The sequence below is a fragment of the Onychomys torridus genome, chromosome X (genome assembly GCF_903995425.1).
Source record: "Onychomys torridus chromosome X, mOncTor1.1, whole genome shotgun sequence".
Taxonomy (NCBI): Eukaryota; Metazoa; Chordata; class Mammalia; order Rodentia; family Cricetidae; genus Onychomys; species Onychomys torridus.
Window position 1 is genome coordinate 122,343,801 of NC_050466.1, and position 144,179 is coordinate 122,487,979.

Sequence of the window (144,179 nt, forward strand, 5' to 3'; positions counted from 1 at the left end):
TTTAGGGATGTAGCTCAATCTGTAAAGTGCTGGCTTGGTATGTACAAGCCCCCAGTGTGTGGAATACTTGTTTGGCTAGACACCAAGTTCAAGGCAAGTCTAGACCACATAAGACCCATTTTCAAAAATAACAACATCAATAACAAAAACAATCAAAGCACGTGTTCTTAATGGCCAAAAGAAGGAAATGCAAATATTCCTAAACATATGTTAAGAAAGATGTTAATTTATAAGACAGAAATTTCAAGCTACATTACATAGTTCAAGGCCAGCCAGTTCTACAGACTTAGAGACACTCTAAAAAAATCAACAAAAACAAACAAAAACAAAATATAAAACAAAGTGCAGTGGCCCACCTGTACTCCTCCAAACTGTCAAGGCTATAAACAAAGGAGAATTCTGAGACTCTGTCACATTCATGAGGAAACAAGGGAAAGATGTAGGATTCTGAAACAGAAAGAGGACACTAGGCAAACATAAATAAACTTTCTATTTAATAAGGTTCATTAGCTGTGACAAATACACTGTATTGTGTAAGATGTTAACACTAAGTGAAACTGAGCGGAAATACGTGCAACAGTGGATATGAAGATTTTATGTAAAATCTATTCTAAAACTTACTATTTTTTGTAGTTCTTTTTTTCTTTATTATTATGTGTTTTAAAATTTATAAATCAGCCATGGGTTCCCCTGTCATCCCTCCTCCCGCCCCCAACCCCACCCTCCCCCCAGTTCCTCCCCTCCATTCCCATGTCCTCCAGGATCAAGGCACCCCTGGGAATTCATTTAAACCTGGTGGATTCAGTACAGGCAGGTCCTGTCACCTCCTTCCAGGCTGAGCATGTGTCCCTGTGTAAGCCCAAGGTTCCAAACAGCCAGCTCATGCACTAAGGACAGATCCTGGTCCCCACAGACTGGGTGCCTCCCAAGCAGATCAAGCTATTCAATTGTCTCACTTATCCAGAGGGCCTGATCCAGCTGGGGGCTCCACAGCCTTTGGTTCATAATTCATGTGCTTCCATTCGATTGGCTATTTGTCCCTGTGCTTTTTGCAATCTTGGATTCAACAATTCGCGCTCTTGCAGACCCTCCACTTTCTTGACAGTTGGACACCTGGAGCTCTACCTGGGGCCTGGCTGAGGATCTCTGCATCCACTTCCATCAGTTATAAAACTTACTATTTTTTAAAGGCACCCTTTTTTACTTACTACATAGGAAAGGATAAAGAAAAAAAGACAGTGCATTTGTTGACAGTCCGGTGAAACGGGTAGTCTCACACACTGCTGGTAGGAGGATAAATTGGTACAACCTCTGCAAAGAGCAACTTGATGTCATAGCTGAAATATCAGTGCCCATTTCCTTTAAAGCAGCAATTCAACACATCTGCAAATACTCTTCTCAACACAATAAATACTCATCCGTGTGCACTGCTGTTCAATGCTGTTTATAGCAGAATACTTGGGGGGGGCTTAAATATTTAAATATAGCCAATGAAATCCATGTAATAATGAAAAGATGGTAAACTTCTCTGGATTATTACTATCGTTAAAAAATATCTAGTAAAATAGCAAGTTTCAGAATACCATATAATACACTTACATTTGTGTAAAACATGGAATATGTATGTGCCTGAAATGCATGAAATATTTCTGTGAGAACATGACACCCTGTCATAAGTTCTTACATTTAGTTCTCCAATTAACAGAACTCAATAGTTGAAGGACAAGAACAGAAAGAAACAATACAACTAAATTCTTCATATATTTTGTCCCTAATGAAATTTTTATTGTTATGTTTTGTCCCTATTGAAACTTTTATTGTTATATTGAGAAAGGTTTTTGTATAAAGCTCAAATTGGCCATTACCTTGTGATCTTCTCACATGAGCCTCACAAATATTGGGGTTACAGGTGTGTGCCAAGCATGCCCTTATATCCTTTGAATATTTTGTTTGTTTGTAGAGACAGCGTTTCTCTGTGTGACAGCCTGGCAGTCCTGGAACTCTCTTTGTAGACAGGCTGTCTTCAAACTCGTGGAGATCCCCTGCCTCTGCCTCCCAAATGCTGGGATTAAAGGCCTGTGCCACCACTGCCCATGTCCTTTGAATTTTTAACTGTATGACTGTCTCACCTAGTGTGACTGGTTTTGTGTGTCAACTTGATACAAGCTAGAGTCATCAGAGAGGAAGGAGCCTCAGCTGAGGAAATGCCTACTTGAGATCCAGCTGTAAGGCATTTTTCTCATTTAGTGATCAAAGGAGGAGAGTCCTGGATTGTACAAGATGTGCTGAGCAAGCCATGGGGAACAAGCCATGGAAAGCAAGCCTGTAAACAGCTCCCCTCCATGGCCTCTGCATTAGCTTCTGCCTCCCGGATCCTGCACTATTTGAATTCCTGTCCTGGCTTCCTTCAGTGATGAACAGCAATGCTGAAGTGTAAGCCCAATAAATGCTTTCCTCCCCAACATGCTTTTTGTTCAGGATGTTTCGTCACAGCACATCTAAGACACCTAATTGATTCTTTTTAAATTAAATAGAACCCTTCTTATCTCAGGAGCCAGGTGAGAAAAAATACCTTGTAGACTTTGGGGTTCACACTACTTGGGTTTAGATTCAAGTTCTTGGTTACTGTCTACATACCATAACAGAGTTTTGAACGAATTTGGATATTAAATTTTTGTTTTGCAAAGTTAATGGAATATGAGTTTCAGCAAATTTCTTTAAATGGTTGATCTCAGCTTCCTCATGAAAGGAAGTAAAGTACATAAAGAAAATGATACCTCAATGGTTCTCAACCTGTGGGTCATGAACCCCACAGGGGCCATATATCAGTTATTTACATTACAGTTCATAACAGTACAAAAATATAGTTATGGAGTAGCAACAAAAATAATTTTAGGGTTAAGGATCACCACAACATGAGGAAAAGGGTCACAGCATTAGGAAGGTTGAGAACCACTGCTTCAGAAAAATATACAACTGTGAAGCTTTATGTAAAGTAATGCGAACTCCCATCTGGACCAGAGGTGAGTGCCTGGGGTTATAGCCAGAGAGGCAACTGCCCCTGGGTACCACCGCTGGACACAGGCCATCCAAGGAGGACCTGACCAACTTGGCCCCAGTTTTTGTCCAATCAGCTGACCCTGCGGGAAGGCTCCCCTTTTCCAAGACTGCAGGCAGACACTGCAGTCTCCACACCCTGCCCCCACACCCATCTGCCAGAGATACCAGCCACTTCCTGAGACTCAGAGACCAGCCCCCAGCCTCCATCCTGCCCTGGAACTCCCATCTGGACCAGAGACCAGAGGAACTCCCATCTGGACAAGAGGAGCTCCCATCTGGACAAAATAAGGAGACCCCAAGGACTTCCCGAGACTCAGAGTCCAGCCCCCCAGCTCCTATCCGGCCAGCACTCTCATCTGGACCAGTGCTCCCATCTGGCCCAGAGCTTCCATCTGGACCAGAGAGAGGCTCCCTAAATCTGTCAGCTCTCTCTGGACCAAGTACACTGATAAGACCAAGAACGAACACAAGAGGAGATGGGCAGACATCAAGGCAGAAGTACATACAACAAAATAAAGAGTAATACAGCATCACCAGAACCTAGCCCTTCTCCAACAGCTAGACCTGAATGAACACCACAGAATGGAAGAAGAAGAAGAAAACAACCTTATAAGTAACATCATGAAGAGGCTAGAGCCTTATATAGAAGAAATAAAAAATAAAGTAGAGGAACACACAAACAAAAAATGGGAAGAATGCTATAAAAAAAAAATAGAGGAAAGGACAATTAAAGCAGAAGAAAACAATAAGTCCTTGAAAGAAAATCATGAAAAAGCAAGGCATATAGTCCAAGATCTGAAGAGGGAAATAGAAAAAATGAAGAAGACACTAGCAGAAGGAATGCTGGAATTAGAAAATCTGAGTAAACGAACAGGAACTTGAGATACAAGTATAACCGACAGAATGCAAGAGATGGAAGAGAGGATCTCTGGTGTTGAAGATACAGTAGAAGAAATAGATTCAACAGTCAAAGAAAACACTAAAACCAACAACAAAGTCATGACCCAAAATGTCCAAGAAATTTGGGACACCATGAAAAGACCAAACCTATGAATAATAGGGATAGAGGAAGGAGAAGAACTCCAACTCAAAGGCACAGAAAATATATTTAACAAGATCATAGAAGAAAACTTTCCCAACTTAAAGAAGGAAATGTCTGTGAAGATACAAGAAGCCTATAGAACACCAAACAGACTAGACCCCCCCAAAAAATCCACTCGCCACATAAAAATTAAACAACTAAACGTACAGAATAAAGAAAGAATATTAAGGGCAGCAAAGGAAAAAGGCCAAGTGACTTATAAAGGCAAACCCATCAGAATAACACCTGATTTCTCAATGGAGACTTTGAAAGTCAGAAGGACCTGGACAGATATAATGCAGATACTAAGAGACCATGGATGCCAGCCTAGACTAATATACCCAGCAAAACTTTCAATCATCATAGATGGAGTGAACAAGACCTTCCAAGACAAAACCAGATGTAACAATACTTATCCACAAACCCAGCCCTACAGAAAGCACTAGAAGGAAAATTCCAACCTAAGGAAGGCAGATACACCCATGAAAACACAGGCAATAGATAACAAACACCACAGCAGTAAACCCCGAAGAAGAGAAGTACACACACACTACCACCAAAAAAATAAAAATAACAACAGGAACAAACAATCACTGGTCATTAAAATCCCTTAATATCAATGGACTTAATTCACCTATAAAAAGACACAGACTAACAGAATGGATACAAAAACAGGACCCATCTTTCTGCTGCATACAAGAAACACACTTCAAATTCAAAGACAGACACCTCCTAAGAATAAAAGGCTGGGAAAAGACTTTCCAATCAAATGGTCTTAAGAAGCAAGCTGGTGTAGCCATCCTAAAATCCAGCAAAATAGACTTCAAACTAAAATCAATCAAAAGAGATGATGAAGGACATTACATACTCACCACAGAAAAGATCCACCAAGATGAAGTCTCAATTCTGAACATTTATGCCCCAAACACAAGGGCACCCACATATGTAAAAGAAACATTACTAAAGCTTAAATCACATATAAAACCCCACACATTAATAGTGGGATGTAGTGGATAGCCATCCCAGCATTGGCCTGGAAGTTCCAACCCCCATTGAGGCTTTGGTAATGATCACGCCCACAAGGCAGGGTGGAGGAGGGAGCAGAAGACCAAGGATCAAGAGGAGGTCTCTCTCTTGGTTCCAGGACCCTGAACGTGGGAGGTAGACCGAGCAGAGTTCTCCAGAGAACACCGCCGGACTGCGCTATACCTTTGCCAGACCCTGCAACCTACCCCTTCATTTGTAAGTTACCCCACAAAATAAACCTCCCTTTTAACTACTCGGAGTGGCCTTAATAATTTCACCAATAGTGGGAGACTTCAACACCCCACTTTCACCTCTGGACAGATCAGACAAATTGAAACTTAACAGAGACATAATGGACTTAACTGATGTTATGGCTCAAATGGACTTAATCGATATCTACAGAGCATTCCACCCAAACAAAAAAGAATATACCTTCTTCTCAGTACCCCATGGAACCTTCTCTAAAATCGACCACATACTTGGCCACAAAGCAAATCTCAACAGATACAAAACAATTGGAATAACCTCCTGTGTTCTATCAGACCACCATGGTTTAAAGTTAGATTTCAACAACAGAAAAAACTACAGAAATCCTACAATCTCATGGAAACTGAATAATGTTCAACTGAATCACCAATGGGTTAAGGAAGAAATAAAGAAATTAAAGACTTCCTAGAGATCAATGAAAATGAATACACCACATACCCAAACTTAGGGGACTCTATGAAAGCAGTGCTAAGAGGGAAATTCATAGCACTGAATGCCCACTTAAAGAAGCTGGAGAAATCTCATGCTAGTGACTTGACAGCACACCTGAAAGCCCTGGAACATGAAGAAGCAAAGTCTCCCAGGAGGAACAAATGCCAGGAAATTATCAAGTTGAGAGCTGAAATCAATAAAATAGAAATAAAGAGAAAGCAACAGCCTACAGAATGGGAAAAGTTCTTCACCAACCCCACATCTGACAGAGGGCTGATATCCAGAATATATAAAGAACTCAAGAAATTAGACATCAAAATGCCCAACAGTCCAATTAAGAAATGGGCTATAGAACTAAACAGAGAATTCTCAACAGAGGAAGTTCAAATGGCTGAAAGACATTTAAGGAATTGCTCAACATCCCTAATTATCTGGGAAATGCAAATCAAAACGATTCTGAGATACCACCTTACACCTGTCAGAGTGGCTAAGATCAAAAACACAGAAGACAGCTTATGCTGGAGAGGATGTGGAGCAAGGGGAACTCTCCTCCACTGCTGGTGGGAATGCAAGCTTGTACAGCCAATTTGGAAATCATTATGGCGCTTCCTTAGAAAATTGGGAATCCATCTCGCCCAAGATCCAGCTGTAGCACTCTTGTGCATATACCTAAGGAATGCTCAATCATATCACAAGGGCATTTGCTCAGCTATGTTCATATCAGCATTGTTTGTAATAGCCAGAACCTGTAAACAACCTAGATGCCCTTCAACTGAAGAATGGATAAAGAAAATGTGGTACATATACACAATGGAGTACTACTCAGCAGAGAAAAACAATGACATCATGAGGTTTGCAGGCAAATGGATGGATCTAGAAAAAAATCATCCTGAGTGAGGTAACCCAGACTCAGAAGGACAAACATGGTATGTACTCACTCATAGGAGGATACTAGATGTAAAACAATGATGACTAGACTGCTACACAACTCCAGGGAGGCTACCTAGAAAACGGGACCCTAGGAAAGACCCAGGGATCACCCAATGACAGAGATATGGATGAGATCTACGTGAACAACCTGGATAATAGTGGGAGTAATGAAGGGCAAGATTTGAAGGCAAGAAAGCTTAGGGGAGCAGGAGATCCCAGCTGGATCAAGAACAGAAAGGGAGAATGTGGAATAACAGACCATGATAAATGAAGACCACATGAGAACAGGAATAGTCAGAGTGCTGGAGAAGTCCCCAGAAATCCACAATGATATATCCTCTGTAGACTGCTGGCAGTGGTCGAGGGAAGGCCTGATCTGACCTAGTCTGGGGATCAGATGACTAAACACCCTAGCAGTTGTCTTGGAACTCTCATCCAATAACTGATGGAAGTGGACGCAGAGATCCTCAGCCAGGCCCCAAGTGGAGCTCCAGGTGTCCAACTGTTGAGAACGAGGAGGGACTGCAAGAGCGTGAATTGTTGAATCCAAGATTTCAAAAAGCACAGGGACAAATAGCCAATCGAAAGAAAGCACATGAATTATTTACCAACGGCTGTGGAGTCCCCAGCTAGATCAGGCCCTCTAGATTAAGTGAGACAATAGCTTGATTGGTTTGGGAGGCACCCAGTCTGTGGGACCAGGACCTGTCCTTAGTGTGTGAGCTGGCTGTTTGGAACCTTGGGCTTACACAGGGACACATGCTCAGCCTGGAAGGAGGGGACTGGACCTGCCTGTACTGAATCCACCAGGTTTAAATGAATCTCCAGGGGTGTCTTGGTCCTGGAGGAAATGGGAATGGAGGGGAGGGGTTGGGAGGAAGGTGGGGGTGGGGGTAGGAGTGGGGAGGACAGGGGAACCCATGGCTGATATATAAAATTAAAACACATAATAATAAAAAAATTAAAATTAAAATAAATAAATAAGTAAGTAAGTAAGTAAGTAATGCTTTTGTATGATTTTAAAGCTTTTCCATTACAGGGTGGTTATTTATGAATAAATATTCCAAGGTTATCTAGCAAGTTCGCACTTGCTCAAAGTCCTTGATACTGTCATATTTAAGTCAGAAGCCACTGGAACAAAATGAAAGCTTTAGAACCACACTTCTTGCCTGCTGTGGTAGTGCACACTTTTAATCCCAGCACTCGGGAGGCAGAGTCAGGCAGATCTCTGTGAGTTCGAGGCCAGTCTGGGCTACCAAGTGAGTTCCAGGACAGATACCAAAACTACACAGAGAAACCCTGTCTCAAAAAACAAAAAAACCAAAAAACAAACAACAACAACAAAACACACAACACTTTTTGAGAGCTAGAGTGATTGAAAATATGGCAGGTATTAAAGTAATCCAAAATCTACCAAATGCAAATGCTAGTTTTCTAGAACCACCCTGGTACAGAAATGCAAATACAACATATCACTTTGTAGTTTTGACACAGACTAAGTCTGCATGTAAGTATAAACAAAATGTGGGTCATATCCTCTGTGAGTTGGGCATATTCTTTAAAGAGATGGAGCTTAACTCTGGCATTCAGCCAAACTGTCTGCCTGACAAATTTGTCAGTAGGGAAATGGAAAAACATAGCAAGGTCGTTAGTGTGATTGACTTCTTGGAAGGGTGGATCATTTTACCATCACAGTAAGTTTATGTAGTTCTAGTAAAATATAGTCTGCAGGTACTGGAGAGACACACACTTCAAAGCAAATCTATTACCAGGTAGGGTGAGTGGAGAAAGAACAGCTAAAAGACAATCATGGCTATGGAATTGAAAATGGATAGCAAGGCAATGAAAAGTAGTATACGTATCTGTATATAACTGCAACCAATCCCAGTGGTAGGTACCAAGGGATGTCTGGAAAACTTCGGTACAAGGAATGCCATTGTACTTCTAGCTCTGCCAAACTAAGATGTACTAGTTATTCCATTTTCACAGCATCCCTTTCCCCATCTTAAAAGTGTATCAGACAGTCTGTAAAAAGCTTTTAAGACCTTAGGAGTTACATACCTTCTTATGAGGTAATTTCAAAAATTCCCCTCTCAAGTTTATGATAAACTGAAAAAATATGCCAATCTACAAGATGAGTTTAGTTAAGCCAAAAGTTGATCTTTAACAAATAAGCCATGTTTTCAGGCTGTTTACTAAAGGGGCTTTGTTTACTGTATGCTTCTAATTCTACCACATGGAAAACATTAAAAAAATCAAAATGTTCTCTTGAATCTATGATCATCTAATATTAAGAGCAAACAAACACCTGTGTGCATGGCTTTCAAGTTCCTCAAACGCATCTTCTTAAAGGAGAAAAAGATGACTATGTTTTGAGAAGAAGCCATGACATTACAAAGGTTAAGAATTTTCATTCAGTTAATGTCTGAGCTAGGGGGCTGGAGATGGACAGATGGCTCAAAGGTTAAAAGCACTGGCTGCTCTTCCAGAGGAGCCAGGTTCAATTCCCAGCACCCACATAGCAGCTCACAACTGTCTTGTAACTCCAGTTCCAGAGGACCTGGCGCCCTCACACAGACATACATGCAGACAAAACATCAATGAACATAAAATAAAAAGAAGTTATTGAAAAAAACCTGAGATCAGTAACAATGGTTGCCTTAGTATTCTTGGCAAAATGAGTTAACTAACATTTGTTTAAGCAATGTCTATCTTTTAGACAAGTTAGAACCAGAATCAAATGTAATTTAGGGGAGATTTAGTCTAAGGGTCCAAATTCCAGACAGTACACTGGGGGTTAGTGGATTAATCTGGAAGCCACTTGCCACTCTCTAGGATCTTTTCTGTATTAGGGGTCAAAAATACTACAAATCCCAGTAAATATAGTACAAAAGATAGTGTAAACACTTTAGCTTCTTCTCTACTTTATATAGAAAATTTGCAAAACATGCTCTGCCAGTATTTAAAAAAAAGTAAGAGGACCACAAAACTTAGGAGACTTGAAAACTAGTTTATTCTCAGAAAACAGTTGGAAAAACATGAATCAAGTTTCCCTTTTTGTAGAAAAAAAAATGTTGCTCAAGATGATTTTTCTTTCTTGAGTGAATTAGACAAAACATAAGTTTAAAACCAGAATTTCATGTAAAACATTATATTGTCTTTACTGAATGTGGAACCTCACTTATATGAGGGCTATTATACCAGGGTTTTATCAAGAAAAAATGAGGACTTTTGTCCTTATCTAGGATATATTGGTAATAATATTAAACTTCAAAAATTAGAGATTACTCAAAATTCTACTCAAAACTGTGTTTACCTTAAAAAGTCTACAAGATTTAATAGTCTGCATTATTGTCTCTCATTATTCCCGTTCTCTGTCTCTGTGTCTCTGTGTGTCTGTCTGTCTGTCTCTCTCTCTCTCTCTCACACACACACACACACACACACACAGACACACAGACACACACACACACACAGAGTACTGAAGATAGAAGCTTGTGCATGCTAGGACAGCACTCTCCCACAGAACTGTGGGCCCAGACATGGTTTTATTCTTTGAGAGAAGTTTTTAATTAGTTGAACTCAGCCTATAACCTAGGCTGGCCTTGACTCTGTGATGCCTCTCTCAGTCTTCTAGGTGGCTGGGATTACAGTCCTGTGCTACTAGGTCCAGTTCACAGTCTATAATTTTGAGTGGTGACAAAAACTTACTGAAGTAACTAATACATGTTTGTATAAGAAGTCAATCCATTAAGTTCTAGTATTTATTCTACTCATGAAACTTACCACCAATAATAGTCATTTAAAAATTATTTTCTTCTGTAACATGAACCCTTCTACGTGGTCATGTGTGTTCAGGACAACAAAAATTCAGTTCAGTCACTTAGCTTTTAATCCATTTATTTTTGCTTTTAGGACATTACATTATTAGCAACTTAATGAGACATAAGAGACTAAGATGTTTTGAAGCTAAGAAGAAGAAGAAGAAGAAGAAGACTTTTTCCTTTCAGAACATAAAAAGCTACACAAAAAAGCAGATCCAAATCATATGCTGTAACAAACACATGAAAAAAAAAAATCTCCGGGATACCTAGGTGTGTTGATACTTGGAAAACTGAGGAAGGATGATGGCAAGTTCCAAGCCAGCTCAGGCTATACAGTGAGATCTTGATTTTTAAAAACAAAACAAAATAAAACAAAAAACCAAACCACTGAGGTATCTCTTGATAGTCAAAAGTGAATCATGTGAACCTTACCCTTAAAAGTAACATAATTCAGTGCTGGGTAGAAATCCAAGAGTGTGGCATTGGGTTTGATCTCTAGAACCATAAGAAAACTAAAAGCCCTAATTAAATCTCTAATCCATAAAACCATATTGCCTTCTCTGAACTCCTGAAAGACACTTGCTGCAACTCAAGCTACACGTCCTTTAATTACAGATAAAAATTATATCTCAGAGTAGACAGTAAATTTCCCTTGAGACTTTATAGCACTTTACACAGATGGCAACAAACCCCCAGTCCTTACTAGGTGGCATGTGCATTTTGGCAAACATCTTCTCACAATTAAGTAGGCAGTTGGTGTGTACTGGTGAGAAGATGTAGACCCTAAGTAAGATATAGATTACACACACCAAGTCAATACCTAAAAAGCCAATTGCCTGGGCAAGGGGGTTAATATATATATATATATATATATATATATATATATATATATATATATATATATATATATATACCTTTTACTTAATTCTGGGTAAGCACTGTATTACTGAGCTATGCCCTCAGCCTTGATTTTATTTCATTCTGAAAGAAAAATTGAATACTTCTCTTTACAGTATTTAAATGAAAAATAGTCAAACACATGCACAAATTATTGCAATCAAAGATAAGTAGTAACTATAAACACTACTCTTATTTAATATCATCAAAATTCAGGGTTGATGAGCAATCCAGAGTGGGTCAGGGTGATAGTTATTCAAAGGCAAACTTCACACTGCACTCCTGATCCTTGCGATGATACTCCTCAAAAGCCTTTGTTACCTCTTTCATCTTCTTCTGCATTATGCCTAGGGGAAAAGCCATACAATCATTAGCCAGAGTCACATTCCAGGGACACAACAACACACCCTCCCCTCAATTATGACATACAAAACCTTACATCTCAATTTTAATAGTTTTAATTTTTAGAAAATGAGAGAGAAAAATCATCCTTTTGGAAACTGTGAACAGTGGATGAGAATAATCTTTATTTGTTTTCTTTAGTTTTTGGACAATAACAGTCCACTTTAGGTTTGTGTTTTGTTGGAGGGGGTATTAGCTGTTTATTTTTAGTCATCAGTGCCTAAAATTCAGGGTGTTCAGTAAACTGAACGCATAGATTTTGGTAGGTCTGAGCTACCTATAAGATACAAGTTCATTGGGAATATTTGCATTTCTGTTGTTTTCCAATGATTTATTTACCTTGGTGGTTTTTAAGTTTGCTCAGAGGCAGTGTACTGAAAATGCTATTTACAGTTACCATATCAAATAGTACTTTTCTGCCATGAAAAACAAACTGTTGAAGGATGTAGTTGGAAGTTTTCCTGTGTCCTTCTTGGTCCCGTGGCCGCTGAGACCCAAATAAACACACACAGGCTTATATTATTTTAAAATTATGGCCATGGCAGGCTTCTTGCTAGCTAGTTCTTCTATCTTAAATTAACCCATTTCTATAAATCTATACCTTGCCACATGGCTTATGGCTTACTGGTACTTTACGTCTTGCTTCTCCTGGAAGCAGCTAGTTCCAACTACAGAAGGAAGTATGTTAATCAAAGATTTTCTATAAAAATGTACAAATAGAACTGGACATTAATGTTCAGTAGGTTATAAATAATAGTTGGTACCCCAAAGGAAAGAAAAGTCTTGCAAAATAAAAACTAAAAATTTAATTGACCTACTTTATTTCTTTCAGTTAACCAGAACAGTCTTAATGTTTACTCAGTTTTTTAAAGCATAATACCTCATTTTATCATATAACATATACACATTCTGCAAGATCACACTCTAAGAACAGGTAATTTAAATCATGGTTATCTGCTGAAGGGCCAGAACAACGATGAATAACGAGTTTGACTAAATAAATCTTTTCTTTTGTTGTAATAACAAACTGCAGGGTCCAGATCCCCCCTTAAATAACTGTTCTAATGTGATGGGAACATAAATGAGCAGTACAATGAGCCATTAACTTCAGGCTAGAGATGTCAACATAAGCACAGTTTACTAATTTGCTGATTGATACATATTAAATGCAAAGGAGTACATTTATAACAATCTTAAAAATCAATAAAATGTCAAGAAACACAAGTCAGCATTATTAAGAGTGGCTTACTATAAACATTTTGTCATGTCTTCTAATTAAATTCCCAGGACTATTTCTGTATTAACTCACTTTAAATGTTTTAGGACTTTCATTCATTAAGGGTAAACACTGTACGTTGTACTTACTGGCCAGAATTCTGGTCCCAAGACCAGCATTATTGATTGTTTTCTGTCATTATTAAGTTAATACATCATAGTAGAAGTAAATCGTTAGTAGTAGTCACTTCAAAAAAAATATACCATACACATTTTTTTCATTTTTAGAAATATACTGGGGCTGGAAAAATGGGTCAGAGATTAAGAGCACTGGCTGTTCTGCCAGAAGACTCGGGTTCAATTTCCAGCACCCACATGACAGCTCACAACCGCCTATAAATACACTTTCAGTGGATCCAACACCCTCACACAGACATACATGCAAGCAAAAGAAAACCCAGTGATCATAAAATAAAAATTAAAACAGCCATGCAGTGGTGGCATACGCCTTTAATCCCAGAACTCAGGAGGCAGAGGTAGGCAGATCTATGTGAGTTCCAGGACATCTAGGACTGTTATACAGAGAAACCCTGTCTTGAAAAACATGTATACATACATACATACATACATACATACATACATACATACATACATACATAAATACACACACACACACACACACACACACACACACACACACACACACACACACTGAAAATATAAAAACAAAAATTCTAATCCCAATAGGAAACTTGGGAGCAAGGGAAACGTTCAAATATTAGAATGCTTGATGTTTCTACAATTCCACAGACTTATCTAATGGGTCACTGGCAAAGTATGTATTTAGGCATGAAATCTCAACAATATATTTTCATAAGTGTGACCTGCATCATGACAGCTCTTGACATGCCAACACAGATGGGGGATTTCCCAAGGTCATGCTACTAGATGAAGAGCTACAGGCAGTCAATGGCTGCTGAGGGAGGGAGAGTTAGTTATCTCTAGGATGAGCCACCCAATAGTTAATCCAATCCCAAGCGCCCAGCCCTAAACACATGTACAGAGGAGCAACACTAAATGGACACAGTAGGCTTTATATATACATGCATATATCCATGTACATACTCTCAGTTTCCTTTCTTAAACACCCCAGGACCACCTGCCCATGGGTGGCACCACCCACAGTGGGCTGGATATTCCCACATTAACATTAAGAAAATGTCCAACAGACTTGCCTACAGGAAATCTGATGAAGGCTTTTTCTCAAATGAGGTTCCTCTTCCCAAATACTAGTTTGTGTTAAGTTGACCCTCCCAAAAAATAACAACAACAAAAGCAGAATATCCCCCCACCAAAAGATTTTGGTAAAACTGCTTCCAGCCCATCTCCTGATTTGGGGATATATATTCTTGCAACTTAGGCAGACTTGCAAATATTTTAGGCAATGATGTATGGAGACTTTCCTAGAAGGTTATAAAAAGAAGAGATTTTTGTCATTAAATTCAAACAGTTTTTTTTTTTACTGTAATTAATATTTTAAAATGTATGTTACATATAAACATTGAATACTACTAAATCCACTGTTGAAGAAGATACTGTTCTCTCAAAAGCATTGTTATAGTCTCTCACTTTCTCCTAGAAAAATAATTGGGGCAGTGGGAGAAAAAAAGACCTTGACAGAAAAATGGTCAGAAACACAAATAGGCAACTCATTAGCTGATGTGCAGATTGCTTACAAATGTTTACAAATACTTGTCATAAGTAACCAGAAAGATACAACTTGAACCAGAGAAATATTTTTGCATATAAGTTTTGTCAAGAGATGGTGGTGGTGGTGTTGCTGGTAATTACAAAGGTAGTTGTAGGATGCAGAAAATGTGCCCTCTAAAGAATGAATTGCTGAAAGAAATACAAATTAGTTCACTTTACATGAAAGAAAATAAACACACACACACGCGCGCACACACACACACACACACACACACACACACACACACTCACACACACACACACTCACACCAGAAGCCTTTAAAAGAACACTGCTTCTGATTTAGCATTTTAACTTGGAAGAACTATATTTATATTCTTGAATCACGGTGTGTATTAAAATTGCCAACAGAGGAGCTGAAGAGTTGGTCCAGTAGTAAAGAGCAGTTGCTAAACATTCCTGTTTAGTTCCCAGAACCTACATGGTGGCTCACAAACATCTGTGACTCCAGTTCCAGAGTTTCTGATGCTCTCTTTTGGCCTCTTTGGGCACAGTATGCACATGGTACACAGACATATATATATAAAACATCCATCCGTATAATCTTAAAAGAAATAAATTATTAAAAAACTATTGGTAAGTACATTTATTACAGCACATTTTAAAATAAAAAACAAGTTGGGAACTTTAAGAGTTAACCATGGGCTATTAAAAAAACCCTTTGTATGTATATACGTACACATATACACATGTAACAACAATTAATTTAAAAGGGGGCCATGAATTGAAAGAGGGAAAGGAGGGGTAGATAGGAGGTTTGGAAGGAAGGAGGGAATAATGTAATTGTATTATGATGTCAAAAATAGAAGAAATAAAAATAATCACTATGGCATATCCAAATATTTAGCAGTCATTAGCAGAATAGAAAGATACCCATGTATATAGGTCTGCCAGATGTCAGCTTTGTATTGTGTCTTTCACCAAAAGCTGAAGGGTTGGGGAGATAGCTCAACTGCTTGCTGTGTGAGCATGAGAGCTTGAGTTCCAGTCCCCACATCCTTCTAAGAGGTGCTACGGAAGTGGAGATAGGAGAGTCCTTGGGCCAGCAAGCCTACATGATGAGCCCAAGGTCCCAGTAAGAGATCCTGTCTCAAAAGACAAGGTAGGATGGCTCCTGAGGAATAACAATGAGGCTGACCTCTGGCCTACAATGACACAGACACACATAGACACACACACACACACACACACACACACACACACACACGCACATATGTACACACTCAGCCATAGCATCCACTACAATAACAATTACAGTAACAATAATAAGTTGAATATACTGTGCTGGGTACATGTCGGGGACAAATAAATTGTTAACTGTCTACTAAACCCTAAGGTCATAACTACATTTTGAAAATACAGAAACATTAATGCATAATCTCTGTGAATAAGTTAAAAATCAAAAGTAGAGGGGCTTCACTAAAGAGGTAATCATTTCCCGAGGAGGATCATTCTGATAGAGGTGTTGGAATGAACCGAAGTAGAGTGAGATAAGGGAGGATCACAAAAGACCACAACAAACAAAAGTTTTCTGCAGACTAAGCCCACACACCTGTGAAACAGTAGTAAAGATATTTTTGAAGGAAGTAAAAGAGAAAAGCACCAAAACATTAAGGATACAAAGAAAGTAGCAAAAGACTTTAAAAACTGCAACAAGTTTTGCACCAGAAATACAGAATTAGTAGGACTAGATAATTCCAAATGGTGTTCCAAGTGAGGCTGAAAACAGGACGCGTGACTAAGAAGCGCACCCTCTCTCTCCTCCCTATCTAACATCTGGCTGATACTCCCTTGAATACTTGAATAGTTCTGCAGAAGAAAGTTTTCCTTTGAAGACTGTGAACAAGCTAAACCATGGTTCAGAGATACCAGACCAAGTCAAAGGCAGGCATTCTATACTAAAAGTAAGGATTACACAGAAGTTTCCAAGAGCTTAAGTGTCCACCTACAAAGGAGCATGGGGTGTCTACTTCCTCTACAGCTCCAAGAATGCTGGCTTAGCACAGGCCTTACTAACCTACAGCCAGGGACTGGAAGATTCTTCTTCAGAGACTTTGACTGGCTCAACAAATTCTAAGATAGTGGCTAGAAGTCCTTCAGTGAACGGAATAAGAGGGTGGGGGAATCTATTCAGTCAGTTAACAACCCAGGTACAAACTGTTTCACACAGCTTTCCTGAGTATAAGAATATTTGAGGGAAATTTCTTAATCTCAGAGAGATTAAAACAAAATGAAAAGCTAGAAGCAACACATTAGGAAGAACAAAATATTTTTTTGAACAAATTTAACCCCATCAGGGTGATACTGAACCTAAGAAACAGGAATGAATGCTACTAAATGCACACGCCACGGTCATCACAGAGCAACTAAAGGTTTGGAATAAGAAGTCAGAGTGCAGATCCAGAAAACTGAGCAAACCATAGTGACACGAGTAAAGAATACAGATGGAGACCAGTTCAGGGAAGCAGACACTAGATGAAGTATGTTTCCGGAAAGGGGAACAGAGATCACATAAGCAAGGAAATCATTACCAGAGACAGACAATACCAAAATATTGACATACCATGCACTCTTTCTGGAAGCTACTGGAATATGTGCCATATTGGAACCAAGAGATAAATACAGAGACCAGAAATAAGAGTTACAAAAGAAACTTGTCGATACAATAACTGTGCAGAAAAGGGAACTTAGCTGGAGTAAATTCAAGACTCACTCTTCAAGACAGCAACTATTCCACAAGGTACAGTGGAGGAGGGCTGAGAGTATAGCTCAGTGATAGACTCTGTGCTTAGTATGTGTAAGTTCTAGGCTCAATCCCAGATACTACCATCACCATCAAAAACCAAATAAACATCCCAGAAAAACAGAAGTACAATGGAGATTATAAGACTATGGAAGAGAGGAGTCTTGGAATTTGAACTAGATAATTTAAAAGCAGGGATTTTGGTACTGACTTACTGGTAAGTATATAGAAAACTAAGCAAACAAGTAAAAATAAAATTCAAAAGTAGATACTGAACTCAAGTTGGAAGAGGCAAGTCCAGTCTCAAAATGAAGGGCCATGATCCAAAGGAACTAGAACAGTTGAGGAAGCTGTTTATTGGTGATCTGGGCTTTGAAAGCACAGATGATAACTTAAAAGAACATTTTGAGAAATGGGGCACACTTACACACTGTGTGGTAATGAGAGATTCCCCAAAGAATTCCAGGCTGGCCTCAAACTCACAGAGATCCCCTGGCTCTGCCTCCCTAGTGCTGGGATTAAAGGTATGTGCCACCACTGCCCGGCTTTAATGCAGAGTTATGGCTGGTGATGACAACTGGGGTCAAACATCCTGCTGGCTAAGAGAAATGCCTTTTTAAAAGAACGCCATTAGAAACAAGGAGTGGTTTCAACTCGCTATTCCAAGTGCCTACCTTAGAAAATAGAAAAAGGACAAAATTAACACAAAGCAAGCAAAAAGAGGAAATAATAAAGACAAGAGCAGAGCACAATAAAACTGCAAACAGAACCACTGTAGAGAAAAATCAATGAGCTAAAAAGCTAATTCTTTGAGAAAAAAAGTCAATAACATTAATAAATTCCTAGGTAAGAGGGAGAAATTTAAGCAGAGAAAAACATTAAGTCACCAGCGTCAGGAAAGACACAGGATATGCCACTACAAAACTATAAAAGTACGCTATACTTACAACTTACCAGCCTAACAGGAATGTATCAATTCATTGAGAAACCACTACGTTTCAAACCTTAACCAAGATAAAACACACTATCAGAATAGTTTTAAAAACAAATGATAATTTCCCCTACAAAAGTACCCAGGGCCAAATGGATTCACTGAAGGTCTATCAAACACTCAGAGAAGAATTAACACCATTTTCTCACAAATACTAATAAATAGGATAGACAGGGCTACACAGAGAAACCCTGTCTCAAAAAAAAAAAACCACAAAAACAAAAGTGAGTCATTTTTTATTTTATTTTATTTTTCAAGACAGGGTTTCTCTGGTAGCTTTGGTGCCTGTTCTGGATCTCGCTCTGTAGACCAGGCTGGCCTCGAACTCACAGAGATCCGCCTGGCTCTGCCTCCTGAGTACTGGGATTAAAGCCATGCGCCACCACTGCCCAGCATGAGTCATTTTTTAAAAATTAGATTTGTTTATTTTATGAGTATCTTGCCTTCATGTATGTATATGTTACATGTGCGGGTCTGTTGCCCACAGAGCAAGAAGAGGGTGTCTGATGCCCTGAATCTGGAGTTACAGATGATTGTGAGCCACTGTGTGGGTGCTGGGAATGAACCCTTGTCCTTTGCAAGAGCAACACATACTCTTAACAACTAAACCAGCTCTCCAGTCTTAGAAGATCAAAAGATAGATGATCAATAAACAAAATTGGTTTTATATATTACCAATGAACATACAAAACACAATACCAATTAAAAATCATTGTAAAGAAAACAAAATAGTAAGGAGTAAGTCAAATAAAATAAAAATGAATATATGACATCATGAGGTTTGCAGGCAAATGGATGGATCTAGAAAAAATCATCCTGAGTGAGGTAACCCAGACTCAGAAGGACAAACATGTTATGTACTCACTCATAGGAGGATACTAGATGTAAAACAAAGATGACTAGACTGCTACTCACAACTCCAGGGGGCTACCTAGAAAACAGGGCCCTAAGAAAGACACAGGGATTGCCCAGTGACAGAGAAATGGATGAGATCTACATGAACAACCTGGATGACAGTGGGAGTAATGAAGGGCAAGGTTCGAGGGAAAGAGAGCTTAGGGGAGCAGGAGATCCCAGCTGGATCAAGAACAGGAAGTAAGAACAAGGAATAACAGACCATGATAAATGAAGACCACATGAGAATAGGAAGAAGCAAAGTGCTAGAGAGGTCCCCAGAAATCTACAATGATACATCCACTGTACACTACTGGCAATGGTCGAGAGAGTGCCTGAGCTGACCTAGTCTGATGATCAGATGGCCAAATACCCTAACGGTTGTGCTAGAACTCTCATCCAATAACTGATGGAAGTGGATGCAAAGATCCTCGGCCAGGCTCCAGGTGGAGCTCCAGGAGTCCAATTGTCGAGAAAGAGGAGGGACTGTAAGAGTGTGAATTGTTGAGACCAAGATTGAAAAAGCACAGGGACAAATAGCCAAACTAATGGAAACACATGAACTATGAACCAAAAGCTGTGGAGCCCCCAACTGGATCAGGCCCTCTGGATAAGTGAGACAGTTGATTAGCTTGAACTGTTTGGGAGGCATCCAGGCAGTGGGACAGGGACCTGTCCTTAGTGCATGAGCTGGCTGTTTGGAACCTTGGGCTTACACAGGGACACTTTGCTCAGCCTAGAAGGAGGGGACTAGACCCACTTGGTCTGAATCTACCAGGTTGAGCTGAATCCCCAGGGGAGTCCTTGCCCTGGAGGAGATGGGAAAGGGGGGGGGGTATAGTGATATATTTTATTTGTACTGAAATGTGATTTTATTTGTATATTAATAAAGTTGCCTTGGGGTCAGAGCAGAAGCTGGGCGGTGGTGGTACATGCCTTTAATCCCAGCACTTGGGAGGCAGAGCTAGGCAGGATGTCTGTGTGTTCAAGGATACAGCCAGCATGGTGACACATGCCTTTAATCTCAATACCAACCATAGGAGACCTGAAGGTCTGTACAGACAGGCAGTGATGAGGAGGTCATGTGGTTGGGTTTACAACCAATGAGAAGGCAGAACAGAAAGTCTATATAAAAGACAGGGCACAGGAAGTAGCTCTCTTGCGGAGAGGAAAGACAGAGCAGCAGTGAAGGGGAATGTTTTCCGCTCTTGCTCTGACCTTGTGGTTTTTAACTCTGCAATTGGCTCTGTGTTTCTTATTTAAAAAGATGGTTACATCTATGGGGGCGGGGGGTGGGGTGGGGGGAAGACGGGGTTGGGGGGGGGAGGGGGGAGGACAGGGGAACCCATGGCAGGTATGTTAAATTAAATTAAATTTTAAAAAAATGCGAGCCGGGCAGTGGTGGCACACAACTTTAATCCCAGCACTCGGGAGGCAGAGGCAGGCAGATCTCTGTGAGTTCAAGACCAGCCTGGGCTACAAAGTGAGTTCCAGGAAAGGCGCAAAGCTACACAGAGAAACCCGGTCTCTAAAAAACAAAAACAAACAAAAACAATGAGTATGTAAAGTGTGTGAAAAAAAATCACAAAATAATGATGAAAGAAATCAAATTAGACACAATATGTTTGTGGCTGGGAAGGCTCATTATATACTTAAGGTGTTAATTCCCCCAAATCCATCTATTGTTTAAAATTTAAGCTTCAAATGCAATCCTTATCAAATACCATAAAAATGTTTATAGAAAAAAAGAACTAAAATAGCTAAAACACTGTTGATTGAAGAAAATAAATATTAAAGTTTATAATGTAGCAACAACAATGATGGTAGTGTGATATTTAAGGGGAAAGACACAAAGACCCATAAAATAGAGACTTCAAGAAAAAATTCAAGTATATACCAACAGATTTTGATCAAGCATGAAAGCAAATTCAAGGGCCAGATATGGTGGTTTATGTCTGCAATCACAGGTTTAAGGAGGCTGAGGCAGGACGATTGCTGTGAGTTAAAGATCAACTTGGACTATGGTGTCAGAGCCTGTCTTTTAAAGGGAAAGAAATTCATACTACAAGATGACTCAGCAGGTAAGGGTGCTTGCCACCAAACCTGAGGACCCATGTTCAATACCTGGAATCCACATGGTAAAGAGAACTGAGTTATGAAAGTTGTCTTCTGACTTTGACATGTGTGTTGTGGCATGTGCGTGCATGTGAACACACATACAATATAAACAAACAAATATAATAAGAAAATAATATAAACCCAACTGACCAAGGGCAGCTTTTCCAACTGTGTTGGATCAACTGAACGAGGGAAGGCAAAAATCAACAAACAAAAAGCCCTTGATCTAAACCTATTATGCAAAATGAAACCAAAATGGATCACAACCTTAGGACACAAAAAGATAAAACTTTCAGAAAAAATGAGAGATAAATCTTTGGGATAAAAGCAAAATCAATCAATCAATCAATCAATCAATCAATCAATCAAACAAACAAACACTGACAAATCATCTTTCATCAAAATCATATTTTCGTTCTGTGAATAACTCCCATGAGGAAGATAAATAGAAAAGATATAGATAGGGAAAATTATCTTCAAGCTACATATCTTATAAGGAACTAACATCTAGAATACAAGAAAAATTCTTAAAACTCCAGGGTAAAAAACAATTAGAAAATGAGAAAGAAGCATGGAAGACATTTCTCTGTAGTAAATCAAGGGAAAGATGCCCAGTATCATTAGATATGAGGGCAATGCAAACTGAAATGTCACTATATCACTACATATCCATTACAGGGTTAAAATGGGAAAGACGGATAATACCAAACACTGGTAAGGACACAGACACACCATATACACATACACAGACAGCACCGTTGCTGGTGCCAATGTAAAGTGTACAACCACTATAGAAAACTGTGACCCTTTCTTGCTAGGTGGCCGGGCTTGGTAGAGTACACCTGTAATCCCAGAACTTGGGAGAGGGAAGCAAGAGGATCAGGAATTCAAAGCCGGTTTCAGCTACACAGTGAGCTCAAGGCCAGCCTGGGCTACATGAGACCCTGTCTCAAAACAAGTAAACATGCAATTACCATCGGATCTAACAATTAGAGTCTAAGACCTTTACCCTAGAGAAATGAAAATTTATCTCAACTTAAGAATCTGTCCATGAATGTTCATAGCAGCTTTCCTCAATTTATCCCCAAATGTCCTAGATAGATTAATAACCAGTTAAACTGTGGTTCACTTATACTGGAATACTACTTACCAACATAGAAAGTCAAACTATTGATATATTCAGCAAACGAACTGAGTCTTTAGGGAATTTTGCAGAATGGGGGAAAAGTCATTCTTCAAAGGTCATGTTCTATACAATTCTATTTTTATAATAAATCATAATAAATTTCATCAACCCAGACTATATTAGTCATTTCCAGGAGTTTAGAACTCAGTGCAAAGACAAGGATCATATGGGAGGAAGATGGGCATGACAATAAAAAGGAAACATGAAGAAGCCATGTGGCATGTAACTGTTGAGCATTTCTGCAGTTGTGATACATATAAAATCCTACACATATGAAATAAAGCTACATATAATTAACATGCATCCAATTAAAACTGAACAAATCCATGACAAGCTGAGTCAATGTCAGTATCCTGATTATGGCATCTTACTACAATTTTGTAAGGTGTTAGAACTGGGAAAAGTAAAGTTATAATAAATAGGGTTTCTGTATTATTTCTTACAGCTGTGTGAATCTGACTTGACCGCAAGAAAATTCCAATAACAAAAAGACCAAAACATATAAATAGGGTGTTCGTTATTGCCGTTGTTCGAAACAGTTTTTTTCTCTGTATTAAAGCTGGCCTGGAACTCACTATGATATTCAATCTGGCCTCAAATTTATGACCGTCCAACTTTAGCAGAGTATATCCTATATACAAGGTTAAGTTGCTTTTGACAATAATTTTGAATTTTTGGAGTTTAATATAATTAATGTTTCCTTGTAATTCAGAAAAGGAGAGGAGAGGAGAGGAAAGGGGAAGAGAGAATATGAGATTATCCTCTGACTAGTCAGAGCTACTTTTAAGACATTCAGTTTATTGAAATTCAAGTAACGGCTCTGAATAGACTTAAGTTCTTGGTGGTATATACTTCTGGACAGGAGAAGTATTTATAGAAGTACATAGCTCTCACCTACACCACAAGAATTTATCTGGTCTCTTCATTGATATATTAAAGTGATGACAAGACACTATGCCTGGTATAGCACTGTTCTTCACACACAATCAATAAAAATACATTTCAAAGAGGGATAAAAAAGGAAAGACAGCCAAATGGCCAAGTGTCCTGAATTACTGCAGCAGGGGTAGGTAGTCCAGGTAATAGAATTATTTTACATCTTTATGTGGCCTTCATTTGGGCATTTACCAATATTATCAAAATATTACTCATCATAGAAGTCTCACTTCCAATACCCTCTCCCAGAAAACCAACAAAACCAACAAAATCCTGCTGAGCCAGTTTGCCTACCCAGTTTTTCTTTCTTTACTATACCCTGCCTCCTCCCTTTGTACCTGAAGACAGAGGTAATAACATTGACATAACATATGATAATAATAATATAATCACATTGATAATAATATATTCCTGCTACAGAGTAACACAGGGCCTCGACACATAGCGGCTGTTTTGTTCTAAAATTACAATATCTAACTACATGGCACTGCACGAGTGTGCGCATGTGTGCATGCAGAAGATATCAGGTGTCCATGTATCATTCTTTGCCTTATTCCATTGAGACAGGATTTTTACTGAATAGGAGCCCGGCAAGCAGCCAGAAAGCCCCAACAATCTTCTTGTCTCCATCCATCCCTTATCTCTCCAGCACTGTGTTTATAGGCAGAATTGGCAACAGCCAGCTTTTTGTATCGGTGCTGAGAATTTGAACTCAGGTCCTCATGACTGCACAGCAAGTACTCTTACCCACTGAGTCATCTCCCAGCCCCAGTACTTGTGTTTCCAATGCCTGTGGATGCTACTTTGATTCTCACAATACTCTGTGATGGTAAATACAAATGTAGGGAGGTTTTAAACAACTTCTCAGAGGCCAAAGCTAATTAGAATTCATAGTTGGGCTTGTGTAGTTGACTCCTATCTAACAGTGCTTTTCCTACTAATGTACCTGCTTGCAAAACACTGTGAAATTTTTCCATAAACAGCATATAATGCAGGTATGTATTGAAATATCGTGCTGAACCTCATTGCTATGTACAATGAATATATGTTAATTATAATAAACTAATTGCTGGGCCAGCAAGATGGCTTGTCCCAGGTAAAGGAACTTGCTACCAAGACTGACAACATAAGTTAAAATCCCCACAGCCCAAAGAACTGACTCCCTCCCGCAAACTGTCCTCTGAATTTCACATACTTGCTGTAAAATATACATGGCTCCTCCAAATAAATAAATGTGATACAAATTTAAAAATAGACAAACAAAGCATTGAGCTGAGTATGGTGGCACACACTTGTAGTACCAGAATTTATAAAGCTGAGGCAGGAGGAACACCATGAATTCAAAGTCAGCCTGAGCTACACAGTGAGACCATGCCTCAAAAAAATACAATACAATAAATTAAGCATTATGCTGAGCTATAACTTGCACCATAATGGTATTTGTTGTCCCTTCAAACACTCAAGTACTTAAAATGAGGATTGCCTATCTGAACACTATCTGGGAGGCTTAACTAAAGAAAAGCGATTAAGTTGTTTAATTTTGAGGTGGCTATTGAGCATGGGCCCCCAAACAGCATTATCATGACGTTCCAGTGTACTTATGGGTTTGTTTGGGGGTTTTTTGGTCACTGACAGGAAAAAATTGCTTTGCAGAAAAAAAAAAATCCATCTTTCTCATAAACAATATAAATTCTGCTATTTGGAAGTGATTTAAATTAGGTTGCAATAATTCATGTGGGGAAGCTCTCCAGCTTGAGGAAATTCACTTGGGCACAAAATGTACATAAGTAGGATTAGTGAGAAATCTCATTTTGCAGATGTATTGAGGGTATGTCAAATCTGGATTTACATATAGAAAAAAGTTTGAAAAGTCAGCTCTGAGACTGTTAACCATCATACACCATTTCTTAATGGGGACTGAAGATCTGTTTAATTCTAATGTTAGTCCCCTAATCTAAAGCACAAGAAGTTCTCTGGAATTAAGGGACAACATCTGTTTTGTCTGTAAAGAATAGCAGAGATGATCAAGCGGATCATTTAAATAGTGGAAAGACACAAAACACCTTTCAATTAACTGCAACGGGATGATGCAAGTGCCCGTGTTGAATTGAAGTCTCCACAGCAAAGTCCACTTAGGTGGCTGTGTGCTGCTGTCACAGCGCTGGCAGAAGCCATTCAATTCTCAAGTATCTGAAGTGGAACGTTCAATTCCAGAACACAAGAGATGACTTTACCAATTCACCAATGTCACCAAGATTGCCCAAAGAATGGAAGAAAAGGCAGAGGTAAAAAGAATAGCCTCAATCTGTGAATTGGAATCTATTCTAGAAGATGAAAGAGGAAGAGGACTCCTCAATTGCAATTTAAAGCATCTTTTGGCACCTCAGCATTTGATGGTCTTCAGATAAGAGAGCTGAAATAACTCTTCTTTTTCTGTTTATTTTGACACAAGGTCGGTCTCAAACAATATAGGCTAGCCTTGAACTTGCTACTCACTGTGTAATGGAGGATGACCTTGAACTACTGATTCCTCTGTCTTTACTTCCTAAGGTACTGGGATTATGATTATGCCACCAGGTCTAGCTTTAATAAAATATTTTTTTATTTTTATCAAGGTGTCACTACATAGCCTTGCCTGGCCTGGAACTCACTCTGTAGATTAGGCCAACCTAGAGTGTTGCTGGATCCTAATGGCTCCCTTGGGGGAAGGGGTGAAAAGGTGTGGTGTCAACCACACAGACATCAGGAGTCAGTTGAAGGCAAACAACAAACTCATTTATTCAATAATAGAGAAGGCCTTATATACTCTCCTCCCAGCACCCAAACTGTCCCAGTCTGGTGGCATTGCATGGTCATCCCTCATTGGCTGGGCACAATCAGGAACTCTGACATCGCCTGTTGCTAGGCCCTCAGGCAGACTTCAAGTTGGCTCATAAGAAAGTATGTTATGTGCATGCCTTGGCAACTGGTTTGAGCCAATTTCCTCGACCCTATGGCCCTGACCTACTATACTAGAGCTCACAAAGATACAACTACTTCTGTTTCCTGAGTGCTGGGATTAAAGGTGTATGCCACCATGTCTAGTTAATAAAAATTTTTTTTAAAATCACTTAATGCCTGAATCAAAACCTCTTTAAAAGCATCTAACATCAAATTTTTCTCCTTTTTTTTATTAAGAGACTTTCTATTCATTTTACATATCAATCACAGATTCCCCTGTCCTTCCTCCTCCCACCCCCCAGCCTTAAACCCCAACCCACCCCCCCATTCCCACCTCCTACAAGGCAAGGTCTCCCATGGGGAATCAGCAAAGCCTGGTACATTCAGTTGAGGCAGGTCCAAGCCCCTCCCCCTGCACCAAGGCTGTACAAAGTGTCCCACCATAGCCACTGGGTTAATTTGAAACAGTCACCTCAAATAACAACTATTAGTATTGGGCAAAACTAAAGCATGATTATAACACATTATGCAAAACAGATACTTTAAAATGACCCTAAAATAGCATTTTATGCAAGAGTTAGTAAAATACAGTTGATGACTAATAATATTTAGAACAAAAAGTAAGGGATTCAGACATGGGACTATATTTTATAAATATTATAACCCCCAAAGCCATTTTAGTTACTCTAGAGAGTAACTCTCTCTGCCCTAAATAACAATATAAATGTGAGATTCTATAAAATAATTGTGCAGTTCCATGTTTTAGGAGTCTGCAATGATTATAGATAAAATATATTTAGTCTTATAGCTCTGGGACACTTCATGAAAGCAGTAAAATGTCATCCATGACAATATTGAAGTTTCAAATAATGACTAGCAGAAGGTATTTTCATAGCCTACTCCTTTATTATTGTTCCATTTGGTGATTATTCATACAAACACTGGTGATTTGGTAGTATATGAAGCAACAGGAAACATGGATCTCTTATTCCACCTTCCTCCCCTGCCAGAAGTAGCTCCACATACTAAAAACAAAGAATCAATTGCCTCAGATGGATTGCCAATTCTGTCTAAGTGGTCCCAGAAGAGAGAGAGTAGCTGCAGCTTCAGTGACTGCCAACTCAGAAGACAGAAGTGTGACTGCAGCACTATGATCAAGTCAACCTTGAAATAATGCTGTAAGTTTTACAAAAAAGGAAGACAGAGAGGGAACACATATTTGGATATGGGGCTACTATTCACTCTCAACTATACTACCTGCAAGGAAAAAAACACCATGGATGATGTCTAACAGTGAATAAGCATCACATTTGAAATCCTGAGTGTATTCTAGCTCTCCTAAATCTGATGGTCTCTGATACCCTTCTATTTGTGTCCTATCCCTATAGATCAAGTAGAAGTTAGAGGACAAATGGAGCATGGTTTGCCACACCTTTGTGAATGCTGAAAAATTGATTGGACAATGAATTTAATGTGTTAACATACTTAGAGTGTTTGCAATGTTCAATTTCCAATTCATTTTTGTGTATTTAATTTCATTTATTTTTCTTTTGAAAGAAAATCGACTCTTCAGAGTAACTTTCAATTCATGGAAATATTGCCCAGATAAAAACATTTCCCGTATACTCAATGCTCTACCCTCAGGAGCACAACCTCCCCAGCTCCCAACATCCCATACCAGAGAGGTGCATTTGTTGCAGCTGATAAAACTACCATCATTTTCACTAAGGCTCACACTTGATGATGCTCATCCTACAGGTTTTAGCAAAGTATAATGATAGGTATCCATCATTACAGTACCATAGAAAGTATTTCTGCTGCTCTGTGTTCTGTCTACTCATCACCACACCCACTACTGATCTTTTTTACTATCTCCACAGCTTTGCCTTTTTCAGAATATCATATATTTGGAATCACACAGTATACAGTCTTTTCATTTTAGCTTTTCTCAGTTAATAATATTCATCAAAATCACTTTTAAAGAAATGATTTTTCAGTTAAATATGTGATCTTTTTCATGTAACAGCTGCCATGTTTTATGATAGAAAATTTTTGTGCCAATATTGCAGATATTAAATCACAAAAACATTTCTCAGAAACCTTTTAAAATAAAGATTTGATTTTATATGAGTTAATGATTTCTCTTTAGTAAAATATAATATTTGTATTGCCAGAATAACACACATTCATTTTTCTATAACTGCTCTCTGAATGTGAACAAATGGACTCATTTAATCTTAGAACTTTCAGTCCACAGACCATTTCAGCAGACATGATCCAATTAACTATTAAAAAGCAAAATAAAACAAGAAAAAAATCCTCTCCTGGACAGCATAATTAAACCCTGCTATGCTCCGTTTTCTCGATCACCCCATTTCCTGATATGAAAATGAAAGGCTTGTTGGGTGGGAATGGCACTATCAGGAATTAGCAGGCTTCCCCCATTGTTCAGCAGAGCCTCCATCTCAAATGAACACCTCTACAACATCACATTGCTTCTTCAGCTCAAATGAATCGTTAGCAAATAAGGAACCTCCATTAATCATCACTCCCTACTGTGTTATTCTTGCTACCAATTTTCACTGAGAGCTTTATCCAGACACCTAAAATTTACATCCCATCCAAAATATTATCATGTTTGACAACCCTGTCCTCTACTGTTTTGTACATGATTAAGATTTGTTTTTATATCTAACCATACCCACATTGTTTGCAAAGCACACCAAAATTAACAATAGTGCTTTGGACATAAGGAAATCTGGATCCTGGTCCCAGTTTTGCTATGATTGGTCCTAGCTGTGTGTTCTAAAGAAGTCATTAATCCTTTCTGGGCCACGGTTCCTTCACTTATATAAAGCAAATCACTTGCAACACTAACAACTTTAGTCTTATAAAGAAAACACTGGCTGGGAACCTTGAGATTTCATTTATGACAAAGAGGATCCCCACCAAGAAAAAAATCACGGCAATTTTTCTTTATAACCCAAATTACCTTGTGACACCTCCTTTAACTCCACCCCAAAAGTACTGTTCACTGTAGAAAAATAAGCAACACACAGGAAAATTTTGTATAATCTCATTCTTTGGCATTGTATGGTTATTACCATTTTCCCACTTCTTAGTTACTTTATCAACTTCTTTATGCAAGTGGTATTTAATGACAACCTGGAACTAGCTTCTCTAAGAGAAAGACACTGAAGAAATTCATTGTATTTGATGTCTACTAGTTCAGAGAATGAGGAAATCCAGGAAGCCAAGTAAGAAAACAAATGTATTATTTTATGGCTATGTCTTGAAAACTTGTAATTGCTTGGTTGATTTAAGTTTCATATTCCTTTCCCTGATTACATCATCATATCCCCACATTAGGCAAAGTTTATAAAATGGATTGTCCTATTTTTTATATATGTTTTTATTAGTTCTTTCAGAATTTTGTATAGTATATTTTGATCCTATTCACCCTCTCTCTCTCAACTCATCCCAGATCCACACACCCTTCCCTACACATGTAACTTTGTGTCCTTTTTTCCCCCTGAAGGCCAATTTGTACTATCCAAATATTCTTGAATGTGTGGCCTTCCACCTGGGGCATGGCTAACTTTCCAGGGGGCTATATGCTTAAAGAAAAGTGACATCCCTCTCACAGCAGCTAAACATTGCCAAAAGCTCCATGGCTAGGGGTAGCACGTTGTGTTCAACTCCCCTTTCCATGCATTTTTTAAACCTGGTTTTCATTTTATATTTGTAGAAAAGTTTAGCGAATAGTAAAAGTAATATACTTGTATGCCCTTTATCTAGATTAGCTCACCGTTTTACCACAAATTCTGCTGTACTTCCAGGAAAATATTTTCTAACATAATGATAGATAACCTAAGAAGATGAACACTTTCTTAATATCTAGACTGTATACAGTTCAAAATCCCTAATTTTTTGAAATAATGCCTGTTTTAGTTTTGGTAGTGTATTTAATTGATAACACAGACTTAATCATCATCTCCCTTTTAATCTATGACTGTTCCCTTAATTTGTTGTTTTTCATGATTGACCTTTTGAATAGTCCAAAACAATGATAATTCAGAATGTGTACACCAGAATATATAATTTAGTGATTAGTTTCAGGTGAAAATTTGGGGTACTAATACTATCTATATAAGTAAAAGCATGTACTTACCATGCATGTAAAATCATGAGGCACACTAACCACTTTACCCATTATTGGTCAGGTCCAGTTTGATCACTTCATGAGAGTGGTATATGTCAGATAGCTCTTTTTTTTTTTGCCTTTTTAAAATTTATTATTATGTGTTTTAATTTTATACATCAGCCATGGGTTCCCCTGTCCTCCCCCCTCCCGCGCCCACCCCCACCTTCCCCCCAGCCACTCCCCTCCATGCCCATCTCCTCCAGGGACAAGACTCCCCTGGGGATTCATTTAAACCTGGTGGATTCAGTACAGGCAGGTCCAGTCCCCTCCTTCCAGGCTGAGCATGTGTCCCTGTGTAAGCCCAAGGTTCCAAACAGCCAGCTCATACACTAAGGACAAGTCTTGGTCCCCCAGACTGGGTGCCTCCCAAACCAATCAAGCTATTCAATTGTCTCACTTATCTAGAGGGCCTGATCTAGCTGTGGGCTCCTCAGCCGTTGGTTCATAATTCATGTGCTTTCTTTGGACTGGCTATTTGTCCCTGTGCTTTTTGCAATCTTGGTCTCAACAATTCACCCTCTTGCAGTCCCTCCTCGTTCTCCACAGTTGGACACCCAGAGCTCCACTTGGGGCCTGGCTGAGGATCTCTGCGTCCACTTCCATCAGTTATTGGATGAGAGTTCCAAGATGACTGTTAGGGTGTTTAGTCATCTGATCACCAGACTAGGTCAGATCAGGCTTTCTCTCGACCATTGCCAGCAGTCTACAGAGGATATATCATTGTGGATTTCTGGGGACCTCTCCAGCACTCTGCCTATTCCTGTTATCATGTGGTCTTCATTTATCATGGTCTGTTATTCCTCGTTCTCACTTTCTGTTCTTGATCCAGCTGGGATCTCCTGCTCCCCTAAGCTTTCTTGCCCTTCATTACTCCCACTGTTGTTCAGGTTGTTCATGTAGATCTTATCCTTTTCTCTGTCATTGGGCAATCCCTGTGTCTTTCCTAGGGTCCCGTTTTCTAGGTAGCCTCCCTGGAGTTGTGTAGCAGTCTAGTCATCTTTGTTTTACATCTAGTATCCTCCTATGGGTGAGTACCATGTTTGTCCTTCTGAGTCTGGGTTACCTCACTCAGGATGATTTTTTCTAGATCCGTCTATTTGCCTGCAAACCTCATGATGCCATTGTTTTTCTCTGCTGAGTAGTACTCCATTGTGTATATGTACCATATTTTCTTTATCAAATTGGGAATCCATCTCCCCCAAGACCCAGCCGTAGCACTCTTGGGCATATATCCAAGGAATGCTCAATCATACCACAAGGGCATTTGCTCAGCTATGTTCATATCAGCTTTGTTTGTAATAGCCAGAACCTGGAAACAACCTAGATGCCCTTCAACAGATAGCTCTTATAAAAGCTTCTCTTCCCTTTTGTAGTTGTAATTATCAACCAATACATGGAGTAGTAAATTTTAGGAACACATGAATATCTTATTCCTGAATGATCTTTAACTTCATAGTTTTAGCATTTATTCCTGACCCTTGTCTGAATCAGCTAAATGTAAAATCATGATTTCCCCATTGACGTCAACAACTAAAATGCCGAGTTCCATAAGACTATTTTTAGAAAGCTAACAGAATAATCAACAGTCTTTATTTGGTCCTTTTTCCTGCTAGCATGTTTTTCTGCCAAGAAATGGACTATCAGTTGAAAGATTTTATAAATGAGGCAGAACATTCAAGATGAAGATGAACTTAAAATATTCCATGAAAAACTTGTAGTTTCCTAATTTGATCAATTTCTATAACTATTTGTTGGCATAATTCTGTACAGATTTCCCCCTCTCCCTTTCATTTCTTGCTCTCTTTTAAAGGATATAACTGTGAGTTCATGAGGTTTTTGCGTACACATGCACACCTTCACACAGAACACACTCAAAAAGGAATGTTGCGTTCAATGGTTGTCCGCACTGAATTAGAATGTTATAACTGCACTGACTTGGGGGAGTCTTCAGTATTTGTCTTTCTTCCCATTTCAGGGTCTAACTCTGAGTATATAAAACATCTGTTTTACTGAGATCAAAACTGTATACAAAAGATAAATTTTAAAGTTCTGCTTCTATTCATAAAATCAATACACTACCTCTATCCATTCACTGTTTCTTATTAAATTTCTAGTCAATTCTTCAGAGTTCATACGGGCATGCATTGAACAACAACCCTTCAGCAGAGCTCTTATGTCAGTGTGGTCATTAAGAGTACATTGTGTGTTGTACAATATTTTCATACCTACAACATGATATACAAAACAAACACCCACCTGAATTCTGACTGATCCACTGCAGAGAGTCCATGTGAGCATTCAGAAGTTTGCAAATCTGTTGAAACTGAAAATAAACCAGAGGTTTTTAGATTATGATTGTTCTAATGTAGTAAACAAAAAGAAAGAAACATAGGAAATAGAAATTAGGAAGCAATATTTAATTTTCTTCTGGCAAGTGGTGCACTGACAATGAATTACATATTAATGGTGTTTTGCCATTTCATACTTATAATGCTAATTACTTTTATGCATTAGTTCTATCCATTTTGTAACTGTCAGGAATTAGATTCCTACAAATCAATAAAAAAAAACCTAACAAACACAATATAAAAATAAAAGACATTAAGAGATATTTCAAAAGAAAACAAATTAATCAATCCACATAAAATTAAGAACATCAAATCTGTCAATCAAATCAGCAATTGCTTGTTTTGTTTTGTTTTGTTTTTGTTTTTGAGACAGAGGCTTTGTAAGTAGTACAGACTGGCCTATAACTTAACCATATACCCCAGTCCCTTCCTCTGCTTCCTGAGTGCTGGGTCTACAGGAGTCTACCAACAAACAGGGCTCCTCAAATTCATTGTTTTAAAAATAGCAACATTCAATATTCAAGTACAGGTTGATTATTCCTCACCTAAAATGCTTGAAAAAGAATATTTTCAGTTTTTTCAAATTTTTTGGAACATTATATATAATGAAATATCCTAGAGATGAAAAAAAAGCCTAAACAAGGAATTTATATGTCATGCATATCATGTCCATATAACCCGAAGTTGATGTTATGTAATATTTGTATTATAATTGCAGTTGTGTGTGTGTTGGTTTGTTGGTTTCTCACATGCCACAGAAGACTGACCACTGAGCTACATGCCCAGTCCATCTACGCCAGTGGTTTTTTGGCTGTGACCCATTTCATGGGTGTGGACTTTTCCACTTTGCATCATTTCATCACTAAAAAGTTTTAGATTTTGGAGCATTTAAGATTTCAATATTTCAAATTTGGAATACTCAATTTGCAAGTAGGAAAAATCAATACATTAATACACACTCAACAGTAATATAAATTGCTCAAATTTCCAAATGTAAATTTTTATAGCATGTGTCAATAGTTTTAAAATATTTATAACTTTTTATTCAGTATATTCTACTTGCAGAAGCCTACCCAAATCTAAATACAATTGGTCATTATAAGGCTACATTATATCGCCCCAAATTTGGAAACAATATCTCTACCAATAAAAATGTTAAAGATATTATAAAATTCTCCTCTGGTGAAATATCTTGGCAGCATTAAAATTCACATTGTCAAAGAATGATGAAATTTTCAAGAGAGAACCATGAATACAGAAAGTAAAAATCACTATCCGTATGTTTCTGATTTTATTTAAACAGAAGAACATTTTTTCCAGCACTGCAAAAAGACTAGAAGTAATATAGTAAGAAAGGATTGGTAATGTTGGTGTTTTAATTTATTTTATGAATTTTATAAAATAGAACTGGGTAACAGAACATAATGTTTAATAAAAAAAAATCTAAGTATTATGTGGTCTCTCCCATTTATCCCAACACACACATAAATACAAAAGTAATAGCAGTCACTGATCCCAGCACTAGGAATGCTGGAGGAACACATAGCTTCTACTTCTGTACAATGATAACAGGGCTTTGTGATGATTATTACTTTATCCACAGGGACATTATCATTCAGCAGGTGTGTTTTTTCCTGATTTCTGTCCAATGATTTATGCTATCTGAAAAAGGGATGATCTCTTGCTTCCTTTGTCCTGCTATCACACAAGAATTAGCCTTAACTCACTCATCTTAAACATCTCAATTATCCCTACCCTGAAAAATGAAAACATAAGACTATTTGCTATTCACTAGTTAAACAAAATAAAATTTTGGGCAAAGTTGGGAAAATGATAACGATAGGATTTTACTAAGTCTTCTGACAACACTTCTCATATCAATTCAGCACTCCAAGACTAGACACCAGTTACGCACCATATCTAAATCTGTTTGTGTTTATCTGTGCATCAGACACCTATTACAACAAAACAGTTTTGAATTTTGAAATTGCATTTGGAATCTAACAGAAATGTACTTTGTTGACGCGTGTTCATCTTTGTGAACACAGGGCAGATGGTAGCAATGGTAATTCCAGACCAATTTCTATGTGTCATTGTTCAATTTTAGATTGCTGCTAAGTAGAGGACAGCATTGTATTATAGCTGAAAGGGATTTATAGATCATTTATTCTACCCTTGACATTTTGCAAAAGAAGGAGCCAAGACACAAAGAGATTATGTGCCAAACAAAATTCTAATAGTTTATCAACTGTAACTGGCTATGTTTTCATGATTAAAAAGTTCAATAACATGCATATCATGTACAGAAAGGTCAGTCTGCATCTAATTGGACAAAGAACTTGCTAGAAAATAATCACCACTTATGTGTATGTTATTCATTCTCATCTACCGAGATCCTAGCCTCAGTGCTACTTATGATTAATGATAGAAAGCACAATAGAAGCTTCTACAATGCGAGACTCCTCTCAGCACTAGTGCCATTTAGCAGGAGTGGGGAAAACAGGGCTTCATCTATGCTGCTGAGACAAAAGGAAAAGGTAGAGGAAACACGGTCTTTATAGTTAGAGTATAAAAAATGAAAAAAAAAAAAGGCCTGGTTCTTTCTTACTGCCAAATTAATTCACAGAATCTCAATGTTAACAGGATCCTAAGCCATACATTTCCATAATATAGTGTATTTGCTTTATGAACTAATAGTATTCTGTGAAACATAATGACAATATTTAACAAAAAAAATTATGGAAAAATGTTGTCTTAATAGTTAAGTCACTGCATTCTAAAGATATAAGTTAAAAAGTGTTTGAATATGTCTAATAGACCTAGACATATCTGCTCATATTTATATGAGTAAACAAGTTATATGCTATGAAAAATTAACTACTGAGTAAGTGAAAACAAGTATCAGAACATGTTTAATTATGTAGAGAGTAAACCCTGAACACATTGAAAGAGTCATTTATTTCACCCTCCTGGGAATAACCACCCAAACTCACATCTGTAAATATTTTCTAAATATTTATGTCCCACTAATCATGCCTAAGAGCTTCCTATCTCTAAAGGGCAGATAAGGAGTATTCTGGAGGACAGGGGGCTGTGATGAATTCAAAGATGGCCAATATCTTATGAAATCTTGGCTTTCTAAACAAAAATAGCAAGGGACATACTGGTTCAGTAGCGTCACCAGGACTTCCAAGTGAATTCAGGTGAACAATAATGTCCTTGAGATCTTGAGACATTCTTTTCAGCTCAGTATCTATATTTTCTGCTAATTTGTAGCTGCAAAGGCAAGCGAAAGAAAGAGATTAACAAGAAACATTTTCTCACATCTATCACAACTGACAAATACAGATGTAACTGCCAGCTAATTTGTCTCAATTCTCTTGTATTTGCATTGGTTCCCAGTTATGCCCAATGACATTGTCTCATGGTTTCAATGCTTGTAAACTTATTACCATCATAACCTAGGGCTATAAAGGCAAAAGCTTTAGCCTCTGATGAATACTACATCAAAGGGTCCCTTTTGGGAAAAATGTATGCATAGGGCATTTAGCTACATAGAAGACTAGTGTTTAGCAATATTCAATAAATGTTGAGATTGCTTCAATTATAGAGAATACATAAAATTTCATAGTAAAACATGATTTGAGAAACAAGCTGTACAACAAACAATAAAAGGTAGATCAATCTGAGTTTACTACAAACTGATTAGTGATCTAAATTCTCAAAAGTTCCATTCAAACTGTTTGTGAAACAGAGTGGAGAGTGGGGGAGGAATGGTGAAAGATTGATTGATTGATTTAGTAGTCTATTGATGCGTTTCAAAAATTAAAAGTGGCCAGTAGAGTTTTCAAACTTAACTGTCTAACAAATTAAAAGACACAATCAGATTTCTTGATAAATAGCTATTTCTTTCTGTGCCAAACCACTTATATGTAATTGGTTGCCTAAACCGTTGAAAATTCTGTTGAAAGTTTTATTGCAATATAAATCAGGTCACAAAAGAGTAATTGGAAAGGAATGAATGTTTCTAAGCCCCCCCCATTCACAGTTAGCATATTCTAAAAATGTAAGTATTAAAAAAGCAAAACGAAAATGATACAATAAATTCCTGTAATCACAGCACTTGCAAAGTAGAGAGAGGAGGATCTAGCATTTCAGGCTAGGCTTTGTGGTGATTTTTTAACTGTGTCCCCCAATAAAGTTATCTGAGGATCAGAGGAAAAAGCCAGCTACTATAGTAAACATTGAAGTCAGGCAATGGTAGCACATGCCTTTAATTGTATCACTCAGGAGGCAGGGATCTGTCTGGATCTCTGTGAGTTCAAGGCCACACTGGGAACAGCACCAGGCGTGGTGGCACATGCCTTAAATTTGAACACCAGTTAACCATGGAGGTCTGGAGGTCTATACAGACAGACAGGAAGTGAAAGAGCTGAGCAGGAAGAGGAAGCAATGTAGCTGGACAGAGAGCAGATGAGATAGCAGAACAGAAAGGCATATAGGTGTGCGTATACAGGAAGTTGGTTTCTTTGGAAGATGAGGTGTGGATGAGGTGAAGTTGGCTTGTGGCTTTTCCTATTCCTCTGATCTCTCAGGTTTTCACACCAATATCTGGCTCTGTGTTTTTTATTTAATAAGACCATTTAGCAATTTGTCTACAAGCCTTAGATGTTACAGAACTTGTGCTAGATGAGACCTTCTCCAAAAAAAAGTGATAAAAACATAGAATATGTCATGCTTGGTGGTGCACACCTATAATCCCAGCACTCAAGAGGCAAAGGCAGGTGGATCTCTATGAGTTCAAGGACAGACTGGTGTACATAGGGAGTCCTAGGCCAGCTTCTACATAGAGTTTTCTAAGCCAGCCAAGGATATATATATATATATTTCCTGTCTCAAACAAGAAAACAAAACAAAACAAAAAAACCCTATATGTTTCACAGAAACAATGCCAAAGAATAGAGCAAAGAAAGAGAAAAATAAAAAAGGAATGAGGAAGAAAACAAAGGCAGAAATATAAAAGTAGAAATAAAATGAAGGTCAGTACAGATTAGCTGTACTTATCCACATTTAAAATCCTACAAAAATGTTAACCTTCCAGCCTTAAAAAATAAGTTCAGTGGCAAAGGACTTGCAAGAGCTCAGCTGGGCAGTGTGATGTGTTCCTGCAATTCCTTCTACTCAGAATGCTAAGGTGACAGAATTACTTTAACCCAGCAGTTTGACAGAAGCCTGGGCAAAACCGGTAAGAACCTGTTTAAAAAAAAAAAAAAAAAAAAGAAGAAGAAGAAAAATATCCATAACCTAAGATCTCCATCACAATTCACTAAGAAGCCACTGACAAACTGAGGCTAAGTTAGTCTCGATTTAGATTATTAGTGGGTTCACACAACGTCTCTTAATGCTTTATAAACTAGCCTGATTATCAAGTCTCAGTCCTAGAGACGGAGTTACCATGGGAACATTGACAGTGAACAGATGCAAGGTAAAGACTGAATAGTACACAAATAAAACATACCTAGTCTGAAACGCTGACAAAATCATTCCAATTTTGAAAACTATAGTTCATCCTCAAATGAACTGTCTGTCTTTGAAATATCAAAAAATATATGACTAAAAGAACTGTATAGATATTAGGCTTAGATGTGTCAATATGAAACCAGAAATATTCCACAATACTATGATATCATACATAAGCTTTGTGTTTCTAATTTAAGAATACACTTGACAAATATAAAAACTTTACAGTAGACAAACATGAGCTTGAGATTAATAACTGTGAAGGAAATGCTATAAAACAAAGCTGCCAGAATGATTCCTTTATTTCTAAGCCTCCGTTAAGGATAAGCATGGAGCAGTCAAACAAGCTGATAATTACCAACTAGAAGAGCTTGCCCTTTTCTACTAATTATTTATTCTCTGCTTTATGATTCCATTTCTCCATCCTTCTGCCCAATTCTTCAATCTTTATTCAGGTACTTACATTCTCTCATACTCTTTACCAACATACAGCAGATTAAAAGGCCCATTCTGTTTCTTCACAAACTCCTCTAAAGGAGTCAACAGATGTTCTAGTTCCTTCTGCTGTGCCAGGATCAAATCCAATTCTCGTTCCAACCTGAATAAAACAAGTCAACAGAAGGGCTTATGAAAGCAATTTTGGGCAACAAATTAAATGTCAATAAACAGCAAGGGGGAAAAACGGAACAAAAATATCTTGACTCTTTCAAGCAAAGAATTCAAAGGTTCTACCTGCGCTGGTCCAGCTTCACTTTTTCCACTTCATGATGTAGAAGAGTAAACTTTAAGAGAAATAGGAACAAAATGATGTTACTATTATAATTTTCTCAATAAGTTTAAAACAATACACATTTCTCAAACACACCTCAAATACCAAACACTTCCTAATTCAGGTAGCGTATTAACTCAAGAAAATGTTTTTAAGCTACTCATCAATATTGCAACAGAAAATTAATCACAAAACTGAAGTCTATTCTCTTGTGTTTATCTGAAAATACTTACACAATACAGGAAGATTAACGGGAATATATATATTCCTACCTCATCTCTGTTCTTCATCAATGTATGGTTCCAAACATTGAGTTGGTTGGCCGGATAATGAAAGCGTTTTTCTTGGTTTTGTAGCTGAAGGTGACACTTGTCCACTATACTCTCCATGCGACAATATGTCATCACAGGAGTTACTATTGAGCTAAAATAGAAAAAAGATATACTATGATCATATTTTTTAAAGTACAATCATATTTGAAATGATAATATAGGAACATTAGGTGGGGAAAGTCTGTGGGGAGATTCTCATATCTGCTTTCCAACAAAATAATAATAGATAAAGATGATTTTTAAAACATCCAGTTAAATGCTCTGAAAGTTATCCTAAGGGAATAGAGTAAATAAATAATTCTTAAGATGTCTACTAAATCAGTCTGCTTCCACTCTTCCTGTGATATCAGCACAGAATAATGGAAGCTCCAGAAATCATGTTAGTCCAAGCACACTTCTGAGTACTAGTCACAAAAGATCAACATCCCTTACCCACAGGAACTGTGAGCATCTCCAACTCCCCTGCCAATTGTATTGAAAAAGCTGAGTATCCACTTGCTCTTTGATTCTGTGATCAGGGCAGCTAAGCCACATTGACTCTAGTAGTATCAGTGGAACTCAATGGGGAGGTAGCAGGCAATATTTTCCTGGCAGAAGCAGGCAGGATTCTAATTTCCTCCTGGGGTACTAATGGGAACATATATGGCAGGCTGAATGAAGCTAAATCCTCCTCACTCAAAAGCATCAAGACTTAATGAGATTGAGTAAGACAGGATTAATCATTAGACTTCACCCTTTGCTCTGGTATCACAGATCACAGAGACCCAGTAGAGAATCTAATCTCTAAAGACTGAACACGGTAAGAAAAGTTTGGACTGGTAATGACTCCCTTTTCCTCCATTCTGGGAGTCAACAAGACTTGGTGGAGAGTTTAACCTCCACACTGATTGGCAAAACTAAAAATGAAGAAGGCCAATCAAAGGACTATTTTCTTTCTTCCATGAGCCTTGTGTCAGTGAGGCCCAGTAGAGGGCCAAGCCTCCATGTCTACAGAGTGCCATACAAAGTAGAAGGAGGGAGAGAAATTGATATCCTGTGTCCTCTGTCAGCAAGGTCCAAGTTGAAATTTTGCATACCCCAGTATCAGTTCAAGTACTGAGGTAGTTCATCACTTGCCTCTTCATCTGGTGCTCCAGGGCCCATCTGCAAGCTGGGCTTGCATTCCCACAAGAGGTAGTGAACTGGTGTGATACAGTGTCCCACTTTTACAGGGGGTGAATCAGCAGAATTAAGAGAGATGAACTTCCACACCATCCAGGAGCACGGAAGCAGGATGACTCAATGCTCCATTTTTGCTAGGGTGCTGGAGGCAAGGTCCAGTGGGAAGCAAAACATGAAAACACACCCAGCCTTTGCACTATAGCTCAACAAAGGGACTGTCTAATGAAAAGAAAGCAGATATAAATAGGACCCAGACACTCCTAACATAATAGACAAATGGCCATGACACAATAAAACTGATCCGTATCAAGAACTAGGAAAATCACCACTTGAAAGAGAAAAGGCTAGCAACACAGATAACAACATTAAGAGGTATCAGATGCTGGGGACTGCCTGAAAGGAATTTTAAAGCAGTCACTAAAAATGTCTAAAGAGGGCAATTTTCAATCCTCTTGAAATAAACAAAAAAAAAATCAGCAAACAAATGGGGACTATAAAAACCAAATGGAAAATACACTACTGAAAAAGAAAATAACTGGAATAAGCCTACGTGAAGGGTTTGCTAGTAGAATGGAGCTTACAGAAAATGATCAGTGAACTTAATGACAGGTAATTAAAATTCACATAACAACAAAGAGAAAACAGAGACAAATGAAAAAAGCTGCAAGGACATAGGAGGACAATAATAAATGAGATAAAAATGTATGCAAGAGAAGTTCCAGAAAGAGAGAATGGGCCTGAGAAAGTATTGAGAAGAAAAGGTTGCAAACTTTGAGGAATTGGCAACCGACATGTGGACCAATGGAATCGAATTGAAGATCCTGACATTGATCCAAACACCAATGAACACTGATTTTTTTTGTGTTGTTGTTGTTTTTGAGACAGGGTTTCTCTGTGTATTTTTGGTGCCTGTCCTTGATCTTGCTCTGTAGACCAGGGTGGCCTTGAACTAACAGAGATTCTCCTGCCTCTGCCTCCTGAGTGCTGGGATTAAAGGCATGCACCACCACCACCTGGCGAACACCTGATTTTTGACAAAGAAGCCAAAACTGTACAATGGAAAAAAGAAAGCATCTTCAACAAATGGTGCTGGCATAACTGGATGTCAACATGTAGAAGATTGCAAATAGATCTATATTTATCCCCACGCACAAACTCAATTTCAAGTGGATCAAAGACCTCAACATAAATCCAGTTACTCTGAACCTGCTAGAAGAGAAAGTAGGAAGTAGTCTTGAATGCATCGGTGCAGGAGACTACTTCCTAAATATAACACCAGTAGTACAGACACCGACAGCAACAATTAATAAATGGGACGTCTTGAAACTGAGAAGCTTCTCTAAGGCAAAGGACACGGTCAATAAGATAAAATGACAGCCTACAGAATGGGAAAAGGTTGGGTTGGGGATTTAGCTCAGTGGTAGAGCACTTGCCTAGCAAACGCAAGGCCCTGGGTTCGATCCTCAGCTCAAAAAATAAAAAAAGAAAAGAAAAAGAAAAAAAAACAGAATGGGAAAAGGTCTTCACCAACCCCACATTTGACAGGGCTGATCTCCAAAATAAAGAACTCAAGAAACTAGACAGCAAAATACCAAACAGAAGAATCCCAAATGGCCGAAAGATATTTAAGGAATTGCTCAACATCCTTAGGCAAAAGATATAAACATGAAGATTCAAGAAGTTAAACAGAAATAGAATAACTCACAAAAATCCATGGTGTGAGGCAACTGTGATAACCATTATGCCCTACAAAAAACCATAGGAAAACACAGAGCAATTGGACTTCTGAAAGGTAAAGACAATTTTTAAAATTGTGGAAGCAAAACATAGACAGAAAAGAATGTACTTAAAAGAGAAGAGCAATCAAATGATAGATAGTTGATTTCTTTTCTGAAACTGTGAGGTTAGGGAGAAGTCGCACACTTTCAAAGTCCTGAAAGGAGAAACCAAAGTGTTCATGACTATTGCATCTTCAAAAATGAAGAGGAAATAAAGACATCATATGCAAATGAAAAAATAAGGTAAGTCGTTCCTAACAAATCTACCCCTGAAGATTAACTATGCAGAAAAGAAATGACAAGTCTTGTCCCATCAAAATGGCTGCAAAGAAGGGCAAAGTGTTACTCGTTTTCAATGTGTTTCTTAGATTGTATTTGATGGCTAGAATGAAAAGCCCAACCTTCTGGGGTATTATGCTCATTGTACATAGAAGAAATACTTTCGACAACAATACTTACAAGATAAAGGTAGAAAAAGTAAGTAATGAGTTTCTCCACTTGATCCAAAGTGGTAAAATGTCAATATGAACAGATTGTTTTAAGTTATACATGTATACCTTAATATCCACAGCAACTAGTAAAAATTTATATGAAACAAAGTATTAAAAACACTGTATATAAAACAAAGGGAAATTTCCTGAAAATTTCCAGCAATCCTGGGAAGATTAAAAACAAGAAGAAATAGGACACAAATCAAAAGTAAAACTCAAATAACCAAACAACAGAAACAAGCCCTGATCATCCATAGTTGCTTTGAATATAAATATACTTGACAATGTGGTTTAAAAAAATCCAACAATATAAAGGCCTACAAGAAAATCACCCCAAGGATATGGATAGACCAACGATAAAAGAATTAAAGGTATAAAACTAGGGATGTTTATTGTTGTTGTTGTTTGTTTGTTTTTTAAAGAAAAGATGATGTCCCTATTATATAGGGTAGAATACAAAACAATGAAAATTACCATATTCAAAGTTAAGGGGAATTACATAATAATAAAAGAATCAAGGTACAAGGAGAATTGTCAATCTAAATGTATATGCGGCCAAACAATAAAGCCTCAAATTACATGAGAAAAAGGCAGATAGACTATAGATCATGAGACGAGAAGAGGGAACAATTTTGGGAGAAAGAAGGGACTAATAACAAGAAGCGAGTATGAGAAACAGGGGAGAGCATCGGGGTGAAAAGAAAAGCAAATTATAATGATATATGTATGTAGATGTTACAGTGATGCCCATTTCTTTGTGTTGTAGTTAAAAAGTTAATAAAACCAACTACAAAGGACAGTAGAATTTTCTCAAAAAGAAAAACTAGTAAAGCTAAAGAGAGAAAAATAAGACAAATCCAAAGTCATTTGGTTGAGAACTTTAACAAGCTATTCTTCACAACCGAAGGAAGTACTAGACTAGAATATGGCAAAACCCCAAAACCTGAAAATACAATAACAGAATCTAACAGACATACATGAAACATTATATACAAGAAAACAGATATTTAGGTCTCCATGGAACATTCTGGAAAATGAACCATTTCCTCTCACACAAGAAAAAAAAATCTGAACAAATAGAAAATAGTTGAAATCATATGGAGTACATTCACTGACTACAGCTAATTCCAAAAGAAAAGACATAAATCTCGGAACACTTAAAAATTAAACAACATGCTCCCGAATAATCCACAGCTCAAAATGAAATCAGAGCATAATGAAAGATGTAAGCTACCGGAAAAGCTGTGCACTAAAGGCTGGCATGAGAGGAAAATGCCTCCAATCAATAGTCTAAGATCATCAGTTAAGAAACCAGCAAAAGAAAATGAACCCAATATCATCAGGAGAAAAGAAACAACAGTGGATAACAATGAGCCTGAAAGCAGGGAAGTTTTACAGAATAATCAATGAAACAAAAGCTGGTTCTTTAGAGAAATATCAATAACATTCATCTGAGAAAGACACAGGCCACCAACATCAGAAATGAAACAAGAATCTCTCTCCAATATAGAAAGGACAAATAAGGGAAAGCCACAAACAACTTTAGGCTCATGAATCTGACAACTCAGAAAACAAATGGACCTGTTCCTTTAAAACCACACAGTGCTGAAGCTCATTAAAGCTGAACTAGACAGTCTGACTGGTTCTGGATCCATTAAATAAGTTTATTTTTAATTTAACAGATTCCCCAAGAGATTTATCTGGCTGCAGAAGCTTTCATTAAAAAATAGTCAATGAATCTGTACCAGCTCTATAATTTCTTTCGTTGTAAAGCTGGTAAAAATTCTTTAAATATTATTCTGATATCAAAACTTAAAAGCAGAAACAAAATCTGCATGCATACATACAAAACATATATAAAAATACAAACATATATAAAATATGTATCATTATATCGCAGCTAAGCATGATAAAGAGGCAGTGGGTGGCGATAAGGACACAACAGGGCAGCTGTGGCAGCATGCACAAGACCTGTGCAAGGCCAAGCCAGTCCAAACCCCAACATGGGGAGGGGAGGTGGGCATGAAGTCCCACCCTCAGTATAGCTGCTAGGAGAGGGACAGTAAGTTTTCTTTAAGAGGGCAGCTGGAGAGGAAGCCCACACATACAATAATCTATGGTCAGGACAAATCAGACTTGATGGGTGTACAAACAGAGAGTAGAACACAAAGTGCATAGGGGTGGGTCTGGGAGGAGCTGGAAGAGAGGATGAATATGTTCAAAACACACTGTATTAACTTCTCAAAGAACTAAGAAAAAAATTAAAGATGTGCAACATCATTAGACATTAAAATTCATGCCACAATAAGATCACTTCACATCTTTAAGAAGGGTAGTAAAAAAGTGTCACATTGCCACAACCGAGCAAGTAAATAGGGACAGTCTGAGTAACTCATACACTACTGGTAGGTACACAGAATGGCATAGCCACTCTGGGAAAGTATTCGGCACATAAAAATAATAAATATACAAATGTCACACTGACAAGCACCTACATGCCTGGACATTTACCCTAGATACATAAGACTTAGGGTCACAAAAACATGTGTACACAAATATTCATACCAATAGCCCCAAACCTACAAACAACCTAGATGCCTATCAATACTTCAATGCTTAAACTACTTTATACCAAATAGAATGGAATACTACTTAAAAATTAAGAGAGAGAGAGATCAAGCTATTGGGTGGAATGTAAGGAATTATGCTGAATGAAAACAGAAGGTCAATTCTTAGAGGACACATATGCCATGGCTCCATCTGCATAGCATTCTTAAAATATTCTGAATACGGTAATGAAGAACAGATTAATTACTGCCCAGAATTAAAGAAAGAAGGCGAGATATGCTCATAAAAGGGCACCAAGAGGAATCCTTGTGGTGACAGAGCTATTTTATGTATTTTATTTATTATTTTTTAATATTTACTTTTTTAAATGTGTGTATATCTGTGTATGAGTGCCTGTACATGTGTACAGGTGCCCATGGAGACCAGAAGAAGGTGCTAGAGCCCCTGCAGTTGGAGTTCTGGGCAATTCTGAGCTGAGGTCCAAACTCTAGTCTTGTGGAATAGCAGTGTTCTTAGCCACTAAGCCTTCTCTCCAGCTTCCTATTCTGTATCTGCATCAGTGTCAATATTCTAGCTTAGTTCTAAACTATAGTAATTCTGTCATTGCAGGAATGGTACAAAGGACACACAGAATATTTCATGTAATATGCAAGATTATATAAGTTCTAGAGTTTGCTAGAATTTTTATCATGGCACACACATTGGAATGTGTGTGACCATTAAAGAACTACCTAATCTCTATGTGTTCCAGTATTCTATAAAAAAGGACCCCAAATAGAGTCTATCTCATGGGATGATTGTGAGTATTAAATGGTATAATGTTCTTAAAGAATTGTCTTGCTAAACATACAGAATTGCACAATAAATTATAGATATTAGTAGTACTAGTAATGACTGTATAACAGTATTGCAGAAGCCTGCTGACTGTTCAATTTCCTGAGCTACATTAAAAAAAATCCTTCCCTGTTCCCTTAACTGATTTATAAAATACTAGTCTAAAGCTACCCATGTAATTATGCCTATAAAGTGATAAAAAACAAAACATAAAATTTCAAATAAACAAGCTTACTTTACAGTCATGGTAGCAGGTAGAGAAGCCACATTGACTAGGCCAGTTTGATTAGCCCAAGCTGATGGTGGCTTGAAATACAGGTTGAAACCACTTGTAATTGTAGTAGTGGTATTGGTGGTCACAGTGGTAGTGGTAGTCGTTGATGTTGTAGCTAGAAAATAAAATAGATAGTGTTGCTATGAATTTACAGTGTTATCAAGAAATGAGAAACTTGTGTCAGTTAAGCCTCAAGATTTTTTCTAAATATGGGAATTCATTTGTTAGCAAGAATTTGAAATCAAAGCCATAGATTTGAACCCAACACTGTTGCAATATAAAGTGATATACTGTATATCAGGTATCTAAATTAACCTTCATGCTGAAAATTAAAACTCCTGAAGAGATTCATTAAAATATAAAACATAACTTAACCAGCTCTATAACCGTTAAGGGAATTTAATCCATTCTCAAAACTCTTCCCATAGATATTGAAAACTCCAGACCCAGATGGCCTCACTGGTAAGTTCTATTTAACTTTCAAAGAAAAAAAACCCACAATTTTTCAATATACATAAAATATCTGTACATATTTTATATAAAAACATAACTGCATTTGAGAAACTAATTCTTACAAATTAAATTGCTAAATCACAGGGCTAAATCGTTGGACTAAATCAAGGATATTTTGAAATCTTAGTGTACCTTGTGAAAGTCACCTACCAAAGTGATTTTGAAAAAAAAAAAAAAAACCAAAAAACTATGTTCTTTTCAATAAGGCAAAGTACCTATTTCTTAGCTAACACTAGGCATGCATCTTTCAAACTTTTACTTACATCCCAGACCTCTTTTACAACTTTTTGTTGTATCCCTTCTAGAATAGACCTCACAGTTTAAGTCCTATGTTTCCTATGTTTGTGGCTGACTTCTACACGTAATTTTCATAACTTTAATAGCACTATTGATCCTTACTCTATACCAAGCATATAAAGAACAATGTAAGAAAATTATGGCTATTGGGGATTGGGAATATATTACTTTCTTGTTTTTGGTTCTCTGTAGTTTCAGATGTTCTTGGCAATTAAATGAGTCTTGTGTAACAAGAAATTTGTAATAAAAATATTACTTGTACACAACAGTTTATGTTAGCCTAGCCTTCCCAATTAGCAATATGTTCAGGTTAATAGCTGTGCTATATAACCACAGAATTCATGATGCCTGCTAAGTGCACTGACTAGTCTCAGGGAGCCTGGCCTACTCCATTCATGCTAAAGGAACAGGCTCAGGTAACTCTGCCTGTTCATCCTGGTTCACAGCAACAAGTGTGTAAAGTACAGGAAGGTGCTCCATATGCCATTAGCTTATGAGGAGGGGCAACACAAAAAAAGCTCTGGCTAGAATTAGCACAGATAAGAATCTCATTCTCAAAAATTGAGTGACATGGAAGAATCAAACTCTATGTAGAAATATAGAAATACATACAGAAATATGGAACCAGATGAAACATACAAAGAAATTGGGAAACAACTCAAAAATGTAGAAAAATCAGACTAAGCAGAGGGAGTTGAGAAGACTGACAATGAACATAAGTAGAATAAAATGGTCAAGAACAAGTCAAAATTAGGAACAAGACAAAATACAAAGTCAGAAAAAGAAAGAAGAAACCAGTGAGAAATTTTTTTTTAAATGTAGATAAAGGGATAATAACTAAATGACACACATGTAATACTTGTAAGGCTGCCACATGAACAGTTTCTTGAGTTCCACTTTCCCCGAGGTAACAGTGGCATGAAAAGTCTGCAGGAGATTTTTCTAAAATTCCATGTCCCTTTTGGCATAAGAAGCCTATGGTAATACTACATTCTTTGTGCTAGCTAGTGTGAGAGCGAAATGAGCAGCACACAGGCAGACTGTGCTCAATCACCAAGTATTTGGAGTTAGTATCTATAACAACACTGGGGAGCTTGCTGGTTGGATCCCAGTTGCTGTTTTGTATAGCTAGATAGCATTATTTTCTTCACTTGAGATTAAAAACCTTATCCAAAAGGGAGATCATTTCCCTAGGAATAATGGCAATTGATCATATTATCAAAAGGCCTACTTTGTTAATTCATTTTAACACTAGTGACTATACTTTCAAGGAAAAAACAAAATGAATCTTTGGGAAAGAGTCTACCTTATCCAGAGATCTTCTAATAAAGTAACTTGAATTTCTGAACTGGACAGATACACAGACATATAGCTAAGAGAGACGATAAACTCCAGGACTGGGAACGCAACAGTGTGCTGGTCAATTTTTGTTAACTTGAAACTAACCAAAAGAGGGAACCTCAACTGAGGAACTGTGTCCATCAGAGTAGCCTGCAGGTGTATGTTTGTTGGAGCACTTTCATTATTAGTAACTGATGAAGGAGAGTCTAGCCCACTGTGGGAAGTGTCATTCCTGGGCAGGTGGACCTGGGTTGTATAATAACATAGCTGCACAGGAGCCTGAGAGCAATCAAGCAAGAAACATTCCTCCATGTTTCTGCTTCAGTTCCTGCTTCCGGGCTCCTTCCTTGTGCCTACAGATAAATCTTTTCTCTCCCCAAGTTGCTTTTGGTCAATGTTTTATCATAGCAATATAGAAAGCAAAATCAAACAGATAATATGGTCCCACTCTTACAAAAACCAGATAATTTAATATATGTTTTATAGGTGTGGGATTAACTTTTAAAGGATAAACAAAATTATCTTCCTAGAGGAAATGCTATGTGTGTACATACATGCATGCATATGTATATATATGCATGTCTGATTTTCTTAGTAAAAAAGAAACTCAAAAAATCAGCATTCTCAAAAACATGACTAACTAGAAAAAGCAAAGTATCATTCCAAAAGATGCTGAATGATATCTTACAGAAATAATACCTGTCGGCCTAAATGTAAAGGAATCTTGAGTCTTACTAAAACACTATGATTACTTTTGTACAGTTTATTTATTTTCCATGCCATTTTAAAAGCACGTCTTAGTCAGGTGTTCTATTGCTGTGAAGAGACACCACCATCATGGCAACTCTTATAAAGGAAAAAAATGTTCATTTAAGGTGGCTTACATTTTCAGAGGTTTGTTCTATTATTACTATGGTGGGACTCCGCATCATGCAGGCAGAAATGGTGCTAAAGAAGGAGCTGAGAGTCCATCTTGACCAGCAGACAACAGGAAGCGATCTGTCTCACTGGTTGTTGCTTGAGCATACATGAGGCCTCAAAGCTCGACTCTATAGTGACACACTTCCTCCAATAAGACACACCTACTTCAACAAGACCACACCTCCTAATAGTGTCACTCCCTTTGGGGGCCATTTCCTTTCAAGCTACCACAAGGCATAAACTAGCTCTGGCATATTTGAGTAACAATAATATTTTAACTAGTACCAAAAGAAGTAATGAATTTCAGACATTTAGCAGATAAAATATAAAGAGCATAAACTAGGCATGTACATAAGAATACACTATAGTAAGACTCCAACACTTAGTATCCTTTTTGTATTTCTTCCATTCAGGTGCACTTGGCAAACTTCCTTTCCTATTCGTAACTGTTATCTCAAAACACTATAGTGATAATGAAGTAGATGCTAAAGTGTATTGCTTTAAGCCATATTTATCGTGATGGTTTGAATGAGATTAGCCTCCACAGGCTCCTATTATTGAATAGTTGGTCCCCAGTTGGTAGACTAGTTTGAGAAGAATTAGGAGGTGTGGCCTAGTTGGAGAAGGTATGTTACTGGGGAGGGCTTTGAGGTTTCAAAAGTCCATGCCCTTCTCAGTTAGCTTTTTCTCTGCCTTTAGCTGTGGATCAGATGAATGCTCACGGCTGCCATGTTTCCTGCTACAATGGTCACAGACTCTAACCTTCTGAAACTGTAAGCAAACCCCAATAGATTCTTTTTTTCTATAAGCTGCCTTGGGCATAGTGTCTTACCACAGCAATAGAAAGGTAAATAAGACATTAACCATGATAATTTAAAAAAAACCTCAAAGCTCAAGTAATGGTAATAATCTTTATTAAAGCAAGGCTACTACTAATGTCAACAGTCATAGATGGATTTAAACATAGTGATTATTTATGATACAGGAAATCCATAGTTTCTGCTGGCACACTGAGTAAGTAGGCTCATGAAAATAACAATAATTTCTTTAAAATGAGTAAAACTTACCTGAGAGTTCCTGGGAAGCCACACTGGCAGGAACAGTTGGCATTGCAGGAAACATGGTGCTTGAACTGTCACTGGTGGCCACAATAGTAGATGCTGGAGCCAACCTAAAAATCAGAGTAACAAGCAAAATATAGTGACTAAAAATAACTCTCCAAAAGTACAAAATTTATTTACATTGGGGAAATAAGAGCAAAGAATGGAAAAGCAAGCAACTACAAATAAAATCTCTTCAGTTAAAAAAAAAATAGCAGAAGCCGTACTTTAAAAATGATCACCAGTCCTGCCTGCTAATAGCCTTCGAGCGACCTCACTGAAGCAGTAAACAGAGGAGAAGCATCCCCTCCCTGGAAGTGCAGCATAAGAACTCCTATGTGACTATTTAAAACTGGTGAAAGTGCTTTTTAAAAATTGTAAGCTGTTGGAAATTACCCTAAGGGTATACAGTGAATGAAGAAACATTTCTTCAAGAACATCTGTTACAAGTCAGCGATCTAACAGTGATGGTCTACATCTGGCATATGAGCTATATAACTCACTGCCTTCCTCCCATCCTCTTGCCCACCTTTATACAAGTAACACTCCGGATAAGTGCGGCTTAGAAGACTGGGTGCCCTCTGGCTCTGGCTCTCAATCAAGGGAGACAGGCCTTCCATGAGAAAGCAAGTATTCTCATCACCTCCAACACAGACAAGAAGGGCAAAATTCCTGGTGAATATAGCCAAACCTTCTGGGACTTGTTTCTTTTAGCCAGTTCCCATTCATAGGATAGAAACTCCACGACAAAGGGCAGACATAGTAAGGAACCGACCACCCCACTCTGATTCCATTGCCTAAGCTTATTCGCAGCTCTTAGTTCCCTATGTGAAGAGGCAATCAAGATCAGTGGCTCTTCCCACTGCTCAGCACCCAAAGTCCTGGATCAAAGGAAGATTTTTTTTTTCCCTAGAGCTAACAGCTGGTCCTAAGAACAGAGAGCTCCCAAACTCTCCCACAAAGAAATGACTTTATGTAAAACAGAACATGAAGTAGTTCCAGTTGAAGGATTCCCTCTTAGAAGATGAACCAATTAAAAGGTGGCAGCTTTATGCTAACAAGAAGTCAGGCTCTCAGTCCTCTAGTCTCGGAGTTAACAAGGAAGAATTAAGCACTGATCTATGCTATAGCATAAACAAATCTTGGAACTAGTACACTAAGTGGAAGAAACAGGCACAAAGGCAACGTACTGAATGATTTCAATTATATGAAATGTCCAGAATAGGCAAAGCCAAAGACAGAAAGTGTATTAGTGGTTGCCAAGGGCTGCAGGGGTTGGGGGAGGTGGGTTAATGAAGGGTGACTGCTAACTGGGTACAAGGTTTCTTTTAGGGGTAATGAAAATGTTTTCAAGTTACATTCTGGTGGTGGTTGTAATACTCTGTGGCTATATTAAAAACCACTGAATTGTACAATTTCAAAGAGTGAATTGCAAGATGTGAATTATATGTCAATTATACTGTTATTAGAAAAACACATTATCATCTCAAGAAAAGAAAAAAAACTTCATTTGACAAAAATGCAATGCCCTTTCATGATAAAAACACTCAACCAACTAGAAAGAGAAGGGAACATCCTCAGCTAGTGACTTTTAATAACATGAAATAGCAAGGCTATTTATTCCGCCATGTGTGGCAGCGGCTTTTAATTTGTTACTATAAGTGGCCAAATCTTTGCATTATTTTTCCCTTTATGGACTAGTATAGGTCTCAACATAATATTTTAAGACTTTCCCTCTTAAACATGAGAAAAAGTGTTCAATATAATTTTAAGAGAAAACTGCAAATTGTAACTACATTGAAAGCAATTTCACAAGAACTCAAAAACTACTAACACACTTTATTAAGGACATCAAGAAAAAAAATCAGGCAGCCTCATGGATTCCTAATGAGAGTGGAAACTAGCCTGGTTCCTGTGGAAAATGGTGATCAATGTTTTAAATATTACAAATGCACCTATCATTTGAGATAGAAATATTCTTCGGGAAATGTACCCAGTAAGAATGCACTTTATGCCAGGTGGTGGTGGCACACGCCTTTAATCCCAGCACTCGGGAGGCAGAGGCAGGCGGATCTTTGTGAGTTTGAGGCCAGCCTGGGCTACCGAGTAAGTTCCAGGAAAGGTACAAAACTACACAGAGAAACCCTGTCTCGAAAAACAAAACAACAACAACAACAAAAAAAGAAAGCACTTTATGTCACAGAACTACAGTCACAGAACTATATACCTATACTAACTGTATACTCAAAGTGATAAAGTTTTTAATGTATATTTTACCATGGTAAATATGTAAGATGTTCTTGTACTTGTGAAATGCCACATAAAATGATATCCAGGGATAGAGAGATGTTTAGGCAGACAAAGATGCTTGCCACCAAGCCTAAAGGCCTCAGTTTCATGCCCAGGATCCACATGGTGGGATGGGTGTTTTGTAAAATGACTGAATGGACTACTGTTATCCTCATATCTTCAGACATATTCCATGGTACACGCACACACACACAAATACATAAATGCAATAAAAACATTCCATGGCACACTCATACACACACACAAATACATAAATGCAATAAAAAATGTTCACATCAGCAAAAAGAAGAAACTAATGCAACAACGGAGTGAATATACAAATTATAGTCCATCCAGAACATGAAATACTACGATGATATTAAAAAGAAACTAAAGAATCACTCCATGATGTGAAATGAACTAAAGTTTAAAAGGTTTTAAACCAGTATAGTATAAAATTTACAAGTTGAAAAAGCAGGGTACACACTAGTATACAGAATATATTATCGATGTCTAAAAAGGATGAAAGGTTGGAGCCTCTGGGATGGCTCAGTGCCATGAGATGATGCAAGGCTGACAGTCTGAGTTCTGTCCCTGGAACCTATGTAAAGGCAGAAGAGAACTGACTAAAGAAAAGTTGTCTTCTGAGTTCTCTGTGCAAGCCATGACATGTATGCCACCCTACACACACACACACACACACACACACACACACACACACACACACACGGTAACTCTAGTAATCATAATTTTCAGAGGTGGAAGCCTAAGACCACAATGACAGTGGTTAGCTCTGGGTATGGAAAATGGAGAAGGGTACAGTGCACAGGGGTGTAGTGTATCTATTTGTAGTATTTATAGTTTTATTTTGAAACCATTTACCTATATTATTTAAGAATTAGACATAAGTATATGTTCTTGTAGCCAGTGTGGGAAACATTACTTACATAGTTTCATATTCACCTACGCTTTTAAAATATTTATGCACTCTATTTTCTACCTTTAATTCATTCAATATTTCTTATGATTAATATTTTAAGCAAACAACAGTTAGCCAGCTATTACAATGCATTTATTCATTACTTTACCCTCTCCCCTTGCGGATTTGAAATGCCACCATCATATACACGGGTTTGTTTCTGGGCCTTAAAATATTACACTGATTTTTTTTCTTCCTGTGCCTGTTACATAATAGAATCTCAATGATTATAGCCTTAGAATTATTTATTTCTACATTACACAACATTTTAAACTTACAGGAAGAGCATCAACTTATGCATTTTGATATATTTTCCCGAAACCACTCCATCATTACTTGCCTAAGACAACATCAGGGATGGCAGGTCTCATGCATTTATTCCTTCATTTGAATTGTTGAATCTTTTCAAGTCCTTTGCTCCTTTCCTGATTCCCAAAGAACAACCATGGCTTCACCAGAATTGCATTAGATGGACAGATTAATTTGAAGGTAAGTATCATTTTGATATTACTAAGTCTGTTCATTATTCACTGTATCTTCTGTATGTCTCAGGACAACTTTGTGGTTTTCTCCATCTATCTAAGTCATGCATATTTTCAAAAGTTTACTCGTGGGTATTTCATAATTTTGGCTGAAATTGTTAATGGGCCTTTTCTTGATGTATTTCCCAACAACTATTGCCTAAACATAGCAAAGCTATTGATTTTTATATTATTTATTTTGTAAATGGCTGTATTACTGAAACTTCTTCACTAGCTCTAATTAAATTTCTACTTTATTTATGTCCATATTTTAAAAAACCAGATCATTTATCTCAGATACTGGCATAATTTCAGAGCCTGTCCTTAAATCACATATCCAAAGATAACTAAGGAAGCAAATATCATTTAATATGACTTACTTGTAAGTGAAATGAATCTTACTCTAAAATAGAAAAGAGTTTAAGACACAGAAACCTTCTTTTCCTTATTACAACAAAGCAGGACTTAACTTGGCACTATTGACAATTTGGGTCTGATTATATTTTGTTAGGGAAGACTGTCCTGTACAACAGAGGGCATTTATTGAGCTCTACTCAATATATGCATCTCCCAGGTATACACTCAAAGGACTTTATAGCTCACCGCAGAGTTATCTACACACCCATGTTCACTGCTGCTCTATTCACAAGCTAGGAAACAGAATTAATTTGGACATCCATCAACTGATTGGATAAGGAAAATGCCATATACACAATGGGATATGACTTAGATATAAAAAGTGAAAGAATGAAATTTGCAGAGAAATGGATAACACTGGAAAAATTATACTGAGTGAGGTCACCCAGGTCCAGAAGGACATGTGTTGTATGTTCTCTCTCATATGGATCAGAGCTCTGGATTTTTTTTTTGGAGGGGGGGGGGAGTTCAAGACAGGGTTTCTCTGTGTCGAACTCACAGAGATCTGCCTGCCTCTGCCTCCTGAGTGCTGGGATTAAAGGCATGCACCACCACCGCCTGGCTTGTTTTGTGTTTTAAACTGGAAATACAAGATGAACCCAGGAAATTAGAAAGCGGCCAATAGGAAGGGATACATTAATGGAGTGGGGAAAGTAATATCCAGGGAAATTCCAAGTAGAGGAAGGAATACTGTGAATGGAAAGGTTCAAGCAGAGAAGGTGGAGGGAACATGAGGTAAACAAGGGGGCAGTAGGAGTGTTAACCAAAATGAAGGGTGTATGGAAAAGCTATATGGAAACCTAGTACCAGGCATCCCAATTAAAAATGTAATAGGAACAGTAGAATTCAAATGATATGTAAGAAGATGCAGGGATACAGAAGATTAAAGGTTTAAGAATTAATGGGATTTAGGGAAGGGGGAGGAGGGGGGCAGGGAGTTAGTTGATAAAACTAAGAAGCCTTATGGAAATCCACCACCAGTGGTTAGCTAATTATAAAACACAATTTTTCTGTAAAAGGAGTTTGAAGAGTTGGTTCAACCATGTAATGGCTAGCACTCTGGATTTAGAAGAAACAAAAGAATTTGAACAGCAGTATCCTACGTGGGTGGATAATGCTACTCCCAGAAGACACTGGTTACTAAACAAAAGTTTCAGTGCTAGGCATGGGATAACCCCCCTTAGAGTTATTGTTCAGAAAAACACCAGAGGTACTCAGAACAAACACAGCTATTGCTATTGTTCTTGGCTGCCCAACATAAACGACTGCTGAAGACACCACTCACTTTGGTTGAAGGATATAAAGAAAACTATCTCAAAATGACCAGGAAACTTCTTCCCTGCTGGCTAGCTTTCCTAGTGCCAGAATGTGCTGCACAAGCCACTAGAAAATAAAACTCCATCAGTGCTTTTACCTAGCACTGGACCCTGAATGCTGGCTGCAATACCAACCTCCCAAGCAAGATGCACTTATTATGCAATAGTGGCATGACATACAGGGTGTAGCTAATCACTTTCTGATCGGACTTGAGGTCTGCCCCACAGAGGGAATTCATGCATGGTACTGTATATCTGGTCAAAAGCCATGGCTTAGGGAGGTCAAGAGGGGGCATCTACTATTAGTTATTTTATTAAATGTTCATATTGTCAAACTGCCTTCTAAATATTTATGTTTGTACCCAAAGACCTGGGCTTCTCTTAACCTTGATCAGAGAAGCTTCCTTTTATAGCGAGCAGCAATTAATAGAGAGAGTCATAACTAGTCAAAGTACTGAAAAAAAAAGTAACTGTGAGTGTTTAGCTCTAGATGGAACATCTATACAAACCTCCGAATTCTTAATGCTCAGTAAACATCACCGGAGAGGGGAAAGACAGAATGTAACATCTGGAGGATGAGGAGGAACACTGAGAAATGCTGTCTTCAGGATATGTCACGTTTATTGCATTTACAAATTCATGGTAGCTGTGGTTACCTGCATAAGACCCACACAAGATGAAGCTTGTCATCAGTCCAGTGTGAATGGGGTAGGGATACACGAGGGTGCACCCCTAGCTGATGTGCTATTGGTAGCTTATGGCTGCTGGGGGACAAAGAATCATTTTCCTTGGGGGTGTTGTTGCAACTTATTGGTTGCCTATTTGCCATATGTATATGGGCAACACTAAGTGAACTTAGTGGGACATTTTAAAAAAAGAGAGAGCTATGAAGTTGCAAAGGCTCCTGTTGGAGGGGTCTTGGAGAGGTGGAGGGGAGAAATGGTGAGTGGGCATGATCAAAATACATTGTATGTGTGTACAAAATTCTTAAAAACGTAACAATGTTATTTTAAAATCCTTTGCACAAAAAAACCCTGGTCAACCCTCACAGCCTAGGAATTAACAAGTTCTGGGGGGAGGGGGACACCATTTTTTTTTTAGCTAAATTGACATGGCATCACATTGCCTTGAAAATAATTTGTTTATACCCATAGATAAATGCTACTCTCAGCCTTAGTCAGCAAAGAGTCTCTTTCTAGTGAACATCAGTAAACAGAGTCTCAGGACTGCACAAGGTACTTAAACTAAATGACACATGAGTGTCCAGGCAAAAACAAGACATTTATACCATCCCCAGTGAGGCTCGGAAAACACTGCAGAAGTGGAAATAGGGGAAAAAATGTAAGAACCAGAAAACTGAGAAAAATGGCTGCTAAACGGAATCTTCTGTGCAAGACACAGGCATTGCAGTCATGAACCCCCAGCAGCTGTGGATGCCTGCACTGTGTCTGCACAACAATTAGCCCATCAACTGTCAGGAATGGATGGAGAAGGCACTTGAAAGACCCTAACCTTTACTGCACAGCTATTTGCTCCTGGTAGATCCAGGCAGAGCAGTACCCACTGGTGACCCCATCAGGTTCCAGTGAATAGTTCCAATCCAATGATCACCCAGATAGCCCTATTAAACTAAATGGATCACAAAACAGAAGCAAAAGTCATCCGTCTGGAAGAAGGATTGGTAGAGAGGAGGAAGGGCTGATCATAATAGGAAGCAGATAAGAAAGGGTGGGGAAAGAGTAATCAGAATGAATTACATACATGTATGAAATTGTCAAAGAACAAGCTAAATGAACTTTAAACATTTTAGAGTAATACAGGAAAGTAAAGACGAGCTTTCAAAACATCCAAATCACAACAAGGAAGGTGGGGGATGATTAATAAATCAGGAATGGAAAACAGAGCAAATGAAAAAAGTATGGAGGCACACATCTGTGATCCCAGAAAGTGGGAGATGGAGGCAGAAGGATGAAGACTTCAAGGCTAGTGTCAGCTACACAGAGCCTTGGATACATAAGACTGTCTAAAAAAGAAAAAAATAACTAGAACAAAACCACAGCTAATGAAATAAAAAAGAAACTACAAGCCAGGTATGGTGGCACACACTTTTCATCCTAGCACTGAAGCAGGAGAATTATGAATTCCATTGCAGCCTGGCTTATAAACCAAGACCCCTATTTCAAAAAGCAAACAATAATAAAAATGGAAACATCAGATTTAAGACTTAATATAACAATAATTACAGAATATGTTAAATGCCCTTGTATACCAATTGAAAGAGAGCATGACAGGAAAACCATGAATGACCAACTATGTGTTGTCTATAAGAAATTCATTTCAAAAACAATTACATAGGCAGGCTAAGAATAAAAGAATGAAAAGATATGTTCCATGCAACATTAATCAAAATACAGTAAGATTCAGTATATTATTATCAGATAAGTAGACTTCAGAGTAAAGAAAGTTACTATAGATAGAAGGGAAGGTAATCTAATAATTAAGAGCCAATCCTCTAAGACATCTTAGCAATCCTGTCAATGTATCAAATAACAGAGCTTCACAACACACAGAACAGAAACTAATAATACGGCAGGAGAAAATTCCCTACGTGAGACTTTAGCATCTCTCTTACCAGCTCATGGAACTAGTCAGAATGTTAGCAAAGATACAAAAGAACTAAAACAAACAAAACCCATTACTAGCCTTCAATATCTAACTGATGTTTGTAACACACTTGGCCCCAAAGTGGAATACATGATTATTAACAAATTTTGAAGAATTAAACACACGCATGCACGCAGAGTGTGCTCTACAATTGCAATCAAATCAAACTAGGCATATAGGTCATGAAACTGGAAAGGAGACCACAAAAAGGGAAAAGGGATTGTACTGAGGAAGGAAGAGGTTGGAGGAATACATGTAACAGGGAAGTATAAGGGAGCCCGTGGGAGGAAGAAGTGGCCCAGCAGGAGGAGGCAGGGAGGCCCGAGAGGCTAGTGGAAGAAGGGAACAAAGTACGTGTGGAAAATGCTCTAATGAAACTCAGTACTTTGCATGCTAATTTCAAAAACTAATAAAATTTAAAACTAAAAGAAATCAATAACAAAAAGATAACGAAATTTTCCAAACATTTGGAAACCAAACACACTTTAAATAATGGGTCGTTCCAAGAGGAAGAAATTAAAAATGTGCTGAATTGGATGGAAATTAAAATACACCCTATGAAAATTTAGGGGGAGCAAAGCAGACAGACAGACACATTGGTGGAGTAAAATGTGGCCATTAGCAGACAGGAAAAACATCATCAAGTGTATAAGCTCCCAACTCAAGAAATAGCAAAACAAGCCCAAGGCAAGGTGAAAAAAACACAAGGCGGGAATCAATGAAATTAAACACAAAAATGACAGAAAATCAGTGATATAAACTTCCAGTACTTTAAAAAAAAATCAATATAATTTAAAGAAAAAGGGCTGGAGATCGCTTGCCTCTGTGGGTACAAGGGCTCATCACACAGGCCTAATGACCTGAGTGTGGATCTCCAGAACAGAACATGTGTATAAGCCATATGTGTGGTGTCTGTAATTCTAGTACTCCTAAGGTGGGATGAGATGGGGAGAAATGACCAGAAGTTTGCAGGCCTCCTAGAACAGCATATGCAGCACTGTAGCAAATAAGACAGACCCTGCCTCAAAGAGGGTGGAAGAGAGGACATTTGAAGTTGTCCTGTAACTTTTACATGTGCACTGGAGCACACATGGACCATTACATACAAATATGTTCACACACATCATACACTGACACACACACACACACACACACACACACACGCACACGCACACGCACACGCACACGCACACACACGCACCAAAAAAACCCATGTACACACACAAAGAAAAAAAGGAAGGGAGGGAGGGAGGGAGGGAGGGAGGGAGGGAGGGAGGGAGGAAGGAAGGAAGGAAGGAAGGAAGGAAAACTGAAAGAAAAAATCCAATTGAATAGCACTTCTGTCTTTTGTAAAACCACATTATCCACTAACATCCAAATTCCTACACAAAAGGATCCACATAACAATGCATTGCTGTTGTTTTTTTTTTTTTTTTTTTTTTTTGGATGAAGGAAGACATCCACAGACAAGACATATATGAGATATTAGCTCTGGAAAAGATATTCAACATCATTAGCCAACGGGAAATTGAAAATTAAAGGCACAATATGGTATCATTATCTACAGGGGAATAAAATTTAAAAGAAAGATAACACTAAATGATAGTGACAATACAGAAAAACTGGATCACATGCATGGTGAGTATGCAAAATGGCACAGCCAACCTGGAAGCAGTTTGGCAGTTTCTTATAAAACTGAATATGCAACTACCATATGACCCAGCAATTACATTCCTGGGCATTTATCCCAGAGAAATGAAGGTTTATGTTTGAAAAATGTACAAAAATATTCACAGGAGCTTTATTTGTAATAGCAAATATATATATATTCTCCATGGACATTATCATTTGAAATGTGTCCCCCCAAATTTATGTATTAGAAAATTAATGTCTGATGAAAACCAAGAGGTGGCCCCTTAAATACGTCATTAGATCTGTCCTTATGAGTAGCTTAGTGTCATTTTTTTTTCTAATAAAGTATCCATTAAGACAAGATGAGTTTGACCCCTTCACTCTTTCTCATGCCCAAAATTCTACCTTTTGCCCTGGAATAACACAGCATAAAAGCCTTTGCCAGATACAAGGCCCTAGATTTCTCAGTCTTCATAACTGAAGGAAAAGCATTCATTATAAATTATCTAGTCTCAGATACTCTGTAACAACGAGCAAATACATAAACTGTAATGCATCTCCATGATGGAATAGTATACAGCGATAAAAAGAAACAAAGAACTGATGTACACAACAATCGGGAAACCTCTATACAATTACTAGTCAGTAAAAAAGTCATTCCCTGAAGATTACATATTATGCAGTTTAACGTACATAATTTTGCATATTTCTGAAGATTAAAATTTATAACCAGTTTGAAATGACAATCATTATAGAACAAATTGATGATTAGTAGGCTGAGTGAGTGGGGACAGGAAAAAAGTGGATGCATCTATTAAAAGGCAAACTGAGGTAGATATCCTTGTAGTGACAGAGATATTCACTATCTTGCCTGCATCAACATTAACACCTTGGTGATGATATTTTACTGCAGTTTTTGAAAGATGCTCCAGTGGCAGAACCTGGGTAAAAAGCAGAATCTTTTTGCATTACTCTTCCAAGCTGCAAGAAAAAGTATGATTATGCCAAAAGAAAACAAAGCAACAGATTAAATCAAGCATGAAACGTTAAGACAAATCCTTCAGTGTGACTGACTAGGTGCTTCTGGTTCATAGAAGGCATAACTTTTCTCAAAACATTGCTCAGTTTTAGACTTACACCTATAAGCCAGAAGGGGTAGTTTCTATTTCATTTCTACCACATTCATCAATTACATGAATTGCCAGTGACATACAGACCACATTCAGATTTTAGTCAATCAAATCAGAATCTCACCTTGAATACTGGCCTTTTCCATCAGAGAGTGAAATCCAAACCTTACACATGGAATAGCTGCCAAGGCAGCCCTGGAGCAATTGTCCACTGTTGCTCTGAATAGAAGGAACGGGGTGGGGGTGGGGGTTGCAAATGCTATGGATTGAACTGCAATCCCTAAGGAGACAACATTGAAACCAATGTTTCCAGTCTGAGGCATGTTCCCACAGGTAAACAAATGAGAAGCCAAATGGACCAGAGGTGTTAGCTGAGCTTAAGGCAAAAGAAGTGGATGCTGTCACCTAATGTGATAAAGTGCCACTTACAACATTAGTCAAGGTGCTAGTACCCAATCCAAAAGCCCTTGGAAACATTGTAGGTTGTGTAGAAATAGTATTGCCTAAGTTTAATTTGTTGTATTTATTTTACATTTTTTGAGACTGGGTCTCACTATATAACTCTGGCTGTCTTGGAACTCACTATGTAGACCAAGCTGGCCTTGAACTCACAGAGATCTGCCTTCTGTGCTGCAACTAAAGTCATGTGTCACCACACTCAGCCTTGGTGCATTTATTTTAAGTAAAAAAGGCAGAAAAATCAACCCAACAGTTCCCTGAGCTATTAAGTGGCAGCTGAATAACATAGCTCTTCTCATATTATTTGAGAACATGTATAGTTTATATGATTGTGTTTTAGAGGTTATTTCATCTCAATACAGAAGATAACAAAATATTAACATAGGAATATATGTAGTGAGACCCCCTATTTGCTCAGCCATAAATAAAAGTTACCTGATTTGAATCACTTTAAAAAGAAAAATGTTTTCATGAGGGAAAGAGTAATTTAGAAGCAGGATGTATTGACATACACCTGTAATTCTAGCACTCAGGTGGCAGAGGCAGGAGGATTGTTGCAATTTCAATGCCAACCTAGTTTATATAGTGAGTCAGCACAGCCTAGCAAGGGCTGCATAGGAAGACCTGATCTGAAAAAAAAAAAAAGTAGTTCATAAAATTTTAATTTTGGTAGGTAATAGGTCTTACACTTTAACTTTCTGCCAATCTTCTGAAGTTGATTAAACAAGACAAGTTTTAGTTTTAGAAACAAAACTACAGATCACAAGATGCATCCCCTCAATACAGTTTCTAGAAACTTGAAATGTATAATATTCCATGACGAAGTGTTACCCCGAAGAAAAGATGACATACTAGAATGGCATCAAGGAGAATTGCAGGCAGAGTACCCCAGCTTTCTCCAGGCTATCAGGCACTACTGAATGCCACAAATCCAACTGCCATTTACCCAGAAGATAATGGATGAGTATTTCCCTAAAATTCATTTAGGCACAGAGGCTCGTGCCTTCACAAGGCTGAAGAGAAGAATTAACCATGAGTCCGAGGCCAGCCGGGGCTACAATAGGAGATGCTGCCTCAAAAAAAAATGAATCATTAATTAATTCTGAAATACAAGAGAGAAAATCTGCACAATCAAGGTCATTATAATGATGATAAGGCTTTCTCTTTAGAGAGGTACTTAGCAAGCAGCTTCATTTCAGCATGATATATGCCTATAATTCAGAATACTTCCATGGCTCACAATAAATGCAGGGGACACACAGACCAGAATTCAATGTGCTCTGTGCTTCATATTTGAGAGGACTTAACCTTTCTAAGACTGTCTTTGGGATGAGTGGTATAATAATTCCAAATGCTGGAGTTAAACGTGCCATATTCTTTAGTTACTCCACCCACATTCTAACCCTACAGTCTGTTTCTAAAGACTAACTCCCCATATCCACGCAAAGAACCACAAGTTGTTTTGTTCTCACAGGAAATATCATTACTACTAAGGCAAGGATTGATACCGCTGGAGGCAATCCTGCCGTCTCTGCAGCTAGTAGAGGGTGACAGAAAATGGCTGGGACAGTGCCTCAAAATGAGGACCAGCTGCAGCAAAAGTAAACTCTGGAGCTGAAGTGGTGAATGTTGTCACTGCAGAGCCAAGTGAACCAACTTGGATGTGGTACCAGCTCCCCCTAAATGAAACTTGCTCATGACTCCAGACCCTAAAATGAGTAACAGGGTGGCAGAAAAAAAAATGGAGGTCTCAAGGAGACTTTTTTTTTTCTTTTCTTGATTTTTGAGGCAGAGTTTCTCTGTGTATCTTTGGCACCTTTCCTGGATCTCACTCTGTAGCTCAGGCTGGCCTGGAACTCACAGAGATCCACCTGGCTCTGCCTCCCTAGTGCTGGGATTAAAGGCGTGCCCCACCACCATCTGGTTTCAAGGAGACTTTTAAGTGAATATTTTGGATGGAAGCCAAAATGGAATCACTTCCTCTTACTCCAAACTCCTAGAAATACACGTTTGAAATACTGAATGACACATTTTAAAATATAAAGCAAAGTTTTTTTTTTCAGAACATGGAGCTATTATTTATGAATAGTGGTAATTCAGCTTAGTACAAATATGAGCTATGTATGTACCTTATCAGCTGGAAATCCAATGCTGGCTGGAGAACAATCTGAGATTCCAGGGTTAAGGCTAGAGACTTGTCAATCAGCAGAGACTTGGTGGAACTTAAATCTGGGTACTATCTTTGGAGGGCAAACAAGAGTAGACTAGGTCCCTAAGCTGTTCCAGTAGATATGCATAGAAAATGTGAGTTAAAATGGTCTTCGTGGCAAGGAAACTTCAGGCAAAGCTCTTAACTTGAAGCTGCTGAAGAAACATTCAGGGCCCAGGCGAGTTGCCCACGATATCACTCAACATTAATGTCTTCACTTCCTACATTGCACGTGTTTTTAAAGTCCCCAAAGACTAAGCCATATAAAATAAAACCACACAACAGCCAAGCCAATTGTCTTTAGGACATAAAATGAGAGAACACTCTTCCAGTGAAATAGAGACAATACAGTAGTGAGGAGAAAACATTAAAATAAGTGTTGCCTATGTCCAAAGAGTCCAAGCGACAAACAGCGTCCACAAGACAAATGAATGTGAAAAACTGTGGAAGCTATTCAAGAAATGGATGTTAGTATTAGAAGAAAAACAATTTGAGCTTGAGATACAGCCTAGCATTGTGCAATGTCCTAGACTTGATCCCCAGCACTAAAAACATTTCAAATGAGAGATTTAAATAACAGCTACGCAGAACTGGATAGAATATAAAGTTGGTGAACTGGACAAGAAAAACAGCAAGACTGTCAGAATGCAGAGTGACTGGAAGCAAGAGAGAAAAAGAAAGACAAGGAAAAAGGGCTACACATATTTATGCACAGGTAACACTCAGGGAATCTAGAAGCACAAAATAGAACAGCAGAAATGATACCTATGGTATTAATACATGAGTTAGCTAGAACTGAAGAGAAGTGATTCTTCAGATCCAAAAGGCCACTAAATACAAGCAACTCTCCCTGCCTCTCATACATGATATCCTGAAATGCTAGAAAAATTAAGTATATCCTGAAACTTAATAGAGAGAAAAAACGATTTCTCTAATATGCAGCAACAAGCAGATTGACAGCAGGTGCTTCATTATCAGGAATAAATGTTCAAAGACAATACATAAAGCATCTTAAAGTGCTATGGCAAGATCATTGTGAATTTATAATCCTACCTCAGTCAAGAGTAAGAGTGGGATGTGCCTAAAAAATCTGCTTTTATACAATAGCTATAAAAGGTAATTTTAAGTAATCAGGTTTAAAAATACTCCATTGAAACTAAGAGTCTCATTATTTTACATGCCACTAAGAAAGGACAGAAAGAAAAAAGACACCAACCTGTAATACTTTTAATTACTTAACTTTTCACTCTTTCAAAAAAGCTCTCTTCATTGATTTTTATCAAACATGTAGGCACTACAGAGATGACCGGCCACACTAGTGGAAGCCCATGAACTGTGGACTGGTGGTTGTGGAGCCCCATGGGACTGGACTAGGCCCTCTGGATATGGAAGAAGGTTGTTTGGATTGAACTGTTTGGGGGCACCCAGGCAGGGGGATCGGGATCTGTCCTTGGTCTGTGGGCAGGCTTCTGGAACCTGGTGCCTGTGGTGTGACACCTTGCACAGCCTTGGTGCAGTGGGCAGAGGCTTGGACCTGCCTAGGCTCAGTGTGTTGGGCTCTGCTGACTCCCCATGGGAGACCTCGATTTGAGGGATGTGGGGATGCGGGGTGGCTTGGGAGAGACGGGGCTAGAAGGTGGGAGAATGGAGGAGGGGGGGTCTGTGGATAGCATGTGGAGTGAGTAGAAAATTTCTTAATAAAGAAAAATGAGGAAAAAGTCAGGCATGGTAGCACGTGCCTGCAATCCCAGAAACCTGGTGTCAGAGGCAGGATGTTCACAAGTTCAATGCCAGCCTGGACTACAGAGTGATACCTTGCTTCAATGGAGCAGGAAAGAAGAGAGAGGAGGAAGTAGAAAGCAAGGGGCTGAAGAGAGGGACGTGAGAAGGAGAGGAGAGGAAAGTGGGGGGAGGAAAACAAAACAGCATAAGTAAGCACATTCATAATCCCATTTCCATTTCAAATTACCCAGTCCTCTGTCACGAATGGCACTGTTGAAGATAATTCATTTATAGTTACTCATTCTTTCTCTCGAGTCTCTCTTCCTCCTCCCTGCCCCTTCCCATCTCATTTTGAAACAGGGTTACACTATGTAGCCCAGGCTGGCTTTGAACTTGAAATCCTCCTACCCTTGTTTCCTTAGTATTAGAATTACAAGTGTGCACCACCATGTCTGACTGAAGCAGCATTACTACTATTATTTTTTCTTTTTTATTATTAAGAATTTTAAAATTCATTTTACATACCAATCACAGATCCCCCTCTTTCCTCCTCCTGCCCCTCTAGCCTTCCCTCCCAACCCACCCCCCATTCCCACCTCGTCCAAGGCAAGGTCTCCTGTGGGGAGTCAGCAGAACCTGGTACATTAAGCTGAGGCAGGGCCAAGCCCCTCCCCCAAGCAGAATTATTAGTTTCTTCCTCCTCCTTCGTCTTCCTCCTCCTCCACTTCTTCTTTTCACAGAACTTTACATGTTTTTATTATATACAATTGCTACTGAATGCAAAGTTTATACAAAATACAAAGTTAGACATACAAAAATATTCTTTGCTATAAAAGCCATTTATGCATTGTACATGCACACAGACACATATATTCATAGTATTTTCCATCATAATAATTAGATACCTCCACTGTAGACTACTGGCAATGGTTGAGAGAAAGCCTGAGCTGACCTAGTCTGGTGATTGGATGGCCAAACACCCTAACAGTCATAACAGAACTGTCATTCAATAACTGATGGAAGCAGATGCAGAGATCCATGGCCAGGCCCCAGGTGCAGCTCCAGGAGTCCAATCGGCGAGAGAGAGGAGGGATTATATGAGCAAGAGATAGTGAGACCAAGATTGGAAAAAGCACAGGGACAAATAGCCAAACTAGTGGAAACACATGAACTGTGAACCAATAGCTGAGGAGCCCCCAACTGGACCAGGCCCTCTGGATAAGTGAGACAATTGAATAGCTTGAACTGTTTAGGAGGCCCCCAGGCAGTGGGACCAGGACCTGTCCTTGGTGCATGAGCTGGCTTTTTGAAACCTAGGGCCTATGCTGACACACTTTGCTCAGCCTAGGTGCAGGGAGGAGGGGACTGGACCTACCTCACCCAATCTACCAGGCTGGGCTGACTCCCCAGGGGAGGAGGAAGTGGGAATGGGGGGGTTTGAGGGGGAAGGCTGGGAAGTGGGAGGAGGGAAGACAGGGGAATCTGTGGCTGATGTGTAAAATTAAATTAATTATAAAATAAAAATATTTAAGAAATAATTACACATGTATATAAGTATGCTATTTAAAATATTTTACATTTTTCCAAAATGAGAGGTAATTATAAAAACAAAACATGAACGGGGATGGGAATGAAATAATCATTGCATTTAGAATAGTACAAAACGATTCTGGAATCTAGAGAATGACGTTATTTTGTTCAAATATCAAAGCTAAAGTTCTAGCGCTAGGTTCCTGTTGCTGTTATTCTTTCATTGTGATAACAATTTAAAAATAAATATTCTGACCAGTGAAATCAGACAGTTGATCTGAATAAGCTGAGCACATAGACCAGTGAGTAGAAAAACGTAGATGATCATCTAGTCATCAAAACTGTGACAGAAATTCCACCTAGTTCCCCACTTAAAACCAGAGCTTTGGTGTAGAATGCAATATAAACAAAGCTCCATGCAATCCAGCAATTTAAATGCATTTTGGCTTCTCAAAGAGTTTCTTCAGCTTGAAGCATCACTTCCTTATTTAAAAAAAAAAAAAAAAGTCTGGCCAGATGGTGGTGGTGGTGGCGGCGGCGGCGGCGGCGGTGGTACACGCCTTTAATCCCATCACTCGGGAGACAGAGCCAGGCGGATCTCTGTGAGTTCGAGGCCAGCCTGGGCTACCAAGTGAGTTCCAGGAGAGGCGCAAAGCTACACAGAGAATCCCTGTCTCGGAAAAAACAAAAACAAAAACAAAAAACAAAACAAAACAAAAAAAAGGTCTGAAAATCATTTTTGCTATGCTCTTTAACCAACTTTTCAAATACATAAACTAGCCCCCCCCCACTTGTTTCCCATTTTATTATACTGATGATTAATCTGTTCAACATATGCTCACTTCCCACAATCACTGCTTCCTAGGAGTCAAAAGCCACCTCCAGCATCTCGGAGATTTGCACCCCAGCTGTCCACTATGCAAACTTTGATCCCAGAGATTTTCACATTCCCTGTGTGCTCAGGGAGGATTATGACATCAAACGACCACCTGGACAGCAAATACTCTCGACTCATTTCTATTTCTGAGGTTAAAATGTGAAGCAGTACACACTTCTTAAAATTGAGTACTACTACCCTGGGTAGAAGACAGTAACTCTAAAGGGCAATTATGAATATGCTGTTACAACATGCTTATTTTTAAAGTCATCCATACTTTTAACAACGTTAAAAATGTCATCTCCATTTGGTGATTTCTAATGGAATCAAACATACTCAGAAGGCACAGAGAATACTTGGTACTGGGTATCATTTAATTTTATAGCCCCAAATGTGCTACTCTCCTGGGGCTTCTGTTATAAATTATATTATTAGATATTTTATAGCATGTAATTACATGCTTTTATATTTATAGATACCACCATCATAAAATACAGCTATGATAAAACTACAAAAATTGATAAAAACTCAATGTTGTCAATCTTGGTGTTGACCTTATAGCAGAAATTTTTATGAGGTCTCAGTCTGGAGCCTTGGCTGCCCCTGAGTTCATGGCAATCCTTCTGTCTCAGCCTTCTGACTGCTGGGATCTCAGGTATGAACCACTGTGACCACCACTTAGAGTATAAATTAACAGACACTTTCATATTTGTGTAACTGTCATACATGGTGTGACATACATTGGTACCTGAAGTACACACTGCAAATGAAGTTTTGGGATAGCCATCCAAAGGGGGCTTTGCATTCAGGGACTTCCTATTCTTTTGCAAGTAACTGAAACATCTCTCCATTAAATTATAGCATTTACCTTTAAATTGTTTCTAGTTAGAAACTTGGGGTAAAAAAAATCCTCTCCAAATCATTACTTTTGGAGTTAAATTAAAATTTTACTTTTGTCACTAAAAATTGTGAATTAAAGATTATTTCCTATCCATCTAATTTAGATCTTAACTTGATTATTCTGCAATTGATTTTACTCAACTAATTTCTGATAAAGGTGGCTTTCAAAGCTACTCATCATTATTAGGAATTGTACATTTCTCTCTCTAATTTCCTTATGTTTTGCTCCATGTATGTATTAAAAATTATGTTGTTGTTGGAACTTGTGCTTAACTGTCTCTTGGTAACCATTTCTTTTTCTTCATCGGTATGAAGTATCTGTTTATTGTTAAATTGCATTAAATCGTGTTTTTCTGATATTAATGTTGACTTACTATTTTTCTTTTGTTGATATTTTACTATTACATCTTCTTCCAAGCTATCATTTTTATGGATCATTTTGAGTGTGATTTTTGTAAAGAGCATAGTTGACTTTTTTAATATTTAGGATGAAGTTAGTGGCAGCTGTAGCTTCTTCTCCAAGGTCCATGAGTTCACTAGCTCTGGGCAGTTGGCTTGCTTTCCAATACCAGGCTTGAGTTCCAAAGAAAGGGGGAAATGATGCAATTATATTCGATTATCATTTTTTATTTTAAAAATTAAAATTAAAATGTATCATGACTATCTTGTAATAAGTGAATGTAATTGGTTTATATTTAATGTGACTGATACCATTGGGCTTTTTCTTCACTTTTACTTGGTGTTTTTTATTTGCTAGTACTTACTTACTTTTTTTGTTTGTTTTTGTTTTGTTTTGTTTTGTTTTTCAAGACAGGGTTTCCCTGTGTAGCTTTGCGCCTTTCCTGCAACTACTTACATACTTTTTATCCTTCCTGCATATTTGCGTTGATAGAATTTTCTTTACTTGCTTAATTTTCCCAAGTATGGAAGTTATATATACACAAATTATATTAATTTATGTAGCAAAGCCTGAAGACAATCCTTATGTCCTATCCACTTTGATAAACAAGACAATGACACACTTTGATGTCCCTGTACAGACCAGTATTTTCTTTAAGAATGAAAAACAGGCCTGTGCTTCTTATCTAAGACTATCAGAGGAAAAATCTGCCTGTCTCTGTCTCATTGAGCTACTTTTTCCAGACTATCCCCCTTCTATTCTCTCTGTATCCACTGAGCCTAACAACTTAAACTAAGTAAATCCCAGCTTTGCATGGTGAGCCCACTTTACAATTGTATCTTGGATCCTTCAACAAAAGTACACATGTTCAAAGAAAAATAGTTAATGGTAAACAGCTTCTGCAGAAAACTCAGCAGGCCCAGAGAAACCATCCGAGCTCACTGTGAAGGCCATTGGAAATAGGCAGATGTTCTTGGCCTGGCTATACAATCTGAATAAGGCTTCCTAAATTAACTAAATTACTGGAGTGAAATAAAGCAACTCACTGAGTGTGGATACCTGCCATACTGTTCGAGACCCAAATGCATGGGCGCGTCTCTTTCCTCACTTCTAAATTTTGCTGGTTCCACTAGGTGAGAAATCAAAATGCCTTTTAAAAATAATTCACTAAAGACTCTGTGCATGAATTATCTTATCTAATTGAATTTAATGTGAAATCATTCCAAAGTATAATGCTGAGTTATCCTGACATCATCAGTGAAGGATCAGCAAATCCAGGGACCACTTTCAGCTGGGCAAGAGATTGAATATAAATTGAATATCAATGACAAACATCACACGTTGATCTTATTTATCAGCATGCAAATTAACTCCACTTTAGACTGCCTACTGCCATTTATGGATCTTAGGAATATTTGGGGTAGTAGGACCCTGATCCAGGATCAATAAATGACAGGAAGACAGTGTAGGACACAATACTCTATCACTCAAACTCTTGAATCTCCTCTAAACAGAGACTAATTATAAGAGGGAATATGTATTGCATCTAAAATTCCTTAGCTTTAATCACTCATAGAAGGGAATTCTGATCACAATTCTATCGCTGAGGAAACGCAAGCACTGGAGCTCCTAAGTGAGGGAAATGGACACAATAACTGAATTCTGATAATAACTTGAGCACATAACATTAAGCAGATAAATCTGGAGCCCAAATAGAAGAAAAATGAATTAGAGCCTGGGTACCTATTAGAAGTCATTTTGGCACCAATGTGTAGGTCTTCTGTCTCTCCAGGTATAAATATTTTATTTTGGATTATTTGTACCATTAGTTCCCTCCTATTTCTTTAACAATAACTGTCGAGAGGCAACCAGATCAGTCATATAATTTATTAAAAATCGTTCCCACCTTCTTAGAAGCAAATGAGCTACTTTCCTTGGAGATAGAATTTTCTTTAAAATGCCTAGTTACTTGACAACCTTTGAGTTCCGTGAATACACTTTTTGTCCTCGGGAACATCATGATGAAAGGATCTGGCCAGAAAATGAACAAAATGTGACTATTAAGTAATAAAGCCATTCCTCTGAACAGCATCTTCTGATGGCATGTGTGATTCTTTAGAAAGGTGGGACAGCCAAAGAGCACAAATTTGCTAAAGAAAGTTCTGATTCTACTGAGATATAAAGTCTTCTGGAAAAAAAAAGCACTGAAGAAGAAAGTCAGAAAACCTAGCCCTTGAAGCACACTGAAGACTTTATTTACCACTAATGGCCATGGAGGCCAACTCTGAATATTTGTTACTGATAGTTTATTTTAAATGAGTCACCGACCGGTAAGCAATGGCTAGAGAGAAAGGTGGAATTCGTACATACATTTTGAAGGAAATAGGGAAGAATCAAATGAGAACTGTGCTGGTTCTGAGTTCATATTAAAATATCTTAGGAAGCAGAACATTCTGATTATCTCACTAAGTACATTTCCCCCATTTGTACTAGAATGCCGTAACGCTGTAAGATCAGAACTTCCTTTTAAGAACTAGACAAAGTAAAATAAAAACAAAAGCAAACAAAGAAAACCACAAACCCTAAAGACCAAGATGTGAAAGCAGGAGGGCTATTTAGGGGTGAAACGGGGCTTGGGGGTGTATTAGGAGAAGAGAGGGTAAAGGGGATGTGTGATTTGAGCAAATCACAATATGATGGCCATGGATGAAAATGTCACAGTGAAAACATAGGTTGTATGCTACCTAAAATAATAATAATCTTTTAAATCTCAAAAAACACGTCTTCAAAAATTATGAGTGTGATGATGGTGGTGTGCCTTAATGCTACACTGCTTCTTAGTATGTGTAAGGCCCTGGGTCCATCTGAATACTGAAAACAAAGAGGGACAAAGAGTGTGCTATTGGAAAAGCTTGTGAATTGCTATGCAGCAAGTCTCATTGTGTGTGTGTGTGTGTGTGTGTGTGTGTGTGTGTGTGTGTGTGTTAGCAGTTAGAATATTGGAAAAGGAAAGGCCACGGTGGTACATACCAAGGGGAAAAAGATGAGGTTTTATGTATCCCAGGCTAGTCTTCAACTAAAGAGCCAAGGATAAACTTGATGTTCTGATTCTTTTGCCTTTACCTCCCAAGTGCTCAGGTGATAAGCATGTGCCACCACATCTAGGTTTTTTATGAGGAGCTGGGGCTTGAACCCAGAACTCCATGCATGCTAGGCAAGCACTCTGACAACTGTGCTATTATCTCCAGCTCTAAAAAGCATGTGCCACCACATCTAGGTTTTTTATGAGGAGCTGGGGCTTGAACCCAGAACTCCATGCATGCTAGGCAAGCACTCTGACAACTGTGCTATTATCTCCAGCTCTAAAGTGATTTTTAAAAGATTTATTTATTGTTATTTTATGTGTACTGGTGTTTTGTCTGCATCTGTGTACCACATGCATGCAGTGCTCATGGAGGCCAGAAGAGGGCGTCAAATACTCTGGAACTGGAGTTACAGGCGTCTGTGCACAACTGTGTGTGTGAGAAATAGAACCTGGGTCCTCTGGAAGAGCAGCCAGTGCTCTTAACCACTAAGCCATCTCTCCAGCCTATCTAACATAATTTCTAAAAATTTTTATTTAATTTTATTTCATGTGCATTGGTGTTTTGCCTGCATGTGTGTCTGTGTGAGGGTATTGGATCTCCTGGAACTGGAGTTACAGACAGATGTGAACTGCCATATGGGCGATAGAAATTGAACCGGGTCCTCTGGAAGAGCAGCCAGTGCTCTTAACCACTGTCATGTCTCCAGTCCCTAACATAATTTTTTAATAAAGAAATACATTTTCACTTTTGTCAGCCATCACTCTATAAAAATTGTGAAATTAAGCCGGGCAGGGGTGGCACACGCCTTTAATCCCAGCACTCAGGAGGCAGAGCTAGGTGGATCTTTGTGAGTTCGAGGCCAGTTTGGGCTACCAAGTGAGTTCCAGGAAAGGCGCAAAGCTACACAGAGAAACCCTGTCTTGAAAAACAACAACAACAAAAAAAAAACAAACAAACAAACAAACAAAAAACCAACCTTAGCCGGGCAGTGGTGGCACACGCCTGTAATCCCAACACTCAGGAGGCAGAGGCAGGTGGATTTCTGTGAGTTTGAGGCCAGCCTGGTCTACAGAGCTAGTCCAGGACAGCCTCCAAAGCTACAGAGAAACCCTGTCTCGAAAAACAAAACAAACAAAAAAAAAACCAAAAAACAAAAAAAAATTGTGAAATTAATATATAAACTGGAGGCTTGTTTTTAATTTTAATTTTTAAAAAGAGAAAAGTTGGAATGGAGGGTGATAAGTTGGACCAAAATACAGTGCATAAAATTTTCAAAGAATAAAATTAAATGAAAAAAAAAAACTACATTTTTCGGCTGGAGAGTTGGGTCAGCAATTAAGTTAAAAGTATGTTTCTGTTCTTGAAGGTGACCTGAGTTTGGACAGTCAGGAACCTGTACCCGCATCTCCAGGGTATCTGGAGGCTCTGGCTCCCTCGAGGCCTTGCAAACATATAATTAAAAGTCAGTAAACCTTCAAAAATTCCATTTGGGTCTGGAGAGGCGACTTGGTGGTTATCTGGCATCTCTTACAGAGAATTCAGGTTCAACCAGTACCACGTGGCCGCTCACAACCATCTGTACCTCCAGTTCCAGGAGATCAATGGCCTCTCTGGCCTCACTGGACATCGGGTATGTATATAATGCAGAGACATATATGTAGGCAAAACATTCATATACATAAAATGAAAATTAAAATGCAAACAAAAATTATAGTTTGACAAAAACACTAAACACATACAATAGATAAACAAAAGTAGAGTCCCACACTGGAATATTCTTCAGCAATTAAAATAACTATATAGAAAACTCTTCAAAAACCATTGGCTATAAAAAGTCACAGAAGAGTAAATATTTTGCATTGTTTTTATAAATGTTAAAGACACATAATATATTACAGATCATTTATGGCCACATTTATGTGCACTTAGGAACAACTACTGGAGAAATATACAGCATCTTCAGAGAAGCAATTACTTCTGGGACAGAAGGCAAATCAGATTGGCAACCTGTACCAAGAGGTAGCTGTTACGCTTCTGTTTTTCATAAAAACAAGAGAATGGGAGTCTAACAGTACATCTCAGTGGTAGAGGATGTGCTTAAGGACGTGTGAGGCCTTTGCATCAATCTCCAATACCTAAAAAAATCAGCATCTACACAAAACATAGGCAAACTTTAGCAACTATTAAACGTACAGTGAGCACCTGGGTGATGGGGTATCACTGACTATTTTTGCTGTTTGAAGTATTTCATAATTTTGATAAGAAGGACTACTTAATGTTCTAGAATGTAGGACAGAAAATGATAGCATGTGTGCTCTAAAGAGGGAGGTGTGCTCTAAGATCAATTATAGCTTTTCTTGTAGTCAACCTAATTTGATACTTTCTAAAAAATTAAATTAAAAATTAATACACATTCATATAATATTTGAAGAGGATATTCATAAAGAAAGCTAATCAGTATGAATGTTATTAAAACACGAGTCTCCTTGAGTCTTCTATGATTCATTTATTTTAAAAATCATTTTGAAAATGGCTATTTGGTAAAAGAACAAATACATTCAGCCTAACTTTTCCATATAAAAGACAACATAGCTGATTACTGCTGTTTGAGCATATGAAACTAAACAGCCAAATTCAAACACCAAGGAGGACAGAAGCTCCCATGCAAGTTCAGATCTCTGGCCTTCCCTTTAGGCTTCTTGTTAAGTCCAACAGAATGGAAGGCTCAAGTTGCATAAACGATTTTAAGGAATGAAGATTTTACACTGTTATTTTATAAACACAGAAAAATTGGAAGTCTTCCATTGTTGGCTTAGTTAGGCCAAATAAATTAAAACCAAGTCACTAACTGGAATATTGTTAGGTAATTAAGGCAAAAATTAAAGGATATTGAATGTGCTTTTAAAAAAATAAAATTCCCAGGACAATATTAAGCAAACACACTAAACTTATAAGTAAGGCTCAAAATCGTGTATCAAATCTAGGGTTATATGAATAAATGTGGGGAATAAGAGTATGATATTATGATAGAGGAATGGGTGAAATTTTCATCTTTAATTTCTTTGAATCTTGGTTTAATAAATTATTTAACCAGTGATTTAAAGTAATTATATATATTCTAAGTGATTAAGTGATATCCCCTTTCTGTAGCTAGTAAACCTCCAGGTGTATTTTATTTAATCTTTGACATCATTCAGATTTCATTACCTGTTTGTTCTCTGGGCTAGGCAAAGAAAGGAAGCACTCTGCACTTCACCTCTACCCTCCAGATCTGCTCTAGCATTAAAGCACGCTAGACAAGAATATTGGTCTTAATCAAGTGAGTACTAGTCTCTGAGAACGACTCACTGGCATCAGAAACCTAGACAACTCACAGAGCTTCTCAAGTCCCAGTGTTTCACAAGACTTTCTATTCAGAAGCCGAGTGACTGGAAGGTTCATCTTGGATCTTGGACCCACCATCCCCTATATCCTCAACCTTTTGGGAAACTGTGCTTGGCAAACCAAATCCTGAAGAATCTATTTTACTCCTAAAATAAATAGCAGTTATTTCCCAATGGGGAGAAAAACTGAACACCTTTTTACATCTGACACAGTAGAAAACACTTCATATACGTGACAAAGATCAATTCCGCCTTCTTCCTGGGTGCTGCTGCAGATACACAAAATCAATTTCTGGACTATTCCAGAACGATCTGTATTTTTCATAAATTCAGTAAAAGGCTGAAACATACAAAAGGCTGAAACCCAGTGGTCTGAGGCCAGTGTTTTTCCACAATGAAAGACAATTTATTAATAGATCGTGGTCTATATTTAAAAAAATAGTGTTATTGCACATGATATTGATTTTACAAGCCTGTGCCAATTATATTTTCTTTGTGCATACTACAGATACAGCATAAAGTTGGCTTGTTTTTTAAAGAACGTTTTTTTTTTTTTCTGCTTAGTCCATTCTGGCCTTGAGCTTGTGATTCTCCCGCCTCAGTCTAGCGCTGAGAGTACAGACGTACTCCCTCACATTTCCGTCTTAAAATGTATTTCTTTTTGTGAGTCACAGCCAAAAGGTTTCCAAAACACTGATTGCATAGTACAGATTTAGGAATCATGCACAAAGAGACACAACAAAGACAAAAACCAGCAAACCAACCGATAGCAAAACATATGTAACAAGCTGTAGAAGTCTCTAGAGACGTAACAAAATGGAAGGCATTTAAACCATGATCATCCACTGTAATAAAGAGAATTATGGTATTGCTTATTTGGCTAAAAAAAGCCAATAATTTAAGTATTCCACTTATATTTTTCTTTATCTTGCTTAATAACAAGCAGAATGAATAAATTACTAAAACTTCATTACCACTTCCCCTTTGCCATATATTGTAAGTTACGAAAAGCACAGTAGCTGAGACAAGGGCAGTAGTTCAGTACCTTCCTAATCAAATTCCATTCCCAGAATAACAAAAAGTATTCATTAAACCATCCTATATCACCTGGCTTACAGCTCAAATCATATATGCAAGCAATTTTACACCATTCCTCCTTCCTTTCTCCTTTATTTAAAATCAAATCAAACAATTCGTGGGAAACTCTAAGGTGAAAATACTCAATTCCCTATCGGCGGCGGCTAAGAGTCCGCACACCTAGGCTTCCCCACTCCGAAGCCGCGGAAGCTGGGCACCCTGCCCAGAGACTTTCCCAGGACTTAGGAGGCACGGTACCCCGCCCTCGGCATTGCTCCGTGAGAGCGTCGTGCCAGCCGAGCCTCCGCTCTCCAGGGGGCTCCTGGACAGACAGGATTTGCCCCCCGTAGGGAATAAAAAGCGCAATCCCCGCGACCATCACCACCGCCGCCGCCGCCGCGACCACCACGGTACCGTCTCCGGATGAGCCTGTGCCTAGTAAGGACAGAAGCACAACACGTGTCTCTGTCACGGGAGGGGGGCGTGGAGAGCGAAAACATCGCGGACACCAAGCTTCTCAACCCTAGCCCACGAGCCTTACCCTTCCGTGTCCGCGGCTCCAGATTTGCTGAAGGTAATGAGTTTTCGGACCCGGAATTCGCCACCCGGGAAGGAAAAAAATAAGCTAGGAGCAGAAAGCCTACGGGGCAAATGTAAACGACGTGCACTTACCTCCGTGGTTGAGCGAGCTATCCCGTCCGCAAAGTAACCGCGCAGGCTGGTGGGAAGCAGTCGGGAGAAGAGGGCGGACCCAGAGCCCGACCTACTCCAACAGGGAAGCAGCCAACCCCCAGGAGCTAGCCGCTACAAATGAGGAGCTTAACTGGGGTCGACCTACTTAACTAGAAAGGGCAGCCATAGACCCCGAACGGGACGCGCTGGGATTGGTTGCCTCTGGTATTGTTTCAAAGGAGACTCTTCTGTGATTGGCTAGCAGAGTCAAGCGGGAACCCGAGGTGGGAGGTGGGAGAGGGGTTTAACAAAGTTGTTACCTAGGCAACAGAGCGACGCACAGCGAGCGGCAGTCTATTTTCGGAGCCTAGGCTGTGGCCGGAGCATTGACCAAGGTGAGGAAAATTGAACCTTAGAAGGGGAAAACAGAGTGGGTCCTTGAACGCTGCGACAGTTGGAGAAACTAGGGAGAATTCAAAATACTTGAGAGCTCGGCGCGAGACCCCTCAAAAGGCCTGTGTTGCTCCAAGTAGAGACTAACGTTCCTGAAGTCCCACCCTCCTTAACACCTGGAGCAGGATGTTGCTTCTAGAAAAACTCCTAGAGAAGGCCTGAGTACTGACCCACTGTAGCAAAACAAAAGTGAACAACCAAATATTTCCCAAATTTCCTTTCTCAGGTCTCACACACTCTCAATGTGTCCCTCCTGTCCGTTAAAAACATAATTTGAGAGCGTCAGTTGTTTCCTCGTAGGTAGGTCTGGGTGGTCAAAGTTGGAAGACTCACCTTACCTTCCGTTTTATGTGAACAAGCAGTATTATGTACCAGCAGGCCTTGGTTAGGAAATGGAGGGAGAGTGCGCTCAGTAACGTCTTTCAAACAGGAAAATAAAAATAAAATGGCTTCCCTATGGAGCAATATTTCTGTGGAAGAGAATTTCAGCGGCCTGAGAGTTCTGAGGACGTTGGTTACGTCCTCGAGGAGTGGAGAGCCATAACACCCGCATTTACTGGGTCAGAATATAGTGCACAAAGCTTACTTATACCTTAAAATCCTTCTACTCCACCAGAGGCTGATAGGGGAGTATGTTGTCATTTGACTCTACCATTAAAAATATACAACACTATGACAAAAATTGAATCTCAGGAATGAGAGGGAACCCAGTTTGAGCAGAGAGATAAGGATCATAAATTCCAAGTGTTTCCTGTTGTGGTAAGGATTCAAAACCCGGATTACAGAAGTAAACAAAACCAGGTCTTTGACCTTAGGAGTACACTTCAGAAAACTGAAAGAAAAATTACCAGTTGACACTCTATATAGAATTTGAATATGAAACTAAGAATAAATTATTGCCAAATTTATTAAGTTTGCCTGAAATGTGCTGTATAGCACCCCACCCCATCCCTTTTATTAATTAGTCCAGGCTCCCTTAAAAAGGCCCGCAGCCTGCCAAGTGCTAAGATTTCAGATATACTACATGGCTTTTGATGGCGCAGGGTGAACCTTATAAAAATTAAAGTTTTCCATCTCAGTATATAAACTCACTCTCGAGATCATGTAGTACCGGTTACTAGGAAGCTGATGTGTGAGGTTCCTTTGAGCCTAGGAGTTCAAGGTCAGCCTGGTCAAGGTAGGAAGACCAAGTCTTAAAGCAACGCAACACATCTTTCAAAGGGTGGTAGAGATTCCATTTTTATAAGTAACCTAGATAAAGTGCAAACACAGGATTATTAAATGAAACGAAGCTTATGTTTTTATGTCTAGGTAACATGTTGTCACTGAGCCTATCCTTATGTCCTCTTTGTGTTTTTCATTTTTCGTTTTGAGATAATGTATCACTAAGTTGGCCAGGCTGGCCTTGAGCTCTGTAGCCCAGACTTGCCTGAACTGCTTCAGTCTCCTGAGCTGTACCTCAAGTCTTGGCTTGCATTCACGTTTCTGAAAGATTCCAGATACTTTATGAAAACATTTTCAGTTAACTATATTTTAAGTTTGTGATAGAAACCTTACTAAGCTATATTATGTTTTTATGATAGTGAATGATAGAAATATAAAAATGGAAACTATTCTTGGGTATTAAAGACATAATATGGTAATTTCCTGTTGATCCAAGGACCTTTGGCATGTTTATGAACATATCTATGAATTGATGAACACATTGAACTACATCCCCAGTCCATAACTGAATTAGTTTTAATAGGCAGAGAATTACTGATGAGTAGAGTTGTCAGAAAATTAGTTATGTGTGTCTGTGCAGATGCCCATGTCAGAGATGTTAGATCTCGGTAGCGCTGGAATTATGGGCAGTTTGAGATGTCTGATGTGGAACTAAAGTTAAGTCCTCCGAAGAGCAGTGTGGACTCTCACTACTGAGCCATCCTACCAGCCCCCACCCCCATACACCAAGATTGTTTCTAATGGCGTGGAAGTCAGAGATGTTAGATCTCAGTAGCCCTGGAATTACAGGCAGTTTGAGATGTCTGATGTGCTGGGAACTAAAGTTAAGTCCTCTGAAGAGCAGTGTGGACTCTCACCACTGAGCCATCCTACCAGCCCCCTCCCACACTCCAAGATTGTTTTTTGGGGGGCATGAATACATTAGTGTCCCATAATAGAATATGTCCCTACAAGCATAAGGCCCTAGATTAAATCCTAAGCATAACCAAAGTAGAGAAAAACTGTTAGCCAGAATATTATCATTAAATTCAGATATGAGCAGAGATGATGTTTATTTTTGCATTCTCAAAAGAATTTTTCAGACAGAATTGTTAAATAAGGCACTATATAAATAAAGTTGTACAAAATGCTAAATGTATTTAGAGAAAAACAGATTTTGAAATATTTGAAGTCGTTCAGTTATCAACAGATTTCTCCCTGGGGATATGTTTGCACTTATTAAGTTCAGACAGGATGCTATTTGATGATTTGCTGTTGCTGTTGCAGTGCCTGGGATGAAATTCACGGCTTCTTCCACGTTTTCCACATTTGGCAAGAACTCTACCCTTGAGCTACCCCCCTAGCTATATCTGGTGGTTTTTCATTTCCTGATTCCATTTACTGTGTGTACTTAGTAAAATATGTTACAACTATTCCCTAGAGTTTATATACTTGGTAAAGTATGTATACTATACTAACTTAACTTTCACTTTTCTCCAAGGAGTTAAACAGCTTTTCTTATAGATGCTGTGTATGGAGGCCAAAAAGTACCTAAATTACAAAGAATGGCGCTAGGCTCACGAAGTTTGCCTTGATCCCAAAGGCTATTGATAATGCCTCAGTGTCATAGATCTGGAGCCTTCTTGATAAACATTTTAGTCCCTAACTGGTCCCCGTGTTTTGGTTCCAACTGGTTCTGGACTGTTGGTTGTTTTTATTGGTTAGAAAGATATCCACCAATTACATTTTCATCTCTGGAGGAAAATCAAAGCTCTGTATGGAAGAGCTGCTTTTGGTACTGGGGAGTGAAAGTAAGAGAAAACAGAGGCCTAGAACATTGATTTTCTAAGAGAACACACCTCAAGAGAAATATTCTGTGCTCTTTCTCATGCTCTAGCCCCACTTTACTGAGATCAAGCCCAAGGCCTCATACAGGATTTTAGGCAAGTACTTTACCACAACCCTTATCCTAATCCTGGTCAGGTGTGGATGGAGGAAACCCCTCTCACTGCTGAACTGTTTGCTATACAGTAGGGGGACTACATTGCTTTTGTGTACCCACTGATGACCCTACCAGCTCCAATGGGTAGTTGAAATTCAGTGGTCACACAGATGGCCCTGGTTAAATTAAATGTCTAACAAAATAACCTCCCCAAAATATTAATCTGGGAAAGGAATTGATTGATAGGAACGAGATAAGTGAGGGTGTTGAGGAGAAAGGAATAAGAATTCATTATGTAATCATATGTATGAAATTGTTCCAAAAAACTTAATAAAAGAAGTATAAATGCCTCATTGAAACATAGGCTTCATAGCTCTAGAAGTTTTTTACTTAAAAAAAAAATCACCACACTAATCTGCCCAAGTAGTCTAGTAATTAGAAGATGTACTCTAAGATTCAAAGGCAGCAAGCTACAGAGTACATTATTAACAGAATGTAGAATATATATAGGAGAAAAATGTGTTGCAAAGGGCAGAAAATTTGACTACCAGGGCTATATCCTGAAATCAGTGATTGCCAAACTGAAAAATAAAAAAATTAAAATGGCAAGTTTTCTTTCTTTTAAAAAATGTGATGATCATATGAAATGAGCTTTGATAACTATCTTTTAATTTAATATTTTTTGACTTACCAGACTTCTAAAATGTTGGTAGAATTTTCATTTTCATTGGATTTACAACTTTTCTAATAATTCACACAATTGATTTTGGTTTTGATATTTTAAGCTATTTCATTATTCACAAAATGTTTGTGATTCTTTTGTTTCTCAAAATGTATCATCAGATTTATCAGGACTTATTTTTTGCTTCCAGATTGTTATTACATTTGGTATAGTGAAATCTTTTTTTTTTAAATAAAAGTGTCCATTTTATCATATTTTGGCTCCAATTAGCTATAATGTGAGTCAGTGTGATTTTTATGCCAGCATAATTTGGGAGTCCAATTCCCAATATGCTTCAGATATATAAGATATTAATTACTAAGAACTTTTGTGGAGGATTAATTTTAAACACAGGCCTGTACCCCAAGATGTGGTTTCTCTTCAGCACAGTCACTTTGAGCAGCTAATATACTTATTCTAATGATATTGCTATTATTCAAATTACATTTAAGACTAGTATTTTTAGAACTGCCTTGAGGCCTATATCATATTCTTTTTAATATTCTCAAAGAAGCAAATCTTCATATTTTGAATGTAGTTGTCTAGATATATCTGGAAATCACTCAGAGACAAATCTGATGTGTAATCAAACTGAATGATGCTGTAATGATATCTATTTTCTTAGTGATACATATGAAGGAAATGCCAAGAGAAAAGAAAATTTCTAAAATATTTGGAGCATTGATGGTATAATTTACATCAGTATATAACCTTCCAAGGTTACTATTTTGAAATGCCACATTCCTATGAATTTAATCATATTTCATTCAGTATTCAGCAACTGCTGACTAAATTCCAGCTGTGGTTTTTGAAGACATTCTTTCTATATGTATAGCTTCCCAGTGCCCGAACTGCCTGCTTCCCACCCAAGACCCAGGCAGAGCCTTCCCAAGTAACTGGTAGAAATGTAGAATTAATTTGTTTTTCCTCAATCCTGTATCCAATACACTTTCTGAGCCATAATTTTCCTTCATCACCTCCACTGTGGGTGCTGGATGACAGAAAGCCACTGATGCAGGGCCTGACTTATGTACTGTTTTCCCTCTAGAATTTTGATCCTGGCCTATTCTGAATATTCACCCAGCTTCTAAACCCCTGGCATTTCTCAATAACCAGACCCTTCCTTCTATACTCCACCCCCCACAACTGGAGGTCCTTCATTGCTCTAAATACCTTTCTTCATCCAGAAAGTCCTGCTACCGTGTCCCTGTCAGTCAGAGAAGACTGAGTAGGTGTTGCTACTGCCACATCAGATGCTATATTTGGACTTTCTGAATATCTTTCTTGCAGCTTAGCTCGATGGTCTGTTTACTCTTCTCTCCGTGGCCCCCTATTGAAGTCTCAGAAGCCTCATGATCATACAAGTATCTGTGGGTACTAGGTTTCAGATAATGATGTTATATAACTTTTCATATTTAGGCAACCACGGTCATCAGTGTTGTATAATTGACCATCATATTATAAAGTTTATAGAGCAATCAATGCCGATGTAAGAAACAATTTCTGTTACATTTGTTTCTTGAACACATCATTGTACAGTTTCAAGTCAGAATACTAATTATATTTGATGTCTGGGTGCGTTTCTCCTTTTCACTGTCAAAGGTAGAAAATATTTAAATAAACATCTTGCTTTCTATGTTGGCTAAATATTTAATGAACACATAATCAAAGAAGAATTTTAAAATATAAACAGAAGCCTCTTTTGTTTAATTTAATATGTGTCAATTATTCATTTCCATGGCCGCCTACCAGACCATACTGTGAGGGAAATTGTTTTGTCACCTTTTACTTTACCTTTTCTGGTTTAATGAGTTTCCAATGTAATGAGCTTTATCATTAACTTATTCGACATCATTATTAAAAGTAATATTCATGCCCAGCAAAATAAAACTTTTAAAGAACTGATGATGGGCAACATACTTTGAGTGCTTTCTAGGTGCCCTCTACTAGTCCAGGCTCTTTTATATGTATTAAGCTACTTAATACTTGTAACAATTCAAAGAGACAGACACTATTATTATCCTCTACTTTACAGATAAAGAAAATTAGGTAGAGAGAATTTAAATAATTGCTCAAAGCCACAGAGCTAAGAAGTACATGATGGATCCAATTCCAAACAGCATGACCCCAGCCCCCTCATTCTTAGCTGGTATAGTTTGCCTCCATATTAGAGATACAGAGGAAGTTAGCATTTTATACCTTTGACATCCCTAGAAGGTATCAAGATCAGTTATATATTCAAGAAAGAAAGTAAAAATATTTGTAAAACAAGACTTGGAAAATACTATCTTCAATACAGGTCATTTTGACAAGTGAGTATATCAGAACATTTATTACCATTCTAGGCACAATGCAAATTTTTCATGTATAATTTAATTAAAACTGCTAGAGAAATGTTCCCTGAGAGTGAAGTTTATAAAATGATGTTTTAAAAATAGCTGTAAAATTGTGGGAAAAATACCTATTTCAGTTATGCCCAATTTACCAACAGTAAGCACAACTCTACAGTCTTTTTCAGGTTACTCATTAAAGCCTGACACCTCTGAGATATATTTTTTAAGATCTTAACTGTCCTGCTGTGGATGTAACTGCAGGGATTATTTTCAAAATTGCTACTGAGATGGTAGGATTCAGTATTACTGTTATAATCATAAAAACATATGTTTCTTTGTTCATGAATTTCACTAAAATGAGCCAATGCATTAGAGTTTTCAAATGTCATTGTAAGGCTAGGTCTCATCAAAGGTTAATTAACAGTATAAATGAAGCAGAAATGTACACACTTACCTGAGGCAAATATAAGAAATGAGTAAAGGTTATGTGGGTATATCCCTGAAGCAAAATCTTTTTCAATTCACAAACTGGAATATACAGCCTGAACAGCTGATATGAGACAGGTTAAAAAAAGATAGTCTAAAAACTGTTTTCCTGAATAATAGTACATAGCTTATGACAACTTGCACTTTTAATCAAGCCCCCAAGGGATTCTTTTTCTGTTTTTGCAAGGCTGGGGATTGAACCCAGGTCTTTGAGCACGGTAAGCAAGCATTTTGCAATTGAACTGTATCTGAAGCTTTCCACCTAGTTGCTCTTAAGCACACTAAAAGCCAAGACTCCTGTATGTAGTTACTCAGTATGTGCTCATTAGATTGAACATGAAGTTTTAGTAAAGCACTCAGAAGGCCTGGATTTACTTGCTTTCCTGGGTTCTGTGACTTAGAAAAATACAGATGTGGAGGACTTTGTATTTCCAAATATGTCAGAGATGAAACAAGTCTTTATGTCTTAGAAAAGTGAAGTGTGCCTGATCATCTTTTCCCCTAGAATATGGAATTGGAAAATGCAGAAGAAACAGGAAATTTGGAAGCAAAAAGCATGGAAGATAAAAATATGAAAATTGAGACATTGTCTTCTGTCTCAGCCCTGCAAGCACTGTCCAGTCTACTGTATCCTGAGGAAGAGGATGATTTGGATGCTGAACAGGTGGTCATACACTTAAAGATAAATTAATTATGCTAAAGGAAGTTGTGGAACTGTATTTGAACACCTCGTTCCCACCTTGCTGTGGGAGCAGAACTGTCATCTGATATACACATAGGAGGCTGGAAGGCTTATTATGCATGAGACTATAACCTCTAGTACATTTCTAGCAAACATAATTATATTTTTTCTACACCACCTGAACACTGAATAGGAAAATAGTTCTGTAACTATGGTAGCAGTAGCCACATTTCAAAATGTTTGTCATTTATATTTATGGTCAAAGAATGCTTGACAACCATTGCAAAGAGCAGTAGCTGGGATTGTTTATGCCTAGACAATATTTCTACAAAGAAAATATTTTCAATTATGCAGTATTAATTGATTTCCCAATCCTAGTCTCTTAATTAAAAAAAAAGCCTACATATGAAAACAACAAAGTATTTTAAGCCAAATGATAGGGGAAATAGCTTTCATTTACTAATAGGGGTTTCCCAGCACATGCTTAGATATATAATCAGGTGATTTTCATTTGGGGGTCTGGACAGGTAGCACCTTTAAACCTTGGAGCAGTAAGATTGGCTTCATTTAGGGTAGAAGAGTTACCAGTCCAAGGCCACTGCTGTTATTTCCCGGACACTCTGGTCTTCCCTCCCTCCTTAAATAGAAGTGAGCTTTGGCAATTAGATTAGCTAGGATAAAGAATGTTTGGTGCACAATTATCCTACTATATCAGAACATTTCAATTTCCATAAAATTATTTTAATGAACTTGTACTATGACCACACATAAACCATGTTCTATGAAAGTATATATCAATTTATTCCTTCCAATTTTTGATGTAGTGTGAAAACACATACTTTATGAATGGGCCACAAACTCAGTGGCCCAGATCAATATCCACCCTCATTAGGTGAAACAGATCCGAATTAAATAAGATAGGAAATGAACATAAAATTTGTAGAAGAGGACTACTGAGTCGGCTTAGAGCCAAGGTGAGGAGATGGGGAATTTTAGAGAAAATCCTTAGTAGAGCCAAACAAGAAAAACCAAGCCATTGATAATAGCATCAAATATATACACCAAATAAGACACAGGGAGGAAAAGTTAGATGCAGTGTATCCACAAAGTTGGATGCATTTTCCTCCCTAAGGTGAAATAGCAAAATGCTAACTTTTCAGAGCATACATCTTGGGAAAGACAGGCTTATACTACATAGAAAGAGTATAGTAAGTATTTGAAAGCCATAAACCCTTAATATGTTTTTCTTTTGTTTGTTTTTGTTGGTTTTTTTTTTTTTTTTTTTTTTTTTTTGGTTTTTCGAGACAGGGTTTCCCTGTGTAGCTTTGTGCCTGTCCTGGACTAACTCTGTAGACCAGGCTGGCCTCGAACTCACAGAGATCCACCTGCCTCTGCCTTGTGAGTGCTGGGGTTAAAGGTCCGGCAACCCTTAATATTGTTAAGCAGAGCTTGTGATTGGAACTGATACAGAGGTAAAGATCAGTACTGGTTAGAAACCCTCTTCCCTTTGGTGTTTATGTGGAGGGATGTTTATTTGCAACTAGAGCTTTTTCTAGGAGGAAAGATGAGTGTTTATGAAAATAGAGAGACTGTAACATCATTTTACTGAATTGCACAATTCATAATAGAAAATTACCATAATAATATATGATTGTGTATGTGTGGGTTATAAGCAATTTTGAGATAATTGGTCACTCAGACATCTCAGTACAGATAACATTAGAGGGTATAGAATTAGAGATTCAGTACAGTGGGAGAATAATTAATGTTCCTACTGAACTATTAAATTTTCCTGGGGAGAAAATACCTTTCGTTTTTAACATGTATCAATCCCGAGAACTAGGAAATGATTACAAGAGTGACGTGTTCTCTAAAATGGACTCTGAAAAACAGCAAGAGAACTGTTGCATACACATTGGTTCATTTACACCATCCCTCTTCTAAATGAATTGTTAATTCTCTGGGAGATTGGGAAGAGAGTCTGTTGTTTTTCAAACTCCCAGGTGATCTCAAGACTTACAGGAAATAAGATTCCACCAATCTTCAGACACTGTGACAAGGATGTTCAAAATCTCTCCAGTATTACAAAGTGACATGGATTGGAATGACAAATTGCTCAGACAATTGACTGTAGATATCCAGTCTACATCGTACAGGCTTAAATGATGCCCTTATAGAAAACAATTATCAGGTGGTATTTTATTATTTCATTCTACATCCTCACTTGAAATTTTATTTTTAATGATTTATTTTGATTAAGTTAATAAATTGAAACTCCCCTTCACTCTAATATGCTCATCCAATCATAACTGCCCATGAAGAGCATATCAATTTTTGCCAGAATCTCATGGTTTCATTTCTACTGATTTAAATTTTCTATGGAAAGAGACACTGTAAAACAAGAGGCCCTTATGTTCCAAGAACTGCTTTGCTCTGATTGACTATTAGTATTCTGATGATTAATAATTTAATAAAAGTACCACACATTTATGTGACCTCAGTGATTAAACAGAACAACATCGGTCCAGAATACTACTGGGATTTTCACATAAAAATATCTGCAGTTCCTTAACTCCACAAATACAGTTCTAGATCTCCTTCTGGAAAAACATTACTATCTCACACACTGTTGAAATGTTACATATTAATTTATGATTTATAGCTTTGGGGATAGTTTAACATAATAGAGACCCAGGTGAGCTTTCTCAACAACATACAAGGACAGACGTTATTCTTCTCACCCAAACATGTCTCTGCAACTTTTGTACCTGTCTGAAGTCTTGGATTATGAGGGCAAGAACTAAAAAGGGGGAGTTAGAGGTGCTAGTGTCCCAGAATCCACGGAAATAAGGATATTTTGACTGCCAGTAATGGGTCGAAAACAGTGAAGACTGTTCTGCACACTAATAAAAATATAATAAAAACGACAGCAAAATAAGCATATGGCTGTATGACAAAAGATATGACAAAAGAAGTGGTTTGGCATTCATCTGACACTGTAAATTAGAAGCTGCTGCATTAGGAAGTGGGGAAAAGAGCAACATTTCATCCCCAAAGTAGAGAGAGATAAGAACAGTTATTAGGACTTTTAAATGGATCCTTTGATGTCTAAATTCTTAGCTTCTGTTTACTCTTATTTCAATAAAGTACTCCCATAAGTCTGTCTTTCATCTGACTATAACCAAACACTTCCCAAACCCTAAAGAGCCAATACTTTTCTACTAACACTTGGTTCTAACCTTCATAGAGATGAATGTGGCTCATTCCTCCTCTCCCAAGGGATATACGATTCACTGGGCTGGAACCAGGGATTTAGTTCGACCAAAAAAATCAATTTGGCCTCAGAGTCTATTAAAGCAAATACTTTTTCGAAAGGATGAGGAAAGCACATTGAAAATAATGGTTGGCATCTGTGTCTGTGTTGTGTAACAATAGTGAACGATTAAAGTGGAAGTGTTAATGAGGGTTGTTTCTTTTAGACAGACACCTTATCAGATTGAAATTATTAGTAGTGATATCTGTTATACAAGTAGTGGTTCCACAATAGTAGACTTCTTTCCTTCTACTCAAGGGACAACTCTCACCTGCTATTGGAGCCATGGGCCCTGGGAACATTGGACCACCCAAAGCCAAAGAGCCCAAAGGTGAGTTGTTTAATAAAGTAATATAGACAAATAGAATCAATATAGTATTGTCCTCAGCAAAGTCAGATTAATAAAAACTAATATTTAATAAGATGACGAACATGACATTGTAGTAGATACTTCAGATTGCTGTGAAAGGTGCATCTTAAGTGTTTTCACCACCAATGATGGGTATGTGAAGTACTACTACATATGTCTTGAGTTAGTCATTCCATCATTTATGCACACTTCAAAACATTGTTGCACATGACAACAAATTAATTTTTAATTTGTCAATTCAAAAAAAAGCATGTTATTTCTAAGAGATAAAGAGGTGAGTTGAGTTGGGCGGTGGTGATGCACACCTTTGGTCCCAGCACTCGGGAGGCGAAGGCAGGAGGATCTCTGTGAGTTCCAGACCAGTCTGGTCTACAGAGTGAGTTCCAGGACAGCGAGGGCTGTTACACAAAGAAATACTGTCTCAAAAACCAAACCAAAACAAAAAGAGGTGAGTTGAAGCAATCCTGCTGAACAACCATTTACATGCAAAATTGGCATTTTTGCTTCTGCTTCAGGTTAGTAGTTTTCCTTTTTTTTTTTTTGTTTTTTTTTTGTTTTTTTTTTTTTTTCGAGACAAGGTTTCTCTGTATAGCTTTGTGCCTTTCTTGGAACCCAGTCTGTAGCCCAGGCTGGCCTGGAACTCACAGAGATCTGCCTGTCTCTGCCTCCCGAGTGCTGAGATTAAAGGCATACGTCACCACTGCCTGGCCTAGTAGCTTTCTAATAAGGAAAGTTAATTTTCCTGGAACTGTCTACATTCCTTGGTGCATTTTCTAGATAAAAGACCGAGGCAATGATACATGGTTAGGCCTAATTTTAGGCCCGTTCCTCATCTTCTGTTACAACCATAGGAATATCAAGACCTGGGTTTTTCATTTTTCAGTCTTGTATAGTGTAGCAATTTCACAAAATCCATTTATTAAAACAAGTTCAATAAATACTTATTGGATATTTAAATATATCAAGAGTCGGTTCTGTACCAGGCAATATCATCTTTGTGACTACAAAGGAAATAAAACATCTGTTCTGGCAGAGCTCAAAGAGTTCTAAAGAAGAAAGCAAAACAAACAGCTATGTAATTTTATCTTACATCAAAACGTCTCTAAAAGGAAAGTTCATGGGGTTCCTAAAAAAAAAAAATCACTGGTGCAGGGGCTAGGATTGTAGTTCAGTGCTAGATACTAAGCTAACACCATAAACAAACAAACAAACAAATAAACCACAGTTCAAAAAAATAAGAAAGCCATTTTTGTGACTCCCAAGCATTTCTGTTTATACATTTTCACGGAATTGAATATTTTACAAATCTTTGAAAAATGTGGAAGTGTTAATTCTCTTGCAACAGAGGATGACCAGAAAGGTGAAGCACATTTTGCTCATCAAATTAACTGATTTAAAAGATAGTGTGTAGCAAAAAATGTTTAAAATAATGGATAAAATGCGGCCTGAGGCCTGAGGGTGGTTTTAAATTTTCAGTTATTATTACTGCGCACTCGAGAGGCTCTTTGCTCTACACCAGAGATATTCACTATATGACAGACTAGTACATAGCTGGATGGATTTCCATGTTGCCATATTTCTGATAATGTAGGTCTGATAATCTCAAAAATTAGAGGGCAATGAGTCATGTGCAAAATGTTATGTATAAGCTTGCACTTAAGCTTTGGAAAGCTCATGCTAGATAAAAGCAGATGATTTACAAAGAACTGTGGAATTGAAAACGTGACACTCAGGTGCATTTCTGGGAAAGCTTGAAAGGACCGAGAGGAATGTTTTGAGTGTAAGGTGGGTCTCAATTTGATGCACCAATGGAAAGAGCGCATGCTGGGCTTTTACATGCTTACTGGAGCCTATAGATTTTTAAACATTTAAAAATGGTACATAGAAACCCAAGCACCTGCTTGGCTCTGCATAAAGGACAAGTGACAGAGAGCTTCCTTAAAGTGTCCATGTGCAGTAGGAAAATACTGCATTAAAAAGTAATCATTCCAGCCATTGTTTTCTATAGCAGGAAATTTAAAAGGTCTTATTAATGAAATCAAACCTGAGGCCAGTTATTGGGGTGAATGCTGGAAGATCAGAGAAGCAGAACAAGCCACGGCTATCTCACCTTGCTAGTTCCTCAGGTGATCCTGTTTCCTCAGGCTGGAAGCTTCTGAGTCCTCCTCCACATGAATCTCAGCTGAACTGTGTTGCTCCAAAGCCTGAACGCTTAACCAACCAAATGCTTAACTAACTACATGCTTTACTCCTTAGTTCCTGGTCCTCACACCTTATATACCTTTCTCTTTCTGCCCCTACTCCCTGGGATTAAAGGTTGGGTTTCTGGGACTAAAGCCGCGGGTCACCATGCTTAGCTGTTTCTAAAGTGGCCTTGAACTCAGAGATCCACCTGGCTCTGCCTCCCAAGTGCTGGGATTAAAGGTGTGTACCACCACTGCCCAACTTCTGTTATGGTTTACTCTTCCCATTTTCTAGCCACCATTTTTGGCTTTGTTCGAGTGACTGTCTGTTCTCTGACCCAGATATGTTTATTTCGGGGGACACACAATATTTCAGGGAACACAATACCCACCACAGTTTTCCATTGCTTTAATTGACATGATTTTTAAAAATTGTGTAATGCATACATAGAAATTGTGTCAAAGAGCTTTTATAGTAAAACACAGTGCAAGACAATATAACTATCCAAATCAGATTGCTTATGCTTCATTTTTTTTTCTGTAAGTGAGAATTTTACACAAGAACCTATTTGTATTTCTGAAAAATATGTATACCACCAGCATAACTATACTGATTATCTCCAGGCCATTGAGTTGTAGATTATCATATTTTCTTCTTTTTGCTTATGTGTTTTTTCTACATTTATATTACATTCAGATAATGCATTGGCCTATAGTGATATTAAAGGTAATTTCTGATTTAGTTTATGGGGACCGAAAATGAGTTAGTGATTACAAATAAAAATGTTTTTTGATTAGTTGTTCCAAATGAGTATGAAGAACAATGAACAAGTAACAGCTTCAGTTATGTCTTCTCTTCCTTCACAGCCATCCCTAAATCCAGTGGTAGTGAAAGTGAGAACATCTGGAATCCAGAAGAGGTTCCAGAAGGAGCAGAACATGATGATATATGGGATGTTCGAGAAATCCCAGAGTAAGTCAAGTGACACCAGGAATGTGCTTAGATACTTGGGTTCAATGTACCATCTGATACTAATATACTTTTATAAAGTTCATGAAGTAACTTGTACCACATCAAAGATAAAACTACAGTGCTATACAAAGGGTACATACAATTGATTATTTTTCCTGTTCTAGAACAAAAACAAATAATGAAGTACAATGCTTTCCTATTAGTTATTTACCTAGCAATAGTGAAAAATATAGCCATTTCCATTATTAAATTTATATTCAATTTCAGTTTTTGTTTAATGTAGAACTACCAGTGAGAGAAAAATAGCCCATTAAATACAACAAAATTACAATACTGTGTTTGTGTGTCAAAGACCTACTTCTATTTGTTTTTGTTATTTTGTTTTTCAAGACAGGGTTTCTCTGTGTAGCTTTGTGCCTTTCCTGGAACTCACTCTGTGGACCAGGCTGGCCTCGAACTCACAGAGATCCGCTTGCCTCTGCCTCCCGAGTGCTGGGATTAAAGGTGTGTGCCACCACCGTCCGGCCAAAGACCTACTTTTAATTACTCAGTGTTCTGTAGTTTCAGTACAAGGTTATGTCCTTCCTCCAATTATCAATTATTATGCAGACTTATTTACTAGATATTTCAGGGCTATGCTCAGTGTTCATTATATTTTGCAACTGGGATTCAAGTTTTGCTTTACAACTGTTTTGTGCAAAATATTTTAATTGTGATAAAAATTCACTCTTTTAAGGAATGGTTAAATAGACTTTTAAATACTTATATACGTTTGTATCTTAAAATCTTGAGTATTTAAAATACCTAGAAATATAAAACAAGTATTTCTGAAATATAATGTACTTTGTTAGTTTTAGGCTTTTGTTTTGTTTTGTTTTAGAATGAGTCAGGCTCTACTGCTTAAGCTGGCCTCGAACTTAGGATCTTTCCTCCACCTTCAAGTCTGGCCTACTTTATTCTGAAAGACTTTTATGGCAAGTGATCTGACAATATTTTTAAGCCTGACTACAAAACTGTCTGGTATATATTCTTTAACTATGCTTGTATGCTTTGAAAATAAAAGCAATGGTAGATCGCAGATAATTAACTGAAGGGAAGGATACAGATTTCTAATAAGTAATGTCAAAGACCTGTAAACTGTATTTTTTAAAAAAAAATCAAAGGTTTAAAACATTTATATGACTTCTGTTTTCAAGGTCCATGTCCTAGTTAGGATTACTATTGTTGTGAGGAAACAAACACCATGACCAAAGCAACTTGTAGGGGAAAGGCTTTATTTGGCTCACACTTATTTCCACATTGCTGTTCTTCACTAAAGGAAGTCAGGATAAGATTCACACCGGACAGGAACCTGGAGTCAGGAACTAGTGCAGAGGCCATAGAAGCCTTGCTCTGCATGGCTTGCTCAGCCTGCTTTCTTAGCACCCAAGATCAACAGCCTAGGGCGGCACCACCCACAATGGGCTGGAACCCCCCACCCCATTACTAATTAAGGAAATGTCCTACAAGCCTGCCTATGGCCTGATCTTCTGGAGACATTTCCTGAACTGTGGCCCTTTCCTCTCTAGTGACTCTAGCTTGTGTTAAATTGACATTCATTAGCCAAGCCTGTGTAAGATACATCTCTAGTCAGTCTTTAAAACCTGCTTATAATGGCATCTTAAAATGTACAGATAATCTCAACATCTTACATCATAAATATTTGGCAGAATTATCTGTCTCTGTGTTTTCAGTTTAAAATAAAAATAAAATAGTTTAGGTGCAATACATGTTAAATGATTTACATACTTACTACAAAGGTAAACATGTGGCCAGGCGGTGGTGGCACACGCCTTTAATCCCAGCGCTCAGGAGGCAGAGGCTGGTGGATCTCTGTGAGTTCGAGGCTAGCCTGGTCTACAAAGTGAGTTCCAGGAAAGGCTCAAAGCTATACAGAGAAACCCTGTCTCAAAGAAACACCCCCCCCCAAAAAAAAGAAAAAGAAACAGAAAAAAGAAAAAAAAAACCAAAAAGGTAAACATGTGCCTCAAAAGGAATAAAGTAAAAAAATTTTGAACTTTTTATCCTGCTTTGGGTACTTCATTTAAAAAAATCTAGTTTTTCAATTGACATATGTTTATTTTAAACCTTGCAAAAGAAACTCCATATTGGGGTCCCTATATTTTAAATCCAATTTTTTTACTTGAAAATAGATTTTTTTTTCATATAATATATCCTGATTACAGTTTCCCTTATTACTCTACTTCCTCTGTACTTTTCCTACCATCGGGACCCACCCTCTTTCTGTCTCCCATTAAAAACCAAACAAGCTTCTAAAGGATAATAATAAAATGATATATAATAAGATTTAAAAAAAAAAAAGCCAGGCATTGGTGGCGCACGCCTTTAATCCCAGCACTCGGGAGGCAAAGGCAGGTGGATCTCTGTGAGTTTGAGGCCAGCCTGGTCTACAGAGTGAGTTCCAGGACAGGCGCAAAAGCTACACAGAGAAACCCGAAACTCGGGGAAAAAAAAAAGATTTAAAAAAACCCAAATACATTGTAATAGTACAAAACAAACAGAAAGAAAAGAACCCAAAAAAGGGTACATGAAACATGTATCGACTCAGAGACCCACTTGTTGGCACACATAGGAATCCTATAAAACACAAAGCTGGGAGCCATATCATATATACAAAGGATCTGTAGGGTAAAAATGAGAAAAAAAAAGTTAAAAATAAAAAAGATAAAATGAAAAGAAAAGAAAAGGCCCTGCTATGACATTTTGAGACAAAGAACCTACATAGATGCCATTGAAGTTTGTTTTGTGTTGGGCAGGTGGCACATTTCTATGTCTAAAGAATGACCAACCCTCAAGTTGTATGACCACTATGTATCTATATGAAAGTCATTCATTTGTCATAGTATAGAATGAAAGCCTCACCCATATGCAGCCACTCTGAAACTAGAGTAAATGTCCACTTTTCACCTAGACATCTGAAGTTCTCCAGAGATCATCTGCCAAGGCTCAAAGTGAATAACAGCTCCAGTCACGACATGAACAAAACTGCTTTATAAGAGTTTTTGTCTTGGTTTTTTTTGCCTTATGGAAATTCACTTCAAAAATGTCCTAATGGGTAAAGAGGACAATGGATAACGAACACGAAGTTCACAAAAGAAGAGTTGCAGCCACCAAATGGAAAGTAACAAGGACCTAAGCTGAGTCATTGGCTTGATGGAAGGATTACAAGGGTCATTACTTCACGGAGTTTGAAGGAATATTTAGTAATCGACAACATATGGAGGATGGGAGGAAAACATCAAGGAGGATGCTGAATTTATTATTTAGGATTAGAGATGGGGAAGACACAGTTTTGTGTTGGATACATAAACTCTGAGGTGCCTTGGGGACCTCAAGGTAAACCTAGATAGTATGAGGTAGGGAAATGGTTTCCTTTGCTTAGGATAAGTGCAGAAACTTGAAGAATTTCCTCTGGGAAGTCATGCACATGCAGTTCAGCTCCTTCTGTTTTGTTTTAATCTGAATTCACCTTAAGAAATACTTGGCAAACACTACAGCTTATTAAGAGAAAGGTATTTTACATCAGCAGCTTCCTATTGGTAGTCCCGTGCAAACTCAGAGATATTTCTTGCTCATTCTTGTTCTTTCTTATTTCCAAGTTGTCAGAAAGTCAAGTCTTTTAGCCTTCTAATCTGCAGTTGGGCTATTTCTCCATGTAGAATTAAAGTTAAAAATTCATTTATAAATCTGAAAGTGTGGGTCCTTGGTAGAACACTTTGCAGCATGTGTGTATGATGCCCTCGTTTAGATTCCAAACACTGAAAGAAAAAGAAAGTGGGAGAGGAGACAGGAAGAGGAGGAGGAGGAGGAGGAGGAGGAGGAGGAGGAGGAGGAGGAGGGAAGAGAAAAGGAGAGGAAAGGGAAGAAGGATGAAAAAGGAAAAAAAAACGTGTAAATCATTGTTTTGTTCTGTCGGAACAGATAGAATACCTCAAAGGAAATACTTGTGAAGTGTATGTGTGTGTGTGTGTGTGTGTGTGTGTGTGTGTGTGTGAGAGAGAGAGAGAGAGAGAGAGAGAGAGAGAGAGAGAGAGAGAGAGAGAGAGAATGAGATCAGGAAAACCTTTCATGTATTAGGAGTCCCATTGGACTTGAATCAAAACCCCATAGTCCAGCTGTGACAACTATACCACCACCGTGTTTCTGCTCTAGAACTTTAGAAGCACAAGCGATCATTGAGATAGGTCATTCACACCTGTGTCTCCTATAAATCATACAAATGTAGGAGCCAAGATACTGTGCGTTTGTAATTTCACCAAGGTCACACAGTTAATGACAGACAATACTATATCTAGATTCTCTTTACTTTGTAGTTTACAGTCAGCAAAGGATTTTTTGATCTATCCATCAATCCCATGGGTATGGGTTCAGTATTTTTCTGAGCCATTGCATTCAAGGAATGGTTCTTTTTTACTTGTAATTTTATTGGGCCTATACTAGAAGTTCCTGCCACCCACTTATTTGGCATATATCTGAAACAGGTAAGCTTTATTTTAGACAACAGTATGTCCAAAATCTCAGTCTGCCCCTCAGTGTTTAAGCTTTGAGTGCATTTCTAGACTTCTGTTTCTTTGTGTTCTAGTACATATTTGAAAAATAGTGAGCGCTTTATCTATTTTAGTCCTTTCTTTTTCGTGTGTGCTAACATAACCTCAAAAAGTCTCTAGTATCCATTGTGTGTTGTGACACGAAATGACTCTTTCACCTGAGAATTGTTATTGGTATTTTTTTCAGTTATGAGATTGTATTCCAACAAACAGTGGGAACTGAGGACATATACCTTGGATTATCAGGAAAGGATCCCTCAACAGCATGCTGTCAGGAGCTGGTGGTAAGCCTTACCTCTTCTTCCTCATTTTGCATATGAGCATCATAGATAACTAACTGCTATTTTCACAGGATTGTAAACAAATATATAAACTACAAATGGTGGCTGCTATGTTTAAGGTGCCAGGGGATTGATGAGATCATTTAAATTGGATCACATCCAAAAATCACCTAAGCTTATATATGTTAGACAAAATGTACAAATAAACATGATAAATTCATATGACCCAATACACTATTTCTAGTCCTATTAACACTAGGTAATATCATACTGAATATTCTTCCATTCTCGTGCTGTGTGCTTATCTGACTGGTTATTACCTTCTGATGAGCTGACAGGCCAAATGGGATAAAATATTTCCTTCCCTGAATCTGTCATATTTGTTATTTCTTCTCTATTCTTGGGATGACTCAGCCTGTAATGGGGAAATTCAAAAAGTATTTTCTTCTGGATTTTCAGATCTGACTTTTACTGCTAAAAATAATTGTAAAATGTTGGTTAGTTCCCTCGCTTAAATGACGCCACAGCACATCGGGGACATGTCACCATTTCTAACAACAATAGCAATGCCAATAATATGAACGATAGCACTTAAGTGTTGCTTATTCCATCCTCATAATGATCTTGTTGAAAAGTCTGAGTCAACCTTAGAATGTGAAATGCAGCTCACTTTGACAACATGTACAAGTAATTGGTGTTAGAATGTTATTTTTTTAGATCAGGGGCTATTCTTTTTTTAAATCCTTCTCCTTCTCTTACATTTTCGAGTGTTGAGGTATCCACAGGAGATGCTTAATATCTTTTCTCAAGAAAATGATAAATGGACTCTCCTTCTGGCACTAGTTTCAAGTTTTCTCTTATTAACAAAATCTAAGACATTCAATTGAATCAAGTAACATAATGGGAATAGTGACTTTAAGTACCTCGGGAGATTTTTCAAACTCTAATGAGTTAAGATTTCAAGTGATCTTGAAGTAATTAGCTCCCAGGGTCTTACCAGTAATATTCAAATTTCTCTCCCTTAAATTACTGTAAAATTATGTTTTTGATGTCTAGTGTTGGTGATTGCTCTAAGCTCTGGAGAAATTCTAGGCTCTAAATAAATAAAACTGTTGCAAGTCTATCCATTTTTCTTATGCAAATTGCTATTAGTTTTAATATTAAAGCTATCCTGAATAAAGGATCTTGGAAACTAAATTGCATCTTGTAACAGGAATATACAGTTTATCTCAAACCAAATAAGAATATATAGAGAATATTTGCACTTGCCCTCTAATGAATTCATAATCAACTAGGGAAAAAAACCTAATAAAGATAAATTGTTTTTATTATTAGCAATTAAACTCAATGTAGGCAATTGTAAGTCTAACAATTTTCAGGTCTGGATGAGGCATGGATACCAATGAAGAACAATCAAGTAAAACATTGTTAGTGCCACGGCACTCCCCTGCGCCCCCCCACCCGTGTGTGTGTGTGTGTGTGTGTGTGTGTGTGTGTGTGTGTGTGTGTGTCTGTGTCTGTGTCTGTCTGTCTGTCTGTGTGTAGGCTAGAGGACAATTTTAGGTGTCAATCTCATCTCAGGAACACCATCCATCTCTTTTGAGACAGGTCTTTTTTTGGGGGGGGCCTGGATTTTACCAACTAGGCTAGACTGGCTGGTCAGACAGCCTCAGGGATCCTCCTGTCTCAACCTCCTCAGCCCTGGAATTACAAGCATGTGCCACCATGCTTGGCATTTTTATATAGGTTCTGGGGACTCAAATTCATCTCCTGGTACTTACAAGGCAAGTGAGCCATACTACAGCCCCACCCTTTGCTACTTCTATACTGGTCTTTTTTTTCCTGCTTTCCTTTCTTTTCATCTTTAGTCTTCATCTTTAAATTCTTTTTCTTCTTTTTTATTGTATTTTTTATTTTATAATTTAATTTAATTTTACATATCAGCCACGGTTTCCCCTGTCCTTCCTCCTTCCACCCCCCACCCTCTCCCCAACTCAATCCCCCATTCCTACTCTGGTGATCGGATCACCGAACACCCTAACTGTCGTGCTAGAACTCTCATCCAATGACTGATGGAAGTGGATGCAGAGATCCTCAGCCAGGTCCCAGGTGGAGCTCCAGGTGTCCAACTGTCGAGAAAGAGGAGGGAGAGACCATGATTGGAAAAAGCACAGGGGCAAATAGCCAAACTAGTGGAAACACATGAACTAAGAATCTTTAAATTCTTAAATGAATTCTACCACATGTCAAACACTGTCCTAAGTACTAACATACAAAGAGAATTCAGAAATAGTCAATTGTTTTCAGGAAATTTCCAGTAAACGTGATAGATGTCTAAAAAAGAATCCCTGAAGTTCTGTGTGGTCAGTACATATGTGGAGGCATGTAACAGGTACAGAATGATAGAAAGCAGAAAAAGATCAGGTAATTACATTTGGATAAATAGGATTTCTACAGTGTACAACATGCAAAGAAAGGCCTGCTAAGCCAAGATAAGAGTATATGGAAAGGGGTAAAAGCATGGCATACTTGAGTAAATGGTGACTATAATAAGAATCAAGAAAAGTGTGGGCAATCAAATACTAATAAACTAATAAACAAAGACTCTCAAAACAGAATTTTTTAAAAGCCCTGACTTGGGTTGGAAGTGTTTAGGTTAGAAATAATAATAGAAATAGAAATATACAGGAGGTCATGGGGTTGATTCCCTGCACAGTAAATAATAAACTCCCAAACTTTAGCTTGAATTTTTTTTTTCTGTGAGTAAATGAATGGTGGCATCCATTCTCATTGCTTAACTTGACTAGTAAGATTCAGAGTAAAGAGATTGCTGACCCCATCTGTGCTGGTTAGTTTTTTTTTTTTTTTTTTTTTTTGTCAACTTGGCACAAGCCAGGTTCATCTGGGAAAAAGGAACCTCAGTTAGGAAAATGCCTCCATCAGATTGGCCAGTAGACAAGGTAGTGTGTGCATTTTCTTCGTTGATGATTGATGTGGGAGGGCCCAGTCCACTGTGGGTTTTGCCACCCCTGGGAAGGTGGTCGGAGGCTGTAAAAAGAGTGGCCTAGGAAAAGCAAGCCAGCACACAGCACCCCTCCAAGATCTCTGCATCCATGTTCTAGTTCTGACTTCCCTCAGTGATAAATCTGACATGAGAGTTGTAGGCTGAAATAAAACCTTTCCTTCCTGAGTTGCTTTTGGTTATGGTGTCCATCACAGCAATAGTAAGCCAACTAAGATAAATATTTCTGTCTCAATTAAGCACTTACTTTTCTATTGATAACATGGTGTTTTTTTGTATCTAAGACGTCTTCACATTATAAATATGTTATTCATTTGATTAAAATGCTTTAAAGGAAAGATAGTTACATCAAAAAGATAATTATACACATCAATTGTGTGATGCAGTTCAGTATCAGAAATACTAAAGCATGGATAAAATTGAACCTCAACATTGGCTAACTATTTTAAGTGGGTTTTGGACTTGGTTGATATGTAATAATCCAGTCCAGAGACTTAAATTTTTTTTATCATTTGTCCTTTTCTTCTAACCCCAAACCTAAAGAGTGTCATTATTCAAATTCTGATGGCCTGTTATTATACGCTGCCACTTACTCCTGTATGTGTGACTACCCAGTCTCCCTTGTCTTAATCTATAGTGAAGTGTTTTTGAGCTGGAGCTTTAGCTAAGTCTGCAGTCACAGACTTGTTTTGCTTTGGTTTTAGCTGTCAAGTATTTTTTTTTTCAAATAGACTTTTATGAGAAATCTCAACATATAAAAGTACCATTTTCTTGATGGAAAAAGGTACCATCACCCATTAAGTATCTAATAACAATGATAGGGGCTCCTTGGAACTTTGAAGAACATTGATCTAGTCTCTCCTCTTTATATTATTATATTAAGTTTGAGCCTATAAGGTATCAAATACGCCTAATGAATTAATGAATGATAAGAGAGCTAGAGTTTCTTCTTCATGGATGACATAGATGTTTTCTTAGTTACTTCTCTATTGGTATGACTAAACACCATGACCAAGATAACTTACAAAAGAAATCATTTTATTGTGGGCTTGCTTACAGTTTCTGAGGGTTAGTCCGTGATGTGGAGTGTGGTGGCAAGCAGACAGACATGGCTCTGGAGCAGTAGCTGAGAGCTCACATCTAATCTGAAAGTTGCATACAGGGAGAGACTGGGCCTACCCCCAATGATACAAATCTTCCAACAAGGCAACACCTCCCATGCTTCCTAAACAGTCCACCAACTGGGAACCAGACATTCAAATGTAGGGGCCATTCTCATTCAGACACCACAGATGTGCTTCTGTATATCTCATGGGTACAAGGTTCCTACTTGGTTTGATTTTCGTGTCCTTTTCATTCTTTGTATTTTCCATCCTCCCCCCCCTAGGTCTCCACTCTATGAATTTTCTGTAAATATCTCTGACTATACTGTCTTAGAATACTTGCATATCATTGTTTGCTATAAATTTTTAATTCAACAAATACTTAAAGAGAACTTAGTATGTGCCAGATGCTATAGATGGACCATACAGTGAATAAATAATGTTGAACAAAGTAAACAAATTTCTCCTTCTCCCTTACTGACCATACCAAGCAGTCCCTAAGCACTGGTGCAGTGGGAGCTGCTAGGCAGCGTGAACAGATTTTCACAGATTCATCAATAGGAAAACAATGGCCGTCAAAGAAGGAGATTATTACTTACACAGACAGTACTAACAAGATCACTATTCAATCAGCTCCTCAAATCCTTTGCTTAAAGGATAATATAAAACTAAAAGGGTCCAGATGGCAGGTAACCTGAGCAGTAGGGTAGACTGTTGCTGTGGGATCAAATCTGCACTACAGTGAGCTACTTTATAACATGCATCTGCACTTAGGGTAAGTGAAATGGCAAATTCTGTGCTTTTCTGGAACTAAGAAGTAGTGTGAGACACTGCCTCATGGCAACCTCCTACAAGATTGAGGGCCCCTTACAAGTTAGAGCGACAGATACGAAATAGCAGTGAGGCAATCGCTCAAAGGTTACTTATCTTCCCACATTCCCAGAGGATCATACTATATTCTGCCAAGACCCAGGTCACACTATAGTCTAACCTTGCTTATATGGCCTATGTGAATATTGCAGGGTCACTAGAGTAGCATAATAGGGATATTTTCTGACTTAATAATAGGAATAATAGCAAATGGTCAATATAATGTTGATTTTGTGCTAGGCATTTCTGTAGAAGCAACAATTGTTAATGACCACACTAACCCTGACATAGATGTTATTATTACTCCCATTTTAGAGATGAGGGGATGGAAGCACAAGCAATTAAGTGGTTTAATAACATACTTGTAAAATCGGGCAGAACTAAGGTTGTTGGAATCTGATAGAGGTATGTGCAGAATGGAATGAGTACAAAGAAAGGAAAATCCAAGTCATGTCACAATGGAGGTGGCATTTGACCCGAACATTTGAAAGACAGATGGTATTTTGTCAGGTAGCAAATATGAAATGCTTTCTAAGCAAAGTGATCAGTATGAATAAAGTCATAACACTGTGAAAGCGTATGGTGGGGTTTTTCTTTCTTTTTTATTTTTGAGATTATAAAATAATTACGTTTCTCCTTTCCCTTTCCTCCCTCCAAACCCTCTCATATATCCATCCTTACTCTCTTTCAAATGCATGGCCTCATTTTTCACTGATTGTTATTATATGCATATGTGTTTTGAGAACTCTTTGTGAAGCTCTTAAAGCCTCAGAATCCATGTAGACATGTAAAAAATAAGACTGAAAAGGCCGGGTGGTGGTGGTGGCGGCAGCAGCGGCAGTGGTGCACACATTTAATCTCAGCACTCAGGAGGCAGAGCCACGCGGACCTCTGTGAGTTCGAGGCCAGCCTGGTCTACAGAGTGAGTTCCAGGAAAGGCACAAAGCTACACAGAGAAACCGTGTCTCGAAAAACCAAAAAGAAAAAGAAAAAAAAAAAAAAGACAGAATAAGTGAAGCAGGGCTAGATGTGAAATCCCTTGAATGTCCCACTATGTACTATGGCTGAATATTGTACCCCTGAAATTCATATATGGAGACCCTAAATCTTCAGCATGATAAAATTTGAGGATGAGGCCTTTAGGAAATAAGTTCAGGCCGTATCATGTGAAGCCCTTATGATGAGCTGAGAGATCTTGTAAGAAGAGACACCAGAGAGTTTGCTCCTGTACATCAGGAATAAGGTCCTCACTATAATCAATACCACTCTCACACTAATTTCTGACTTCCAGGCTTCAGAGCTGTGAGAAAATAAAACTATCTTTCTACTGTTTAAGTTACCAAGTAATATGGTATTTTGCCATGAAAGGTAAAAGAAAATAAGAGACTGTCAGATTTTAGTTTTCCTGTCTGGCATTATAGTTGGTAATTATTTTCAAGGGCTTGAGTGAAATGGTAGAGTATGAATTTCAGGACTACTCCAGAGACAGTATGAGATACAAAGATGCTGATAGAGGAAGAACACCCATCAGAGAGACGAGGTGAGAAAGAATGGGCACTTGCCTAGCCCCTGAGAGTAGGACTGACAGGGACACTGTGGTTGACAAGTGAGGAGTATAGGAGAAGAAAAGAAGAATGGGTGTCTGGAAGCAAATTCCCATTTCACTCATCTCCATATTTAATGTCCAAAACTGCTAAGTATTCATGGTTTTAAGAGAGGGAAAAAGCAGACTGCAGGTAGTTTAATATTCCTTTAAACTATAATTGATGCATAATTCTTTTGCACTCATACTTTGAAGGATCTATATTTTTATCTATCTTTTTGTTTTGTTTTATTTTTCATGGAGTCTTCTTCCCATCCTTGAACCTCCCTGAGAACAGGGAGGGATCCGGGGATGGTCTAGAAGGCAGTCAGCATCTGGCAGATAGAACCAGGAATCACATGTTTATCACATGTATTTATTTCAAAAAGCTGTCAATCATTCTAATCAGTTCCCTGAGAATTTACTTGTTTCTTGAATAGTGTGCTTCTTGAATCCTGATTTGTATCTTAAGGTTAAAACAGTCATATTCATTTACTTCTAGTAAATAAATAGATTTAGCTACTTAGTAAAGAAGTTGATTATCTTTTTCCATTTAAAATTCTAGAGGACAGATACCTATTTTGTCTTGTTTTAGCTTCCTGATTATGCTGACCTTGTTTGATTGGTTACATATCAAGCCATGTGTCAGGGAGGATATTCGAGCTGTAATAGGATTCCTTATTATCAGCTTGAGGCAGTACAGTGAACCTTCAATTAAATTTCTGATAGCTCTCTCAGTAACACAAATACATTTATAGTTAATATTATAACAGTTTATAATGATTGTGGTGGTGGGAGAGGATAACAAATATATTCTTAAAAGTTAATGTATTATATAATTGTATTGACTTAATATATTTCTGATTATGAAAGTAATATATATTTATAATGTTAAAAATATCAATATTAGTGTAAAAATAAAAGCCTTTCATAGTGAGATACATAATAACTGCAATTACATAGTAATAGATCATCAATAATTTTACATTTCAATGATGCCATTTTGATGTGGTTTCATCAAATGATCAAAATCACATGGTCCATAATTATTGAGCCAGAACTGGCGGAAACATTTGATTACAGACAGTTTATAACTGAAAAAACACCAACACTTAAGGGAAGGATGAACAAAGGAAGACACATAGATTATAAGCAATTTTATTGTAAAGAATAGAATGGTTATTTCCCAGAGGTGGGAGAGAGTGGAGAGGGGAGAAAAATGGGAAAAGGTTGGTTAGTGGGCAGTAAATTATAGTTATACAGGAGCAAGAAATTCTGGGATATTATTGCACAGCAGGGTGACTCCAGGCAATAATTATGCTGTACATTTCAGAAGGCTACAAGAAAGGAGGTTCATTGTTTATTGTTTTCACAATAAAAAAAAAAGGATGCGTGTTGGGTGAGAAAGGTAGGCTTAATTTGATTAAAACATCACATTGTATAAATGTATCAAAACATCATGTTGTACCTCATTAATATGAGTAATTTCTAAATATACGTGTGAGTGATTTGTATGTGTGTGCTGTGCATATGATGGGTGAGGTGATGTGGGATCCACAGTACCCATGTGGAGATCAGAGGACAACGTTGGGTGTTGGTCTGTACCTTCCACTTTGTTTGAGACAGGAGTCTAGGTTGTTTGCTCCTGCCTGTTCTCTTGAGCATGTCTCCCATCTTGAGGTAGGAGCATTGTGATTACAGACATACAGAACTACTGCATGGGTTCTAGGGACTGGAACTCAGGTATAGTAGGAATCTTAAAGGTACTTGTTAATGAAATCAAACCTGAGGCAGGTTATTGGGGTGAATGCTGGAAGATCAGAGAAGCAGAACAAGCCACAGTTTCCTCACCTCACCAGTTCCTCAGCTGGTCTTGTTTCCTCAGACTGCAAGCTTCTGTATCCTCATCCCAATGGCTCTCATCTGAACTGTGCTCGAAAGCCTGAATGCTTAACCAGCTGAATGCTTAACTAACTACATGCTTTACTCCTTTAGTTCCTGATCCTCACGCCTTATATACCTTTCTCTTTCTGTCCCCACTCCCTGGGATTAAAGGCATGGGTCACCATGCTTAGCTGTTTTCTAAAGTGGCCTTGAACTCAGAGATCCATCTAGCTCTGCCTCCCAAGTGCTGGGATTAAAGGTGTTCACCACCACCGCCCAACTTCTGTTATGGCTTACTCTTCCCATTTTCTAGCCACCATTTTTGGCTTTGTTCTAGTGGCTGTCTGTTGTCTGCCCCCAGATATGTTTATTTCAGGAAACACACAATATTTCAGGGAACACAATACCCACCACACTTAGGTTCACACCAAGCCCTTTGCCCACCAAGCCATTTCCTCAGCCCAATTTGTACATTTTTATATGTAAGTTAAGATAACTTAAAAGAAATAAAGAAGGATTAAAACAGATACTCAGAGTTGCGAGGATCAACATTAGACTTGTCAGGTAAGAAGTGGTCAGCCAAACCAAACCAAAATAAAAAGCTCACAAAAACAAAAACAAATAGTGTTAGCCAACTACTTCTTGACAGGCAACCTGCCTTGTAGTGTGGTTGATATACTAAATGACTATTAGAGAAAACTGATTTTCCCTTTGCCAGCAGGTACCGATTACAAATAGTCTCCTGGTTAAAGGTGGGATTTTGTGTCGCTTCCCCTTTTCCATGCTGAGATGTTGTATGTTTTGAGGCTGGGCAAGCCTTGTGTGTGCTGTTACAGTCTGAGTTCATACATGTACTGCCTCTGTTGGGCTGTTACAGTCTCTGTGAATTCATACATGTATCTCCTCTGTTGTCCTGTTTGCTGTTATATTCTCTGTGAGTTCATACGTGTATCTTCTCTGGTGTGCTGTTACATTTCTGAGTTCATACGTGTATTGCCTCTGCTCTACTGTTACAGTCTCTGTGAATTCATACGTGTTTGCCTCTGTCATGTCTGGAAGATACTGTTGCCTTGGAGTCATCCACCACCTCTGGCTCTTACATTCTTTCCGCCTCCTCTTTCACTTAGATCCCTGGGCTTTAGTGCTCCAGAATACCTCAGTCTCTGCCACAGCATGGTCCAGTTGTGGGTCTCTGTGTTAATTCTTATCTACTGCAAGAGGAAGCTTCTCTGATGGGGGTTGAGCAATTCCCTGATCTATGGGTATGTCATTAGGAGTCATTGCTATGTTCCTTCAGCAGAACAACAGTAGTAGGTCTTCCCCTAGGGGCCCATAACCTAGTCTCAGGTATTTGTAAGAGTTTTGTTGTTCGTTTTGATTTTTGCTTTTGGGGTTTTGTTTTTCACGCCCATGAAGTTGGGTAGGTAGGGAGGTGGTGAGGATCTGGGAGGATTTGGGATAGGGAAAAGAATATGATCATAATATACTGTATGGAAAATTTAATAAAAATAAAGAAGTGGCCAGCCCTCCTGAACATATATACATATGAGCAACTGTACAGTGTTCACAGACATACACATAGAAATGTATACATGGTGTGTGTGTGTGTGTGTGTGTGTGTGTGTGTGTGTGTGTGTGTTTGTAACAATAATAGCTAAAGAAGAAGAGCTCATGAATTTGAGAGGGAGTGGGAGATACAGGAAGAACTGGAGATGGAGAGGATGGGGTAGAAATTATGTAAATATAAGACTCATGTATGAGTCTCAAAAATAAAATAAGTGTGAGAAAAACTAAAAAGAACTGTTTGTTGGTCTTTGGAAGACAGCGGCTTCAGTGTCATGGATAATGGCAGACTGAGCAGGTCTGAGAAAGAAAGGAAGACAAGACATCAAAATAAATACTATTCTTTATGGCAGTTTAGTAGAGAAGGGGGAGGGGAGATGGAAGAATACATGGGATTTGAAGAACATTGTAGAATAGGAGAGTTTCAAGTATGCTTTTAAGCTGATGACAAATATCTGTTCTTTTATTGACACATTTCTTTACAATTGTGTGTCACTGGATCTAATGAAAAAACATTCAAATGTAGTCCTACTTTAAGACATTAAGGGATGCCTAGGAAAGAATAGATGCATTTTCACTTACTATCACAAGATATTATCATTTCGTACTCAGGGGCCAGGGATCATTAGCTCCTGCCTTAAGAGGGTCAATCTTGAGTGTGTAGCTACAGCTCAGATGTGTAGTACTTGCTGAGAACATGACTGGTCCCGAGTTCCCTCCTTAGCAACCACTGAAGGACAATCTTGAAAACTAAAGCATGTCCCTATACAAACATGCCCAAATAGCTTCCCTCTACTTTCAAGGCCCTGATTAGAAAGGAACAGTTTGTCTGACTGTGGCCGTGCATGCCTGTAATTCCAGCACTCAGGAGACAGAGACAGAAGGCTCACCAACAAGTCTGAGGCCTGCCTGATCTGCATACTGATAAAACTCTGTCTCAGGGGAAAAAAAGGCAATGGAAGACAGTTTGGACATATAAGGAAACAACTCGGCAGAATTCCACTCTGTTGACTTTTTCCTCTTTGAAACCCAGTTTCTCTCTCGTCTTTAATGACCTATCTCCTGGTTTTCTTTCCACATCACTGTCCAGTCCTCCTTTCCTTTGCTCCCATATCACTGTTTGCACATTCCCTTGAGCCTTGACATCCTCTCCTCTTTATCTGCTCCCTTTCAGTTCAGTTCCTTGGCTTACTTCCCACTTTTTTAGTAGGTGACAGAAATTCAACATGTCCATAAAAATACTCATCTAATTGTTTTCTTTGAACGTCTTTCTCTTTAAACTTTCTCATGGCAATATTATTTACTAGGGATAATATAGCTAGGAGATAGCAGCGCTTTCCTAGCATAGAGCAGGCTCAAACTAAAAACCCAACTCAGTTCTCGTTCCTCTTTCTTTGATATTTCCATAGTTAGCCCATCAGCAAGTCTAATTTGCTATTCTTTCAAAATACATTTGAAATCCCTCTAATTTTCATTACTACTGCAATTGATTTTATGTTCCAAAGTACCACCAATTCTTGCCTGATCCGTTTTGATTTTTCTCTGACTCATCTCCATGCTTCAACTGCAGCCTTTTGACACACAGTGTAATTGATCTCTAAAAAGTAAACAGTTCCTGTACTTTGTAGGAAGAATTGGGAGAATGGTAAATTCAAGGTCAGCTTAGACTAAAGAGTAAATTTAAGGCTAGGCTGGACTATATAGGAAAATCTTTTTTGTATGAACGATAGCAAACAAATACACAGAATTAGATCACACCTTTCTTTTCTTAGGCCCCTAAATGGCTTCCTACTGCACTTAGAACAAGACTCAAATGCCTTTGTCCTGATCTTTGAGCTCCTATGTGACCTCAGTCTTACCTTTTAGTTTCACCTTGTGTTGCGTTTACTTCTTTGTTCATTATTTTCTACTTGCTCTAGCCATATGGTTCTGCTTCTTTAGTATGCCAAGTTATTTCATTCAACATTCAGTGTTCTTTTCTCACACAGCAAGTTTATTTCCTACTTTTCTCTAATTTTGCCACCTATTTCTTTCTATTTGTTATATCAATTAATACCCCTAGAACTTATTATGGGATATTAGCGAATAATGGACACCATGTCTTATGACTCCCCCCCTTTCTGCCTGTTTTTGGGATTGTATTTTAATTACAACATTTCTCTCTCCCTTTCTTCCCTCCAAACCTTCCCACACACCCCTCCCGCTCTCTTGAAGAGGGGGTGGAAAAATTGTAAGAACCAGAGGATCAAGGAGTTTCCTGTGAGATTATGTGTCCTAGTAACATCAGAAGCTACACTTATAAAGATTCCCCAGCATGATCACTTAGTTGTTAGCTGAGCAAGGATGATGGCAGTGAACGTGTGGGTGTGGTGGAGCAAGCTCATAAGGCCCCAGGCTTGCACAAAGAACTACAGGCAGTTGAACAGAGCTGGGATGGGGAGAAGTGGTGCCCCCAGGAAAGAGCACACCAACTGGTTGCCCATTGCCAACATTAAGCCCAGAAATCATATGTACAAGTAACATTATATGGACTAAACAGGTTATATTTAGAAATAGATGTATATACACATACGTGAACACAATAACAGTTGATGAATATCTCCTTAATTAGAACTGTTGTCATATACACAGCAAAAGCCTCTCATAAGGCAATATTTGGGCAAAGACTCAAAAGAGATGAAGAAGTAAAAATTTAATGTTAAAAATTATTTGAGTAAACATTTGAATTACTAATGTTTAAGATATGAGATATTAGAAATATTATAGAGAATAAGGAACTATTGAAATCAGAAGCATCCTGAAAATTGATAGATGATTTAAATGCAAACAGTAATGACAGTATAGTATAAAGATTTGGCAATTTTAATTATATGTAGTTGAGATGTACAAATAGTTATATATTCATATACATAATGAAATGATTATTAAAGTCATGTCAATTTATATATACATCATTTCATATGTTACCTTTTGTGTATATTTGTAAAGGGTACCTAAAGCAGAATCTCAGAAAATTTTTATTATACAGTATAATCTTAATTATAGTCTTCATGCTGTATTTCAAATCTCTAGGTTTATTCATCTTACAATATTGAAACCTTGAACTCTTTTACCAGAATCTTGCATTCCCCTACTCTGGTAACCACTATTCTCTATGCATTTCCTTTTTAGAAGATTGTGTATATAAGAGAGGCCCTTTCATTTCTGTGTCTGGGTTTTGTCAGTTGGAATGATGTACAACATGAAATGTTTTTAATGAAAGAGAAGGGACAGACAGTGACATAAAGGAGATGGGAGAAACAAACAAACAAACCCGGGAACCATCTGGAAAGACTGTGAGGGAAATGGTGCCCTCAGTGGAGATACAGATTTCACTTAGACAGAAAAGGAAGAGACATTCAAAGAGGTGAGCAGTGAGTAAGGGGTGAGGCGCTCTGTGTTCCAGTGGACCTAATAGAAGACATCAAGGAATCAGCGAAGTGGAGGAAACATCAGCAGAAGAGATACAAACAGCCATATGTGAATTATTAGGTTCTAAAGAATGAGGTTTCTAATTGTTGTGTGAAAATGGAGAGAGAAGCATAATGCCTTTGGTTTGGGTTGTATCAAGATGATAGTAGTCTACTGTTTAGGGGAAGATTAGGTGTCTGTGGAATTATGGATGACTGTGCATGAGCTGAGCTTGGTTTTTGGCTTTGTAAGCAGTGTCACACTATGTTTCCTAGTCTGACCTTGAACTCACAATTCTCCCACCTGTCTTCTAATTTCTGGAGTTACAGGCTGCCTCACCACACCTCTTGACTCTTGAGCTTCCTCTTGACTCCTATGATAGGAGTCATATTTCTGGGACATATTTCAAAAAGAAAAGGAAGGCATGGCAATGTAGTACTGGAATATTTAAAACGATAATGACATTACAGAAAACTTACATTAATTAAAACTATGCCTTATTGATTTTGTGCCCTTGGTTTAGAGAATACATGTTTCTATATACTTATTCTTTAGAATGAGATGAATGTTTATGTAAATTCAAGGTATGGATCCATCATTTTTGTTTTTTCATTTTCCTACAGATTACTGTTGTTCAAAAGGTTTTGTTTTGTTTTGTTTTGTTTTGTTTTTATAAACTACTGTGGTTGTATGGAAAAAAAGATCTCATGTGTTTCTATAGTTCAACAATGGGAATTTAAATTGTTGAAGTGATTCAAGATAAAACCTATCCAAGTCTCTTTTAGTACAGTTTCCTGATGTTGTTTTGTTTTAACCTTTTTAAAGAATCAAATGTATCAGGAATAGTGTCTATACTTCTGACAAATAGAAGTATTTTATGATATCTACAGCACTTGAATTAATTTAGAATACTTTTCAAAATACCAACCTGAAACCATCTGTATATATTAAGTTTTACTAAAATTTCAGTAAATACTATAGACTAGCTAAGTTACATATAAAACATTCTAAAATTATTCATTTTTAAAATACATTTTAATTGAAATAGAATTACATCCCTTTCTCCTTCCTTCTACCGCTCTAACCCCTCCCATGTTCCCCATCAAGTTGTTAGCCTCCTTTTATTATGTGCGTGTGTACTCACACACAACCTGCTGAGTCCATTTGTTTGTATGTATATGATTTTAGGGCTGAACATTTTGTGTTGGGTAACTAATTAGGGAGCTCATTCCTAGTAGGGACTGAGTCTCCCTTTCTCAGCAGTCATTGGTTGCTTGTAATTCCTTGTCCAGTGGGTGGAATCCCATGGTATTTTCCACGGTGAGCATTAGCATCTCTATTGATAACATCATTGTTCAGATCTTGTTTATGCAGTCATTTCTAAATGAATTCAGTTTGTAAGCTATGTAAAAGAAAGAACCTAAATTCCTTTGTTTGGTCAGTGGTATCCCATACTTGGCAATTCTTAACAAAGAAAGTCTTGTGCACAATCAGAGGTCAACTGTTTTCCAAGTATTCATTGACTGTACCAATTATTAAACAAGTTTGACTCATGTTTTAGGAGGGGTTTTCTGCTAAGATTACAAGAGATAAATTTTTACTTTTAAAAAACTAAACAGTTCAAAGTAAAGAAACAGCTATACCCCTTGATCCATGTGACGAGGATTTGCTGTTAAGATCCCTGTGGAATCCTTATCTTGTGAGATATTGGAGTGCACCATCCCACCTAATCTGTATTTCTCTTGTCCCTCCTTTGAAATATTGTAGCAGACACGTTTAATAATTTTCTTTGAATTATCTTTCACTGGAACCACAGATTATTATAATAACCACTTTGAAGTTCTGCCTAGGAATTCTATCTAAATTTCTCATACATCATCAGTATTTCTTGTCAGTTATCCTTTCAACTGTTATAAAATACAATTTTACTTTTAAAGATCTAAACATTTCAAAGTTAAGAAACAAATAGTTCTATCCCTTGATCCATTTGGTGAATATGACACATTAAAGGCCATCTCAAATTGGCTATCTGACTGGAAGGTTATTGCAGTAAAAGTGGGACTTTCGTCCTTGCTAATGCTCATTTATTTTGAGGCAGAGTGCCTATAACTACTTCTGTGAAAAATGTGCTATTTATTTCACTTAAGGCATCTCTAATTGTGAAGATTTAATTTCTAAAATGTATTTTAAAAGGTAACTGTTTGAGCAAAAAGTTAACCACAGGAAGTACTTAAATTCTATCACCTCTAGATTGCTATTTATCATCATACTTAAGTATAGATTTAATAAAGAAGATGTAATTCAGAAGCATGTATTGATCTACATACCTTACACTGTGTATTGAACATTTTAGGAGGAAATTCCAGTATGTTACATTATTTCATATGCATTTCCCTTAAAGCTTGCTTTTACCCTGGCCATTCCAAAAACTGCACTCTCCAAATAACTAAAATGTCAGGTCATCTAGTTTACCTTAGAAAAAGCTTCATAATTTACCTGAACTTTGGATTCCATTTTCTTTGTCCCTTTGTTTATGGAAATTATACGTCTTCACAATTTATATATGCATATTATAATATATGTCAACTCCCATCACAAAAAGAGTAGATGTTCTGCTGGCTAATTTATGTCACCTTGACACAAGTTAGAGTCATTAGTGAAAAGGTAACTTCAATTGAGAAAATATTCCCACCACATTGGCCCTTGGGCAAGCCTGCTGTGCATTATTTTAAATTTGTGATTGATGTAGGAGGGCCTAGCTCACTGGGGTGGTGACATTCCTGGGCAGGTGGTCTTGGGGTGCATAAGAATAAACAATCCATGGGGACTGAGCCAGTAGGCAGCCTTCCTCCATGGCTTCTGCATCATCTGTTCCTGCCCTAGAGGATAATGGGCTATAAGCTCTAAAAAGAAGGAAACCTATTCTTCCCCAAGTTGTTTATAATCGTGTCATTTTATCACAGCAATAAAAACCCAAACTAAGACAGATGTAAATTAGAGAAGTGTAATTTGGCAGTAAAATATACATTTATCCTGGGTGACACTTGGTGTAATCACAGTGCTGTATAACTACCACTAATATCTATTTCCAAATTATTTCATATACCTAAAAGGAAATTGCATACATATTAAGCAGCTACCACTTTTGTCCACTCCCCATCCCCTATCAAACTCCAGTCTACTTTCTGTCTCTGGATTGGCCTATGCCGAACATGCCATATAAATTGAATCCTACAAAATGCACCTTTTAATGCTTGGCTTCTTTCCTTTAGCATAATGTTTTCAGGGTTTATCAATCAAATGTGCTGGATCTGGCTAGAGAGATGGCTCAGCAGTAAAGAGCACTGGTGGCTCTGGCAGAAGGCCTGGGTTTGATTCCCAACACCCACATGGTGGCTCACAACTGCCTGTAACTCCAGTCCAGGAGTACCTTCCTCTATGCCTTCCTCTGACCACCAGACGCCAGGTATACATGTAGTACACAGACATACATGCGGACAGCATACTCATACACATTTATAAATAGTTAATATACTTTGTCCTTTTCTTCAGCTGAACAACATTCCATTGTGTGTACATGCTGCACTTTCTTTATCCATTCATCAACTGATGCATTTGGCTGTTTATACATTTTGACTATGTTGAATACAGCTATTATGAACAAAACCATGTACAATTTTTTGAATGTTTTCTTTTTTCTTCTGTTTTTTTTCCCTTTTTTGTCATTGCTATCGTTTTGAGGCAAAGTCTCATGTAGTCCAGGCTTTCCTCAAACTCAGTGTGTAGCCATAATTGGCCCCGAGTTCCTGCTTTCAATGCTTTTGGATCTATAACCAGAAGTAGAACTGCTGCTGGCTGCTGGGCCCTGTGGTCACTGTGATGAGAAGTGAAATCTTGCTAAACTAGTAGGTAGTCCTTCTTAGAAGATGGAGGTTATATTATTATTATTTTTTATTTAACTTTTCTGGATGCCAATACTTTCCTGGGAAATGTGGTATGGGTATTTTTACCAGGAGACTACAAATTAGCATTGCCAACCTACACTTAACATGACATTTTATACATTTATATGAAACCTACTCATATAAAGGTGTTCAAAGATCCCTACCAAATCTAGTGGTGAGTCAGAAAACCTTTAGTCACATTACCGGTGGCTCTCCTTTATCCACTCACTGAACTACTCAGTCTCTCCATTTGAAAAATGGGGCTAGTAACTAATGTTTATTAAGATCAATAAAGGGAAATCACATAACCTGGCACATAGTTGGCACTTCCTCTTAGTAAATATTATATTGTGGTGATATATTGTGTACCCTAATAAATTTGTCTGATGATCAGATAACAGATTAGACACAGAGCCAGGCAGTGATGGCACCCACCTTTAATCCCAGCACTTGAGATCTCATGTCTTTGCTTGGGAAGCACACAAACCTTTAATCCCAGGAATTAATATGGTAGAGCAGAGAAAGGTATATAAGGAGTGAGGAAACAGGACTTCACTCTCTTTAGGCTGAGGATTTCATAGAGGTAAGAACTACTGTCTGGTTGTTCTGCTTCTCTGATCTTTTAGCTTTCACCCTGATATCTGACTCTGGGTTTTGTTTTGTTTGTTTGTTTGTTTGTTTGTTTGTTTGTTTTTGTTAAAAGACCATTTAAGATTCAAACAACATTATGTCTCCATTCTTCATATATCCTTATGCTTTTTTTTTTCCGGGGGGGGGGGTGTTGAGACAGGGTTTCTCTGTAGCTTTGGAGCTTGTCCTGGACTAGCTCTGTAGACCAGGCTGGCCTCAAACTCACAAAGATCCACCTGCCTCTGCCTCCTGAGTGCTGGGATTACAGGCATGAGCCACCACTGCCCGGCTCCTTACGCTTTTAAAAGTAACTCTTCTCCAAAATGACAGTATTTTCTTATTTATCTTAGGTGAAAATTAAACTGCCTGATACAAACCCCTCTGAAATTCAAATTGACATCCAAGAAACTCTCCTTGATCTCCGTACTCCTAAAAAGTGAGTAAAACATAGAATTGATATAGGCTATTACCACATTAATGAGTCATTAGAATATTGCTTTTGAAAGTATAGTTAGTTTTCATCAACCTTGAAGTTCTAAGGAGGATGAAATGTCCATTGAGAACTCAGATATTTTGATCTGCACAAAATAAAGTGAATGTGGGGCTAGGATATAACTTTGTGGTAAAGTGCTTGCCTAGCATGCAGAGGACTGTGATCATTCCAAAAAATGTTTGCAAATATCTACCTCTCATGTTTTGCAACTGCATATTGGATATGAGTTGATATCATGGAAACATAATCCTTCACATTCTAATATAGTTTTATCTATCAGGAAAAAAATAACTGGAAATGCTAAGCTGTAAGCCTTGCATACATACTAATAGAAAATTTGGCACAGTGGTTATATAAGAGAAGCAGTATCTTTAAACTTTTTGGATGTTATTAGGCCTCTAAGGTAGAATTTGAGGTATGTTTATTTTTTTAAAAAATCCACAAAATCATAGTCTTCTCATTACATCAGTTCAAATCATGTTCCTCAGACAGCACATTCAGGAAAATTCTTACAAAATATTTCCCCTGAAGCATAGATAAACCAGTCCTGTCTCTCAAAACTACATCTTTTAAAAGGACATTGTTGGAGTCCAGCATGTATTAGAAGAAATATCTCACTGATTATTCTCTTTCTGTGTGGATGTGCAGTAGTGAGCACGTATTAGTGATTGCTGTGGCCTGTTCTCTGGAACTCATCACTATTTCCCACTGGGCTTAGGAAGCAGGCAGTTCCTGGAACATTCTCTTCCTTTATTATCAGTATCTATAATTTTCTTTTGTTGAGCTTAGGGCTTTGAGGAGATTAGTCTACAAAAGGCTACTCTTTATTTCTGCAGTAGATTCATTTAACACAAATGATCTACAGATGAATATTTATCTAAACTTTCTTCTGATCATTCCCACCACTTAAAATGTATTCTCATAAAAATATCCCATCTTACAAAAATTAGATTCACTATTCTTATCATCACTCCAAGGAGTAGTTAAGCTTTACACAATATTTTTATATGCATTTATTCTTCCTACAACCTTTGTAAGGAAAGTTGGTTAAATGAACAGTCTTCCATGATATTTTCATGTCTGCTAAAATCACACACATATCTCCACACTGTGCAGTTAATTTCCGTTTCTCCAGCAGTTCTCACTGTCTCCATCAATCTTGAGGCAGCTGCTCTTGCTTTGCCATCATTCCAGATATCCATCAGAACTCACTAAATGAAAGTCTCTCACAGAGGCACTTTCCCACATAGAACTTGGGCTGCACCAGGTCATTTGCATACTCTATTTATACGTTAAATTATCTAAATAACATGTACAAATGAAAAATCATATATATACATATATATACGTAAATACATATATGTGTGTGTATATATGTATATAAATATACTGTCTGCGTTAGCTTTCTGTTGTTATAAAACCCTGACCAAAAGCCACCTGGGGAGGAAAGGGCTTATTTCATCTTCACAGTCCTCAGGTCCTAGTCCATCACTGAGGAAAGCCAGAGCAGGCACTCAAGCAGGCCAGGAACCTGGAGACAAGAACTGAAACAGAGGACATGGAGGAGTGCTGTGTACTGGCTCAGTGAGAGGCCTGACTCAAACAAAAAAAAAAAAAAAAAGGAAGAACAATTGAGGAAGGCACTTGATGTCAACCTCTGGCCTCCACATGTACTGCCCTGCACATGCACACACAGAGAAACACAAATACATACACCACATCCACACATGCACACTTAAGCCATGTCTACTGAGAAAGTGAGGTTAATAAGTGTTTCACATATTGGAATTTCTTCAGGTATCAGCATGCTCTGACCCTTTGCATAATTAAGATTCATAGCACTATGGCAGGACTATGGTTGGCTCATCACAGTGATGTATCTAAAAGCATACAACTGTCCAGCAGCTGAGCCATAAACGGCAAGATAAACCAAGCAATCTATTGCAAGAAATTTCTGTCAGTGTGTAGTAGTAAGACCCAGAAGCAAGCAGAAGGAAATATTTTCATTGATCTGGCATTGAAATCAGTCCAGGCCAAGTCTTTAAAGTCTACATATGTAGTAGAGGTTCAGCCTAAAGTGGTGTTAGCAAAAGCGTTAAAGAAGCACTCCAATTTCAGATTTGTATCAGCTGTCTACATTCCACCTACATATAAATTAGACTGATACCAGATTAGCCAAACAAACTTAAAGAGGCATGGTTCTATTTCTCTGCTAGAGGCATAACCTGAGACTCTATAGACAATGTAAAAATGAGGTCAATCTAAAGAAAGAGGAAGACTCACTCAAAACAGCTATTTGGATTTTAAAAAATGGGACAGGCTCTTACTATGCATCCCAGGGTAGCCTGGGATTCTCATTGTTGTCTACACTGGCCCTGAACTTGGGGTCTTCCTACTTCCACATACAGAGTGTTAGCATTACTGGTATGCATGTGGCTTACCTGCTTAGAAGTATAAGGATCCAAACTGATGCATGATCTGTGTTATTTAGGTATATTTTTATTTGGTAATTATATTGCCTAAGTACATTTATGGGAAACTCAGGCATCCTAGTCACACACACACACACACACACACACACACACACACACACACACACACTGCCATATTAAAAATGGTATAGTACTTCAGGAAGCTAATTCTGGGTTCTAATCTTATTTTTGTTTTATCTTGTCTCATTTTTAGGAAGCTGATAGTAAACTTTCCCCATCCTGTGGAAAGTAACAGTGCTAGAGCATCCTATATCCAGGAAGCTGAAACACTTGAAGTCAGGTTGACCCTGCAAAGGGAGTTTGATTTCAATCTTTCCTGAAACTGCGAGAATAAAGAGAAGATATGGGGAAAATACATGGCAGTGATAACAGTTTTTTAGACTTTGAATATTGGCTATGTTCTCTTTTGTGTTCTAACATACTGTAGAAAGGTCCAGAACTTTAGTGGTGTTTTGATCAGTTACAGTCACTTCTGTTATTGTAGGAAATGTAGTTCTCTCGTACAGTAAGGAGTTGTTCCATTTTTATAGTGAGAGAGGAATAAAATATTTACAGATTAACCAACTAGATTCCAAGATCAATTGCTCAGCACAACTCTGACCATAAACTAGGTGGCTCACTTAAATCAGCAGTCTGAAGATCTAGTTAATTACATTATGATAGAATCTGCAATGTAGGAGTTCACCATTATTCACCAGAAAAATTCATTTGGTTGTTTTTTCATTGATTTTATCAATGATTTAAGTTGTTTTCTATCTATGTCCTCAATATTGTTCTTTAACGCACAGGTAAAAAAGGACTATCAATAATTTGCTGTATCATATGAGTCATGTTTACTTGAAAAAGTAATATTTATAGATATATCTGTAGATTCAAGTTTCTCTCATTTTTATCTTTCTAATGGGACATTCTTATTTTATACATTATTCCAGTGTTCCTTGCATTTTATGTACTATTGAATATGTTTATCTCGTAACTGTTTATTAAAGTTATAGTTTATCATTGTTGTAACTTGACTTCACACATCACTGTAGAACTGTAAGATTAAGTGGGAGTAAATTTTGAAAAGAGAAAAACATCTGAAATATGTTTATCACTTTCATGTTAACCATCAAGAGAATACTCAGTAAAAGATTTCCTGGTGTCGACTCTGATCATAACTACCAGACATCTAGTTTGTGACTAGATCCAACAAAAGTTTTAGACTAAGGTTTTGGAAGAAGTTACCAACATGACTGTGTTCTGTGAGGGGAAGAGGGAGGGAGGGAGGGAGGGAGGGAGGGAGGGAGGGAGGGAGGGAGGGAGAGAGGGAGGGAGGGAGAGAGGGAGGGAGGGAGGGAGGGAGAGAGGGAGGAAGGGACACAAAGGAAGTTAGTGTCTATGAATTTCATTCACTGCTGTTGCAGCACTAAAAGGATTTTTGCTTCGCTTTATTAGCATCTTCTTTGACAGTTATGTTCTAAGAATTTAATGTCACAGATCAAGAGTGGTGGCGCACACCTTTAATCCCAGCACTCAGGAGGCAGAAACAGGTAGATCTCAGTGAGTTCGAAGCCAGCCTGGTCTACATAGTGAGTTCCAAGGACAGCCAGAACTACATACAGAGACCTTGTCTCAAAAATAACTTAATATCACGACCTAAAATGTAATCTCTGGGGCAATATTAAGTAGTAACCAATATTTTTTTCTCTAGAGAACATTGGTGACTCTGTAAAGTTTCTCTTTTTCCTTTAACACTGGTTCTAATTATGAAGACAATTATTGCTCAAACTAACAGAATGTCTTCAAGTTGTCCCTAGACCGGAAGATATTTAGGTCACCATGACTTGGCCTTTACTTATATTGTGCTATATCAATTATATAAAGAAACAGAGCTCCAAGAACAGTGAAATATGCTCAATAATTACGCCTGTCTAGAAATCATTCTCCTTTACTGTCTTTAGCCTTAGAATAAAAATAGCATTGCTTATACTCTTGCTTTGTTTTAAGGCAAATTCACAAGACTTTCTTCTTTTAAATAGAAATTGTCCACTAAATAAAATGTAGAAATACAATATAAAAGGAAGATTATCTTGTCACCATTTTTAGGGAATTGTAGCCACTTTCTGAATTATAATTTCAAACCACAATTTTGGCATAGCATATCCTACTATCCTGGTTTGCTTTTCCTTGCTGTGATGAAACAGCATGACCAAAAGCTACATGGGAGTGAAAAGGTTTATCTGACTTCCACTTCCACATCACAGTCTATCCTCCAGGACAGTCAAAGTAGGAATTGAAACAGGAGCCATGGAAGGAAGCTACTTGCTCTCCATAGCTTGCTCAGCCTGCTTTCTTATGCCATCCAGGACCTGACCAGGGATAGAAACACCCATAGTGACTGGGGTCCTCCCACCTCATGAAGATGTCCTCACAGACATGACCACAGGCCCGTATGATGGACACAATTCCTGAGCTTCCTTCTTCTCAGATAACTCCAACTTTTGTCCTCTAGACAAACAAACAAACTCCCCGCCCCCCACACACAAAAACTAACTAGCACAAAAACTGAAGACAGGATACACAGGGTCTTGGGGAATGGAGAGCAGTAAAGCTTTTCAGTACAAGGGTTAGCAGATGTGAAGATGTGGGTCTACAAGAGCAATAAAACCAAAAAAAAAAAAAATAAGGAAATACATGATCGTTGGGGAACAAACTATGATTGAAGAGAAGGTTGGAAATGTAGACCAGGGAACTGTCCTATAGAACCTTGTGAACTATGGTTCGAATCTGGACTTTATTCCCAGTGCTGGGGAAAGAGAGTATGTTAGAAGATGATAAGAAGAAGAGAAAAACAGGGTAGTTGGGATGGATTGCAGCAGCACAAGCAAATTATTATCCCATACATTGTACTTTAAATAAACTATATTGTTGATTTTATTCATTAGAAAAATATACATGATGGTGTACTGCAACTAGGAAACTTTAACCATATACAAAATACTTTGAAATTCAAGCAAAACCAGAAAGTACCTACAAGCTGGTGTCTCTTCCCAATTTATTTTCCCGAATGCACACCACAATTTTCCCCCATAGAGGATGATAGTAGTGCAGAAACTGGTTTTAGAATCTACTTTCTTTTCATTGCTAAATACATTACTTTTAAGTTATTTGGTTCTTGAACTCTAATTGTATTATCTTGTGTTAAAATAGGGTGTAAATGGTCCATGTGTGTTGTATTTCTATTTTTATTTTTATTTTGAGATAGATAGGTTCTTGTAGCACAGCTCAGAGTGGCCTGGAATTTGATTTACAGTACATACAGGCTAGCCACAAAACCATGATGAAGCCCAGCCTGCCCTGATCTCCCGAGTACTGGGATTACAAGTGTGCTACCATGCCTGGCTTGTTGCAGTGTTCTTTCTAATAATTTATTGTTTTCAAGAACATTTCATGAAATATTAACATGGCTGTATCAGTTTCCATTGGTATTCACCTGACATGATCTTTTTACATCATTTTCTGGCTTTCCATGTTTTATATAAGGTGAACAGCAAACAAGAAGATAAAATTTGGAACTTTTTACTTCAACTAGGATTTTTGTATTCAAGAGTCTTAGTCTGGTTGCATTAATTAAGATACACTTGGGTTTATCTACATCATGTTATGGAATTAACCTTTTATTCTGAGTTCTCTACACTATTTTTTCTTTCTTCCCCATTAATCAAAATTATAAATTCTCTATTTTCTTTCCTCTTCCTCTGCCTTGAAAGTTACATGGTTCTGTTTTGGTCCCTCCTTTAAGCCCACAACTCTAAAGTTTTTCTTAGTTTTGCCATCCCATGAAACAACTCAAGGCCTTACTTTGAATGCACCCATGCCTCTTCCACTATGCTTTTATTTCTCCGGGTTATTATTATTTATCACAGTCAATATTTTTACCCACCTGTTTATGATAATGCCCTTGAGCCCAAGGCCTCATCATCTATCCATCAGTCTTTAAAAATGGAAACTCTTTCTTGAGGGCAACTACAGCTTTCATTCAGAAAATTTGCATGCTGGCTTTCAGTTTTCCCCTAATTTTAGGCACCTGGAGGCTTTTCTTTGTTTCTTGAGAGCTCAACTATTCAATTAAAATGTTTTTTGTGGCTGGGTGGTGATGGCATAGGCCTTTAATTCCAGAACTCGGGAGGTAGAGGCAGGCAGATTTCTGAGTTTGAGGATAACCTGGTCTACAAAGCAAGTTCCAGGACAGCCAGGGCTACACAGAGAAACCTTGTCCTCAAAACACACACACACACACACACACACACACACACACACACACACACACACACAAAATGAAGTCTGTGTGTGTATTTTATCTTTTTTTTGTGTGTAGTTTATTTTGCACTTAGAGAATTTCAATGTCAAAAGGGGGTTTCAGTTCATTTAATTGGCTTCATTGTTAGATATGGCTGACCTGCTTTCTTGTCATTATATTTCAGATATCTTCTTGTGTTAATGACTGTTATTAACTTAGTTGTTGTTCATTAAATTTCCTTGGAGGGAAAAAGCATTGTTGAAGGCATCATACATTTTAGACACAAGATCTGAGCTGGTTTTCGCCCGGAAGCCACCTCTCTGAGGGTTAGCTATCATGGTATCATGCAAGCTTCCAAAAGGGAAGCAAGCAGCAGTCCTATTCAGCTATGATGCCTATGAAGCCTAGAAAAAGAACTACAGCCAACTAACAGATGCTGAGAGCAGCAGAAGAATCTTCCCCAGGGAAGAGGACACCAGTTTGTCATCCAATACCAAGTGGTCAGCCCTGAGATCCTATACATACAAGTAACATTGCATGGACTAAGCAGATTGTGTGTGTGTGTGTGTGTGTGTGTGTGTGTGTGTGTGTGTGTGTGTGTATGAAAGAAAAAGAGGCCAAAAGCCATACATTGGAGAGATCAAGGAGGGATACATGTGAGGGCTTAGTGGAGGAAAGGGGAAGGGGGGAATGATGTAATTATATTTTAATTTCAATTTGTTTTATTAAAAATAGGCTCACCGGGTGGTGGTAGCACACGCCTTTAATCCCAGCACTTGGGAGGCAGAGAGGCTGGTGAATCTCTGTGAGTTCAAGGCCAGCCTGGTCTACAGAGCAAGATCCAGGATAGGCACCAAAACTACACAGAGAAACCCTATCTCAAAAAAACAAAACAAAACAAAACAAAACAAAACAAAAACAAAAACAAAAGTCTCAAAAGTCAAGCAAAGTTTATTTTGGATTAAATCCATTGAAAGAAGGAAAAGCAGCAAAATTGGAAAAAGAGGAAGTCTGAGTCCCAACAGAGTCTGTGTTTTTGGATACTAGTTGCTCTAGATCTATTATACCCTTCTACATCATCTATGTTTGGAATAAAGGTGAAACCATACATTGTCCGGTCTTTGAATGTAAGCTGCTTCTGGGAAGGGGCATTGCCTAGGCTAGGCAGCTCTCCTTAGTTGAGGGTAGGTCTCAGAAAAGACTGACAAACTTGTCTGTCAACAGCCTTCCCATTGGCAGAAAGAATATATCCTTCTGATTTGACACAGAGTCTTGATGGCACAGAATACAATGTATATACACATGTATGTATGTATGTATGTATGTATGTATGTATGTATGTATGCATGCATGCATATATGATTCGGATAGCAAATGCCCTGAAACATCTAGATTCTAAAAGCTTAGTGACCACAATATACTATGAGGAGGTGGCAGAGCCTTAAGGATATGAAGCCTAATTGGAAGAAGTTAGGACATTGGGGATTGAATTGAAGACTCAGACATAAGTCCATACTCCTATGGATACCTGACTAACCAGAAATACACATTGGAAAAAAGACAGCATCTAAAACAAATGGTGCTGATCAAACTGGATGTCTGCATGTACAAGAATGAAAATACATCCATATCTATCACCCTGCACAAAACTCAAGTCCAAGTGGATCAACAACCTCAACATAAATCCAGATACACTTAACCTGATAGAAGAGTAGGTGGGAAATAAGTAAACTTGGAGAAAGACAGCTAAACACAGGAAAAGACTTTCTATATAGAGCACCTTAGTGCAGGCTCTAAGATCAACAATTAATAAATGGGACCTCCTGAAACTGAAAAGCTTCTGTAAAGCAATGGTTACTGTCACTCAGACAAGGCAGCAACCTACAGGGTAGGAAAAGATTGTTTATCAACTACACATCTGATAGAAGACTAATATCCAAAATATAGAGAGAACTCAAGAAACTAGGTATCAAGAAAACAACCCAATTAAAAAATGGGGTCTAGCTCCAAACAGAGATTTCTCAAAAAAGGAATCTCAAATGGCTGAGAAACACTTAAAGAAATGTTCAATATCCTTAGCCATCATGGAAATGCAAATCAAAACTACTTTGAAATTTCATCTCTACCCATCAGAATGGCAAAGATCAATACAAAAAAGTGACAGCTCATTCTGGTTAGGATGTGTAGTAAGGGAATGATCAATCTGTTGCTGGTGGGAGTGCAAACTTGTACAACCACTATGGAAATCATTGTGGAGGTTCCTCAGGAAGATGAGAATTGATTTACCTTCAAGATCCAGCTCTACCACTCCTGAGCATCTACCCAAAGGATGTTTCATCCTTCTACGAGACAGTTGCTCCACGGTGTTCATTGTGAATTAATTTATACTAGCCAGAAATTAGAAACAACCTAGATGTCTTTCAGCAGAAGAATGGATAAAGAAATGTACATTTACACAATGGAATATTGCTCAGCCATTAAAAGCAATGAAATCATGAAATTCACAAGTAATGGGTGGAATTAGAAAAAAATCTTTAGTGAGGTATTTCAGACCCAGAAAGACAAATGTGGTATGTATTTGCTTATATGTGGATATTAGCTTTTAAATCAATAATAACCAAGCTATAATGTGTAGAATCGCAGAGGTTAGGTATTAGAATAAGGGGCTGGGGGGAGGGGGACAGGACAGGGAGTTCTCATTAGAAAAGGGAGATAAGATAGTTATGGATGGAAGTACTGGAGTAGGAAGATAAGGTGGAGAAGTCGAGCTGGTGCCTACATAGAGCCTTCACCCCTATGTTGTAGCATCTTTGATACAGGAGGGTACTCTGTAGGCTACCAAAAGAGAGCGTAAACACCAACCCAGCCACAAACCCTTGCATCGACAATGGTGCCCTGCCAACAATAATTGTTAGTGCAATGAACTTGTGGGAATAACAAACCAATATCTAACTTGACTTAAGGCCCACTCCACCAGATGGTACTCATACCCAACACTGCTTGACTGACCAAGATTCTGACATTAGATGGCCCATGGACATAGGGTAAAACCGAATAATATATATATATATATATATATATAGAGAGAGAGAGAGAGAGAGAGAGAGACAGAGAGACAGAGAGACAGAGAGAGACAGAGACAGAGAGACAGAGAGACAGAGAGAGAAAGAGAGAGAGAGATCAGTGCCTTGCTCAGCCATCATCAGTGAAGCTTCCTCTTGCAGCAGATGGGAACAAATGCAGAGATCCACAGCCAGACATTATGCAGAGCGACCTTGGAATACTCAGCCCTAAAAGGGAAGTCACTATCAAATCCCTCCTTCAGGGTTCAGAGAACCTTCCTGAAGAGGAAGCAGAAAGTATGTTAAGAGCAAGAGAGGGTGGAGGACCCCAAGAAAACAAGGCCGTCTAAACCAACATGATCAAAGCTTATCTGCACCAGGTCCATTTTGTATACATTATGGCTTCCAGTTGAATACTGTTTTTATGGGATTCCTGAGGTGTGCGAACAAGTGGGTTTCTGTTTCTCGTGCCTTTTTCTGGGCTCTTTTCCTTCTGTTTGCTTGTTTTATCCAATTCCAATGTGTTAGTTTTTGTTTTATCTTTTTAATATTTTATTACTATCCCTTAGAAGCCTGTTTGTTTTCTTATGGGAAACAGAAAGGGAGTGGATCTGGATGGGAGGGGAGGTAGGGAGGGACTGAGAGGAGTAGAGGGAGGGGAAATTGTAATCAGGATGTATTATGTGAGGGGGGAAATCAATTTTCAATAAAAGGAAAAAATAATAAGTAAATAAATAAAGGATTCATTGCTAATCATACTCAGCCTGAGCACAAGGAGTTAAGTCAACCATATAATCTGACAACCTCATGAATCAGCCATGTTCAATTCTAACCCACTCAGCAGAGCTTAACAACCTCTCCCAAAATCGCTGTATAATCTGAAACTCGGTGATATGTGCAGCACTCAATATGTAAGCTTTAATATGATATCCCCAAAAATAAACACATAGAATTATTTTTATCCAAAACAAGTTTTTGGAGGCATCTCCTCGAAAGTGATATAGGCTTGTGGTTTCTTCTCTCTTTTTACTTTCCAGTAGTCATGGGGTATGCAGTTTTCCACCACCATATACACACACCAGGACTTATTATGAAAATGCAACCAGACCAAGCAAATAGCCTGAAAAGCCCTAAGGCAAAATAAACCCCTATAACTTGTAAGTTGATTATTTCATATATTTTGTTCCACTGACAGAAAACTGAATGACCTGAATGACATGCATTCTTTTATTCTCTCTGTGTGTTTCTGTCTCTCTCTGTGTGTCTGTCAGTCTCTCTCTCTCTCTCTCTCTCTCTCTCTCTCTCTCTCTCTCTCTCTCTGTCCTCACTCCTCCTTCTGCCTTCTGCTTGTGGATCAGGTGTAAACTCTCAGCTACCTAAAAGACATACTTGCCTGCTGCTATGCTCCCCACCATGGTGCTCATGAACTCACCTAATGAAACTGTGAGCAAGCTCCCAGTTGAATGCTTTCTTTTATAACTTGCCTTGGTCATAATGTTTCATCATGACAATAAAAAAGTAACTAAGATAGATTGCAAAAACTTCTTGTTTATTATGAAAATCAAACAGCAAGGCCAGGCAGCGGTAACACACGCCTTTAATCCCAGCACTCGGGAGGCAGAGCCAGGTGGATCTCTTTGAGTTCGAGGCCAGCCTGGGCTAGAGAATGAGTTCCAGGAAAGGCACGCAGAGAAACCCTATCTTGGAAAAAAAAAGAAGAAAGAAAGAAGGAAGGAAGGAAGGGAGGGAGGGAGGGAGGGAGGGAGGAAGGAAGGAACTCAAACAGCTATCTGGAATATATTTTACAACTATTTTTCCCAGGATCTTTTTTGCTTTTTAAATTTGTTCATAGAAATTTTTGGCAGGTTTAGAGATTAATCTTCTGGCCTTGTGTATGACAGGCAAGCCATGTGCATTCCAATAACAGTAGTCTTGATAAGCTCTGTGTTTAGATACTCTCCTTTAGCCTGTTCACTTAGTTTCCTCCTAGCATCTTATGGTTTTTATCTCTTACTTTCAACTGTATCCATCTGGAATTTATTTTGGAATAATTAATTTTTGGCTTCCTAATTCTAGACTTAACATAATAAAATATGTTTAAAACATTCACTGTCACACTCTGCCTTCTTCCCATTTATTTTTACCATGAAGTCATCCATAAATTTTGCTGCTAGAAGAGCAGTTGATGATTTGTGATGTATGATTTGCAATATATTATAAAGCAAGGGAATTTGAGTGCAATACACTTTTAGTCAACTCCCCTGACATGATAATTTTTAAATGTTTCTTGTTGACCTTAAAATATATTGCACACACACACACACACACACACACACACACACACACACACATGAATTTAGTCTTACACTAAATTTATACCAGGCCAAATTTTAGAAGTATCATTGACTTGAGAGGTGCTGAAAAGCAAATTCTTTCCCTTAGCCTATCAATCACTTAAATGGGTCTTGTTTGTTTCTTACCCCATGCAGAAAAAGCCAGTTTCACCTTTCAAACCTAAACAAGGTTTTTATTTAAAAAACATATATGAATAATACCAAATGAATGGGTGGTGAAGATGAAGAGTAATTAGTTTCCTTTAGAACCATTACCATGGAGATAACAGAGTACAGGGAAAGGCAATGGTAAAGTTAACATATGAAAAGCCTTCCTCCCTTGTTGACAAAAGGTCACCCTTCACAGAAAAATTGCAAAAAGATCCCCCACTGTCCCAGAGAGGTGAATTTGGAAGAGGTAGTCACCAGCATATGCAAGGCAATTTTGCCTCTGCTTCTCTATATTGTTCAGATACCCGGCCCGTTTGCCCTACACAGCCTTCTCTACATCCTGCTGTAAAAAGAAAGCACTTGTTCAGTGCTTGCTACACTCTAGTCTTTAAAGGTCAGTTGAGGAGTCTGAACAAACCTGAAATTTAGTTACCAGTGTTGTAATAATGTGAATTTCTCAGTTTTGCCCATCGTTCTGTGGTTAGTCAAGATAATTATATTAGGGTAAGCTGAGTGAGAAAGTATGGCAGCTCTTTATAAATAACTATTTGCTAATTGTTGTGAGTTTTAAGATTACTTAAAAATAGTTTGTTTCTTTTAATTACTAGATAAAAACATCCACTAAAAGATTTTTGATCACAATACCATTGCCATCTTTCCTTTGTAGCTCTGAACTCTATTTTTTGCCATCCTCACCTATGGTATATATAGTTCCATACACTGAACCATGCAAAGAGCGTGCTTGTAAACAGCTGACTTTATTTTCCAAACGGTCTGTCTGTTCATCCTAAAGACACAAGCATTAGATGCAACCTCAAGTCCAATAAAGTCCATTAATCAACTTTGCCAAACACCGTTGGAAGTATACAGACAACTTGGTCAGTTTACAGGATGGGATTAGTATACATAAGAAAAGAAAATTTGCAAATGTTAAATTGGGTACTGTAGGAAAGTAGCAAAACTAGAGTAAGAATGTCTGAAAATCTTTTACATAAAAGCAAGTAGAATACGATGAAACTCTAAAACCAGTTTTAGAAGTCTTGAAGGTAAACAGAAGCCTCTCACAATCCAAGGAATGTTAATTTAAAAAAAATGACTGAATCTGAGAAAGAAACAGCAATATTTATGGATCTTCACTTATCCTGTTATTACCTCAAGCCCTCCCTGTTCTATGGCAGCTTGGACAAAACAGTGGGCCATACTTGTAGTGAATCAAGCATCCTGGAAACCATAGTAGGAAGCAGAATGTGAGTAGAAATCCTCTAACATTCCATATCCAGATTGATATTCATATGTTGAACCAACATTCACCAAAAGCACCAGTAACCAAAGATAAAAATTAAGTTGGACTTTGTCAAATTTAAAAATATTTGTGCTTCAAAGGACGCTATCAAGAAAGTGAAAAGACAGGCAGGACAGTGGTGGCACACAGCCTTTAATCCCAGCACAGGTCTTTAATCCGAGCAGAGGCAGGAGGATCTTTGAGGCTAGTCTGGTCTACAGAGCGAGTTCCAGGACAGGCAGGGCTACATAGAGAAACTCTGACTTGAAACAAAACAAAACAATTAAAAAAAGAAACAAAGAAAGTGAAAAAAAAAATAACATACAAAAGGAGAGAAAATACTTGCAAACTATATGGCTAATAAAAAACTATCAAGACAATATAAGGGTTTGATAACTCTTTGAAACATATGGAAACAATTGTAGAAAACCACAACCAATTAAAATGCAGAGTTGTAGAGCCTAGTCCCAATACATGTACAAAACAACTCCCACACCTAAGCTTAGAGATAATTGTGGAAGAAGGGGCAGACAGATTGTAAGAAGAAGAGGATCAGGGAGTATACTGTGAGATTGTGTCTCCTTGTAATGTCAGAAGCTGTACCTGTAAAGTCTCACCAACATTACTGCCTAAACCTGAGCTGAACAAGGCCAATAACAATAGACATGCCAAAGTGGATGAAGGAAAGACTATGAGGTCTCAACCCTACACAAGAAACTATAGGCAAGTAAGGAACTCTGCAGGTGGGAAAATAGTCTTCCCCAGAGAAATCACACCAATTGGTTATCAATACTAAATGGTCAGCCCTGAAAGCATACACACAAGTAACATTATATAGACTGAACAGGTTATATTTAGGAATATATATGTATATACATATATACTTGTAACAACAATGAATGAAAAAGATTTGAAGGAGAGCAAGGAGGGATATGTGAGAGGGTTTGGAGGGAAGAAAGGGAAGGAAGAAATGATGGGATATATTAATCTCAAAAGAGTAAAAGAAATAATAATAAAAAATCTCTAGAGTAACATGGGCCTGTGACTGAACTATGGCTCAGACTGTTTCTATCAAGATCATAGTACCTTTCCTACTTTGTATCTTTGAAGTTGGATCTTTGACTTTTAGCAGGGCAAAGAACTTTCTCTTGCTAACTGTGCTTTCTGCTGGTTAAGGATATTCTTCTTTTATTTTTTGAGGTTTTCTTTACATTTTTTTGAAAATTTCATGCATGAGGACCATACTTTACATTAGTCATCCTACAAGGATTGAACAGTCAGGCTCTGGAAAAGATTGTTAGAGTGAACCTCAATTATATTTGAAGTATATAGAAAGCAACAGTAAGTGCACTTAGTAGGTTGTATGTACATGTATGTATATATGTATATATGTATGTATATATATATATATATATATATATATATATATATATATATGTGCAATGATAATAAAGAGACTATGAATTTGGGAGGGTAGACATGGTTTGGAGGAAGGAGGAGAGATATAGGTACAGTGTTCATATACAAAGTTATAAAAATTAAAATAAAATATTATTTGGAAAAAATCTGTGCATTTTTAAATGGGTTAACTTAAATTTAGAGCTAAAACTTACCTCATTGATTTCTAGGAAGTAATATTAGGAAAATGATATGATACCACAGAGTACTGGGAAATTAACTTCATGTGATTAATTTTTTTTTAAGAATTTCACATGTGAGTATTGTGTTTAGATAATTTCTACCTCGTCCTATATTGTTCTGGGAGTCTCTTGAGCTCCCCTGACCAACAACTTTACCAGGAAAGTAAAAAGGGATGGATGGGGCAGGGAAAGGAGATCTAGAGTTGGAACTGGTGCTAGGGGGATAGGAAAACAGGGAGATCTTTAATCAAAGAGGGTGGATGATCAACAGAAGAGGAAGGAAGGAAGAATAAGAACACTAACGATATTTGAAAAGTCATAAAAAAGTAGATTGGTTTATATTTACTTAATGCATGTGTACACACACACACACACACACACACACACACACAGTGTGCATGTGTACATATGTATATAGTTTAAATAATTCTTCCCCAAAGAGCCATAGACTAGCAAGAAGCCCAGTGTCAGGAAAGGGAAATTTTATGAATATTTTTGACACATTTGTTATTTTAATGTGAAAGGTAGAACTACATACTAATAGTTTATTAAAGGATGCCTCAAAGAAAACATTTTCATAAATCTATGTCAACAATAAAATATGTAATATTAACAACCGTAGTAGTCCCCTACCTTTACACATGGAACATATTTTCCAAGACTCCTTACCTCATAGCACCTAACCATATGCAAGCTATTTTTACCTATGTATTCATTCTTATTATAAAATTTTATTTATTGAAGCATAGTGAGATACTGACAACAATATTAATAAAATACTGCAGTTATAACAATATAATGAAATTTATGTGAATATGGTGGCTCTCTTAAAATACATTGTTGTAGGTGGGATGGATTACAATAATGTAAGATTTTTATCATGCTACTCTCAGAACAGCAAAAATTTAAAACTTATGAGCTGTTTACTTCTATAATTTTTCATTTAGTCTTTTGGACTGTGCTTAACTGTGGATTGCCAACACTACATAAAACAAAAGCAAAGATAAAAGGGGATCTTTGTATATTAAAATAACTGTGAAATTATAAAAGGAAGTAGATAGTGAAATAGTGGTATCAGAATCAAGAAAGACACTATGGGTTCTGTATATCCTGGAGTATACAGGCTAGCTCACATGGCATAGCTTTACAACTTTTGCTTAGGATTGAGGCACCAAATTTGTCCCCTAAAAATAACGATGGACCAGAGGTCTTTAAACTGCTGAGAACTACTAGGACTAGAGTGTAGACAAGTAAGACTGACTCTTACGGCAATAAAGGAATGCAATGAGTATGTAGGACTGCCATATGCTCTGCAAGAAGTTGTGTGTTAGGAAAAGGTAAGTGTGTGATGAGATGCTTCAGGGGATAAAGGTGCTTGCCATCAAAGCCTGACAACCTGAACTCAGTTCCTGGAATTTACATGGTAGATGGAGAGAACTAACTTCCCCAAGTTGTCCCCTGGCCTTTGCTTACACATTATGGCATGCATGGCCACTGCCAATAAATAAATACATAAATGTCCAACCTTTGAAAAGTACCAGATGTTGCAGACATATCATGAAACTGAAAACTGAGAATGTCACTTGAATTAAGGACTTAGGTAATTGCCTTGTGGAAATGTTGTGGAAAGTGGTAGAAGCGAGAATGGAAGGGATTGGTGGGTAACAAAACAGAAGTTTGGAGAAATTTTGGAGGAAAAAAGAAGGGGCCAAAATTTTGTGGAGGAAAGTAGAGTTAGACTTTTGTTTTTTCTTTTTTTAATTTTTATTTTCTTTTGTTTTGGAATATTTTAAATACAGATAGTTGAGTAAGAAGTAGGTCAGGGCTATATTGGGTCTTTTTTGCTCCCATATGAAATTTAAGATTCTTGTATCAACTTTTGTGAAGAATTATATTGGAATTTTGATGGACATTGGGTAGAATCCATAGATAGCTTTGGATATTGTGGACATTTTCATTATATTAATCCTACCAATCCATGAGCATGAGAGGTCTTTCCATCTTCTGGTAACTTTTTTCAATTTGTATCAGTATTTTAAAGTTTTTGTTGTACAAGTCTTTTCACTTGGTATCGTGTTTCACTTGTTACAAGGTGCATTGGATCTATCATGGTTAGATTCAATCCAAGATATTTTATGAGGTTATTGCTAAGGGAATTTTTTTTATTTCTTCTCAAGAGAGTTTATCATTTGTATACATGAAGGCTACTGATATTTGTACATTAATTTTTTTATCCTGCTACTTTGCTGAATGTGTTTATCAGCTATAGCAGATTCCTGGTAGAGTCTTTTGTCGATAGAATTATATAACCTGTAAATACATATACTGTGACGTCTTCCTTTCCTGATTGTATCCCCTTGATCTCCTTCAGTGTCTTGCTGCTCTAGCTAAGACTTCAGGTGCCATGTTTGACAGAAGCAGGGAAAATGATCATTGTCTTGTTCCTGATTTTACTGAAAAAGTTTTGACTTTTTCTCCACGTAGGATGGGGTTGACTGAGGGCTACCTGTATAGTCTCTATTATGGTGAGATGTGTCTCTTGTATTCCTAGTCTCCCCAGGACTTTAGAGAAATAGATACTAAAGATTCAAGGAAATAGAATTCAAGAGAACACAAGTGCTGGTGTTAAAGTCAAACACACTTCTTCCTTACAGACAAGAGTGACAGAAATATTGTGATGATGATGACAAGGATAGCTAGCATTTAGGGCAGGCAGGGTTCTAAGAGCAGTATAGAAATTATATTATGTAGTCTTCACATAGACCCTTGGAGGATGAGAGGATTAACCAACATTAAGAGAAGGGTGTGTGTGTGTGTGTGTGTGTGTGTGTGTGTGTGTGTGTGTGTGTGTGTTTTCAACATCATATGGCTAGTAGGCACAAACACGGGGACTGAACCACAGAAGATTGACCTCAGACCTGTATTGTTAAGAGAAATACAAATAAGCTGCGTATAGCTTTGCAATTGTGGAATCCGTGGGGATAAAGTGAGATCAGTAAGAGTGTCATTGGGTGCCGGGTGGTGGTGGCACATGCTTTTAATCCCCGCACATGGAAGGCAGACAGAGGTACACAGATCTCTGTGAGTTTGAAGGCAGCCTGTTCTATAGAGTGAATTCCACGACAGCCAGGGCTGTTATACAGAGAAACTCCATTTCGGGGAAAAAAAGTGGTATTGGAAGCTTGAGAAGAGTGGAGGCAGCTTGAAACAGCTGCTCAAAATCCATAGACAAGTAATGGAAACACTGTGATATGGAAAAGGGGGAGAAGACATGAATCATGCACCACGACCTTCATTTGTTTGCAACTTTCTTTACTGATATCCCAGGAGACGAGATAGGATTTGGTTTCAAGAACAGGAAGGTTACAGGACAGAGGATTCTAAACTGCTACTAAGTTCCATTGTTAAAATATTTGCTGAAATGATGTCAGTGAAAATGACAGAGGTAGGGATTTTGAAAACTCCACCCCTCCAGTAACACAGTGAAACACTGGTAAAAAAAAACAGGCAGACTCAGCTCTGCAAATGAGCAAAGGCAACAACCTGGAGAGCATACATCCAAAGGAGCTGCCATGTCTCAGTAAGAACAGTGGACTTTATGGCATTTTAACTTACTTGATTCTGTTTCCTCCTCTATAGCTCAGCTATAGAGTGAAAAATGACAGCCTACTTTATCAGAACTGAAGGAAGAAGAACAGAGCTCTCCTCCTACCCTTTGTCCCCAGAAGCCTGGCTTGCAAGGCTCCTTATCAGCAGCATAGGGCTAACAACTTTTGCATAGTGAGTATTTCTCAAAAATATTCATAGGCTAATGTTTAATGGCATGGATGCCCAAGATGTTTGATAAGGGACTAATATTCAAAATGTATAAGGAATTCCTATAACTCAATAGCAAAAGGGCAACTAAACATTTTAAAATGGGCAAAGGACCTGGATCAACATTTTACTAAAAGATGCACAAATGGCCAACAGTTACATGAGAAGTTGTTCACTATCAGTAATCATCAAGGAAAAGCAAATCCAAAGCACAATGAAATAGCACCTAACACCTCTTAAGATTTCTATTATCAAAAAAAAAAGGTGTTGGCAAAGCTATGAACAAAAGGGAGCCTTTCTGCTCTGTGGGTGGGACTGGAAATCGGTAAAGGTATTGTGGAAAGCAATATGGAGTTTCCACAAAAATTAAAAGAATCAGTCTACTATTCAGCAATCTCATTTCTTAGTAGATATTCAACAATCCCATTTCTTGGTGTATAGCTGAAGGAAATTAAATTAGTATGTACAAGAAATATTTGAATCCTTATGCCCATTGCAACATTATTCACAACAGCCAAGAAAGATACAAAAACAGCCTAAGTGTCCATCAACAAACAAATGAATAAAATGAATAAAACCAATGTAGTATATATGGAATATTGTAGTTGGGAGTTTTTCTGTGCCCCACCTGGTCCACAGCTGCTCAGACTCAATTAAACACACAGAGGCTTATATTAATTAAAACTATTCGGCCATTAGCTCAGGCCTAACTACTGACTAACTCTTATGCTTAAGCTCAGCCCATTTCTGATCATCTATATGTTGCCACGTGTTCTGTTTCTTTACCTGTGTGTTATTACACGCTGATCCCCAGATAGTTGGTATCTCCTGACTTAGCCTTCCTCTTCCTAGAATTCTCCTTATCTGTTTATCCCACCTATACTTACAATATATCCTGAATATAGTATCCCCTCCCTCTACTTCTCTCAGTTTCTCCCCTCCAGATTCACACCCTTTCTGTCTTTCATTAGAAAAGAACAGGCTTCTAAGAGATAACAACCAAACATAACTAAGTAAAATATAATATAATAAGATGAAGCAAAAAATATCATATTGAAGTTGGACATGGCAACCTAACAGGAAGAGTCCCAAGAGCAAGCAAAAGAGTCAGAGACCCGCCAGGCAGTGGTGGCACACACCTGTAATCCCAGCACTTGGGAGGCAGAGGCAGGTGGATCTCTGTGAGTTCAAGGCCAGCCTGGTCTACAAAGTGAGTTCCAGGACAGCCTCCAAAGCTACAGAGAAACCCTGTCTCAAAACAAACAAACAAACAAAAAAACAAAAAAAAAAGAGTCAGAGACCCACTGGTTCACACAATCAGTAGTCCCATAAAAATACCAAGTAATTGCTAATATATATATATATATATATATATATATATATATATATATATATATATATATATATATATATATATATATATTGAATGCCACCCAGACCCGGCACTGGAGGCCAGTTAAGACTTTCTATCTTCCATTACTAGGAGTCCTCATTAGGATCACCTTCATACATTCCAGGAAGTTTTCACTGCACTAGGTTTCCACACTACCATCAAATATCTCCAAGTCCAGCTATTTCTCTCTGCACGTTCTCCCTCTATTCCATCTCCTCCAACACCTGATCCCTCTTATTCCTATCTACCCACCTCCAGTCTACCAATAAAATCTATTCCATTTTCCCTTCCCAGGTGAATACATGTGTCCCTCTGAACCTCTCCTCTTTACCTAAACTCTCAAGGTCTATGGATTGTAGCTTGGTTATCATTTACTTAATAGCTAATATCCATTTATAAGTGAACACATACCATTTGTCTTTCTGAGTCAAGGGTTACCTCATTCAGGATGATTTTTTTCTAGTTCAATCCATTTACCTGTAAATTTCATGATGTCATTTTTTAAGAGCTGAGTAATACTCCATTGTGTAAATGTAGCACATTTTCTGTATATATTCTTCAGTTGAGGAACATCTAGATTGTTTCCAGTTTCTAGCTATTATGAATAAAGCGACAATGAACATAGTTGAGCAAGTGTTCTTATGGTAGGATGGAAAATCCTTTGGGTTTATGCCAAAGAGTGGTATAGCTGGGTCTTGAAGTAGATCAATTTCCAACTTTCCGAGGAACCACCATGTTAATTTCCATAGTGGTTGTTTTGCACTCCCACTAGCAATGGAGGAGTGTTCCCCTTGCTTCACATCCTCACCAGCATGAGCTGTCACTTGTGGGATTGATCTTAGCCATTCTAAGAGGTGCAAGATGGGATTTCAAAGTATTTTTTTATTTGCATTTCCCTGATGACCAAGGATGTTGAAGATTTCTTTAAGTGTTTCTCAGCTATTTGAGATTCCTCTGTTGAAAATCCTCTGTTTAGATCTGTACCCCATTTTAAATTGGCTTATTTGATGTTTTGATATCTAGTTTATTTAGTTCTTTATATATTTTGGATATTAGTCCTCTATCAGATGTAGAATTGGTAAAAAAAAATCATTTCCTTTTCTATAGGCTGCTATTTTGTCTGATTGATGATATCCATTGTCATACAGATGAGTTTCAGTTTCATGAGGTCCCACTTATTAATTGTTGATCTTAGTGTCTATGCTATCAATGTTCTGTTCAGGAAATCATCCCCTGTATCAACGTGTTCAAGGCTATTCCCTGCTTTCTCTTCTATCAGGTTCAGTATATCTGGATTTATGTTGAAGTCTTTGATCCACTTGGACTTGAGTTTTGTGCAGAGTGATAAATATGGATCTATTTGTATTCTTCTACATGCAGACATCCAGGTTGACCAGAACCACTTGTTGAAGATGCTGTCTTTTATCCAGTGTGTATTTCTGGATTCTTTATCAAAAATCAGGTGTCCATGGGTGTTTAAATCTATGACTGAGTCTTCAATTCTATTCAATTAGTCAGTATGTTTGTTTTTATGCCAATACCATGTTGTTTTTATTATTATGGCTCTGCAGTACAACTTGAAATCAGTGATGGTGATACTTCCAGCAGTTCTTTTATTGTTCAGGATTGTTTTAGCCATCCTGGATTTTTTTTAAAATTTTCCATTTGATGTTCAGAATTATCCTTTCAAGTTCTGTAAAGAATTGTGTTATTATTTTTATGGGGATTGAATTGAATTTGTAGATTGATTTTTAGAGAATGGTCATTTTTAGTGTATTAACTGTACCATTCCATGAGCATAGGCTATCTTTCCATCTTCTGATATTTTCTTCAATTTCTTTCTTTAAAGACTTGAAGTTTTTATCATTCAAGACTTCCATTTGCTTGGTTAGAGTTGCCCCCAAGGTATTTTATATTATTCGAGGTTATTGTGGAAAGTGTTACTTCCCTAATTTCTTTCTCAGCCCATTTGTCATTTGTATATAGGGGGGCTGTTGATTTTTTTTAGTTAATCTTGTATCCAGCCACTTCACTGAAAGTGTTTATCAACTGTAGGAGTTCCCTCATATAATTTTTAGGATCACTTATGTATAGTGTCATATCATCTGAAAATAACGATACTTGGACTTCTTTTCCAATGTATATCCCCTTGATCTCTGATACTTGGTGTTCTATAAGCTTCTTGTATCTTTATAGGTATCTCCTTCTTTCGGTTAAGAAAATTTTCTTCTATGATTTTGTTGAAGACATTTTTCTGGGCCTTTAAGTTGGGTTTCTTCTCCTTGCTCCATAACTATAATTCTTAGGTTTGGTTTTTTTCATGGTGTTCCAGATTTCCTGGATGTTTTGTGTCAGGAGTTTGGGGATTTAATATTTTCTTTGATAGATGTATCCATTTCTTCCATTGTATCTTCAGCACCTGAAATTCTCTCTCCCATCTCTTGTATGCTGTTGGTGAAGCTTACCTATGTAGTTCCTGTTAGAATTCCTATGTTTTTAGTTTCTAGAATTCTCTCAGTTTATGTTTTCTTCATTGATTCTATTTCCATTTTCAGGTCTTGAATGGTTTTATTCATTTTTTTCAACTGTTTGTGTTTTCCTGGATTTCTTTAAGGGATTTATTCATTCCCTCTTTAAAGACATCTACCTTCTTCATATAGTTGGTATTCAGGTCTTTTTTGTGCCTCATCTATGTTGGAATATTTGGGTCCTGCTGTGGTAGGATAGCTGGGCTCTAGTGGAGACATATTGCTCCGGCTGTTGTTGATTGTATTTTTACACTGGCGTCTAGGCATCTGAGTTTGATATGATTATAGGTCTACATGCTGATTTCTGGATTTGTCCTTGTTTGGTAGATGTTTTGTTCCTTGTTTTCTGTTTCCTCTCTGGGTTTTTGGAGAGTGTAATGACTGTATATTTCCTGGGCTGCTTAGCTAGTGTGTTCACAGGGAATGCCTATTGGTGCTGGAGGCTGGGATACTAGGGTGAATTGGAGGAAGGAAGGTTGGAGGGGAAGGTCTCTGTGATCCCTTGGGGATGGAGTCAGAGAGGAAAGGGAGACTACAGCAGGTTTCCTGCTGCAGAGCTGGGGATGAGACTAGGGGGATTGGATCTCAGGAGCAACGGGAGAGGTATGGGTTGACCTTCAATCTACTTGCTCTAGGAGGAGAGGCCCTTGGATTACCTGGGGGTGCCTGCTGGAGTTGGAGTCTTTGATAAAGCAACAAGTCACAGTAGGAAGGTGAGAAGGGGAAGATATGTGGGATCCATGGGAGATGAGAGCAGGGAGGGGGATGGCAGGGGTAGGAAGGGCAAGTTATCACAAGTGTTCTACTGAAGAGGTGGGAATGAGACTCAGGGATTGAGTCTAGGGGAACAGAGAGAGAGGAGAAGGTCTGTGGGCAGCCTTTCTGGTTTTCTGGTAGGCATGGCCTGTTGATTAGCAGGGGGTAACTGCTGGATTTGGAAGCTGGGAGGCAGGAGGTTAGGAAAAGATGGTCTGTGGGATCTGCGAAAGATGTGAGCAGGGTAGGAGGGGAAGGCTGCAGCTGTTCTTCTGTTGCAGCTCGAGGGGTGAGACTGAGGGATTGAGTCTGAGTGAACAAAGAGCAATAGGAAAGACTGTTATATAAGCAAGCATGGGCATTCATGTAAGTTTAAAGGGGTAGTTGCTACATGGCTTACATTTGATACTGAGAAAAACCAGGGGACTAGCTTTGGGTTTCATTGTCTTTGGTTTCTACTTTCTTCTCAACCTGTACTATTTATCCATTTTTCTGACCCATCTTGGATTTTGGTCTGATCTACTTTGCTATTGGCTGACTCCTACCCTCGCTGCATCCCCTAACTCCAGTGTACAAACTCTGTGTGCAAATCTGGGGTCATTCCTGACCTTTCCAGACTAAGTGCCTTTTCAATGATCATGGTAATGATAATTCTGTGTTGAACTGGTCTTTCTTTTTTCTCCAAACTTCCAAACTGTTTTTCACAAAAGCTGTACCACTATACAATCTCAAAAGCCATGTATGAAGGTTCTAATTTCTCCACTAACACTTGTTGTAAGGTACAAACAGAATCTGTACTGAAAATAAACCTTTAGCTAGGCAGTTGGCCCTATCACCCTGTCTTATTTCAAACTAAAAGTCATATTCTTAATTGTACTCATTTCAACTATGAAAGCTAAGGCACAGAAACTCAGATGGATCATAAGCTGCATTAACAGCTGAGATGAAAATCTCTGAAAGAATTGGAGATGATTGAGGAAAGAGAGATTGGTGTCCTTTGACACCCTTTCATCGACAGAATTCAAATGCATCCCTGTGTCTGTGACAGTATCTGGAGCCTTGATAGAAAGGTTATTTCGTAGATCACTCAACAACTCTGTCCATAGCCATTGCAGTGAAGAGGTCAGCAGACTGAGAAGAAATGATACCATGCCACTCACAGTCTGAGTGGCTCTTTTTCGTTGATTATTTTAGGACTTTCTGGGTGATACAATTTGGCCATCTCTCCCTATTTTTGAAGTACTCAAGCAATTTAGGCATTTAAATGTTCTTCCATCTATAAGAGGTTTAATCACTTAGCCCTGCATTTTCAATCTTCTTGAATCAATTGAAGCCTTACAAAGTGTTCCTTCTAGCTGGGGTTGGAAAGAGAGCCATAGCAGCTGAGCCAATGCTATTATTTGGAATCAGAATGGAGACCAGTCACTGAAGTATGTTGAGCTGCTCTAATCCATGTTGCATAGGATTCAAAACATGGCCTGGGTGCCATGGGTATCAGAAACCACTGAGGTCTTATCCTAAAATAACTCACCCCAAAAGCAATCTTATCAGTCATTTGAGTTTTCCCAGAACTGAAGGATTGCTTTGTTCTTAGCTGTAAAACTGGGAAATGCCTGGACACACCAAGATGCGCATTCACCCTGTCTCAGACTTACTGAATCAGAGCCATGGATGGCATCCTTCCAAACCCTGAAGTGACCCGAGAAGCCTGTCTCCACTCCCCACTGAGAATCAGCTCCTCACTGCTGTCATTAGCCCACAGCTTCCTCTGGCATTGCTTTCCTGAACTGCCTTAACTGTTATCCTCTTCCATTAGCTTGTGCAGGAAGCCTGTGTCCTTCATTTGGAGGGCATCAGATTTAGGAAAGTGCCCTAAAAGTGGCTAAGCAGATAACAGATTCATCACTGTTGCTTGTGGCCAAGGCAATCATAGAGAACTCTTTCTCCATATATTCATTTGATGACCTTTTATGAAGAAACTTTTGTTATAAGTTACTTACAGTAAAAAAAAAGGAGACTAAGGTTAATTGTGAGTACATACATGCATATAAGAACATATATCTAGTATACTTCTGAATACAGATGGAGAAATAAACATATTCCAATGGCTTTTTGGTATATTTTCTATTCAGCAAATATTTACTTTGGGCCTTCTGTGTGCTGATACAGTGCTAAGCAACAGGAAGTAACAGCACATTATTCAAAGTCCTTGCTCTCATGGAGCTTACATTCCAGTGTAGAAAGCCAGATAAGAACAAGAAGAAATATATAATGATACATGCCTTGATAATCCCCATGGGGGTGGGGGCATATGGAGAGTTTGGAATGGAGCTCAGTAATAGAACATTTTCCTAGTATGCATAAGGCCCCCAGTTCAAAGTCCAACACTGATAATAAAAAGAAAGGAGAACAAAACATTAGTGTGACTGAAATGGAGGATTTGGTTGGTATAGGAATGAAGCTCTATGGAGGTGATATTGAAGCCAAGACATTTGGGGTAAAATTGAGAAATTTGCAGGCCCCCAAGGGGGAGGGGTGCTCTAGGCCTAAGGCATAACTACCACATGAGCATGAAGGGAGGAAGGAATTTGATATGTTTAAGGAATTCACAGAAGGCTGGTTTGACAGGAATGTCAGGAACATTGGAAAGACTCATTGCAGAAGAAATTAGAGAGGGAAGCCTTCACCATGGAGGCCTTGTGGGCTTTCTTCAGGGGTGTGGCTGGCAGTCTTGGAGCGTTTGTCTCAGGCAGAAGAGTGAGGTACTCAGCTTTAGATTTGAAGAGCTCACCCAGAGATATTTGGAGAATAGACTGTAAGAGAATGGAAACAAAACTTCTTTGGGAGACTTGTCAATGGACAGTTGAGAGATGGTTGTGGCTTTGAAGAGGTGGTGGGAAGCACAGCGCAGGAAAAGTCTATGTGTATTTTGGAGCTGCAGTCACTGGTTTTGAATATAGGGTATATAAGGAAAGACAAGACTCTAGGGTATTCCCAAATTTGGGGAAACAGTGGGGCTATTTGCTAAAATGCAAAACACCCAAAAAGTGCCTTAGGGAAGGCATGACCATACACTGAGAATTCAGACTTAGATATGGAAAAATTCAAATGCTTGAAAAAGTCCAAAATTGAGGTATAAGTTGTGAGACATAGGTATTTCAAGTTCAAGGTTACCTCCGAACCAGAGATATTAATGACTTTGGCAGTCAGCAGCAAATACATAGTCTTTAAAACTTGGAATTTCAGGAAATTATCTAAAGATTTAAACATGAAAGACATTTCTATAAGCCAGACTATTGTTATTCCAATCATACAGATGAGGAAACCAAGTGAATAGTATAAAACCACAGCTCATAGATGGCAGACCCTTAATCAAAACATGTCTAGGGGTTAGAGAGATGGCTCAGTGGTTTGGAGAGCTTGTTGCTCTGGCAGAAAACCTGCGTGCAGTTCCCAGCACCCACTTAGTGGTTCCCAATCCTCTGTAACTCCAGTCCCAAGGAATCTGACATCCTCTTCTGTCCTCTGCATGGGCTATGCATGTGGTCCACATGCACACATGCAGGTAAAACACCCATACACATGAAAATAAATCTAAAAAAAAGTTTAAACCTATGTCCCTAATTCCAAATCTTCTATTCTTATTAAACATACTCTAAAATGACTAAAATAAATTAAAGATGCATACACCTTTATTCCAGCACTCTGGAGACAGAGGCAAATGGATATCTATGAGTTTACTGTTAGCTTGGTCTACATAACGAGTTTCAGAACAGCTGGGGCTGCATAGGAAGACCACAAACAATGACTAAAATGGAAAAGACTTGGCCTGAACAAACAAAGTTTGCCAGATCCGACTGGAACCCCATAGCCATGTAATGCCATGAGCCAGTATTTTCAACACTGATATTA

General features: G+C 38.1%; 2 protein-coding genes across 2 annotated transcripts; one reads left to right on the forward strand and one right to left on the reverse strand.

Annotated features, from left to right (window-relative positions):
- Positions 1-11,631: 11,631 nt before the first annotated feature.
- Nup62cl (nucleoporin 62 C-terminal like) lies at positions 11,632-78,585 on the reverse strand. The gene is made up of 9 exons (XM_036175185.1): positions 78,425-78,585; positions 51,129-51,232; positions 46,951-47,104; positions 39,824-39,974; positions 39,515-39,564; positions 39,246-39,380; positions 36,427-36,538; positions 33,171-33,237; positions 11,632-11,864 (listed from the first exon to the last, which is right to left on the reverse strand). The coding sequence occupies exons 2-9, from the start codon at positions 51,181-51,183 to the stop codon at positions 11,770-11,772; spliced, it is 819 nt and encodes a 272-aa protein (XP_036031078.1). The 5' UTR covers positions 51,184-51,232; positions 78,425-78,585; the 3' UTR covers positions 11,632-11,769.
- A 174-nt stretch (positions 78,586-78,759) lies between these two features.
- Dnaaf6 (dynein axonemal assembly factor 6) lies at positions 78,760-120,015 on the forward strand. Its single transcript, XM_036175237.1, has 7 exons — positions 78,760-78,819; positions 86,068-86,226; positions 89,816-89,888; positions 92,978-93,083; positions 97,878-97,974; positions 116,370-116,455; positions 119,198-120,015. Exons 2-7 carry the CDS (start codon positions 86,071-86,073, stop codon positions 119,322-119,324), a joined length of 645 nt encoding a protein of 214 aa, XP_036031130.1. The 5' UTR covers positions 78,760-78,819; positions 86,068-86,070; the 3' UTR covers positions 119,325-120,015.
- Positions 120,016-144,179: the final 24,164 nt, after the last annotated feature.

Excerpts from the sequence above, each read along its gene's own strand:
- Nup62cl (XM_036175185.1), bottom strand. The coding sequence starts at position 51,183 with ATGTTTCCTGCAATGCCAACTGTTCCTGCCAGTGTGGCTTCCCAGGAA. Across the intron at positions 39,975-46,950 it reads CCTGCTACCATGACTGTAAA|CTCAATAGTAACTCCTGTGA; the intron begins GTAAGCTTGTTT and ends TTTCTATTTTAG. Across the intron at positions 36,539-39,245 it reads GGTAAAGAGTATGAGAGAAT|CTACAAATTAGCAGAAAATA; the intron begins GTAAGTACCTGA and ends TTGCCTTTGCAG.
- Dnaaf6 (XM_036175237.1), top strand. The coding sequence starts at position 86,071 with ATGGAATTGGAAAATGCAGAAGAAACAGGAAATTTGGAAGCAAAAAGC. Across the intron at positions 86,227-89,815 it reads ATGATTTGGATGCTGAACAG|GGACAACTCTCACCTGCTAT; the intron begins GTGGTCATACAC and ends CTTCTACTCAAG. Across the intron at positions 116,456-119,197 it reads GATCTCCGTACTCCTAAAAA|GAAGCTGATAGTAAACTTTC; the intron begins GTGAGTAAAACA and ends TCTCATTTTTAG.